The 144,179-nt window shown below is 39.7% G+C and overlaps 7 protein-coding genes and 2 long non-coding RNA genes across 19 annotated transcripts in view; 6 read left to right on the top strand and 3 right to left on the bottom strand.

Moving 5' to 3' along the window:
• The window catches only part of LOC309488617, a 4,208-nt gene extending 3,122 nt beyond the window's left edge, over window positions 1-1,086 (top strand). Inside the window, exons 1-2 of one of the 2 annotated variants that reach the window (XR_014202208.1) lie at window positions 1-404; window positions 459-1,086. The exon at window positions 1-404 is cut by the window's left edge and continues 3,122 nt beyond it. This is a non-coding gene — a long non-coding RNA (uncharacterized lncRNA). The remainder of the gene's footprint in view (window positions 405-458) is intronic. The other variant, XR_014202209.1, reaches the window with a different exon arrangement.
• Window positions 1-9,652, top strand: part of ppip5k2 (diphosphoinositol pentakisphosphate kinase 2) — a 51,805-nt gene extending 42,153 nt beyond the window's left edge. For 5 of the 8 annotated variants that reach the window (XM_082156828.1, XM_082156831.1, XM_082156832.1 and 2 more), the window contains 3 exons: window positions 5,357-5,500; window positions 5,590-5,703; window positions 7,293-9,652. In XM_082156828.1, coding sequence (XP_082012954.1) covers window positions 5,357-5,500; window positions 5,590-5,703; window positions 7,293-7,567 — 533 coding nt within the window. In that variant the 3' untranslated portion in view covers window positions 7,568-9,652. Of the gene's footprint in view, window positions 1-3,244; window positions 3,308-5,356; window positions 5,501-5,589; window positions 5,704-7,292 lie in introns of all 8 variants that reach the window. The other 3 variants (XM_082156829.1, XM_082156833.1, XM_082156835.1) reach the window with 1 other exon arrangement.
• LOC309488620 lies at window positions 1,160-3,238 on the bottom strand. The gene is made up of 2 exons (XR_014202213.1): window positions 1,609-3,238; window positions 1,160-1,524 (listed from the first exon to the last, which is right to left on the bottom strand). It is a non-coding gene; the product is annotated as an uncharacterized lncRNA (long non-coding RNA).
• A 4,627-nt stretch (window positions 9,653-14,279) lies between the features above and the next one.
• Window positions 14,280-34,824, top strand: macir (macrophage immunometabolism regulator). The gene is made up of 2 exons (XM_082156822.1): window positions 14,280-14,404; window positions 30,974-34,824. Exon 2 carries the CDS (start codon window positions 30,981-30,983, stop codon window positions 31,611-31,613), a length of 633 nt encoding a protein of 210 aa, XP_082012948.1. The 5' UTR covers window positions 14,280-14,404; window positions 30,974-30,980; the 3' UTR covers window positions 31,614-34,824.
• Window positions 34,825-55,037: 20,213 nt separating this feature from the next.
• On the top strand, window positions 55,038-83,326 carry chd1 (chromodomain helicase DNA binding protein 1). The gene is made up of 37 exons (XM_082156825.1): window positions 55,038-55,307; window positions 56,540-56,665; window positions 57,757-57,949; window positions 59,766-59,885; window positions 59,968-60,020; window positions 60,114-60,248; window positions 61,418-61,683; window positions 62,508-62,733; window positions 62,818-62,918; window positions 63,352-63,530; window positions 63,620-63,744; window positions 63,844-64,060; window positions 64,153-64,242; window positions 64,755-64,945; window positions 65,164-65,352; window positions 65,569-65,731; window positions 66,505-66,657; window positions 66,758-66,829; window positions 67,113-67,262; window positions 67,879-68,027; window positions 68,944-69,040; window positions 69,629-69,724; window positions 69,817-69,993; window positions 70,171-70,331; window positions 71,028-71,069; window positions 71,138-71,271; window positions 71,506-71,644; window positions 73,599-73,749; window positions 73,879-74,001; window positions 74,663-74,806; window positions 76,284-76,574; window positions 78,183-78,308; window positions 78,415-78,593; window positions 78,709-78,808; window positions 78,934-78,985; window positions 79,062-79,302; window positions 81,832-83,326. The coding sequence occupies exons 2-37, from the start codon at window positions 56,613-56,615 to the stop codon at window positions 82,124-82,126; spliced, it is 5,373 nt and encodes a 1,790-aa protein (XP_082012951.1). The 5' UTR covers window positions 55,038-55,307; window positions 56,540-56,612; the 3' UTR covers window positions 82,127-83,326.
• Window positions 83,327-84,544: 1,218 nt separating this feature from the next.
• On the bottom strand, window positions 84,545-91,652 carry reep5 (receptor accessory protein 5). The gene is made up of 5 exons (XM_082156883.1): window positions 91,516-91,652; window positions 91,271-91,364; window positions 88,800-88,938; window positions 85,877-86,045; window positions 84,545-85,086 (listed from the first exon to the last, which is right to left on the bottom strand). Exons 1-5 carry the CDS (start codon window positions 91,631-91,633, stop codon window positions 85,037-85,039), a joined length of 570 nt encoding a protein of 189 aa, XP_082013009.1. The 5' UTR covers window positions 91,634-91,652; the 3' UTR covers window positions 84,545-85,036.
• A 90-nt stretch (window positions 91,653-91,742) lies between these two features.
• dcp2 (decapping mRNA 2) lies at window positions 91,743-103,606 on the top strand. 2 transcript variants are annotated; one of them, XM_082156862.1, is made up of 11 exons: window positions 91,743-91,876; window positions 93,947-94,098; window positions 97,392-97,519; window positions 97,615-97,713; window positions 97,802-97,954; window positions 98,060-98,172; window positions 98,268-98,363; window positions 99,530-99,662; window positions 101,817-101,897; window positions 101,980-102,031; window positions 102,497-103,606. In XM_082156862.1, the coding sequence occupies exons 2-11, from the start codon at window positions 94,044-94,046 to the stop codon at window positions 102,637-102,639; spliced, it is 1,053 nt and encodes a 350-aa protein (XP_082012988.1). In that variant the 5' UTR covers window positions 91,743-91,876; window positions 93,947-94,043; the 3' UTR covers window positions 102,640-103,606. The 2 variants fall into 2 exon arrangements, with proteins under 2 accessions (XP_082012988.1, XP_082012987.1); XM_082156861.1 differs by lacking the exon at window positions 91,743-91,876 and adding an exon at window positions 91,915-92,400.
• A 20,968-nt stretch (window positions 103,607-124,574) lies between these two features.
• ca9 (carbonic anhydrase IX) lies at window positions 124,575-137,746 on the top strand. Of its 2 annotated transcripts, XM_082156863.1 has the most exons (11): window positions 124,592-124,806; window positions 128,494-128,526; window positions 129,670-129,840; window positions 131,857-131,999; window positions 133,397-133,489; window positions 133,611-133,677; window positions 134,951-135,108; window positions 135,214-135,349; window positions 136,284-136,340; window positions 136,422-136,515; window positions 136,631-137,746. In XM_082156863.1, exons 1-11 carry the CDS (start codon window positions 124,689-124,691, stop codon window positions 136,710-136,712), a joined length of 1,152 nt encoding a protein of 383 aa, XP_082012989.1. In that variant the 5' UTR covers window positions 124,592-124,688; the 3' UTR covers window positions 136,713-137,746. The 2 variants fall into 2 exon arrangements, with proteins under 2 accessions (XP_082012990.1, XP_082012989.1); XM_082156864.1 differs by lacking the exon at window positions 136,284-136,340 and having other exon boundaries at window positions 124,575-124,806.
• Window positions 137,747-138,093: 347 nt separating this feature from the next.
• Window positions 138,094-144,179, bottom strand: part of LOC309488610 (gamma-secretase subunit Aph-1b) — an 11,902-nt gene continuing 5,816 nt past the window's right edge. The window contains exon 7 of the mRNA XM_082156875.1: window positions 138,094-140,645. Within this exon, the coding sequence (XP_082013001.1) occupies window positions 140,614-140,645 (32 nt within the window). The 3' untranslated portion in view covers window positions 138,094-140,613. The remainder of the gene's footprint in view (window positions 140,646-144,179) is intronic.

Raw genomic sequence — 144,179 nt, forward strand, 5'->3', positions numbered from 1 at the left:
TGAACACACATCTGTAAACTGTATCAGTGTATCAGCGTCAGTCATTATAATCTGAACACACATCTGTATACTGTATCAGTGTATCAGCGTCAGTCATTATAAACTGAAGACACATCTGTATACTGTATCAGTGTAGACAGCGTCAGTCATTATAAACTGAACACACATCTGTAAACTGTATCAGTGTAGACAGCGTCAGTCATTATAAACTGAAGACACATCTGTATACTGTATCAGTGTAGACAGAGTCAGTCATTATAATCTGAACACACATCTGTATACTGTATCAGTGTAGACAGCGTCAGTTATTATAATCTGAACACACATCTGTATTTTGTATCAGTGTAGACAGCATCAGTCATTATAATCTGAACACACATCTGTATTCTGTATCTGTGTAGACAGTCAGTCATTATAATCTTAACACACATCTGTTTACTATATCAGTGTAGACAGAGTCAGTAATTATAATCTGAACACACATCTGTATACTGTATCAGTGTAGACAGAGTCAGTCATTATAATCTGAACACACATCTGTATACTGTATCAGTGTAGACAGCGTCAGTTATTATAATCTGAACACACATCTGTATACTGTATCAGTGTAGACAGCGTCAGTCATTATAAACTGAACACACATCTGTAAACTGTATCAGTGTAGACAGAGTTAGTCATTATAATCTGAACACACATCTGTATACTGTATCAGTGTAGACAGCGTCAGTCATTATAATCTGAACACACATCTGTATTCTGTATCAGTGTAGACAGCGTCAATCATTATAATCTGAACACACATCTGTATACTGTATCAGTGTATCAGCGTCAGTCATTATAATCTGAACACACATCTGTATTCTGTATCAGTGTAGACAGAGTCAGTCATTATAATCTGAACACACATCTGTATTCTGTATCAGTGTAGACAGAGTCAGTCATTATAATCTGAACACACATCTGTATTCTGTATCAGTGTATCAGCGTCAGTCATTATAATCTGAACACACATCTGTATACTGTATCAGTGTAGACAGCGTCAGTCATTATAATCTGAACACACATCTGTATACTGTATCAGTGTATCAGCGTCAGTCATTATAATCTGAACACACATCTGTATTCCGTATCAGTGTAGACAGTGTCAGTAATTATAATGGCTTTTGACATGATGCTCACATTCAGTGTAAGCAAATGTCAGCCGTTAAGCGACTGAACGCCAGTGGGCGGGGCTTGTGGTGCGATGATGTAAAACTATTGGTCGATGTCTTGCTCCGGAGGCAGTCGTATGCAAATGTATTTGCATGTGTGACGTCACAGATTACCCAATATCCAAAGGAGTCGAATTTTGAGCTTGATTAAATAAATGCTTTATTTATAATGTGGAGGACGATTTTAGCTCTGAAACTTGCAGGATGTTGCAAAGACTTTGAATGTCAAAAGATCTTTGAAATTTGATTTCTCATGTCATGACCCCTTTAAAGTACACTATGGTATTCTGTGTTTTTGGTATTTCCCCTTATCCTGCACACACACACACACACACACACACACACACACACACACACACACACACACACACACACACACACACACACACACACACACACACACACACACCTGCACCATAGTAGCCAAACCTTTTTTCCTTGTATACAGACATGACTAGAAAAAAGCTAGAAATTTCCCAGCAAACTGAACCCCACTGCTCTGAATTTAAATAATTACTGCAGACTTACCACAGCAAGTTGGAGTAAGGCAAGATTTATATGTGTTAACTTCTAAAGAAATATTGAGCAATCAAATCCTGTATACCTTTTGGTTAGTTAACCTATTTTGGTAAAATGATTGATTCCTCATACGATTATATAGGATTATGGAATCTGTTAATGGTCCTGTTAACATATCCAGCCTACTTGTAGAGTCTGTGCTGGAATAATATAACTGTTCAAAGCAAGTTTTTAAGACCATCTATCATGCAACAAGTGACTTCTGACTTTGTAGCTATTATTTGAGGAGAAGTATAACTCAACATATGTTTTGATGTCCTATTATGTTGTTTGTTTTCATATTTGGTTCCCACAAATGATTTTTATACATTTATTTAAGATTCCACGGCTAATTTGTGTTGTGAAGCAAGAGCGTTGTAGATCATGAAGTAGCAGTGCTAAAGAAAGTGTAGTGTCCATCATAGAATTAACCCTAGAATGCATGACCCGTACAAAGAGATGGCTTTCTGTTTTTATCTTTATCAATAAATCATTGAAGAATTGGATTATGCACCAGTTTAAATGTTTCAGCAATGTTCAGTTGTCCTACATAACCAAATTCAGTTCAATATAAGTACTTGTGACAAATGTGTATTTATGTGAGATTTAAATTTACTAGCAACATTTGCCAATTATTTCGCTGATCCTTGCAGACATGCTGTTGTTTTTCTGAAACTAATAAGGCGAAGAATAGGTAAATGTGTGTAAATCTGAATAAGTGCAGTGGATGTGTTGTAGTCTTGTGTCCATTTACTATAAGAAGGTTTGTGGAGATTTGTTGCATGGCCAGTAAACGACCATGCTGAACCTTGAGAGTAAAGATGGGGCAAATGGAGGTAGTTCATAAATAAGCTTTGGGCCAATGAGAAGTCCTGATACTGGGGTCGTCATGATACTCGGGTCGTCATGTTGCAGCCTTATCTAATGCCACTGGGTGTTAGTGTGTGCTAGTCCAAGATCCAGTCGAAGAGTAATACTGACCAAAAAAATAGATAGTGAGTCAAAATTCCATATGAAAAGCCTACGGGTAATTTTGAGACCTTTTACAAAGGCTTGGGGTAGTGATAGAAAAAAGTTATTTTATTTGAACAAAAAGTGGCGTGTCTCTTGGAACAGCATTGCACATTTTTGAAAGTCTCTCTTATCTGAGATCACAGTCTATCCTCTGACTAGTTGATTGCTGTGTCAATTCAACGGCTGCTCTATCGTGTCCATCTAACCCCCTTTATGCATTCTAGGGTTAATATGGTGTGTTTGCTTGAACAGAAAGGAAACGAAGGTTTCATTTTGAAAGTGGAAGGTTTTGTTGTTGTTTTTTAATCCCTATCCCTATGGCTGTCCCAACACTAAACACAAGCACTCCTCTGCTTTTCTTCTGCGTCTTTCCTGCATGACTCTTGCCTTCTTCAGCCTTTCTTTAACCCTCTTTCTGTTAGCTCTTATACATTTCAGGTACCTGTTTTTCTCTTTCTCAGAGGCTACGCGTGGTTCTGCTGTTAAAAGATTTTCTATCTCATTTGCGCGACACCCAACCAATGGTATGTTTGCTTTTGTTAATTCCTAGTCACGTTTTCCCCTCACATTCAGTTTTTGATTTATTATTTGTTCCTTGGATATAGAGTTCCTCTTCAACCCCAGGATAGGGCACAGGGAATGTGACATTTTAAAGGACTAAAGACACTCATTCAACACCAGGCATCATGTATATATTTGATCAACAGTTTAGTCTCCTCTGGACGGTGATCTCATTACATGGATTTATAAGAAAATCGCATTTACATAAAGTACAATAAGGTTAATAAATTGGAATATTTTGCTGTTACCTATTTTTAATTATTTGCTTGTTTATTTGTGGTTGAATGAACTAGTTCTTAGAGACTGATGAAGTACGTTGACAGTTTTCAAGTGAAAAGAATTTGCTGCTCTTTGGCCTATATGAAGAATAGTTATTTAATATAACACTTTATTTTAACCTGTTTAAATGTCTCTGCATATTTTAGCTTGACTAACGTTTATATGTTTTCTGTGTTTTTTCCAATTCCAAATTCTGTACCATAAATTAAACTTTATCATCCAACAGAGTGACATACATTTAAAAAAAATAAAATAATGATTGGCTAAAATGTAAAGCATTATTTAAAAAAGATTGTGCATAATGCTGGATAGCAGTGTTTTTATAAGCTGATAACATCCAAGATGATGCTTTTGGAAGCATTTTTAGCATATCATTTTTATTGTTTGTTTTTTCTTTTAATCTGCTTTTCTAAATGGGTCAGTGTTTTCCAGTTTGTTCAGTGGTAAGTGTTAATCATACTTAATATACACATTCTATTCTGTCTAATTAGTGTTTGTTGTTTATTTTGGCTCTAGTTCCCAATCTTGTGTAGTAAGTGCTCAGATCTAGTCTATAGACCTTAGTTTTTGACCCTTAGCAAATTCCAGTCTCACTTAGATCTGTCCTATAACTCAGAATCCTATTGTATTTTTATCTTTCTTTATGTACCCACAAGAAAATTAGCTTTTGGTTTATTCATTGCATTCGCAGAAGGAAAAGTAACACATATCGCATTTTCTCCTTTGTATTTTTTTAAATAATTAACAAGACATCCTCTCTCATCTTGCATTTAGTCCTATTCTAGGTAAAGCACCAAACCTAATAATTTGAACATTGCCTAATAATAGTTTCCTTAAACTGTTGTGTGATTGGCTCCTTCACTCATTCACTTCTTAAGAAGTCTTTTTTTATTGTTAAAAGGCATTGATACTTGTTTGTTTTTTAAAAGCAGTAAATCAGTCTGTGTTAAGTGTGTACAGCACTTGTACTCGAAATCTAATCAGTTCTATCGTTAAATTCTAATGAATTGAGTCCCATTTGAAGCCAATGTAAAATGCCAATGAAGGCACACTTGTCGCACATTCTATATGAATATATAAATGTTATGTTGCTTGGCAATCGTAAACAGTCTAATGAATTATATTACTTGACAGAAGAATTGGTTATTCAGATTTTTTAGTTTTGATAAATGTTTCTATTTATGGAATATGTGTCTTCTAGAACTGTTTCTGCCATTGGATAAAAGCAATAAACCATGAGAGGCTGTGTGTTACAGTGGTTTTACCATGGTCAATAACACCTATCTGTGGTATAATAACTGTAATGCATGGCCTCTTGTTGCTTAATGCTTTTATTAAAAGACAAAGGCATCTTGTGCCAAATTGCATGACTTGAATAAATCAAATCAAATCATAATCATGTTGTTCCACTAGTTTCATTTGAGAAAAAGAAATATTTGTACAAGGTAGGTCGATTGTCATTTCCGCTTCATAAAACCATCTTGGCCAAAGTGATGTTTTTGGTAGATTGAAGGTATTGTGAGCTGTTCTTTGTGTGACCCATCTGCCTCCATCTTGCCCACCTCAAACTCACGTTTGACGGTGTTGTTGCTTGTCATTTTTTTTTTTGTAGAGGAAATGGAACGCCATATCTCTGCCATCTCTCCAAGATCTTAAGTTATAGTTCATGCTATATGATTATTCTAGCTGAAGATGTTTTTTTTCAGATTCTGATGTTGTATATTTCATTGAAGGTTTTGAGTTGTATTCCATGGTTCCTTCAATCTGTCCCTTGGAGACGCTCCATAATTCCCTGTCTCTCAAACAAGTGGATGACTTCCTCGCCTCCATAGCCATATCCAATGATCCAGTCCTGGAAATGTCTCCATCCTCGCCAGGTACGGTCAAAACAACACGCACCGACTGCCACTGTGTCATGTTCACTGTACATTTGTTTGAACCTGTTTTTATTTGTTTTACCCCTCAGCTCTGCCCACAAAGAAGGCTCCTTTGAACACTTACACTCCGGCAAAAGTTTTGCCCTGTCCATTCACACAATCCCTCGGCAAGAAGACGTGCTCACCGGAGAAGAGTGCATCAGGCATGTTGCATTTACTGTGTAGAAGCACTCATAAAAAATAACTGCAGAAAACCTGTAGAACTTAGCTTTGTTATTTACAATGCTTCATATATAGTCAGGGCTCCAGACTAACACTAGAGAGCAGGAGCACTACAGCAGCACCTCATTCAGTAGCGCTGGAGGGGTTTTTAATCAAAGTTAAGTTCATCATAAAACTACTATTGTTTTGCATTAATAAGTGCAGTTACTAATAATATTGCATGTTTGTTTATTGGAAATTTGACAGTAAAGCACTGAACGGAATTGAGAGACAGATAAAATCAACTTTTATTAACAATAGTAACTAGGTAGGGAAAATCGAAATATTCTACTATATTCTTATTCTTAATATTCGTATTAAATGTACCATTGTTGTTCTATAGTATCATGCTGAACTGACCGACAGCTTCAGTGGTTATAAAAGAAGCGCTCTTTACTTGTTTTCTGTGTAATTCAGTCACAAATGGGAGAAAAGTTTTTTGTTTTTTGTTTTTTTCATGAGAATTTGTGACTTCCTAAGTGTTTCCATATATTATTAGGGAGTGGAAATGGCTAATAAGTCAAATAAGTGCTCCTCTGCCGCCATCTACTGTCTTTTTTCCCCCCAAAAACTAAAGTGTTTGTTTGTTACGAAGTGTTAGTTTACTTTTAATCAACTTTTAATTTTGCAAAGCATCACATTAAAAATAACACTAAAAATGGATAATGTTTAGAGTTTTGAAGTGCTGAAAAAAGTGTCCTTAAAGAGTGTTTGAATTTCACTCTTAAAAGGTCGTATGAACCCTGAGATGAATAAAAAACACTCGACTGCTTCTGCCACAATACCATGGTTACAGTTACTACATTAAATCCATGTTAAATGTTGGTGATTTGTGGATTGAAAAGCCTTCTTTAACTTGTTTGTTCATGGCACAATGTTTCTCCTGGTTTCCACGTCAGCACAGTTTGATCTGATATCTGTGTTTTATAACAGAATTCTGCGCTGAGTTTGAACGCTTCCTACTAGATCTCGCAGTGACGTCATTAATACTGCAGTGAATTCAAACGCTTCCTCACCGGATTTCCAGCGCTGTGTAGTAACGGTGTCGTGTGATGGAGACCTGATCTGAGCTGCACTACTCTCTCTATTATTGCTCCGAGCTGATAAACGGTCCGCAGCTCAAACGAGAAGCGCAGTTTCGTTCCACTTTCGCTTCGTTTGCTGTTTCTCATATGCTACAGAAATGCCAGCTTTTATCAGTTGGACAACGTGGTGTGGCACCAGTGCGACCTCTGACAAAATGTAGTCACACCAGCAGGAAAAAAGTCTGGAGCCCTGACAGTTTATTTAATGCATAGTGTTTTGAAAATGGATAAATTGGTATAAAAATCAGTGAATAAATCTGAAAGAAAACAAATCTTATGCAGAAATCTTAAACAAATAGAAAGTTCATAGAGAAGTCACCAAATTCACTGTTGAAAAAGTGTGGGAAATGTGTTATTCATCAGAATTGGAAAAAGTCTCTCCAGACACTCCATTGTGCCTCTTTTCCTTCTGTTTTTCACCTCTGTATATATTTATTTTCCTTCAGTTCAGGATGACTTTCCTGCCAGAAAACCCAGAGCAGTTTCAGCAGATGTTCCAGATCACGGCGCACGTTGTGGCGAAATCTCACAGCCAAGCTCAGAGACCAAGCAGCCCAACCCTGCTCCAAACATCTCCATCACTCGGCCCACTGAATCTCAGGATTCCTCCTTTAAAACCCAGCAACTGTCCCGTGTCTCATCCAGTGGCACACCAGCACACGAAGTCCCTGCTCTAGAAAAAAAGAGTTCTACCAAAACCACGCCAGGCTTTTACACATGACATCAATCTGCAAACCACCACCACAGATGATGCAGATGACCACATGTCATGGACCTAGCCAACCAAAACAGGATTTTTGTTCAGACAGGTTAGATCACTTCTTAGAGCATGTTACAAGCCTGACTTTGTTACTTTTAGTGACAAGAATTTGTCATAATTAGCAGTACCTTTATTTGTATTTAAAGGAACATCTTACTGAATGTTTGTTACCAAAACAATCCACTTAAAGATATCACATTGTTGTAATTACAATCATATCGTAGGCTTATTTAGCTCTTCCATTCACCTTGAATGGTTCGGAAGAATGTGTTACATTTATCCTGTATATTTGAATGTCGAAATGTAAAAGCTTGCATAGAATTTACTTGTCATAGTATGACATGTTACTGCAGCTGGTTTTAATTCTTTTGGAATATTTAATGAAGACAGCACATTCTGGAGCCCCATCAAACAGGGTCCTGAGTGATATCTCATGTTTAGAAACATATTTTTAATGCATATATTTCATTACAATCAGAATGTGCAATTATTTCCCTCCACTGTAATGGAAATCTGCCTTATGTTAATTCATTTTACATCAAATTGAAATTAAACTAAATGTTGTGAATATTGGGAATAAACTTTGGCTGATGGTATTTTTAAGTTCATCATGAAATCAAAACTGTCCATTTAAATCCTGGCAATGGCAGCCACCAGCTAATTCTCTGGCCCCAACATCATTTGTGTTCTGTACTTTCCAGCAGAGTTAGCACCAAGCTTCTCCAACACTCCTATGATCTTCTAGTAATCCTGAAGATTTTCTAGTAGAGTTGGAGCCATATACAACTTATTTTTTACTTGTGATAATGTGACTTATTTCAGAGTGAAATAGGACTATGTTCACAAACCTGTTTCTGGAGCCCCCCAACACTGCATATTTTAGGCCAGATTTACTAAACAGCAAATTGGCGTGAGACCACAGTCCCATAAAAGTGCAGATGGAAGTGGAAGGTTCCCCGGCTGATGATGCACAGATTATAGGACACATGCACAGCCAGATCATTTCATGTGTTCCCATCATTATGACCAACACAATGGGCGAATTCCAAACGTTTTTGCACCCCTGAAGGGTACTTCGGGAAGGGAGGAGTGTAGGAGGAAAGGTCTGAGAAAGTTCCAAACAAAAGTGAATAACTTAATTCCTTCAGGAAGGGCCTTTCCACAAGTCTGTTAGCGCAGGGGACATGCAATGGTCACTTCAATGGTCATGTTCTGCCCTTCGGAGTGAGTAGGGCATAGGGAGGCCCACTTTCGATAGGAATTTGCCAAATGTAATTTTGTAAATTTGCCAGATCCCACATTTTTTTATGATGGACGAAAGTTTCGGAGTCAGTGTGTAAACGTGATTGACACAGCGTGAGATTGTATTTATTTTTTTATCGTGCGAGAATTTCAGACTCAGTGTGCAAGGACCTTCAAGAGCGACCAGACCCTGAGAGGACAAAAGGACCTCTCTGGATATTACCATTTGAACTGGCCCTCGTGCACCATTCGAATCATCTCTTTCCCTCTCCCCTCACCCCCTCTCGCTCATGCTCAGATGATCACCTGAATTCACCCAAGAAAATGTATAGTTTAATGTGAATGATTATCACAGAGTATTTTTTCATGTTTGGTATAATTTGAAATGTCTCAGTGCGACTGGTACAAATGTCTCATTTCCAAATAAGTAAAACAAAAGGCAATAAGGTTTTTGAGAGTTTATGGATAACTAGCACACAGGGAGGGGTTGGCCTCTAGACAAATGGTCTCCCTACACCCAAAGGTGTAACCTCTGAATGCACATTTCCATTGTTAAAAGATATTTCCAAGTGAAAGAGGTCCTGGCTATTTAATGAAATGCAGCGGGGAATTCTGGGCCTTTTCTGTACTTCAGATTGGTTCGTGAGGCTGAGAGAGAGTTCTCTTAGCCTCACGTTTTTCTTTGTTGGGTTCGCATCTCTTTTCTTTATTCCAGAGAATTTGATGTTTTGTATTGATTATCTTTGAATTGATTATGAAATTGGCATGATACATTTACCTGACATAATAAATTGTTACATTTGATTATTTGAATTGACTTTGACATTATTTTCATTGAAGAGTTAAACGGAATAGTCAAACATTCACTCATAATTTAATGATCCACAGATATCATTAAAACCTTTTCATTTATGGAGTCAGATGAAATAACGAGAGAATACATATTCAAATGTATTGCATTTAATAAAAAAAATACTTTGCCTCGAGAAAAGGACAGTAACGCGTAAAGACCTTCCGCGCTGGTCGGATGCCTCCATTGGGCCGGTTTAGCGTGAGTTTACAGGCAGGCAAAATCTGCCCCGGTGACTTCTAAGGGTGGTGCTTCAGTAACTCTGTCCCTTGGTAGAGGGGCAGTAGTTTGATGAGCTGGTTTTGTTGTAAATCTTTTACAAACATGAGAGAGTCCTACATTTTGCTTCACAAGCGTTCGGCCAATCGAAATCCAATATTTGTCTTTCACCTGAACCAGTGTATCCCTTACACCTGAATGCATCACTCTATCATGATAACTCTGAACTAGTGATTCTGAGTATCTTAGCTTTGTTCTCTGAAACTGAACTCGGACTGTTGTAATCATCCACAAACACTAATGAGTTCATTTTCATCACCACCAAGAATGGTCCAAATCACAAATCACCAAGAATGGTTTCAAATCCTTGATTTTGGAGTCTTTGTCAAACATAGGACCTATTTTGAGCAAATGTATTTCCTTGCTGAGTTTCCTTTGCCCAACACATTTCAGCTGCAAGTAGTTCTTCTGCTGTGAGTTCGCCTTGGATTTTATATCTGGATCGGGCATTGGTTATGGACCTCTTTATCCATGCAGTTATTCACAACACAGTCTTCAATCTCTTTTATAAGAGGTTCTGTTGGTGCAACACCACCAAACTGCACGGTGACCTGAAACCTGAAACCTGAAGCAACAGTTTTCCTCCGGCTCCTCGAGCGAGCTGGAGCTGAAGAAGCCGGGCCAAACCCCCAGAGTTGACTCTGTATCAGATCATCTGCACTCTCTCCTCGAGTAGCTGAATCAGCTGGATTGTCTTTACCATTACAATTCAGGGTTTGTGAGATTCTGTATCTCAGCCACTCTATCAGCTTTAAATGGTTTCCGTTTCTGTTCAGAACTCTGTATCCAGTGTGAGACAATTACTGAATCTGTCCACTTGCGAATTCAATTTTTCTACATCTTCAAGGGACGAAGGAGATTATGTCCTATTCTAGCTCCGCTTAGAGCTCCCATTAACTCTAAACGTGGTCAACTAAGCTTCTTCACAGGAGCAACTCTTGCCTTTGATGCTACAAAACTGAAACAAGGCACACCGACAAGAGAGTGCACGGCTCAAGCTCGCTCGAAACCACACGCTCACACAAACAGTGCCGTGCCTCTTCTGTCTAGTGTTTCCCAGTGCCAGACGTTTAGAGATGGTAGCAATATGACAAGCAGCCTGATGTCAACAATGACAGTGTGGAAGATTGTAACAAACCCGTCTCCATACCGCGCGCTGACTCCGATCTTCATCCAGATGGGTAAATATTCAGAATTTTCTGATCCAATCTGACTTCTGACATGTAATGCTGCCTGAATAACACACTGGTTGCTCGTTGGCCAGAGGAGAACTTAGCAACTGAGTGACTGAGCCTGAGTTCTCCCAAGGTTTTTTTTCTCCATTCTGTCACTGATGGAGTTTGGTTTCTTGCCACGGTCGCCTTTTTCACCTTTGGTTTTTGGCTTGCTTAGTTGGGGACATTTAATATTACAACAATAATATTGATCTGCCTGCATTGACACCGTTATATGAGAACTGAGCTGGACGATGACATCACTGTTTTCTCCAGAGCGGCGCTATATAAATATAAATGAACTAAATTAAATTAAACTACTTTTTACAACAAAAATTAACCATCACTGAACTTACTTAAGCTGGACTGCGACGCTATTTTCTTCTAGAAACAAACTTTGTTGCATTATTATCCGGTTATCTCTGTAAAGCTGCTTTGAAACGCTCTGTATTGTAAAAGCGCTATATAAATAAATGTGACTTGACTAGCTCTGAAGCTGTAGTGTCATCGATGTCAAGCACTGTGAAGCCAAAGGCTGAAGGACAAACAACTGTGCTGCGTCAAACAGTTAAAGGATTAGTTCTCTTTCAAAAACTATTTTGCTGATAATTTACTCACCCCGATGTCATCCAAGATATCCATGTCTTTCTTTCTTCAGTCAAAAAGAAATTAAGGTTTTTGAGGAAAACATTCCAAGATTTTTCTTCATATAATGGACTTCAATGGCAACCAACAGTTTGAAGGTTCAAATGTCCGTCTCAATGCAGCTTCAAAGTCTCGACACGATCCCAGTCGAGGAATAAGAGTCTTATCTAGACAAATGATCGGTCATTTTCCAATAAAATAAATAAAAAAATAAATACTTTTTAACCACAAATGCCCGTCTTGTACCATCTCTGAGATGCGCCACGTATTACGTCATCATGTTGGAAAGACGGGCATTTGTGGTTAAAATGTTTTTTTGTTTTTTGTTTTTTTTAAATGACCGATCGTTTCGCTAGATAAGACGCTTATTCCTCGACTGGGATCGTGTCGAGACTTTGAAGCTGCATTGAGACGGACATTTGAACCTTCAAACCGTTGGTTGCCATTGAAGTCCATTCTGTGTAGAAAAATCCTGGAATGTTTTCCTCAAAAACCTTAATTTCTTTTCGACTGAAGAAAGAAAGACATGGATATCTTGGATGACATCGGGGTGAGTAAATTATCAGCAAACATTTTTTTGAAAGTGAACTAGTCCTTGGGATGGATGGACGGTCCGGCAGGTAGGAAATTAGTACGTTGTTTTTTGGATGGAGGCAGTCAAAGAAGCTTTGTGCAAGAGAGGCTAGAGAAAACACTAGAATTACCAGTGCTGAATAAAGAGACGCTGAATCTCCACAGTTTCGGAGCTGAGTGTCCTGTAACTACAGAACGCAACATCATGAAATTGACACTTGAAAGTGTATGAGAATCAGAGAATAGAAATCACAGCAATAGGGACTCCTCAAGTCTGCACTGCTGTTATGAAAGTTACTGGAGAACATGTGCAAAAGAAGCTTGAAGGGTCTGCAACTTGTGGATTTTTTCTCTGAGGACACTAATATAGCTTTCAGCGTTAATAGGAGCAGACTACTACTGGTGAGTGGGATCAGGTCGAGAGTTTAACCGAATCTCTTCGCGTAACAGACACAACCTGCATGCAAATTTGTTTGGAAGAAGATACACAGATTTCAAAACAGTTGCGAGTCTTTGGGGAAACTGAACAAGCCGGCTGAGAGTCCAGAAGAAATAATAAAGCCTTACAACATTTTAACCAGACAGTAACTTTTAAGGATGGACATTTTCAGGTTGATTTACCCTGGGAACCAAATAAACCAGAACTACCGAACAACTTCAAGATGGCTAAGAAGAGGTTTGAGAAGCGGCAGAGAAACCTAGAAGCTGACGTAACCTTTTACACGAAATACAGAGACGTAATACAAGACTATGTACAGCAAGGCATTTGTGAAGATGTTCCAGCCAAAAACTCACAAGCAGAGAAAACAGATTATCAAACTAGATCGGATCACAAGTGGACGACGCTAATAGGAGTAAACGGGGTCTAAAATACTTTGAGCTTGTCCAGTTTTGACCACTTCCAGAGGTAATTGAAAACGCTTTAGACCGGATTTCTTTCATACTGTAAACACGCATGTGATCGAATGTGTTCAAACATCCACTAAAGACCGTCTTCTCTCCATCTACTGACCTATCACATGAACATCATGGGAAGAGCTCTAGCCAGACGGGACTTAAACTTTGACTGTTGGAGACCCAAGTTTGGTCTGAAGACGAAAAACGTACCAAGCACAATGTTCTCTCATCATTCCTGATTTCTAACACACACTCACTGTGTTCGGCTGGTCTTGCGGATATCAGAGCAGAAACTAAAGCTGATATAAAAACGATATAAATACTGTTCGTTTTCTCACACAAACCGCTTGTTTCGTGTCTTAGGCCATCAATGTGTACTTACGACGGGGAATTGTTTTAATTTGGACTCTGCTTGTGTTTTGAGATAATGACCATAGACCTGCATTATATGACTGACAGACAAGAACGGTTTGACCTAGAAATATAAAAATTGAAACTACTGCGGAAAAAAAGACACCTACATCTTGGATGCCCTTGAGGTAAGCTAAAACATACCAAAAATTTATTTCAAAGTGAACTATCCCTTTAAGTGCATCAGAAAAGATCAGTGTTGTCGAGACGAGGCAGTTCTGCTGAATGTGGCTATGAGGTTCAATTAAACATCGGACTATGTGCTTCATTACATTGAAACAATTTTGGATTTACAGCTCAAAAACGGTGCAGTAATAAATAATTATAATTAAATACCTTTTAAATATAACACTTAACATGTTCTCATTTTAGTTCCAGGTTTTCCTGATTCTTCAAAGAAAAATACTATGTGGCCTTTTCTTTGCTGTTTTAGCTCATTTTAAAGCATGTTTTAACTTATTTTGAATCATTTGAAGCCTTTTCAAAGCCGCTGAGTCCCCCTTCTGGGCCCCGGGCCCCTGTTTGAGAACCACAGCTTTATATAAGAGCATCCGAGCCTCGACACATCACGTGACTGGATCCTGAGCCCCAGTGGCTCGCGTCACGTGACTGGTGTCGACACCACTCCTCTGACAGGGATCTCGTCTATGGTTCGCTCAAGCACAGGTGTGCAGTCTTTCTGAACAGGTTTGATTTTACACCATTTCCTTCATTACATTTCTTCACTGCTATGAATAAAGTGCTGTGTGTGAGCCGCGCGTAAGCCGCCGTTCGGGCCGTTAAATCCCCGTGTTGCTGTTGTAAATCGCGAAATGGTGGCAGTGACACAGCCCAGAATAAAGATAGCGTGTGGAGGACGGGTTTCTGCTGTAACACTTACTGGATTTTGATATTACTCGATTTTCGTCGATAAAGGCGTTTTATGGTACATATCATGGCGTTTGTTGGTACATATGGAGCTCAACGCAGTATTTGAGAGTCAGATAGATGTCGAGCATCATCATCTTCATCAGGAGGAGAAACGGGATGATTCTGGATGATTCCTCTACTAAACCCTCACAATTATCCTTTATTATCATCATTATTTCATCTTTTAGATCAGCCTTATTCTACAATGTGTTAAACTGCGCCTATGATTTTTACCGAAATGTTATTATTTGATTAATATTTTTACAGTAAAGCGTTGGCCTGGTTTCTCGGGGTTTATTCATGATAATTTCTGGCATTAAAACAAACACATTTCCATTTTTATACTGTACAAACCACTACTGTTGTGTTTGAGCTCAGTGGACGTGCAGGGCCTTTGGTTTAATGACTGAATAGTGGATATAAGGTTACTCCTCTTTATTCAGTTTAACTCAGATTTCTTTTAAGATTTAGGAATGTCACAGTGACTAAACCTAGTGTTGTGGACTGAAGGCTAGGACTGATATTATAACATTAATAATATATAAAATATTAATATATAATATGCATCATTTTCCCCAAACTGGCATTTCAAACACTCTTTGTTTTTGATAGGACCTTCTGTCCTTCTGTTATTCTAATGAACTGGGTTTGGTAATGAGATAATGCTGGCTAAATATTAACTACTATTCAGTGATGGCATAATCATTTCATATAAATGTGCAAATGATTGTGTAATTACTGTGTTAATGTTTTGATGATTAGTAAGTGTGTAAATATGATCTTAAATGTGGTCTTTTTTTTCTTTTTTTTTTGCCTACATTTTTTGAGTCACACTTTAGATTAGGGTACAAATATTCACTATTAACTAGTTCTCCCTCAATAAACTCCTAATTACTGCTTATTGACAGTAAATAAGGTAGTTAGGAATGGGGAATGATGTGATGTAGTGTATGTAGTGATGTATTAATTGAGGCATTAATATGTGCTTTATATGTACTACTAAACAGACAATATGCATGCTTCTCTTTTCATTAATTCATTTATAAAGCACAATTTAATACAACAGCATTTGCCCAAAGTGCTGTGCAAAGATAAAAATGAATAAAGCAGGTGATACAGAAATTTAAAGTAAACACATAATTCAGTGTAGAATATGCCTCAGTGCCGTGTAGAGTTACAAGCCTGAGATAATGGATGAGTTTATCAGTTTCTATCATGCAGGGGTAAAAGATGCAAGCCCTAAGTTTTAATCTAGACCTATAGGAACAGTTAAAGCAGCTGATCAGCACATAAGAGACCTAGTAGATGTGTGCTGTTTAAAAGGACTGCTAGAGAAGGTGGTGCCGACGCATTTAATGATTTAAAAACAAACAGGAAAAGATTAAATTCAATTCGGAAACGTACTGGCAACCAGTGAGAGATAATCGTAATGTCAGCATCCTAGCAGCTGCATTTTGGACTACCTGCAAATGAGACAACACCGTCTATCTGACTCCTATACAGAGAATTACAATAATCAAGCCTTGAAAAAATAAAGGCATGAATGACCTTATCAGGGTCCTTTAAAGAGAGAAATGTCTTGACTTTGGTCAAAAGTCTCAAGTGGAAAAGGCTGGATTTGATCAAATTTAAAAGCTTTGTCAAATAAAACACCCAAATTCTTCTCTACCGTTTTATTATTACGAGACCAGTGGAACAAGATTCAAATCATCGTTTGGTCCAAATTTAATAATGTCTATTTTGTTTTTGTTGAGTAAAAAAAAAAAAAAAAAAGTTAAAGACATCCAGCCTTTTATATAATTTAGACTGGCTAAAAGAGTTAGGGCATTCTTGTTATTCTGTTGCAATGGCAGATAAATCTGTCTATCATGCTAATAAGCAGTTAGTCAATGTAAATATGTATCTAATCTAAAGTGTTACCGAGTTATCAAGTGAAAATAGGGATGTTACACTATTCAGCCCAACCAAATGTAAAGTTTTTCTTATCTAAATAAATCTCTTATCTAAACACTCATGAAGCTTAGTGGGCTTATTGTGAACAATATGGATCAATGGAGCCGTTCTTTATAAGCCCACTTGACAAAAAATAAGTAATATTAATAAACGCATCATTCATGCAGTGTTGTTGGTTAGATGCAATACAAAATACTGCTTTACAATACCAAGAATCAAAGAATACAAAAAAAAATCATATCAGGTTTTATTCTAATTTGATTAATTAATCTCTTATAATAATAATAATAATAATAATAATAATAACAATTATTGTTGTTATTGTCATCATTATTATTTAATCAATACTTCTCAATAATACTGTACAAATCAAATTCAGTTTTATCGGCACACCTTACAAGGCATGAATCTGTATTTAGAATGAGCACTTTTATATTTGCATTATAAATGATAATACCTCCATAATAAATGATATTATACCTCCAGCTAGATTGCCCATGATCTCCACCAGAGGGCACTCCTCCTACAACTACATTTCCCATAACCCATTGCCTGGACTCACTGTGGTTTGATTACTTCCACCTGTGTGTCATTTGCTTGTTAATGTTGGCCTATAAGCACGGTGTTTCCACTCACGCTTTTTGCGAAGTCTTGTGTTACACTGCAGTTCTGAGTGCTTTCTCTAGTTTCCTGTACTATGGTTCTGATCTTCTGCCTGGTTTCCTGGATTTCCCTGTTTGCCCTGTGTTTTGACCATTTTCCTCATATGTGACCCTGGACCACAAAACCAGTCTTATGTGTAATTTTTTTAAATTGAGATTTATACATCATCTGAAAGCTGAATACGTAATCTTTCCATTGATGTATGGTTTGTTAGGATAGGACAATATTTAGCCGAGATACAACTATTTTAAAATCTGGAATCTGAGGGTACAGAAAAATCGAAATATTGAGAAAATCGCCTTTAAAGTTGTCAATTTCTATTGGCGATTGTGCTGCATCCATTCACAAAAATAAATGTTTTATATATTTAAGGTGGGAAATTTACAAAATATCTTCATGGATCATGATCTTTACTTAATATCCTAATGATTTTTGGCATAAAAGAAAAATCTATAATTTTGACCCATACAATGTTTTGTTGGCTATTGCCACAAATATACCCGTGCAACATAAGACTGGTTTTGTGATCCAGGGTCACATATGTGGATTACGATTGTAGATCTTCTAACCGTGTGTACAGTACAGAGCAGTACACAACAATAAATACACTAGTGATGGGAAGTTCTGATCAATTTACTGACTCTCTCGTTCGATCTTGTTTATTAAAATTCGAGTCATTTCGTTTTTAAAGTGGCTTTAAAGTTCCCAAATTCCCCGAACACGTTTCCAAATTCCCCCGAACACATCCACCAATTCAATCTTGATCATATTCTGAATTAGGAAATCATTATAATACAGCCAAAGATAATTTACAGGGAACATAAATATTTACTTTACTTTACTTTATTTAATTTACTTCCAAATCTTTCATTCATTTGTCATGTGACAGTGACAGATCATGCAATGAACGAATGATTTTAGTTCATCACTAAAATACACTGAGAGGGTGCTACCAAATTATATGACTATAGTATTTCATAAATGAGTGCGGTTACTAATAATATTACATATTTTGTTATGAAATGCTCTGACAGTGTGATTTAATTGAGACTCGACCTTGATTCTACTATATTTGCTCATACAGTAAATTACCATTGTTCTTCAATCACACTATTCATTTAAAGATAATTAAAAACACAAACATAACAGTTGCTGCTATTAGATTTAGGTTCAGTTTGCATAATATTTACTAAAATAATTAGAAAAAAATAATTTGAATATAAATCAATTTGAGGGGGAAAAAATAACTTAATAAATAAACAGATTTATCCTTCAGATCTGCAGAATTGTAGAAGTCTGTGTTTAAAATGAAGAAGCTGTTGAACATCAGAGAACGACAGCTGTCCTGGCATAAGCCCAGTTTATGAACCTTAATTTAGTTCAGTCAAGTCACATTTATTTCTGTGGCGCTTTATACCGTACAATACAGATTATCAACGCAGCTTCACAGTAATGAAGGGTTTTCCACTGAAGGAAAACAACAGTGATGTCATCGTCCAGCTCAGTTCAGTTCTCATACAACAGTGTCAGTGCAGTCAAATCAATAATATTGCCGAATATTAAGTGTCCTTAATAAGCGAGCCAGTGGCGACAGTGGCAAGAACCCAAACTATATCAGTGACAGAAATGGGAACCTTGGGAGAAACCAGGAACAGTTCTCCTCTGGCCAAATGAACCAACACGGTGAAATACAATTTGATTATTTTGTTGATTATAATATCTGGTATAAAACACATGCCGGATAAATCTGCATGTCCTGCAGTCGTGTCTGTCAGACTTTCGAGCTGTAAGGCTTGATTGGTCCGCTTGTGTTTCTGACCCACCGCAGCCTCCATCCTTCCCACAGAGACACAGTCCCCTTCAGATGTGTTTGATCTTAAGCTTGCCAAAATCTTTTACCACGCCACTGGCGCATCATCATCATCATCATCGCCAGCAGAAATGCTGCATCATCTCAAACCGGCGGCTGAGGCCCAAAACCTTTCCTTTACAGCTTTAGGAGGCATTATCGCGGGACAGATGCAACCGCTTCTAATTTAATACCGGTAGAAGAGTGCAAGTTTGTATTTGTTGATCAACATCTGTGTCTGTCACAGTGGGTTTCAGAGTACACTCACATGGACACTGAACTCAGTTTGAGCTCCAGCCCCATTGATCTGCCTACAGTGTTGAAAGCTTTCAGCTGACATACGGCTTTACGTGAACACTAGTGTATCAGCAGCACAGCACTGAACGCACACAGTCAGTCTTTTCTAACTCTTTTATACTCTGTACACTCAGAACACATGGGATTTTTTTGTGCTAATCAGTTTGTCCACAAGCTGGCGACACTGGCCTGGCCCGAAAACAACAACAAACTACTGTAAAACTCACCTTTGATCACCAAAATTACATATTTTAACGTTTTTTCCTTGAAAAAAATTCTTCATGCCTTAAAATATCTTGAATGTAACTCGACACCCTTGCCTCATTTAGTATGCGCGGTTCTATGAATATGCAAATGAGCCCCGCCTCCACTCACTCACTCAGCTCAGAGATCCACTGGTTGACGATCACACGTTGATCTGATTGGTTACAAGGTAGTTTGTGACGTCAGAAACACCAGCGATTTCAAAGCGTGTTTCTGAGACTGTGTTTGGTTCACTGCAGTTTTAAGGAGAAAATACTCAGCAATGGTGTCGACTTATGAACTTACACATGGTTTGTCTTAAAGCAGATTAAAAACACCACACAGACATAAACAACATTAAAAGCTGGATTTTCACCACTTTTAATACGTTTTGAGAACAGCTTACTCTGACTTTGAACAAAACTGACAAACATTTAAATCTCTTAATTGCCTTTGAATGCTCAAGTCACTGCTGCACTAATGTATGTGCTAGACAACATTATACAATATAGCTAGATCTAAATACAGAGGATCACTCATCTCGTATCATTTTACGATGTTATAAATTGATATATTGTCCATCCCTAAAACTTGATTTATGTACAAAAGAGTGCAACTTTTTGTAAAGCTGCTGTGTTGTGACTAAATTGCCGTTCACACCAAGAACGATAGCTATAGCGATAACGTACTCGGTTACTAACGTAACCTTGGTTCTCTCTAGAAGAGGGAACGAGTACTGCGTAAGTATCTTACGCTAGGGGAAAATCCCTTTTCCGCGAGATATTGAAGCCAAAAAATTATACTTTATTTTGTATTATTGTAAAACACGTTGCGGCAGCATACAGACATAGGCAAGACGGCTCGCGTGCCTATTGGCTGTTCTGCGGCAACTGCAGCAGCCTATCGAGCAAGGCCTAGCGTGACGTCAGACCCAATGAGGGTGCTTCGCGCCCGCTGCGTCACGTCCCGCCAAAACGGGCGTGGCTTAGGCCTATAAATCCGGCTCGCAGGCAGCTGATATCTGGTTTTTCATCGCCGAAGCGAACCAGAGCGTGTGCATGCACGGCAAGATACGCAGTACTCGTTCCCTCTTCTAGAGAGAACCGAGGTTACGTTAGTAACCGAGTACGTTCTCTTACGAGAGGTCTCTCGTACTGCGTAAGTATCTTACGCTAGGGGACCCAATGTAAAACGGCGTGCGTGCTAGGATCTGACACCAAAGACCCAAGGGCGAAAGCCTGGGGTTCATATAGTGCACAATCACCAAGGGAACTCACAGGGAGTCCGGGAAGAGGGAGGGGCGGAACCGCGCTCTTCCACATATAGCAGCGTCCCTCAGATGCAAATTACATCATACAGACAGGGCGGAGTACGGCCTGAACTGATGGACAATTGTGGGTCTTATTCATTTGCCCATAAGCATTTTATGCTCGATCAGCGAACAGTGCTCAGCGGACACAGTATCCTGAACCGATAGCATCAGAACAGACAGTACTGGTTTAATTAGACCGACAACAGCCTGGCCTGTAAGGCGGGAACCTCTAGGTTATAAAACCTTATAAATGTAGACGGGGAGGCCCAGCCTGCCGTCATACATATATCTTGCAAGGCAATCCCACTTGACCAGGCCCACGATGAAGCCATGCTTCTCGTGGAGTGCGCTCTGACACCCAACGGGCACTGCATGCCCTTGGAAGTGTATGCCAGCGCAATGGCGTCAACTATCCATCTGGATAGGCTCTGTTTCGACGCGGCTAGTCCCTTGGAACGTCCGCTGAACGAAACAAAGAGCTGCTCCGTCTGTCTGAAGACAGATGAGCGAGACACATAAGCTCTTAATGCCCTGACTGGGCAAAGGAAGCTCGGGCTGACAGGGAAATGACCTGCGCCCTAAACGGTGTGTTGAGGGTTTTTGGAACATAACCGTGCCTAGGTTTGAGTATAACTCTTAAGTCATCAGGCCCAAACTCCATGCACGTCGCGCTTACTGAGAGCGCGTGTAAGTCCCCTATGCGCTTCACTGAAGCGAGAGCCAGAAGAAACACTGTCTTGAAAGACAGGTGTTTAAGATCAATCGTCTGTAAAGGCTCGAATGGGTCACCTTTCATGGCTTCCAGTACCGTAGAAAGGTCCCATACAGGGACTGAGGGAGGTCTGGGAGGATTCAGTCTCTTAGCTCCTCTAAGGAAGCGCATGACTAAATCGTTCCTTCCTATTGACTGACCAAGCGTTGTTTTTGAGAACGCTGCTATGGCCGCCACATAAACTTTGAGCGTGGAAGGGGACCTGCCCTTGTCCAACAGCTCTTGTAGGAAGGAGAGAACCTCCGTCACCCCACAGTCTGGGGGCGACACGCCACGAGCTGTGCACCAGCTGGAGAACACTGACCATTTCGAGGAATAGAGACGTCGCATAGACGGAGCTCTAGCCTGCGTGATCGTGTTTAACACTCCGCTTGGGAGGTCAGCGGGTACCCGTTGATGGCCCAAACATGAAGGGACCACAGCTCTGGGCGCGGATGCCAAATCGAGCCCTTGGCCTGAGAGAGGAGGTCCCTCCTCACTGGCATTGGCCATGGGGCAGTGCTCGCTAGCTGCATCAGAACTGGGAACCAGGGTTGGTTTTTCCAGAACGGCGCTACGAGTAGCACTGAGCATCCTTCTTCCCTGATCCGTTCTATCACCTGAGGCAGGACAGAGACGGGAGGAAAGGCATAGAGCGGGCGGCGGTGCCATACATGAGCCAGCGCGTCCCTGCTCTTGGAGAAAAATTCCAGACAGTGAGCGTTTTCTTGAGACGCGAACAGGTCTACTTCCGCTCTGCCGAATTTCTTCCACAGCAGCTGGACTGTCTGTGGGTGTAGAGACCGCTCGCCTGTCGGAACATTGTTCCTGGACAGTCTGTCCGGTCCTACGTTTAAGAGCCCTGGCACATGCACTGCTCTCAGCCCACACCAGGAGGCGTTCTGTCAGCCTGTGCAGGCTTTGGGACCTGAGGCCGCCCTGGTGATTTATGTAGGACACCACTGACATGTTGTCCGAGCGGACCAGGACGTGGTGTCCTTGTATTTGGGGACAAAAACGTGTCAGCGCGTTGTCTACTGCCAGTATTTCGAGGCAGTTTATGTGTAGAAGCTTCTCCCGTTCCGACCATTGGCCAAAGAACGGTCTGCCCTCGAGCAGCGCTCCCCATCCCGAGGTGGATGCGTCCGTAGACACTACCTTCACACTCGAGGAAGTCCCCAGGCTTACACCTGATTGGTACCAGTCGTTTGCTTTCCAAGGTTTCAGAGCTGCGATGCATTTCTGATTGACCTTGAGACGAAGCAGACCGGAAGCCCACGCTCGGCGCGGTACTCGCGCTTTCAGCCAGAACTGTAGAGAAGCAAGCCCAGCTCAAGTACTGATGATGCTGAGGCCATGAGACCTAGCATCCTCTGAAATCTCTTGAGCGGGACAAATGCGCCGCAGCGGAAAGAGCTCGCTGCGCGCTGAATGTCTAGTACGCGCTGTGGTGACAGTCGCGCTATCATAGACCGCGAGTCCACTTCTGTGCCCAGGAAAGATATTATCTGTCTGGGGGACAGAGAACTCTTTGCCCAACTGACTCTGAGACCCAGATTCTCGAGGTGATCGAGTAAAATGGTCCTGTGCTCTATGAACTCCGAGTGAGATTGAGCTAGAATCAGCCAATCGTCCAAGTAGTTCAATACTCGCATGCCCTGTAGTCTGAGGGGTGCGAGCGATGCGTCCATGCACATCGTAAAATGTGCGGGGTGCTAGGGACAAGCCGAACGGTAGGACTGTGTACTGATATGCCTGGCCCTCGAAGGCGAATCTCAAATATCGCCTGTGACGTGACGCTATCTGTATTTGAAAATAAGCGTCTTTCAGATCTATTGACACAAACCAATCTCCTCGGCGAATCTGCGAGGATTTTTCTGGTCGTGAGCATTCTGAACTGTCGCTTCGCAAGCACTCTGTTCAGTTGCCTTAGATCTAGTATGGGTCTGAGACCCCCGTCTTTTTTCGGTACCAGGAAGTATCTGCTGTATAGCCCTCCTTCGTTCTGAGCTTGAGATAAAGGCTCTATGGCCCCTTTGCTCAACAGTTTAAAAATTTCGGCTCGAAGTAGGTGTGCTACTTCTGTTTTTACCGTGGTTTCGACGCGCGTCGCATAGCGGCGAGGGCGTCGGCGAAACTGTAGCGAATAGCCTCTTTCTATAATGTCTAGCACCCACTTCGAAAACCCCGGGTAGCCTTGCCCATGCGTCTGCACGAATGGCTAGGGGTTGAATGCAAAGCGCGCTCTGGTCGCTCAGCGACAGAGGGGCTTCGGTGTGCTGCAACATAAGCGTCGCGCTTATGACATTTGAGGCAGGGGGCGCGCTGATAACAGCAGGCAGATTGCCCGCGTTCGACTCCTCTGCGGTGGTCAACCGAGAGGGGGAGGGCTGGGCGAGTCCCGTAAGACCTGTCATGTCTATGTGTGAATGTGGGCGCGGGATAGCGGGCACATTTACAACACTGAGAGCATTGTCCGCCTGAGCAGAGCGAATGCACGTTGGTTTTGTTTTTACAGAAACCTTGAGACATGCAGAACGTAGTGTTTGTGGGCACTGGGCAGTGGGCACATTTACCATGTTTAATGCGTAATCGATCTGGGTCGATTTCATGTGCGCGAGCCCTGTGTGACGGGCTGTGTTTGTGTGTAGGAATGAGCACTGGGCAGTGGGCATTTTGTCTACACTCATAACACCATCGGCCATGGCCGGGACACCAGAAAATACACTCTTATGGGATTTATCTGGGTAGCTGTAAAAGCGGCGTTTGTGTGCAGGCAAGCGGGCTGTGTTGCCGACTTGTTTACTGCAGAATACACTGGAACAGTCGCATTTACTGGAACTGAACGAGCGAGAAGTTGCCATAGAAACAGAGAGCGTCAACATGCTGGCGTTTGTTTGCAGTCCACTGTGCAATATTGACATTTCCAGTCGCCTGAACTTCAGAGGGGAATGAGAAATGTGTGAGAAATGGAGGTCGGTCCAGCCGCAGCTGGACTAGGAACACTCTCTTTTCTCCTTTCGCCAGTGACGCACGGAAACCATAGAAACGGTGTTTGGGTGCAGGCGAGCGGGTTGTACAACGCGCTCGTTGGCTGCAAAATACACATCTGCAGTCGCCTTTTCAGGGAACTGACAGAGCGAGCATTGACGGCATAATTTTATCTGCCGGTAGACCCGGGATCGAACACGGGTCTCTCGCGCGAAAGCCTGAGAATCTACCACTGGGCCACAGGGGAAGACACATAGGCATTCAGTTAGCGTGAGTATTATCAGAGAGCGTCAACATGCTGGCATTTGTTTGCAGGCGTGCGTGTATTACAACAGGCTCGCTCACTGCAATATTGACGTTTCCAGTCGCCTGAACTTCAGAGGGGAATGAGAAATGTGTGAGAAATGGAGGTCGGCCCGGCCCGGCCGCAGCGGGACATAAAACACTCTTTTCTCCTTTCGCCAGTGACGCACGGGAACCATAGAAACGGTGTTTGGGTGCAGGCGAGCGGGTTGTACAACGCGCTCGTTGGCTGCAAAATGCACATCTGCAGTCGCCTTTCAGGGAACTGACAGAGCGAAGCATTGGCGGCATAATTTATCTGCCATTAGACCGGGATTCGAACACCGGTCTCTCGTGCGAAAAACCAAAGATTCCGCCACTGAGCCACAGGGGGGAACACAAAGGCTTTCAGATGCACGAGCATATAAGAGCGTCAACATGTTTTCTTCGGCGTTTGCTTGCAGGCGTGTGTGTATTATAACTAGGGATGGGTACCGAAACCCGGTATTAAACGGGCCCCGGTGCTGAATTTTGAAAGACCGCTGGATCGTTAAGCTCGGACGTTATCGGTTCTGCTGTCGGTACTGGAGAAATTATGAAAGTACACGTGCTATTTATTATTGCTATTAAGAAATTATTATCTTGCGAATATATATTGAACCATTTGTCTGTGATGCATTTTTGCTAAAGAGAGGGAGTGTGTGTGTGTGTGTGTGTGTGTGTGTGTGTGTGTGTGTGTGTGTGTGAGAGAGAGAGAGCGAGCGATCTTTCACGCAAAGCCACGGCGCGCGCAACACAACAGCCCTGCTTAATGAGTGACGATGAGGACAGAACATTCAAAAGGTTACACTTTAGATCTTTGATATTAAACAAATTTTATTTTAGATTTAGATTTTGGCTTCCAATGATTATAAAAAAGAAGATATTTGAGGTGTAACCATTAAAAACTAATAACTAAGCCACATTCTCTCCAGCGCAACTTCCTTCCCTTCACAGAGCGATGCGCTGTCATTTCTCCCTAAAACCCAAAAGTAACGTCAGAATCTGCACGATCGGTGATTGTTGTAAAATGTAGTCTATACTGTTGCTAAACTGCGGGACGCGTTTGATAATAAAAGGCTATTAAAAGTACCAAAATTGACGCAATAGACGCTGTTCCAAAATGCGGCGCACGCTCTGAAACACACCGCAACGAGACAAGCAACGTATATTTTGGGCTTCGTGTGCGCATCTAAACGATCAAATACACAAATATGTCAAAATGGCCGTCTTGGAGATTCACTTAAACAGTTTATTCACTTAAATACAGTTTATGTCTTAAATCGGCGTAAATAGTTGGGAGAAAATATGAGGCTTAATAATGATTAGATCTGCATTTGGTCTTAAAGAGGCAGCAGTCTAATAATCCTGCTGACGATTGCTCATTAATGTGAATCAAACAACAAAAGGCAAAGAGAAAATCAGTCACAGCTCTTGAATGATATAAGCTTTAATCTATCTATGATAAACTATGCAGTGTTATTTTTCATCTGACTTTATTAGATGTCTTTTTAACCCATATTACTCCTGAACAGTAATGTCAGTAGACATTACTGAAATTAAAGCACTGGATATATAATTTGTATATTTGTTTTATTGTATACTTTTTTTGTTTTGTTTGACCATGTGTTTGTACTTTGTTTTTGGCGTCCTGTCTGTCTATATAAAACACAAAAGCCTGCACCCTTCTGCATAACATACATGTTTTATTTGTTTTGTTAAAGCATTGCTTTTTCTTTTGCTATAGATATTTATTTTACATGTCAAAATATAAAGCAATATTAATTATGTTCTAAATAATTTTCCCCCCTTTTTTTAATATAACAAAAAGAACCGATAAGAATACCGTTAAAGTACCGGATCGATAAGGAGTATCGGTAAGAGTAGTAATACCGTTAAAACCTTAACGATACCCATCCCTAATTATAACAGGCTCGTTTGCTGCAATATTGATATTTCCAGTCGCCTGATCAGGGAACTGTGTGAGAACTGTGTGAGAAATTCAGGTCAGTCCAGTCTCGGCGGGACTATAAACACTCTTTTCTCCTTTCGCCGGTGAGTGACGTGTGAATGGGGTGCAGGGGCAGGGTAGCTTTCTTGTACGTAAAGAAAAACTAACCCCGACCGTCCGCTTCCAGCCTCCCTTGTGAACGGCGCAGTTTGCGCGGCTCGAACAGAGGGAGAGAGAAAGCTAGCCCCGTGACCGTCCGCTCCTGACATCCCCTGTGAACGGCGCGGTTTGCGCGGCTCGAACAGAGGGAGAGCAGGTATCATCCCTCAAGCAGGCAAGGCAAGCGGGCGAACCGGCGAGCTTTGCGGGTTCGGGTTGGGGTTGGGGTTGGGGGGGGGGGGGCGGAGGAGCAGTCTCGGAGAAGGATGCCAGGTGAGTCCTCAGAGTCACCATTGGCAGTAAATAGCTCGCAGTGAGGGCAGTCGCCGTCAGCGAGCGCGAGAGCTGCGTGATCCTCAGGAAAGGGGCGTCTTGAAAAAGACGCCCGGCTCTTTTAGTGCAATGAGAGTGTGTGTCGCGGCAGCGAGCACACACACTATACACAAAACACAGAAGCAGAGAAAGGATGTAACGCCGGATAGCGCAGCAGGAAGGCGACTGAAGGCGGCGCGGCCAGCGGCTTCAGAGTGTCGACTCGTCCCGCTGAAAGGCTCCTTCAGACGGCGCGGCTTCTCTCCGGATCAAGCGATGCGAGAGCTTCGCTGAAGAGATGAAAAATCAGATATCAGCTGCCTGCGAGCCGGATTTATAGGCCTAAGCCACGCCCGTTTCGGCGGGACATGACGCAGCGGGCGCGAAGCACCCTCATTGGGTCTGACGTCACGCTAGGCCTTGCTCGATAGGCTGCTGCAGTTGGGTGTTTGGTGTTTTAAGCCCCCAACGGCGCCTTCCAGGCAGCGAGGGGATGGGTAGGTTTAAGGTTAAGGGTAGGGTTAGCTGCCTCTAAGGAGCCACTGGGGGCTTAAAACACCATCGAGCCTGCAGTTGCCGCAGAACAGCCAATAGGCACGCAAGCCGTCTTGCCTATGTCTGTATGCTGCCGCAACGCGTTTTACAATAATACAAAATTAAGGATAATTTTTTGGCTTCAATATCTCGCAGAAAAGGGATTTTCCCCTAGCGTAAGATACTTACGCAGTACGAGAGACCTCTCGTAAGAGAACTATATTTACGTCCACACCAACGAACAATAACGGTCTGTTTATTCTAAGCTCACGCGCTGCGGTTTCAACGTGTGTATGACATCATTAAACATGTTTTGCTGTTCTTGTTGCATTTAACCAGCAGGTGTCCTCAGCATGCTGTGCTTTGAGTGAAGCTAGTGTAATCGAGCTAATAATCTAACAGTGGATTTAGCTGACGGAGTCAATATACCTGAGGCAATACTTCTCACCAATTATTCAGAGGGCATGAACGATTGTTTTCCATATCCATTTTCTTCAAAAGGGGCTTGACTTGTCAAACAGTGCTGGATTTTTCTGGACCTCGACGATTAACTTCTCCACAATGTCGTCTGCCATTTTAAATGCGCAAGCCCTTAAATTAGAATGGATTCTGATTGGCTGTCAGTGTTTTATCGTTCAACAGCTGAAAAAAATTTTTTTTCCGAAAGTGATCCCAACGATATCGTTTCTCTACATCGTTATGGTTACAGCTGTGGTGTGAACTCTACTGTTCTTTAATATTGAGAATTTTTTTTAGAACTATATCTTTATCGTTATCTTTATCGTCCTTGGTGTGAACGGGCCTTAAAAGTACTAATTTTATTTGTAACATAATATATATTAGGGCTGGGACAATAAATAGATGCATCGCGATTCATGGATCGATTCCATTTTTTTCCCGAATGCATTTCGAATCGATTCTGAGCTTAGTTTTTAACAGCAGAGGGCGCTCTAGGCTAGTTTTTAACAGCAGAGGGCGCTCTTTGGCACTCTAGGCTAGTTTTTAACAGCAGAGGGCGCTTTTAACAGCAGATGGCGCTCTAGGCTAGTTCTTAACCGCACGTTCAAATGCTCACGAAGAAGAGCGCCCGTGCATTCGGCTGATTCTGAGAATGTACTCACACCTCAGAATGCTTTTATGACGCGAGATTAAGTTCAACGGCCCACTGCTAACACCCTTGTAATTTGCTTCAGCCTTTTCAAACTTTATGAATTATTATTTTATAGAAGGTTGAAGTCAGTGGCGGTTCTAGACCACAGTAACTGGGGGGGCCAGGCAGGGGCCACTTGTGCTTTTAGGGGGCACACCTTTAACATTCATCTTAACCTATTTTCAGTATTATTTCAAGTCATTTTTCACCATGTCATGCATGACTGCAATCTCTAGAAAAAGCTAATAAATTATATTAGCTAAGCTAATAAAACTATTTCAATTCAAATGAATGTTTCATTATGTTTAATTGTAGTGTGATATAATGATCAATAATAACACATTTTTAGCATCTAAGCACATCTAGGCACTTTTTTACACCTGGGGTGGGCGATTTGGCAATAATATCATATCACAATTTTATTTTTTTTCAGGAAAATCACGATTTTATCACGATTCTTATTTCATGTTGGTTTTACTATTTTGCATGTGATTGAGCATTACAGCCAAACTAATGTCCCTATTTTAAAAGCAAAGCCTTATAGGTAACAAAATATAGGTAACAAAATATAAAATAAAAAAGAATGGCAGACATTTAGGCCAAAGTGGCGAAAATAAAAATCTTTGTCACTATTTTCTTTGTTATAAAAATTAAGAACAGAGATACAAATTACACATACACAACTTAATATACAAATGAAATAAACAGTGCTTTATTTTTTCAGCTATAGGTGTATTTAACAGTAGAATTGAAGAAAGTAATTAAATGAACACATATGAAAATAAAACACAACAGACTTAAAGTTCTCAGTCAAGAGCAGTGAATGATTTCCTCTGTGTTTTGTTGTTTTATTAACATTAAAGGGATAGTTCTCCCCCCAAAAAGTCATAATTTACTCTCTTAAGTTGTTTTAAACCTGAATAAGTTTCTTTCTTCTGTTGAAAATAAACGTTATTTGAAAGAATGTGAGTAACCAAACAGTTGATGTACCCCTGTGACTTCCATAGTATATTTTTTTCCTACTATGTATGGAAGTCAATGGGGACCAGCAACTGTTTGGTTTTGGGTGAACTATCTCTTTAAGGACAAGCGGCAGCATGTTTATTATTAGGGCTACTGTCTCTTTAAGAACTGCACGCGACGCGTCTAATATACACGCATATGACAAGCAGATTTTAATTAATTTTCTCTGTTTACTTTCACTTTAGACATAACCAACTTTGTTTATGTAAACATTGTCTGTATTGGACAGTATTAGCGCAATATAAGACTCAAAAGATAACTTAGTCCAGTAACAGGCTTTTAGTGCATGTGCGCGTCGAGTGTACGCGCTCACTAAAGCGCATATTTGAACAGCGCATCAGCAGCGAATGACATGTTTAACCGGCAAGGCTTTAAAGCACATGCAAATAATGAACTTTTGTGAACTGCAGTGTCCCGTTCCTCTGCGTTAACATTTGATGTGAATATACGTCGTGCTGCAGTGTAGCCTATAGATGAAGGCACCGCAACTGATAAAATGCGCAGTTGTTTGGTGTGATTTTACGATTCCAAATTTAGGGGGGCCAGAGGGGGGGCCAAGCTTGGTGACACGGGGGCACTGGCCCCCCCGGCCCCCCCTCTAGAACCGCCACTGGTTGAAGTGGTGTGTGCGAGGCATTGGAGGCCAGCGGAGTACAGATGTTTCTAGAGCACGCAGTGCCCTCTGCTGTTAACAACTAAGCTCAGAATCGATTCGAGAGAGAATCACGATGAATTCGGAAAATCTCAGAATAAATCTAGAATCATTTTTCGATTCACGATGCATCAATTTATTGTCCCAAGCCCTTATATATATATTATTTATTCCTCTCTGTTTCAGCCAGGTCATGTCAGTAAAGATGGAAATGGATGCCAGTGGATCATCCAGGGCACCCATCTCCGTTCTGTCAGCCGCTGAGGTCAAAGGCACCCTGAAGCCCGAGCCCGACAAACCCCGCTGCTCCAGCACCCCCTGCTCCCCCATCAAAAGTACTGTCTCAGGATACCAAATCCTTCACATGAACTCCAACTATCTGGTGGGCTTCACCACCGGCGAGGAGCTTCTTAAATTAGCCCACAAGTGGTCTAGTCCTGACAGCAGCAACACAGAGGCCTTGCCCAGCCCCATCAAAAAGCCTGTGGATGTAAGTCTGCACCGAGCCTCGCGGATCTGCAAAGCCAAAAGCCGATACTACCAACCGTACGACATCCCAGCCATCAACGGGCGCCGGCGCCGGCGCATGCCCAGCTCAGGAGATGGCTGTCTGAAGTCTCTCGCCAGCGGGGAGCCCGGCAAGACCCCGCACGGCCCGCTGCCCCTGTGCCTGCTGAAGGGCAAACGCGTTCACTCAAAGTCCCTGGACTACCTCAACCTGGACAAGATGAGCCTCAGGGAGCCGGCGGACACCGAGGTGCTGCAGTACCAGCTCCAGCACCTCAATCTGCGGGGCGAGCGTGTGTTCACACGCAACAAGACATGAGTCGCCCAGCACTAACACACTCAGTGTAGGGCTCGATTTTTACCACTCTCTCCCCCATTACGCCATCCATACACCACTGATCTTCTGTGTGTGAGGAAACACCAGGGCAGGGGAAACCTTAAAGGAGTAGTTCATCCGAAAAGACTAGTTCTGTCATTATGCACTCACCCTCATGCTCTTCCACACTGTTTGTTTTTGTTTCAACGGAACAAAAAAAAAGCTAATTTCATACAAGGACAGTTGTTGGTGACTGCGGCTGTCTACGTGCGAATGGTTCATACTCAAAGTGTGCTAAAGCTATATCGTAGATTTGTGCGGGGAACAGGCACACAATGTGTTATCGATGCTGAAGCTCTGAAATTTCATCTGCGTCAAGCAAAGACTTTGATATCTGTCTGTCACACAAAACTATCTAGAGACTTTGGTAGACTTGGAATATAGCGCAGTTATTGCGTAGAGGTGTAGCATAGACACTCATATGATCGAGCTGCACGGCATCTGAAATAAAACCAAGTGCGATTGTCAAACGCAACGGCTGCACTTGAATCACATAAACACCTGTGTTTCCGAGTGAAGCTTCACACAGCTCACGATCTGGTGTTTCTGCATCTGCTCTGAGTTTGAGTCGCTTTCACGTGCGCTTGGGAAGCCGGCCATCTTCACAAACCTGTAATGAGAAACCGCTGACGACTAAAGAGAAGCGCCCGGCAGGGTTCTGCTAGAAAACGCTTTTGAAGACTTGAGACAGCCATAAATATTAGTATTGTAATTTATGGGTAAAATGTGCAGCCCTGCAAACATGGAGATGTTTTTATAAATCACATTTTAAATATGTTATCAGAAAATCTGCATATTTCATGAAGTCGAGCAGCCCTGTTGTATGTGTTTTTATGGAACTAGTGTCACAGGGACAGAGTCACTCAGAACTGACTTTGTATGAAAATGACCTGCATTAACCTTTAACCTTTCCCCCCCTCTTTTTCTTTTCTCCTTTTTTCAGTTTGGAAAGACATGAGGGTGAGTAAATAATGACATGAGAATGAATCCTTTATCCCCACAACGAATTATTGTAAAGGTGTGTGTTACAGGGCCATACATTCATTGCCATGGTGAGGTTTTTAAAGATTAGCAATAAATGGTGTGTCTTAATTGCTCAATTCCTACTGTGTGTGTGTGTGTGTGTGTGTGTGTGTGTGTGTGTGTGTGTGTGTGTGTGTGTGTGTGTGTGTGTGTGTGTGTGTGTGTGTGTGTTTGGCAGGTCCTCACTTTCTGAGAGCCCTTTAAAGGCCTGTTTGAGGATCAAGATCTGGTTTTAGTGATGAGGTTATAATTAGGTTTAGGGTAAGGGTTCGGGTCAATGAATGTCCTCACAAAGATAGGTGTGTGTGTGTGTGTGTGTGTGTGTGTGTGTGTGTGTGTGTGTGTGTGTGTGTGTGTGTGTGTGTGTGTGTGTGAAAAAGTATACCTTTGTAAATTAAGTGTGATAATGGCTGTACTGCAAAAATGCATTTAGTCATGTGTTCCCCCTCAACATCCAGTGGCACGTGTGTGTGTGTTATTCTGCTAACATTGGTAACTCGTGTCAGGTGAGGATCTCGACTGTTACGCAATCCGGATGTTCTTTAAAACACACTCTGATAGGCTTATAGCGCAGGAGAGGCTTTTCCTCGAAGAGGCCAAGCCGACATTAGCATATAGAAACCATTAATGGCCTTTTCATTTCTTTAATCAATATTTTACAGGAGACTCACTGGATCCTCTTATACACTGAATACTATGTTATTGTCTGGAAGAAGTGTGTGTTGATGAAGGCTGATAGTGCACATGGTAGATAACATTGCTATAAAACCAAAGTCCAGGGGGAACTTGATTAATAATTTTTTGGTCAACAGACAATCTTTCACCGTCTCACGCGATAAGCACTGGTAACAGGTTATGGGATCTTATTTCTCCATCTTCACAACAATGTTTAATATGTGTATCCATTTGCTTTTTTTGAGTTTTTTAAAAATCTTTATCATGATGAGTGAAGAGATATTAGCTCCAGACATCGGGATCATGTTTCTTTAGGATCTTTGCTAGTTGTTTGATACTTTTCCTCCTTCATCTTTTCTCTTCTATATCTTTCTCCTGTGATTTTAATTAAGTCGTTGAACTGAATTGCTAGATTTCACCCTTTTCAACATTACAGACTGTATTCTATAGTTTAGTTTTGTCTTCTAGGTCATCTTATCTAATCCTATTGTTTCACTGTTACGTTCAGCTAACCGTCGGTGGAATATGCTCTAAACAGCACCTTAGATTAATTCATTATATATTTATTAATTGTGATGTGTTGGTGGTATTTTATTACAGTATTTCCAAAGTTTTTTTTTTTTTTTTTTTACATATTGGTTTTAATTGAAGCCAAAATTAATAGTTTTGTTGTATAGTTTTCATGTTAATGTGATATGAATTCTTTGGACTACTGTTAAACATTGATTTAGTGACATTACACTATTGGAACAGTGTAATTTATTATTTATCTACATAGCTACACATACACAATACTTAACATACAGTGAAAAAGATCAAGCCTATTTGTCTAATTACAATATTGAAAAAAAATATTATGAACTTTCAAGGAAACCGCTTTTAAAAACACCATTAATTCAGTTTTGCAGTTCTTTTGGGCAGCAGTCAGCCAGCTGTCAATCATCCCGTCTGGACCCAGACCCAGTCATGTCCAAAGTACCAAAAAGTGAGCGGTTTGTGTCCCTGCAGGCAGGCTTGTGACGGGCCGTCCTGCTGAGGCCTTCACCACGGATGACTGACACGGTGTGTGTTCACACACTCCCTGATATATCAGCGGTTAAACACTTCAGCTTGAAAACCTGTCATGCACTGGAAATGTTAAACTGTTGTATTCTCCTTTTTTTTTTCAGATATGTAATATTAATAATGATTTAAAGAAATGCTCCTGCCTAGAGGGATACAACATAATTGATTTGAAATAGATGTTGCTGAATAAAAGTGTGTCACTACTGGCTGCAGTGCCTTCAGTAAGAAATACATGAGTTATCCAGAAGGCATGTCTTAGTTTGTCTTAGAATACTTGAATGCACATGTAATATTGTTACGTTATCTTCTGTTCTGAACATGTTCAATGCTTAAATTGTTTTTGTCAAAAGTTTGAGTTTCGTTTGATATTAATAAAACACCGTTCTTTGCATTGTGTATTTCTTACATTGTGTTCCCAGGGGAAGCATGAAACATGTATACTTGAAATGCAATGCAAGTCAGTTTGGATAAAAGCTTCTGCCAAATGCATGCATTTGATCTTAATCGGAGAGAACAGTGAAGCTGTGTTATCTGAAATATGTTGTTATGTTTGGCCTTTTCGTAGTTATCCAGTCGTAGTCCAAGTGTAAATGTCCTTCAAGACAGACTCGACTCGGAAAAGTTTGCTTTTATTTAGGCCAGTGGTTCTTGGGGCCCTCGGCAAACTCTACAGGGGTCTGCAGGATGACAGATGTGTGTGTAAACTGAATCATTATTAGTATATTAACATGACCTCAAATTTAATGCTAAAACAACAAACTAGAGATGATAAATGTAAAATCTTTTTCTTGAAGAACATGCAAAACATCTGGAAGGCTCCGTTCCAACACACCTGTGTCTCTGATCTCTGTCATATCCCAGTAGCCCCAGTAGCCCCACACCTCGGCTGGCTGGTCCAGGTGTGTTTGGTGAGAAATGTGGCTGCGATTAGTTATAACAACTTAAAATTTGTTGAGATAACTTAAATATCCAACTTAACTAAAGTTAACTAAACTTAATATTTTAAGTCAAGCATGAACACATACTTTTTAAAGTTGAAACAATGTTGGATTTTAAGTTGTGATAATCGCAGCAATTCTTTTTACAGTGGACGCCTGCAGGAAGACGCATGGCTACTGGTTTAGCAAAACTAAATGTGAGTCGGTATAGGATAATGAAAAAAGGTTTTATTATCCTCAGCTGGAGGGTCAATAAATCGAACTGAATTATATTGCAGTGATGAGAGAAAGCACTTCTTGATCGTTTAATGAGTTTATAAACATGCACACCTGTTTGTCTGAAGTCCCATTTTTTCCCCAAAAATTAGTTGTTTTTTTAAAATGCTGAACTCAGATCCAATAGCGTTGGTCTTTGTCAGGGTTGCCAAGTCTGTCGTTTTCCGGCGGAAATGGGCTACTTTTAAACTGTTGCCACAGGTTAAAGGTTTGAGATATTGCATGATATTTGACTGAAATGCATGTATTGTAATATTTTACGTTATAATGATAAAACTTTATCATTATAAAGTGGTTTTCAGTTGTAGCCTATACAGTAAATGTAAATGTTATTGTATTGTCATATTTTGAGTTTTGATATTTGGGATATGATCATTTGGCTACTTTTGGGCTATTTTTGATTGTCCATATTGGGCTAATTGTGTTACTCAGACCTGGCAAGCCCATGCCACCCTCGACCGTGTTGATGGTGGACACATTAGTTGATTAGTGTCCATTCAAAGTCGATGCTAGTGAAGGTATAGGGCCTATTGTATAGGCGACAAAATGTTATTTATAATATTAATAGCTTTAGACAGTTCGTTACGTTTGACCAATGGGCACACGTGCCAAAGTAAACCTTTTCCAGTGAAATCTTCTTTAATCGAAAACTGGAATCTTTTCTCATCGTTTCAGAAAAGTGAATGAATTTCGATCGCTAACATTGATCAGTGTCTTTATTTCACTAGTGTTTGTTCAAAGCTTTTCAATAATCATGGCATACACGACCCCCACTAAGGACCCTCAAGTGCACCTCTCCTGGTTCGCTAACACTATTACGAGGCAGAGAAATCGTATTGAATTATGTCTTAAGCTCAAATGGATAGCCTACCTGGACAACTCTAAATCTGGTTTCCGACTGCATCATAGATCTATAATGAATGATATTCACCTAAAAAAAAAAAAATGTCATGTTACTTTTATATCCCATTAATTATATATCACATCATATTTATATCATATACAAATTCTATCAAATTATACTGTATAATTGTATTGGATTTGTAGGCATTTGTGATATAAATGACAGCATAACATAGCCTACTCGTTTGTGCATTTCAAACTGCCTGTATCCAGGACAACATATTTTACTCGACTTCACGGATTTCAGTCTGACAGCAGTAGCCCAACAGGTAAATTATGTACATGCTATTCTAAAAATAACATGGTGACTAATGTAAACACAATAAAAGACTTACTCGACAATGAAATCATCCGCTGGATTCCAGTAGGGAATAAAACCCTAACCCGACCGACCACAACTCTCTATCCCTCCCGGGGATATTAGACGTGCAGTGAGGTGGAGGATCGCACTGAGCACCACAGTCTCACTCTTCTCCTGAGGAAAGACTAGTATACTGTACTACTCTTACACTACTGTGACTGGCAGAGCAGAAATAGTAACATCCTCCTGTGGATGAAGCATTATTATCTTTACTGTTATTACCTTGTCAATTCACAATAAAAGAGCTGTAACCACCCAAAGTTTGGTTACTGTTTTTTTTGTAATACCACTACTATGCAGTAGGGGGCTCTATGTGTCATGCTCCTTTGTATATAACCATGTGGGAGAAGAAGTCAGGTTATGGGGTGGAAAGGGAAGCATGGTTCTTCTCTCGTAGTTCACCCATGCTGTTTAGAGTCCAGGTTAAGAAACTATTGTTTCAAGCTTAACCAAGTAAGTGTTTTCTTTGTCTGATTTATGTCAACTGTGGTTATTTTCTACTGTAAACTGTATTTAGTTTGTCGGGTTTTACGGATGTTGTTCGTTTTGAAACCAGCGTGTTAATGCTAGTATGTATGTTTTGTTTGTAGAAGGACTCTTTGAGTATCATCTATATTCCTTTTGTCGAGGAGGCTCAAGATTGAAATTCGAACTGGAACATGAGTTCCTAATGGACAGGGGCTTCAAAGCCTGACTGCGTTCATTTGGGATTTGGAGTCATTGTGGATTGTTACTAATTGCTGCTTCACCTCGGTCATGGGACTATTATTCTATTCCTCTTCATTACTGCAAATGGAACAATTGCTTCTATGATACGAAACATTGAATGTACTCTGTGGATCACAGGACAATGGAAAACTAATGTTATCAGTTATTATTACTATTGCTACTCAACAATGACATTATTGCATTTGTGTGAATCTTTGGGGTTTATGTTCTTATATATTGGGTGATGTCTATGTAAATATACCCGTATGGGTCGTCTGATATAAACTGAAAGCATTTCAATTGGGGTGTTGAGGTTTATCTTTGAGCTGTTTACACTCTTTATATTCATAAAACAAGTTTGGTCTGTGAGTCCCTCCCTCAAAATTATCTTGTAGCATGTCTCACTAGGAGTAGATAGAGAGTCGGTTACAGAATGGCGCCCGAACAGGGACCTCAGGCCATCAGGATCTTTAATTAGAGTGTTTTTGGTAACTTAGAGCAATCCAACCGTCATCTGCCATGGATAGGGAGGAGGCTGTACCTAGTGCAGATTTCACCTCTGAATCTTTCATTGGCAGAAGAGAACCGATGAAAGAGTTAATAAACACCTTCAGCGATCTGTACCTCGACTCCGATGAGGAAAATGAAAGAGTTATGAGTAGGGTTCCTGAGGATGACTCTCTTTTTCTTCCTCCACCACCATTAGAAATGTATGAAGAGGAAGACCACAATCCTTATTCATCAATTACATCCCTGAATGAACGCATTGCGACATTAGAAAGTCATATGGCAGACATCAAACAGGTGGTGAGTGATCAAGTTTCTTGGGATAATTTTGACAAACAATGTAAAAAGATGGAAGATAGGATGACATATCATGTTCAACGGGAGTGTGAGAGGGTTAAACTTCAATTGGAAATGTTAGTTAAGGATTTGGGACAATCAGTGGTAGATTGTTTGAAAAGAAGAGATCGGCAATGGGAGCAAAAATTTCAAGCACAGAGGATGTCTTCATCTACCCCAAAAATACCAGAAACTAATCTACAGTCTAGTAAACCCCATTCTCTGTCTAGTAACATGACTTATAACCTACAACCCAGCCATACTAACAACCAATCTTTAGTTCAATATAACCCTCCTGTAAAACTTGATTTCCCCAGTTTTAGCAATACCCTTAATGATGACCCAGTTTTGTTCATCGAGCGGTGTGAGGAATACTTTGTTGTTCGACCCCTCAGTGATGACGAAATCCTGGCCTCACTCTCGGCTGTATTAAAAGGAACTGCAAAGGATTGGTGGATGGCAGAGAGGAGAAATGTGATCAACTGGAAACAGTTTAAGGAGAGATTCTTGCACTCCTTTTTAAGTGAGGACTACAAGGATGTAGCAGCTAGGAAACTGCTAGAAAGGAAACAAGGGGCCAAGGAAAGCCTCAGAGACTTTGCATTCCAGTATCGTGCGTTGTGTTTGCGATGGAAAAAGGATATGTCTGAGAAGGAAGTGGTTCAGGCAATCCTGAGAAACTGCAACCCACGGCTGGCCAGTTTGCTACGAGGAGCTGTTAAAGACGTGGGAGAATTGGTCAGGATTGGGACTCAAATTGAACGAGACTTTGATGAGTCCAAAAGGTATTGGAGTCAGGTCAATGGGGAGGAACAGAAAAAGAAAATGGCACCTGTTCAAGAACCTCAGCGGAAATTACCACAGGCTGGCAACAGATTTGTGCTACTTGACCAGAGTCCAGACCTTCATGCCTATAGGAACATCACCCTTCCCATAATTCTCAGAGACAGTTATATCATTGCCATTGTTGACACAGGAAGCACTTTTTCCCTAATCCAAGAATCTTTATGGAAACGGTTGAATCATCTTGAGGAGTGTCAACCTAGTGGAGGTCAATCGTTCTTGTTGGCCAATGGACTGAGACAAAACTCCTTAGGCAAGGTCAGTTGGAGATGTGAAGTTCAAGGACAGGGTGTGGATGTAAAGTTGTTTATCATGAAAGATGCTGATCTAACAATACCAGTTATTCTGGGAATTGACTTTCTGTTAGAATCCAAAATGGTATTGGATTTCCACAAAGCCCAATACTGTATGCCTGCAATTTCCGAAACAAAAACTTTTCCTTTTCAACAACATGATGTTCAACCCTCTTCATATTTCTGTCTCGCTCTACCGGGATCTAATTGTGATGAAGAGGTCTGTCAGCAGATTCACAGTTTAGCTCAAGCATCAGACACAGATCTTCCTACACAAAAAGAGGTAGAGGATCTCATGTTAAGATGGCCTACTGTGTGTACTCGGCAGATTGGTCGAACCAACTGTTTAAAACACCGTATCATAACTGTAGATGAGATTCCGACAAGAAAACGTGCTTACAAGGTTTCACTACCAAAGCAGCAATTCATCGAATCTCAAGTGCAAGAACTATTGGACAAAGGAATCATCCGACCATCTACTTCACCTTGGGCATCACCTGTGGTTATAGTTCAAAAGAAGGATGGAAGTTCTAGATTCTGTGTAGATTATCGAGGTCTTAACAGCAAGACGCATCTGGATGCTTATCCCATGCCTCAAATTCAGGACATCCTTGAATCTCTCCATGGAGCAACAGTTTTCAGCACCCTAGACTTGAAAAGTGGATATTGGCAGTTGGAAATGGATGCAGAAAGTATTCAAAAAACAGCCTTTGTAACATCTAATGGGCTATATGAATTTCTTTGTTTACCTTTCGGCCTGAAAAATGCAGCCGCATCCTTCCAACGGCTGATGGAACAGGTATTACGTGAGGTGAAAGGGAAGTGCTGTATGGTATACATCGACGATATCGTGGTTTACTCTAAAAACATTTCAGAACATCTCCAACATCTCCAACAAGTCTTCAAATGTCTCCATAAAGCTGGTCTCACCCTCAATCTCAAGAAATGCAACTTTATCCAGAAATCACTATCATTTCTGGGACACATTGTGACACAAGAAGGAGTAAAGACTGACCCATCCAAAGTCTCAGCAGTCGAATCGTTTCCCATACCAAAATCCATCAAAGATGTTCAAAGGTTCCTAGGTTTAGCTGGTTGGTATCATCGTTTCATACCCCAGTTTTCCGAAAAGGCAGCTCCATTGCACGCTCTAAAAAAAAAAAAATGCCACATGGGAATGGACTGAACAATGTCAGCAAGCATTTGACTCCATAAAACAAGATCTGGTGCAAGCTCCAATTTTGATCACCCCTGATTTCTGTAGGCCTTTCAGAGTGCAAACCGATGCAAGCGATATTGGGTTAGGAGCTGTTCTTACCCAAGAGTTGGAGGGAGAAGAACATGTTATCGCCTATGCATCCCGGTTGTTGAGAGGAGCAGAGAAAGCTTATTCTGTGCCAGAAAAGGAATGTTTGGCAGTAGTTTGGGCCGTGGAGAAATGGAGGCAGTATCTGGAAGGACAGACGTTTGAGGTAGTAACAGATCATGCAGCTCTGACATGGGCATTCCAACATCCAAAACCTTCATCACGCCTCATACGATGGACCATAAGATTGCAAGGTTTTCATTTCACAGTGAGGTATCGGAAGGGTCAGTGCAATGTTGTACCTGACGTGTTATCAAGAAGTCATAATACTCTTCAGGACACGTTACTCATTGCTACTGCAAACAAAACTATTTCACCACCATGCAACCTACCAGCTGACCTCTCACAAATTGCCACAGCTCAAAACAGCGACGTTGAGATTCAAGAATTAGTCTCTAAAGCAGAGAAAGTTTGTGACATGGCCAGGGTTCATTATGTTGTGGAAAATGGGTTTCTATTTCGAAGCGTACCCGATGGAAAAAAAGGGCAAAAACTTCAATTGATCATACCTTCGGCACTACGGCAATCCTTCCTGCAGTATGCCCATGATAACCCTCTGAGTGGACATTTGGGAAAGCTTAAAACTCTACTCAGGCTACTTGAAACTGTGTACTGGCCTAGCATCAGGGCGGATGTATGGAAGTACTGTAAAGAATGTCAAACCTGTCAAAAATACAAACCATCTTTGACTAAGACATCAGGTCTGCTACAAAGTACTCCTATAGTTGAACCTGGATTTATGTTGGGAGTGGACCTTATGGGGCCTTTCCCGAAGAGCAATAAACAACACGAGTATCTTCTTGTGGTCGTTGACTACTTCACCAAGTGGGTAGAGTTATTTCCTTTGAGAACTGCCAGAGCATCTCACATTGCCAAAGTCTTAATAGATGAGATCTTTACTCGATGGGGAATACCAGCCTACCTTGTGTCAGATAGAGGTACTCAGTTTACCTCCCATCTCATCGACGTTGTCTGCAAACAGTGGGGGGTAATTCAGAAATTAACCACTGCCTACCATCCTCAAACAAATTTGACAGAGCGAGTCAATAGAAACTTAAAAACAATGATTGCGTCCTATGTTGAGGATCAGCATCGACAGTGGGATAAGTGGTTGGGCGAATTCAGGTTCGCCATTAATTCTGCCTGGCATGAAAGTACAGGGTTTACGCCAGCAGAAATAGCTTTAGGACGGAAGTTGAAAGGACCGATGGAAAGAGCCCTACAACAGCTACCTGATCCTAACAGTCCAGTATACCCTATTCTGGAACGGCAGAAGGAACTAGTCAGCTTGGTGAAGGAGAATGTGGAACGAGCCCAGACTAAGCAAAAAAGATACTACGACCAACGTCACAAACCAACACAATTTCAGGTCGGAGACGTAGTGTGGGTACGAACGCACCCCTTATCCAAAGCAGATGACGGTTTCATGGCAAAACTATCTCCTAAGTGGAAAGGTCCCGCTAAAATTGTAAAGAAGTTGGGTCCGGTGAATTATCAAGTCTCCCTGGTATCTGTTCCAGATATTATTGATACATATCACGTGCAACACTTGAAGCTTTGTCATGGGTATGTTATTTCTTCTAATGAGGAGGGAGATATGTAACCACCCAAAGTTTGGTTACTGTTTTTTTTGTAATACCACTACTATGCAGTAGGGGGCTCTATGTGTCATGCTCCTTTGTATATAACCATGTGGGAGAAGAAGTCAGGTTATGGGGTGGAAAGGGAAGCATGGTTCTTCTCTCGTAGTTCACCCATGCTGTTTAGAGTCCAGGTTAAGAAACTATTGTTTCAAGCTTAACCAAGTAAGTGTTTTCTTTGTCTGATTTATGTCAACTGTGGTTATTTTCTACTGTAAACTGTATTTAGTTTGTCGGGTTTTACGGATGTTGTTCGTTTTGAAACCAGCGTGTTAATGCTAGTATGTATGTTTTGTTTGTAGAAGGACTCTTTGAGTATCATCTATATTCCTTTTGTCGAGGAGGCTCAAGATTGAAATTCGAACTGGAACATGAGTTCCTAATGGACAGGGGCTTCAAAGCCTGACTGCGTTCATTTGGGATTTGGAGTCATTGTGGATTGTTACTAATTGCTGCTTCACCTCGGTCATGGGACTATTATTCTATTCCTCTTCATTACTGCAAATGGAACAATTGCTTCTATGATACGAAACATTGAATGTACTCTGTGGATCACAGGACAATGGAAAACTAATGTTATCAGTTATTATTACTATTGCTACTCAACAATGACATTATTGCATTTGTGTGAATCTTTGGGGTTTATGTTCTTATATATTGGGTGATGTCTATGTAAATATACCCGTATGGGTCGTCTGATATAAACTGAAAGCATTTCAATTGGGGTGTTGAGGTTTATCTTTGAGCTGTTTACACTCTTTATATTCATAAAACAAGTTTGGTCTGTGAGTCCCTCCCTCAAAATTATCTTGTAGCATGTCTCACTAGGAGTAGATAGAGAGTCGGTTACAGAGCCATGTTTGCAGTTGTGCCACCCTGACATTTGAGAAGTTGAGAACACAAATTGCTGGACAAAAGTTTTTCAATTATCTCAAAAGCTTTAAAACTACTGATATTTATATTTAAAAAAACTTGTTTATATGAAAGGTTTCAAATATAAATGATGCCATAGTATTTAGCTTTTTAAAAATGTATTTATTAAAACACCATTTTAAATAGTTTTCTTAGTCTGTTCATTTGTTTGGACAGTTGCACCACCTGACATTTTGGGGATTTTAAGATAACAAAACATAATAATACATATTATTTAAATGTACTAAAAAATGCATTCAAACTAAATAGGTTTTATTGAATAAAGTGATATATGTCATAATTTTATCAAATTATTTAAAAAGGATAATGTAGTTGGACACAAAAAATATGCACGTCATGTCATTGACCCATATATATGTATACCAAGATTTGGATTGTTCTAGAAAAACAGTCCTAGAAAATTCCTGTCACGGTCACTCCCCTAGTCCATTGCCATATACACATGGACTACATTTCCCAGAAGTCACTGCCCGGACTCATCATCTCTGATTGCTGTCAGTTGTGTATTATTAACCTGGTTACCTCTGATATAAGCCTGGTTTAATCAGTCATTCATTGCTAAGTTGTGTACTGTATGTGTCACAACTGCATTTCTGAGCGCATGGTTTTTTTCCATTTTTTTTCACCTGGATTTGCCCTGTTTTCCTGGGTTCATGTCCTGGTATCTGTTTGGATTGCTTGCCTGTGTTTTGACCTTTTGTCTCTTTTGGATTATATCTTTGGATTACCCTACTGAATTTGGATCTCCAAATTTGCGTCTCCAAAGCAGTTTGTAACAATTCCAGAAAGTCCTAGAAAGGTTTAGGAAGTGCTACTTATTAGCAGTAATGTTTGTTATATGGTTGTTAATTTTTTGGGGGCGACCCTATTTATTTATTTTTTTAACAGAGGAATTAGGGTTTCTCATCTGTTTTTAAGCAAAAGTTCATTTATCTTTTATATGAAAAATTGTCAAAATTGCATCTCATTTCTCCAACATCTCAATTCTCCAACTGCACCACGAGGAGGTGAGGAATGGCAAGGAAGCTTCCTGAGGAGGCATGAGGATACACAGGTGATCCTTCCCTCGCGGCTCTGCTCCACCCCCTTAGGATGCGAGGGAAAGAAACGAAGATGCACCAATGAGACATGAGAAGAACTCAAGCTCTGTCTCATTTTGAAGGATCCATCCTTCCTCATTGAGGCTGCTTCATTTCAGTAAACTGACCACTACATTCCAAATTCATTAAGAAATTACAACAATTTATGCTTCACTAGAAGTAGGACTAATTAACAACCAAGGAAACTAATAATGACAGACAACTCAGGCAAACAAGAACAGGGAAAACACCACCAAAACACAAAGAAACTTAAACTAGACAAATAAACTAAACATACACCTAAACTTAAAAGTTTGTAAAAAAAGGAAAGAAAAAGAGTGTTCTAGATGGAAAAGAGATTTACCCAATCACACATTGTGCTGCAGTGACTGACAGCTCTGTGAGCCAACAGTAGCGGCACATTCATGAGGCCCACCCACAGGTCGCGCCGGCACTGCTTTCAGCAATGAGCAGACGAGAGAGAGTCAGACTCAGATCAGAGCCGATTAGACGAAACAGCAGTACAGAGTGTTTCTCCAGAAACTCCTTGCGCTAAACGTTAATGTTTTAAGAAATTGTGATCGAGTGCACCTGGAAAGTTGGACTTTGGATGCGTCAGCCTGAAGTGTTGTCGTCGGAGAGAGAGAAGAGCGAAGTGGAAATCGGAGGAGAATAGATGGAGAAGATCTCAGAGTGAAGCGCTGTGAATAATCTTCCTTGTGATTCTATCTTGATTTGGCTGTTTTTTTTTTGTTTTTTGTTTTTTTTCTTTCTATGTGAATGTGATCTCCCAATAATAATAATAATAATAATAATAATTCATTTCATTTATATATACATTTATATACATTTACATAGGGGAATCTCCTCAACCATCACCAATGTGCAGCATCCACCTGGATGATGCGACGGCAGCCATATTGCGCCAGAATGCCCACCACACACTCGGGGTGCTTCTCATTTCTTATTTGTGCATCCTCGTTTCCTTTCCTCGCTTCCTTTCCTCGCGTCTCAGCTCCGCCCCCTGTAGGATGCGAGGGAAGGCTGCAAGGAAAAGAGGCGAGGACGGAGGGATCGAATGTAACTTTTTTTTATACATTGGAATTTGGAATACTTGATCACTCAAGCGTCACTTCACAGCGTCATCAGCTGCGCTCAAAGGATCTGCCCTTATGTTGTTCAAGTTTGTTTATTTAAGAAATTCATAATAAATAATAATAAAGCAAGATACCCTGTTGAAATATGTGAGATGTGTGGTTTATTTAAACTGCAAAGGTAAAGTATAAATTAAAATGATTGTGACCGATGTGAAGGGGGAGGAGAAATTAGACGTGCGTCACGTTTAAGTCGATAAAACTCTTCCGCATAGGATACACCTGTGTATCCTCGCTCGTGACTCCTCAGGAAGCCTCCTCACTCCTCGATCCTCGACTCCTCGCGGTGCAATTAGAGAATTGAGATGTCCTTCAAGATGGCTGAGCTCGATCGGTTTCCGGGTCATAGGATGGAGGACGGAGGAGAGAGGAGACGAGGAGGGATATTGAGAAGCACCCCAGTTTATTGGTGGAGAGGAGACAGAGTGATGAAGCCAATTAGTATATACAGTGAGGAAAATAAGTATTTGAACACCCTGCTATTTTGCAAGTTCTCCCACTTAGAAATCATGGAGGGGTCTGAAATTGTCATCGTAGGTGCATGTCCACTGTGAGAGACATAATCTAAAAAAAAAAAATTCAGAAATCACAATGTATGATTTTTTAACTATTTATTTGTATGATACAGCTGCAAATAAGTATTTGAACACCTGAGAAAATCAATGTTAATATTTGGTACAGTAGCCTTTGTTTGCAATTACAGAGGTCAAACGTTTCCTGTAGTTTTTCACCAGGTTTGCACACACTGCAGGAGGGATTTTGGCCCACTCCTCCACACAGATCTTCTCTAGATCAGTCAGGTTTCTGGGCGAAAAGGAGAGACTTTTTTGAACTTGAATTGATCGAAAGAGAGTTACACAACTCTTTGAACTGAGACATTTGATTTGCGAACTCTGATCAATTGAGTCATTTGATTCATGAACTTTGTCCAACTGAATCAAATTTGTCGGGTTCTGTATTTCCCATTCATATTGTTGAACATACTGTTTGTTTTGAAAAGAAAAGTGGGTTATTGGAAGAAATTCTGGATCATAATCTGTGTTTCGTCAAATTGAATATATAATTACATTTACTTTTTGTACATTTGGGTTTTGAATGTAATATTTTGTTTTATTACTGTAATTTACTTTGGTCAAGGTGAAAGAGACAGACACAGTATTGGGGTTTTGAGAGTTTACTTTATTTACACATTGATTGAAAAGTGTGAAACTTTATCAAATTGAATTGAAGCTGTTTAATATTTCATCCTAGAAGAAACGACAGAAGAGTTGATGACAAGAGTTGATTTACTGACTGTCATTGATTAATTGTTCAGATGTGATTAATCTAATTGAAATAAACCACAAAGAGAACAATTTCTTCCTTTCAATATAATCTTTTATCTGAATCAGAACAAAATTGTCGACTATTCAATTACCTGTTTCACCATTTCCTCCCTCCAGTAGACGTTCCTTACTTCTGATCATAGTGGCCCATACTGAACATCATTACTGGGTGTAGCACGTCAGTTACGTTGCGCATTACACGCTACATGATCTGGTCAGACATTCAGGAGACACAAACTCCACCTGGTCTGGTCTGACATTCAGGAGACACAAACTCCACCTGATCTGGTCAGACATTCAGGAGACACAAACTCCACCTGATCTGGTCTGACATTCAGGAGACACAAACTCCACCTGATCTGGTCAGACATTCAGGAGACACAAACTCCACCTGGTCTGGTCAGACATTCAGGAGACACAAACTCCACCTGGTCTGGTCAGACATTCAGGAGACACAAACTCCACCTGGTCTGGTCAGACATTCAGGAGACACAAACTCCACCTGATCTGGTCTGACACTCAGGAGACACAAACTCCACCTGGTCTGGTCAGACATTCAGGAGACACAAACTCCCCCTGATCTGGTCAGACATTCAGGAGACACAAACTCCACCTGATCTGGTCATACATTCAGGAGACACAAACTCTACCTGGTCTAGTCAGACATTCAGGAGACACAAACTCCACCTGGTCTGGTCAGACATTCAGGAGACACAAACTCCACCTGGTCTGGTCAGACATTCAGGAGACACAAACTCCACCTGGTCTGGTCAGACATTCAGGAGACACAAACTCCACCTGATCTGGTCAGACATTCAGGAGACACAAACTCCACCTGATCTGGTCAGACATTCAGGAGACACAAACTCCACCTGATCTGGTCAGACATTCAGACATTCAGGAGACACAAACTCCACCTGGTCTGGTCAGACATTCAGGAGACACAAACTCCACCTGATCTGGTCAGACATTCAGGAGACACAAACTCCACCTGACCTGGTCAGACATTCAGGAGACACAAACTCCACCTGATCTGGTCAGACATTCAGGAGACACAAACTCCACCTGGTCTGGTCAGACATTCAGGAGACACAAACTCCACCTGATCTGGTCAGACATTCAGGAGACACAAACTCCACCTGATCTGGTCAGACATTCAGGAGACACAAACTCCACCTGAACTGGTCAGACATTCAGGAGACACAAACTCCACCTGACCTGGTCAGACATTCAGGAGACACAAACTCCACCTGATCTGGTCAGACATTCAGACATTCAGGAGACACAAACTCTACCTGGTCTAGTCAGACATTCAGGAGACACAAACTCCACCTGGTCTGGTCAGACATTCAGGAGACACAAACTCCACCTGGTCTGGTCAGACATTCAGGAGACACAAACTCCACCTGGTCTGGTCAGACATTCAGGAGACACAAACTCCACCTGATCTGGTCAGACATTCAGGAGACACAAACTCCACCTGATCTGGTCAGACATTCAGGAGACACAAACTCCACCTGATCTGGTCAGACATTCAGACATTCAGGAGACACAAACTCCACCTGGTCTGGTCAGACATTCAGGAGACACAAACTCCACCTGATCTGGTCAGACATTCAGGAGACACAAACTCCACCTGATCTGGTCAGACATTCAGGAGACACAAACTCCACCTGACCTGGTCAGACATTCAGGAGACACAAACTCCACCTGATCTGGTCAGACATTCAGGAGACACAAACTCCACCTGGTCTGGTCAGACATTCAGGAGACACAAACTCCACCTGATCTGGTCAGACATTCAGGAGACACAAACTCCACCTGATCTGGTCAGACATTCAGGAGACACAAACTCCACCTGAACTGGTCAGACATTCAGGAGACACAAACTCCACCTGACCTGGTCAGACATTCAGGAGACACAAACTCCACCTGATCTGGTCAGACATTCAGGAGACACAAACTCCACCTGACCTGGTCAGTCATTCAGGAGACACAAACTCCACCTGATCCGGTCAGACATTCAGGAGACACAAACTCCACCTGAATCTGGTCAGACATTCAGGAGACACAAACTCCACCTGAACTGGTCAGACATTCAGGAGACACAGGCAAATACCATCTTCCAATTCCTCATACAATGTAGAGGCCAGGTGCAGCTCATGAGCGTGGACATGGCTCTACTCCATGCCTTCAAACTCTATAATGACACCTTCAGTGACGGATGGTGTAACCGGCTCACGCACCTGGTCAGACATTCCCTTGGGCTCGGACTCCGGGGTGATGATTAGCTCATGATGCCGGATGCTCCTTGCATGGTTTGTGAGGTGGCTGGCTGGGCTCTGGGTCCGGAGTGGGGCTGCTGATGTCCTCCCCAGCGGAAGGTGAACGCCAAACTGTTGTCCAGCAGAACCCACTCCACAAATGCAGCCAAATTTCCCCAAGGACCATGGTACGTCCCTTTTGGTCTGTCTGTGTTTTGCTGCTGTTGTGGGAGGTGTTCGTTTTTATCCAGGAAGAAGACCGGATTGGTTCCTGCAGTCTGATTGGTGCCACGTCCTGATTGATCAGCTGACACCTGGACGTGTATAAGTGCCTCCTTTGTTTCTGCTTCATTAGCCTGTTGTGCTCACATGCTGTGTTTTGCTTGCCTGACTTTGTTAACTGCTGCTAGAGTGTAAAGATTGTTGAGAGTGTTTATCTTTGGAGTGTTTATTTGAGTGTTTGGACCACCGCCTGTTTAACGACTTTGAGTACAGATTACCCCCTTACATTTCTCTGTTAGCACTTATAATTGTGTATATATTGTACATAGTAATTTGGGAGGTAGGGAGACCGACGCCACCTTTTTAGTTTTGATATTTTTTTGTGTGCCTGTTTTGGATTAGGGAGTTAGGGAAGTAATTGTATTTTCTTTTCTTTTCTTTTGTGGATTAGGACACTAAGAGGTATTCGATTGTTAAGTCTGACGTCACGTGTGACGTTTAGCCTTTTCCGGGTCCAAGCGCTCCTCTCGTCCAGAAATAACAATGGTGGAACCTGTACATTTATTTACGATCACGTCCTTCTTAGTGAGGCACCCTTGGCGGTCAAAAAGGGTTTCAATTCCTTTAACACCAACAGAGCGGTTAGTGTAGCTCATCAATCAGGTGGCATAATTAAGGGTAGAGTCCAGGCATCAATGAAAAAGAAGATTTACGAGGTTGAAGTGAGTTAGCTCGGGACACGGGACACAGCACTGCGGCAGCATTGTAAAAACACTCAATAATAACCAAAACACTAGCGAAAGCGGTAGGTAGGTAGAGAGGACCTGGACTTTGGACCCGGAAAGAGTATTATCGGAGAGTGGTTACGTCACGACTTAACAACAGAATATTCCAAATTAGTTGTTTTTGTTAGTTATATTGGACTTGTCGGCTCCTGAGGTAAAATCCCATGGTATCATAAACTTGTTAAAACTCAATAAATATTGCTCCATTCACTTTTCCATTAAAGAAACTGCATTGTTTTTGTTTTTTTTCATTTTAAGACCTTTACCCTAGACGGGGCGTAACAACCACCAGTCAGGCGTGCGTTCAGGCTGGTCCTGAAAAACATGCGCAGAGTCTACAAAATCCTTGGTTTTGGTCCTCCAGGATTCTTTGCTCCTGCTCCAGCCAGAGTATAAAGACTCACCCAAACAAAGAATGAAATAAAATGGCGATTTATTAAGCAATGGAGAAAAGTCTAGGAGATTGATTTAGCTTTACGCATGAACATAAACAACACAGAAGGACATAGAAAACCAAGGAAACTAATAACGACAGAACTCAGGCAAACAAAAACAGGGAAAACATCACTACAACACAAACAAACTAAACAGAACTAAACATACACCTGACAAAGGTACAATTAAAAAAAATCACAGGTTTTTACTGTGGCATTTTAAAATCTTTTTTTCTGTTAAAAGTACAAAAATGTTTTACAGTGTAGGTCTAGCTAGTGTGCTTATAGTGCTGTGATATTCGTAACTACCTGGCTCATTATGACAGACTTATAAAACCCTGATTAAAGCAAAGAAAACCTGTTCAGTCAAGATAAGGCACCTTGCCTCTAATCAATATCTGTTTCCTCATTCTGATTAGGCCATTCGTTTCAAAGATAATTCAGAGAGCATTAAGGTTTAGAAAGTACTTTCAGTGAAGAACATGCAAGGCTTTAGTTGCCTACTTCCTGAACCAATGAGAGCCAAACTATTACATCAGCTACATTGACTTATTTAGTAACATCATCACACATGCTGTCGCTTTGCTTTCGTTTCATTGCTTTGAACACGGCACAGGAACAACTCAAGCAGATAATATAGTGTATTTACATAGTTTAAGATATAGGCAGGATAAACAAACAAGCAAACAAATAAAAACAGAAAATACTTAGAGGGTACAATCTTTTTTTTTAAACAACAAGTAATGAATAAATTATGTGCAGAACAAATCTTACTGCTTTTTTTGTTATCAGTGATTCTGGTGTCCATATTTTTAATTTCTTACTTCTCTTTTGATCCTGCTGTTGTATTAATATTGAATGCTAGACACACAGCAAGACAGGGTTTAAAATAACTAAATAATTAAAGGTCCCATGACATGAAAATTTCACTTTATGATGTTTTTTAACCTTAATATGAGTTCCCCTAGCCTGCCTATGGTCCCCCAGTGGCTAGACGTTTTGATGGGTGTAAACCAAGCCCTGGGTATTTTTGAGAAAATGAAAGCTCAGACGGGCGAATCTAGAATCTTCCCTTTATGTCGTCATAAGGGGAAAGGTCACCTCCCCTTTCTCTTCTTTGCCCACAAAGAGAATTTGGCCGCCCATGAGAAAATGAGCTGCGTGAGCGCGATATTGGTTTATCCTCGAGAGACATCATGGCTTGCAAACGAGCGAAGCATGGCAGTTGCTCAGTGTTTGGATGTACAAATGAACACAAAATAATTTTTTTTAGATCCTTCATCCGAGCGTCTGAAGAACCAGTGGGTTATGTGAATTTCTGATGTGTAATTGTTCAAGTTCAGACAGATAATTTTTCTCTCAAAATCGTTCAATACTGTTTATGCATCAGTAAATCAAGCCAGTGACTAAAATATCAACTTCACATCGTTTCTCTTAGTAGGATGAAAATAATCTTATTTAAACTGTGATTAATATATATACAGAAAGCGATCAAAGAACAATCCCTTTCCAATCGCCCAAGCTGTCAATCACACAGCGCGAGTTTATCTGGACACTTGCCAAAACTCGTTATGAAATCAATGTTACGCTGCACAACGAAGCTCTTACTGTACTTACCTCATGTTTGCATTGGTGAAAGCATTAATGAGAGTGCAGAAACTGCGTTGCAATGATAATATCTTCATTCACGAGATCAACAGGCTGTCATCTGCTCAATGCTCATCACTGCAACCTTTTATGTGATGGCAATAGATCTAAATACTTTTTCGTTAATCTTGATAGCTGTAATAGTAAAAAGGTATAATAGCTGTAATAATTAAAGTATTCGAGAGAGTTCCACTTGTAATGCTAGCTATTTGATATGCAAACATGTCAGCCAATCACAGCAGTGGGCGTTTACACTGAAGTCTTACAGCCAATCACAGCAGTGGGCATTTACAGTGAAGTCTTACAGCCAATCACAGCAGTGGGCGTTTCCACTGAAGTCTCACAGCAGCCAATCACAGCAGTGGGCGTTTACACTGAAGTCTCACAGCAGCCAATCACAGCAGTGGGCGTTTACACTGAAGTCTCACAGCAGACACGCCCCTTCAAACAGAGCGTTCAAATCAGAGGCTAAAATCAGGCTAGGAAACATGCCTTTTAATTATAAATTATAAAAAAATTTGATCTTGAAAACATAGGCTACTAACATTATAAGGCCACCCCAGGAAACATTATAAAATAATAAAATAATTTATGTCATGGGACCTTTAAATAATATAAAGAGAAGTATTTACAAAGTTTTACTTTTCACCTTTAACTCTTTATCAAAAACAGTTGTATATATAGATTTTTTTGTTATCAATAAATTTAAGAGAGTCAATAAACAAAGAATTCAATCTTAAAGTCCCCATGAAATCAAAATTGAATTGAAGTTTTTGGGCTTTTAGTGTGAATATGTTAGTGTTATGTTTCCTAGTGTGCTCAGAAACAATGACAAAATTTGCATTTAGAAGATATAAGCATCCAAAACTTACAGTCTCTCAATATGAATCAATGATTTTGATGACATCACTCTGCACTTCAGCTTTTTATCAGATTTCCTGTCCAATCAAATGCTCTCTAGAATCTGAAGCTCCGCCCCCGAATAGATGCTGTGGCTGAAATCGGTCACTTGTTCACACATTTATTATTTTCTATATGGTGAATGGCACATAGTGGTCTATATAGGGGATAGGGAGTGATTCAGACAGTGTAAATATGTTTTCCATTGAGATGAATGAAGTCTGGTTTCATGTTAGTGTCACGTGAACCGCCGCTGCCCCGGTCCAGAGACACGATACACAGAGCGGATCATATGAGAGTCAAGCAGAACAGAAAACATATCGGACCAGTTTGAATTCTACACATAATGCTGTATTTTAAAGCGATATGGAGGAGATTAGGAGGAGAAAGAGGAAACTGCGGCTTTACTGAGCTCAATGGCTCTGTCCGAGCTGTGATATAAACCAAAAGCTATTGGTTATTTTAGAAAAGGGGAGGAGCTGTTCGATATGTCCCGCCCTGTCTTCCTGTTTCAGTGGAAATTACGTCAACACATTGAATAATGCTGCGCGTTTCAAGGCACTTCAGTGGGTCTTTAAAACATGTGCTGAACCTGAGATCACATACTTCCCTACTATATAGACGAAAAACAGTATGTGACAAAAGAAGTATGTCTGAATTCACAGTAGGCTACTCATAAAACAGTAGGCAAAAAGTCCCCGGATGACCTTCTTCCCGCGAGATTCTGAAGTATACCATGGACACTTTACTATCCCATGAGGCCACAGGAGAGGATTGTGAATGACAGTGAAGCGATGTAACTGACACTGGTAGATCACATGATAATGACAACATGGTGAATGTAGTGTCCACTCCAGATTACATTCATACTATACACATTCATACTATATAGCCTACAGCTTAGCGTATTTTTTTTTTTAGTGGTCGTGAAGTAATTACTTAAGAGAGTATGCAATTTCGGACGCAGCCATTATTGCTTCTTCTGCTTTCATGTATATGGAATTAACTAAATAAAATCATAAGATTCACCTTTTTTTTTTTCTCCATTAGGTCACCTGATGGAGTTTTAGGACACCATTAGGTCACTTGATGGAGTTTTTCGATTCCTTGCCACTGTTGCCTTTGGCTTGCTCAGTTGGGGATATTTTGGGGATATTTAATTTAATTTTATCAATCAATAAATTCCTCTTGAAACAAACTTTGTTGTATTATTTTAATTTAATACTGTGAAGCTGCTTTGATACAATCTGTATTGTGAAAAGCGCCATACAAATAAACTTGACTTGACTTGACCATAGATGCATTTTTTTTTTACTCAAAATATATAAAAACATATTTGCAAGTTATATCAACATGATGTCCAGATTTATTTGGAAAAATTATGAATCCTTCTAAAAGTTTTTTTTTAAAAGATGTAGCATTATATTTTCTGTCACTTCTATAGCCTACAAAATGAGCGACTTTCATCGATATGGAAACGTTGCTGAAATGTATAGGCTATTACAGACAAATATGCGTATGAGGATTTTTAAAAATGTAATTCTCGAATTTTGTTCGATACACAAAAACGCAAACTTTCCCCCCCATGTAATCTGAGAGAAACAAGCATCCCTACGGATCTTTCCTTATATAACACACGGTTCCGCGGGAGCTCGCCGCGGCCGGGTGACGTCACAGCCCGGGGTTTCTCTCTCTCTGTGCTCGAGCGCGTCATGGCGGAGAGAGACCGGCTGGTGTAGGATTTACAGCTGAAATATGCCTGCTATCCCGTCTGTTTCCCGGCACATGGAATACCCTAAAACTGTTTAGCAGTTGATCCCAAGGCACTCTTGACCGTGGAGGGGAAACTCAGAAACTCATCTCTCAGAGTAAAGTGTGTAAGAGTGTTTTTGTGGAGTTCTCGAGCGACAGCGGCGATCATCAGACAGAGTCCGCGAGCAGCGCGCACACAGGCGGGCAGGTAACACATCAAAACACCTTCAATATGACCGCTCTTGTGCGCAGAACGTGATGGACGTAGACGAGAAACCGGTCGCGGTCGGTTATTCCCCGGTATATGTCCGTATGCTGCTCGGGATGCTGTGTTTGGGTGTTTTAAGGGCTAATGAAAACAAACCGAGCGGCGGATCTACAGAAACGCAGTGCGGGAATCAACAACAGCATGATGATCAGACAATATTACGCTGGAAACACCCGTATTTCAGTGCGTAAGTCTGATCGTGAGGCAAAACCCACGAGTTCAGTACCGCAACTGCTTGTATTAAGGGCTTAAGACAAGCCAGCTGATTTTATAAGCAGAGTGTCCCATAAAATCAAACTCAAGTTGAACGAGGCTGCTCGTTTAGCTTAGCACGCGTAAGAATAGCTGGCTAAACAAACAAATAATGTTTAACTGAAAAAGATGCGATCTAAACGGGGTCTGAAGATTGTTATATTGTTGTTCTTATGAATAGGATGTGTACACTGTACTCCAATAGCTTGACTGTGTTAGCGACCGGTAGCCAAACAGCTAACACGCGCTTCTCGTTTAGCATTAGCTTTAGCATGCTAAGCTAAGTTAGCATTGCTATAACAGAAAGAGACTGATGAAAGATTTGAAATGTAGCGCCAATCCAAGGCGACAAGTGGGGCAAACGATCAAAACATAGTCCCAAATTATGGATGTGTGATGTGAAACTTATTATTAAGACTGGATAAACTTCATGACAACTGATATTTGTAAATGGCCTTGAACATAAAGGTGACCCGACAGTATTGCGCGCCTGTGCCCGAGCATGGCGCTGCTTCGGGGGGCCGTACAGCGCAGGAGAGTCCGCGGCTTTCTAGGCCTGAACCTTGGAGGCCTCTGCGGTCAACATCACACTCAGCACTTTCATTCATTAGGCAGTGCTTAAGATTTTGCTTTACATAAAAGCGAAACTTCTGGACGATTCGTCTGTGGATTTTGCGTGTGGTTTGTCACTAAAGTACGCATGTTAACGATAAAAACAAAGTGAAGTGTGTACACTGTTTAACGTGTCTAAAAACTAGCTGTTAAATAGTTTCAGCGGCAGTGTTTTGTTCATCTCAGATTCTCAGACTGCTTCAGACTTGTCAGTAATGTTTACTGTCAAACACAAGTTAAGTCACTTTGACATGAACCTGTCATTTGTGTGAGCTTCTGTCCTAATCACAACTGTACTTTGTGTTCAGGTGAGCTGCTCTGAAGTGGCGCACGCAGACTGTACGGATCTCATCAGGGATTCATCTTTAATATTTGATTGAGATGGATGCACGCAGTGAGGATGAAAGTGTCAGCAACAGCAGTGGAGAGTCCAGGTAATCGCAATGCATGCCATTTCCATGTTAAAGGGATAGTTTGCCTGTAAAATGAAATTGTCATTTGCTCGCATTCCCATTTTATTTTCTGCAGTTAAAGAGAAGCTTTTAGGGTAGAATATTTGAACTTTTTTATCCGTACTGTGAAACTGGATGTTTATTCACACTGTCCAGCTTCAGAAAAGACAGACTCTTGCAGTGAAGACCGCTTCATTGATTGTTATTTGAGCCATTTACGTTTGATGTACCGCTAGCATCTGTTGTAGACGCTGTGTTTGACGGCAGACTTTCACATCAGAGCATTTCAACATCCTACTTGCTCAAACTGTTGGGTCACACATAGCATCAAAATGTACCAGGAGTTGATTGGCATGCCAGACTACTTCAGTTATGTTACGCTTATGTTCCTCCACTCTTTCTCAATTAATAAACACAACACCTGTTTCTCCAGACTTGTGCTTGTCAGTCATCCATGATTTCAGTTCTTTTAGTCTGCAGTCAGTGTGTTTTCTGGTTCTGGAAAGTGATATAGTCTTAAATTAATGCTGAGTACTGAATAACGAAGCATGATACTCTGCTCTCCTTCTGAGTTGACAATTTCCTGCCGGCATGATAAAACTGCTGTTACTGGAAATAACTTTTTTTCAAGTGACATCAACATGACAGACATTTCAGCATAGCTTTTGTAAAAAATATTTAGCCAAGTGTTTACAAAAGCAGCAACATTCACCCAATTAGTTGACTAGTTTTTTCAGTACCTAGTCCTGATTTCACCAGTAAACTACGTAAACCTGTTTTATTTTGCTGGATAAGTACGTTTTACTAATCTAGATATTATTGACATTTTGATATGTTTAATTGTATAAAAACCATAAAAGTTTGGAACGTGAGGAGGAATAAATTAGACATTTCTAAGTTTGGGTTATGAATCCTAGGAATATGTTTCATGCTAATCATATGGTCTAATCATAAAAAATGCTATCACTTAATCTGCTCAGTTATTTATGGATACAAGTAATTAATTTCATAGTTTATAATCATGCAAAGCATATGGAGGAATGAACTCATGTACACGTGTGTTTGTGTCTCAGTAATTCAGACGATGAGTCTGGGTCAGGATCGGGTTCTGGCTCGGGCTCCAGTTCAAGCAGTAGCAGTTCTAGCAGCAGCCAATCAGGGAGCAGTGACTCAGGAAGTGGCTCGGATTCTGGAAGCCAATCAGACTCGGACTCCGAGAAATCCAAGGAAAAGAATGATCAAGACAACAAAATCGATGGAGCAGCGGTAAGCTTCATAAAGCTTGTGTGAAGTTGTCAATGCTGGTCAGATGCTTTAAAGTCCATGCCAAATCAAAATACTAGGACAGGTTCAATTTCTTGATCTTATTCAATTCTCATTTTGAAGAGCTGATATCGATTCTTAAATCCCAAGAATCCATATTTCAGTGTATGCTGTTTTCAGCTGATGCATAAACGGCTTTGTAGCGCGCCTCCCATCCGAGGCCGGTTCAAGAGAAGCACACATGAACCGATCAGCACTTCCAGTTAACTACTAGTTACTACACAAAATAAAGATGAATGAACAAAGGCATTTAGCTAAATATATACACTATATTGCATATTCATTACATCTTTAATGAACCTTTTCTGCAATATTTAAATAGCCTAAATCCATGTTTTTATTACAGCCACCATTTAAATGTTTATATTTCAAAATATGAGTAGAAACATAATTATGGCATTAAAAATGTATTATTATTATTATAAAAACTTTCATTTTTAATTTAAATGTGAGTAGCTTACAAATCTAATGTAACCTTTAATATTACAGTGATGTACCATCTGTATAGTTTACGGCATTAGTTGAGAGATTTCTTTCCTCATGAAAGTTTGCCATGCCCTGATCCTGATAGGCTCTAATCAACTGATATCAAATTAAATCAAATTTAAATCGAATCGAATTGCAAGCTTGTGAATCAAAATTGAATCATGAAGTTTGTGTCAATGCCCAGCCGTACAGAATTGAGCACATTTATTCCACAATGCCCAATGTTGTCCTCCAGACGGTGCAGATTGACACAGATGTGAAATGTATGACGGCTTTGCTATAAATTAGATGTGAACTGATTGGAGGAAGACATTTCTACAGGAACAAACATTAACATAGTGGCCTGTTACTGTCATTTCTGTATCCTGTTAAAATAAGAGACTTATTACATTTATATACAATTACTTTAGTGATAGTTTTATAGTCATGATGTTTCATCAAGTCTGATGTTTCCATTTCTGCCTGTAAGATTGTTCTGCCATTTTCAGATGTTTACGCCACTGTAAAGTGATGGAGCTGGCAGAGATTGTCCGTGCACTACACACACAAAACTGAATAATTTATGTCATTTATTGTCTGTTATTTTCATTCGATTATAGATTTGATCAATTAGTCGTTAAAGCCCTAATTCCCGTTCTCGCACAAATAACGTTTCTCTCGCAAAGTACACAGACTCCACTCGTGACTGACTTCAGTGAAGTTTGTTGATCACATGTTGTGCTGTAGTCCAGTTATCATAATACAGTCAAACCAACATTTATTCAGACACCTTCAACATTTCTCACATTATCACAGTTTATTCACTATAGTTTAGAAAATGGTAATACAATTTGACGAACTTAGTTTTTTATTTGACTGGTTTTGTCCGTCCTTCTGTTAGACTGTCTCACACATGAATTATGTTGAATATCTGTCAGCTGTTAAATTTAACTACACAATTAGATAATACCAGTTAAGCTCAACCAATCACCAAGCAATGCTTCATTTTGTTCAGTCTGTGTGTAAAAAGAGCATTAGCAATTAAAGAAAAAACACTTCAGCAAAACATGATCAGGTCAAAGTGTCTGAATCATTTTTGGTCCCAAATTTGTATAAATGTTATTGGTAGTCGCTGTATGAAGAATATTTGGGTATAATATGTCACAGTTTACTTTATTTTGCTATCCTCACTTACATAAATGACCTATATAATATGGACCTGAATAATATCTGGGTTTTTGAACAGAACCTTCCAGATGATTGACACTATCCCTGTTGTTCCACCTTGCTGTAGTTCTGGAAGTCCAACCCCAGTATCCTGACAGTGCAACGGTCCGCCATGATCAGGAAGCAGCAGCTCCAGCAACAGCAGCAGATCCAGCCACAGAGCTCCTCAAACACCGGCTCAGACGAGGTACTGCATGCTGACCCCCCTCACACTCATCACCACTCTCCAATCCCTCTCGTTTCTCACTCGTTCTTCTCTATTACTGCAGGACTCTTCCAGTAGTGATGATTCAGATGATGACTCCAAGAGCAGGAGTAAAGGGTGAGTCGAGGGAAGCCGTCTGCGCTAGTAAACATGAGGTCACAGCCTCACTCTGCATTTGGCTAACATTTTACGTTGGTGGTGTGTGTGTAGGTCTGGATCTGACTCAGGATCGGGTTCAGGAAGTGGCTCGTCGGACTCTTCAGCAGAGGAGGAAGGGCACAGTGACGAGTCAGTGTCAGACTATGAGCCCAGTCACAAAGTCAAGAGCAGAAAACCTTCAAACAAGTACAGTTTTCACCTTGATCTTGGTTTACTTTTGCCGTTTTATGTAGTGAGAAATCCTGTTTTCTGTGGATGCGTGAGCAAAACTTCAACATTTGTTGCGCACCTGCCATCCAATTATTAAGCTTTGTTATTTTCATATGAAATGGTCTCAACCTTCAAATTCTGTTGCCGATGTACGGTAATACGATATTACAAATAATTAACATGCACAGTATTGTTATCGGGGCACTTAAAAAAAAAAAAAAAAAATGAAATGAGAAATTCCTTTTAGCACAACACTAAAATTCATAAAATTAACTCTAATATTATAAACTAAATTATACAAAAAAACAGGTGCATCTTTAACGTTTGGTTCCGGCCCAGAATTTTCATTTTGGTGCAGCACTGATTTTATCTGATGTGTTTTATTTGGAAGTCATCCACTGTTTGGTGTCTTTTAAAGAGAATGTGAAATCAAAATTGACCCTTTCTGTTAATACCTTCTGTAATATAAAAACTTTGTGCTGATTTTCTCAACATTTGTCACAGCCTCATTTAGACACTCCACCATTTATAATAAGATTCATAATTCTAGTTATTACCTGCTGAATTTTGATTGGATAAATATAGGGTTATCTCTTTCTCCAAAGAACATGGGTGTCACATTTCATTGAATGACTGTTATAGTTTTAGAGTCATAATGGCTGTGTTTTGTTCATTGGAAAATTTCTGGAAAAATGTATTGCTTTTTACTTGGTCAACATATAAAGCCTTGTGAACAACCGAGTCAAAATATTTTTTTATTTGCCATTTTTCAAAGGTATAAGCCAAAACAATTTTGGGCCGGGGCCCATGAGTAATTTATTTTAGCACCAACCGAACTCACTTTAATTTTGTGTCTTTCAACATTTCACTTCAGTTCACTTCAACATTTCTTTAAAAAATAATTATAGGCCAAATTTACTTTTGTTGATGCAAAGAGGGCACTATAACAATAAAAACAAAGGTTGCCATCAGAATACATGTATTCACAGCTTCCACAGGATCGATGTTTCCAACCTTCATTGTTTTGATCATGTTCTTTCCACATATGCTTGGATCGTAATCATTGGTGCTGATGGCTATTTTATTGTTTAATTCTCTTTTAAGCAAACACTCCTTAACTGAACAGATCTCTGTTCATCTCTCAGGGCCACTGCCAGGAATGGGAGAAATAACAAAGCTCCGAAGAAGAAGCCCTCGCGCTCCTCCTCAGATGAAGACGACGATTATAAGAAAGCCCTAGCGGGGCCTCGGCGGCAGGCCACGGTCAACGTGAGCTACAAAGAAGATGAGGAACTGAAGACTGATTCCGATGACCTGGTGGAGGTGTGTGGAGAGGACGTCCCGCCACCAGAGGAGGACGAGTTTGAGACACTGGAGAGAGTCATGGAAATAAGGATAGGTCGGAAAGGAGGTGAGAACAATGGTGCTGAAAATTGAAATGATGTACTTGGGCTGTGCGATATATGGCTATAAAATTATCACGATATAATATTTCATACAACAACAAACAACAAATTATATTAGTTTTAGCAGTCAAAAACCAAAATAAAATGTAAACAAAAATATATTCTTTGTCTCATATTAAGATAAAGTGAGTTAAAGTAATTTAAAGTAAAGTAAGTGTTAAAGAAACCCTTGAACTTGAATGAAATGTTATCTAATGTTGCTGATCTGTGGACTTAAAGCCTATAGCTAGTTCATTCAGGCACAATATTTCTCCAGGTTTCCACGTCAGCGCGGTTTGATCTGTTAATGGAGAAATGTGAATGTTTCTCACTAGATCTCACAGCGATGTTATTACTTCAGTGGTGAATACAAATGCTTTCTTTACTGGATCTCTTAGCGCTGAACTTTTTTGATCCACTTCAATTGTTGACTACTGTATATCTAGTCAGTGACAGAGTTCAAGCATATTCATCTAAAATAATTCTGTATTTTCAGCTCCAGAATCATGAATATTGTTATTCTGGCGTCCAAGAGTATTCATTTACACACTCAATGTAACACCAAATTTAGCATTTTAATCAACAGTGCATTTTTTATGAACCTTCTATCATATGTCTTGGAGTATCGCAATAATATCGTATTGTGAGTTCAGTATCGTGATCGAATCGTGACATGAGGGTATCGTTACACCCCTAACGACAACACAATCAGCTTGGGAGGAAAGTTTAGAAGGAACTTTTTATAATGACTCCAATTCTTTTGTTAAAATGTTGTCTTGTTCCTTAACAGCAACGGGGGCCGTAACCACAGTGTATGCCGTAGAGGCAGATGGAGACCCCAACGCCAACTTCGACCCCAGCAGACAGCCAGGAGAGGTGCAATACTTGATGAAATGGAAGAACTGGTCCCACATTCACAACACCTGGGAGACGGAGGAGACGCTCAAACAACAGAACGTCAAGGGCATGAAGAAACTGGACAACTTCAAGAAAAAAGAGCAGGAGAAGAAGAAATGGTACGAATGCTTACAGAAACCTCTCTTCCTGTAGGTGACGAGGCTTTAGATGTTCATTCTGTTCTCTTGCACTGCCGTCCACAGGCTCAAAGCGGCCTCCCCTGAAGATGTGGAGTACTTAAACTGCCAGCAGGAACTCATGGATGACTTGCATTCTCAGTATCAAATCGTGGAAAGAATCATTGGTAAGAGGACACTGTCCCCATTTTCATTGTTTTGATTGATTGTTCTGACTCACGAGTCAAGTCGCCTTTATTTATACAGCGCTTTTACAATACAGATCGTTTCAAAGCAGCTTTACAGAGATAACAGGAAAATAATGCAACAAAGTTTGTTTCTAGAAGAAAATAGCGTCATAGTCCAGTTTAAGAAAGTTCAGTGTATAACCATATAGCGCCACTCTGGAGAAAACAGTGATGTCATCATCCAGCTCAGTCCAGTTCTCATATAATGGTGTCAATGCAGGCAGATCAATAATATTGTTGAATATTAAGTGTCCCCAACTAAGCAAGCCAAAGACAACAGTGGCAAGGAACCAAAACTCCATCACCATCAGGTGACAGAATGGAGGAAAGCAACGAGTGTTTATTTACTGTCATTGTTGCTTGAATCTTGCAGGACATTCGAATCAGAAGTCTGCCGCAGGTTATCCCGATTACCTCTGTAAATGGCAGGGGCTGCCGTACTCGGAGTGCAGTTGGGAAGACGGTGCTCTTATTTCTAGAAAGTTTCAAAAGTGCATCGATGAATACATGAGCCGAAACCAGAGCAAAACCATCCCCTTCAGAGACTGCAAGGTAACCGCAGTCGACACCGTGAACGCTCCTCTGAGAAAGTCAAAGAAACCAGGAGCTCTCCAACCAGTTGCCTGTTTGCTTTCTTTCAGGTTTTAAAACAGAGACCACGGTTCGTGCCCATGAAGAAGCAGCCTCCCTACATCGGTGGAGACGGCCTAGAGCTGCGGGACTATCAGTTGGACAGTCTGAACTGGATGGCTCATTCTTGGTGCAAGTATGCTAGTTTTGTTCATTCCTAGTAGACATAACCCCAGTTTCAATGGGTCATGATTGCATGAGTTTCTTCATCACTTCCACTCTTCTGCTTTCCCAGAGGAAACAGTTGTATCCTGGCAGATGAGATGGGTCTGGGAAAAACCATCCAGACCATCAGCTTCCTCAATTACATGTTCAACGATCACCAGCTTTACGGGCCCTTTCTTCTGGTGGTGCCTCTGTCGACCCTCACGTCCTGGCAGAGGGAGATCCAGCTCTGGGCTCCTCAGATGAATGTTGTGGTGTACCTGGGAGACATCAACAGCAGAAACATGGTATAATGTTAAAAAATGCTAGAGAGTGAGCAGATCCTAGATTACTTGCACACGAGAAGTGTAACTCAAAGCTTTTTCTGTGTGTTCTTTAGATCCGGACACATGAATGGATGCATCCGCAGACCAAGCGACTGAAGTTAAACATTCTGCTTACTACATATGAAATTCTGCTGAAGGATAAGGTACAGCTCACTCAGCTTACACTTTCACAATTAAATATATATTTTGCATAAGCTATTAGACTAGTGTAAAACTAAGAAACTCTCAGAAAACATTGTGTATGTGCAATTCATTCGAAATACCCGATCTGTTGTTCCAATAGTCATGTGATCCGGTACTAAATGATGCTGAGAAATAGGGCTTATATTTGTGACGTACTTGTAAAACAAAATATAGGAGTATTTATTGAAAACGGTTGAACAAGAAGTGAGTAATACAGTACTTTTACTGTTCTCAATTAAAAACAAACATTTCATTACATTTATGCTTTGCCTGAAATTTAAAGGCTTTATTTTTTCCCCCAAGATATTAACCGATATGTTAAACGTTCTCACAGAGATACTGTGCTAGGAAGGTATATATATATATATACCCAGTCCTATTCTTTAAAGCATATGACATTTGTTACCTGTGTAAATGAAAAGTATTGTGTATTTTAGCAGACCAGTGTGCTCATTGTTATTTTCTTTTGCAGTCATTTTTAGGAAACGTCAGCTGGGCGTTCATAGGTGTCGACGAGGCCCATCGGCTGAAGAACGATGACTCTCTCCTCTACAAGACTATGATGGACTTCAAGTCCAACCACCGGCTCCTGATCACTGGCACACCCCTCCAGAACTCACTCAAAGAGCTCTGGTCTCTGCTACACTTTATTATGCCTGACAAGTAGGTGTGCTCTTGTTCTATCAGTCTGCTGTTCAGTTCAGTGTGACTTCACTGGAGCAGTGTTACTGTATGCAGCTGAGCTCTCATGTGGTATTTTTGGCGGCTCTTGTAACTCTTTGTGGTTTATTCTTAAAGGCTGATACCTTAGAGAGACGAGCTGACCACATTCTTGTATTGGTTTAGTCAGATGTCACTGATATAAGCTTGTATGTTGGTAGATTTCACTCGTGGGAGATGTTTGAAGAGGATCATGGGAAGGGCAGAGACTCGGGCTATACCAGCCTTCATAAAGAGCTGGAGCCCTTCTTGCTGCGCAGAGTGAAGAAAGATGTGGAGAAATCTTTGCCTGCCAAGGTGGAGCAGATCCTCAGGGTAGAGATGAGCGCCGTTCAGAAACAATACTACAAGTAAGAGAACCAGTGCACTGATGCACAAACATGAGCTTTTAAAAGATGGCATGGAATCAAATTGGGACCATATTTTACTGTGAACATGGTCTTGTTCATGATTCATCGTTGCATGTCATTCTATATATTATATACTCTTTCACCCTTTGCTATAGATTTATAACTTATACCCAAATATCCAAGAGATAAAATTTATTAATCGATTAAATTGTTCAGGTGGATATTGACGAGGAACTATAAAGCCCTGAGTAAAGGAACTAAAGGAAGCACGTCAGGCTTCCTCAACGTCATGATGGAGCTGAAGAAATGCTGTAACCACTGCTACCTCATTAAACCCCCTGACGAGAACGAGTTCTACAACAGACAAGAAGGCCTGCAGGTGCGTTTCATCTTACAGAGGGGAAGCACTCATTCATTAGTTGGACGTCCAAGACATTGTCCACGGTTATAAAAATATAAGTTTAGTTACTTACAAACCCCCCAAAGTGACATTTGCAGAAAAAAAGATTTGTTTGTGCTGAAACCAGAATGAGTATGCTGATGTCTGAATGCTGTATGTGTTTCCTGTACACGTAAACTTGCTTTGTGAATTTGAAAATAGAGGTGTGGTATATCAAGATTTGATCATGGATGATTAAAATGGCTCCACGATCTGCTTTTAACAAAGATAAAATATTGAAAAAGACTTTCATCTTTGCCCACCCCTACTTGGGCCTAAATGGTCTGTCACTGTCACTTTTCTCTCTTTATTTTGTTTGGAAATAGAGAATTTAGTTAGTTTGTTTGTAATGCTCAGTTATAGGGGTGGTGGTGGCGCAATGGATAAGACACATGCCTTTGGTGTGAGAGACCCGGGTTCGAATCCACTGTGAGACACCAATGTGTCCCTGAGCAAGACACTTAACCCCTAGTTGCTCCAGAGGCGTGCGACCTCTGACATATATAGCAATTGTAAGTCGCTTTGGATAAAAAAGCGTCAGCTAAATGAATAAATGTAAATGTCAGTCACTTGCAAAATAGTGAATAGTCATATATCATATATTTTGCCATATCGACGCCCACCCCTACTGAAAGAACGCCGCAACAGGGCAGTGGTTCCTCACTTCAGCAGTGACGTGTCACAGAGACTGAACTGATATATATTTTCTGCAGCACCTTATTCGCAGCAGTGGGAAGCTGATTCTTCTGGATAAACTGCTGGTTCGGCTGAAGGAACGAGGGCACCGTGTGCTCATCTTCTCCCAGATGGTTCGGATGCTGGACATCCTAGCGGAGTACCTGAAGTACCGGCAGTTCTTATTCCAGGTGATGGCACAACTCACTCACTCACTTACTGCTGGTCATCTGGATTGTAACCGCAGTGTTTGTGGCTCGGTGTGATTTATGAAAGCGTTTGTGTTTGCAGCGACTGGATGGTTCTATAAAGGGTGAGATGAGGAAGCAGGCGTTGGATCACTTTAATGCGGAGGGCTCTGAGGTATGTGTGAAATCACTGGTTATTAACGGTGTAAATATTTGCACTGGCATTGATTTACTTAAATGCATTATGATTGCGATGTGTCGTGAAGTCACAAAAATTGGGTCATGATTTGATTTCATCCAATTCTGGAATAATTATTATAATATATTAGGCATTACATTCAAAGTCTGTCATAGACTGAGTCTTTATAAAGGTTCTTTTTAAAAGTTGACCATGAGTTTATATGATGTCTGTATGCCTGTACATGTCTTTGCATGATCTCATCACTATGACTTTGCAGGATTTCTGCTTCTTGTTGTCGACGCGAGCGGGTGGTCTGGGCATTAATCTGGCCTCTGCGGATACGGTGGTCATTTTTGACTCCGACTGGAACCCCCAGAATGACCTGCAGGCCCAGGCCAGAGCGCACAGGATAGGGCAGAAAAGACAGGTCAACATTTCCTCCACACATTACATTACATGCTGTACATCAGTTATGTAGCGTATGCTGGTGTTCATTGTATTTATATTGATTAGGGCAGCAAAAAGAGAATAAAATCGAAAGGGATATTCAGCAGGCTATGCTGTAGCCGTTGTAGCTTTGCAGAGTTTACGGCGCATGTCTGAAAATAGTAAAATTCTGTGGTAAAACATTTAAACTTCATATTGCTGCTGGTTGTCAAATTGCAGTATAAAGGGCAACATATGGTAATTTTTTTCAATTGCAGAGGCCTAATAGTGATAAAGTTTCAGTGGAATTAGGATTTTTGTGTGTATTAGCACTGATTAGTCTATACTAGTGAACATGCATAGTATTGTTATCACAGTAAATAATTCTAGATACCTTGTTACGAATTTACTTAATGTATGCTACTGAAAACAAAATGTGTAAAAATCATTGTTATATGATAAAAGTAATAATCAGTGCCATGATATTACCGTTATAAAAACTTTAGCAATTATTGTGAAATAAAAGATTTGGTACAATCACATGCCCTAGTATACGTTTATTCTTTATGACCTGGTCTAGTCCATTTCTGTAATGTCTTCTATTAAATCTCTTCCAGGTGAATATATACCGTCTGGTGACGAAGGGCTCAGTTGAGGAGGAGATTATCGAGAGAGCCAAGAAGAAAATGGTGTTGGACCATCTGGTGATTCAGAGGATGGACACCACGGGGAAGACGGTCCTCCATACGGGTGCTGCTCCTTCCAGGTACGGCTACAAATATATAACTTGACTAAATTGCTAAATAATTGAATGTAAATATGTATATGTAGGGCTTGCCATTAAACTGTGTCTTGTGCTTGTTGGTCATTCACTTGTCAGGGCACTGTCGTTTTTACCCATTACTTCCTAACCGTATTAAATGTGTCATCTTTCATGTCAAGTTCTTACATTTTATTAATGAATTCCATTGGAATAATAAGATACTATAGGGCTGCTATCAATCAAAGGAAATCAGTATCAACAAAATCCATGCAGAGGAAACACAGAAACTGAAGTGGCATTTAGATGCGCTTACACAGACCGTTTAATGAAGCTCAGACTCGGAAGCATGAATGCATTTACACGACGAAATTACAATTGCACAAATAATGTTATGAGATTAGTCTTTTAAATCATTTTTTGGAAATGTTGGAAAGATAAGAAACTGAACTGCCAGTAGGTGGTGGCGAATTGAGTGATTCAGAGTCATTCATGCAACCAGTTGCCTCTGAAATCACATATATAGCAGGTGAAGAACAGTGTGTGACAAGAAGTATGTCTGAATTCACACTCATAAAAGAGTAGGAGAAAGTCCCTGATGACCTTCTACTTCCGGCGAGATTCCGATTCTGCATATGATGGACACTTTACTGTCCCATGAGGCCACGGGAGAGGATTAGTGAATGACATTGAAGTGACACAACTGATGCTGTTAGGGCACATAATAATGACAACATGGTGAATTGAGTACATGCATATGACATGCTATATAGAATATTAATTTTTTTTGAGCAGAAGAGACTCTTAAGAACATTAAAAAAAACTTTTGAAAGGGGGTGTTTATTCTTAGTGGAATTTCTGGTGTGTGTGTGTATAATGTATAGATTAATGGCATTATTATTATTGTCTGATTCCTCTGCAGTTCCACTCCATTCAACAAGGAGGAGCTGTCAGCCATCCTGAAGTTTGGTGCGGAAGAGCTTTTCAAAGAGCAGGAAGGAGAGGAGCAGGAGCCTCAGGTCTGTAGCGCAGTGATGCCCTTCAGCATGTGCACTAGGGATCATGGGAGAAAAATATCTATCGTGATGTTTGTGTGAGACTGTCGTGTGAGCGGTTAAATGCATGTGTGCATCTCAAAATTATTTTATGATGTGAAATGAATCTAAACACAGGCAGTTATGTCTGAAGGGGTTAAAGAGACGGGACAAAACATCTGATTTGTCTAAATAGATGTGTGCATTTGTGTGAATGCAGCCTATTAGATGTCCCGCTGTCAGTGATGATCAAACCGCTGAGGAGAAACATCACTGCTCTTCACTGGAAAACATTCAGATACTTAAAGCGCTTTTAGCAACTGAAAGCACTCTTTGTTTGTCTTTATAACTTACTATTTGCTTGTATGTTTTGAAGTTCTCTTTAGTTAGTTGACAATTTAAAAAACTGCACAAATAAATGTCACATTTAAAGTCTGTAAATTAATTATAAAGAAGAAAATAGATCCAGAATTGTTTTGTAATGGGATCGTGAGGTGCCTAAAGATTCCCATCCCTAGCATGAACGTGGGCTTCTGTGCGGAAGCTGATGCTTGATGTGCTTTGATCCCGCAGGAGATGGACATCGATGAAATCCTGAAGAGAGCCGAGACCCGAGAGAACGACCCTGGACCCTCGACTGTCGGAGAAGAGCTCCTCTCACAATTCAAGGTGTGCGATTTATTCATTCTTCAGCTTGTGTGCTGGACCTTCTCAGTCACACCATTGATACGCTATTAAACACGGCTGGCTCCATCTCGCAGGTGGCAAATTTCTCCATGATGGAGGAGGAGGAGATTGACATGGACACGGAGAGGAATGTTAAGAACTGGGATGACATTATCCCAGAGGAGCAGCGGAGGAGACTCGAGGAAGAGGAGAGACAAAAGGAGCTTGCAGAGATCTACTTACTGCCCCGCATGAGGAAGTGTGCTAAACAGGTTAGCCAAGCCAACTCGGTTTAACGCTGGCAAGAACACAAACGTCTGTGTGTTTGATGACTATACATAAAATGAGCAGTGCTGATGAAGGATAAAGGAAAAATGACATATCTAGCAGCATACGCCTGCAGTTCTTCGTACGTTCTCTTTATGTACTTGTTTGTTTTGCAATGACAGGCCAACTTTAATGGAAACGAGGGCAGACGCAGCCGGAACAGACGATACTCTGGTTCAGACAGCGACTCGGTGTCCGACAGAAAGAGGCCCAAGAAACGAGGAAGACCTCGAACTATTCCAAGAGAGAACATTAAAGGTTTCACCGATGCTGAGATACGCAGGTAAAGCCGCTGATCCGTTTACCAAAGTCAGCACTATATAAGCAGTTCGATTTCTTGCTAATGATAGTGTATATTACAATATAGAGAATCTTTGGTGGAATAAGTGAAACAATATATTTTTGTATTAATCTTGTGGAAATGTGTATTATTGGATAATCCACTGAGTTTTTCTTCACACAATTGTTTTTTTTTCTTTACAAAGAAAATGACAAATCAGCTGAAAATGATAGTTATAATTTTACTCCTGAAATTCAAGCATATTAAATTTATAATTGTTTTATTAATCCAAAAATTAGCCGCTGATGCTCCGTTTATCAAATTCAGCACTAGGGGTGGGCGGTACAAGCAGTTTGATGTTGTGCTAATGATGATAGTGTATATTACAATATTATAGAGAATTCTTTGAAATCAGTGGAAAAAAAAAGGTCTTTGTATTAAATGATCTTGTGGAAATGCGTATCTTTGGATAATCCAGTGAGAATTTGCTGTAAAATGTAATTGTTTTTCTTCACAAAGAAAATGACAGACAAGCTAAAAATGAAAGTTATAATTTAACTCCTGAAATTCAAATTATAATTTAACTCCTGAAATTCAAATTATAATAAATTATAATTATTTTATTAATCAAATAATTAAAGGTAATAATTTAGTTTGAAATTACTTAATTTTGTTACTGATGTTTTTTGTTTCCCACAGATTTATCAAAAGTTACAAAAAATTTGGTGGGCCTTTAGAAAGGTAAGTACTTGTTTTTCAATCGCGTCATATGTTAGCGGTTGGGCCTCTCTCATTGATGTGTATCATAGGCTGGACGCTATCGCTCGTGATGCGGAGTTGGTGGATAAATCTGAGAATGATCTGCGGCGGCTGGCAGAGACCGTACACAACGGCTGTATGAGAACGCTACGGGAGAACCCCTGTGGACCTGAACGAACCTCAGGCAAGAGCATCAGAAAGCCACCTTCACTGATCACTGTCTGTGTAAACTCTGCCATTTCAGTCAATCCAAAAAACCCTGCTGTCATAATGTGAGAAATTCATGCCTCTGGGTTCTGTGTCACCTTTTCCACACCTGATGAGTTTGCATTTGGGAGAGTTAGTTAACATTTGGGATGTTGTAAAAGAGTAAGACAATAGTCAATAAATCTGCCCCATATGTGCTGGTTCATATCAGGAGGCAGGCGAGGGAAGGTGAAGGGACCCACCTTCAGGATCTCAGGGGTTCAAGTCAATGCTAAGCTGGTGATCTCTCATGAGGAGGAGCTGGCACCATTACACAAGGCCATTCCTTCTGACCCGGAGGAGAGGAAGAGGTAAGAGCAAAACTGTCACAACCAGGCTAGGGTTCATGTTCATATCATACCATTATTGAGTCCGCTCAATGAAAAAACCCCTCAGAAAACCTGCTGATTACCGCAGTTATCATGAAGTGTGGCACTATATTGGTCATGGTTGGCTTGACTAGAGTTCAGCAGCCAGCATTGTGTTTTGAATGACACGTCATGAAAGGTGCAGTAAACTGTTTCTGGGAACTGTTGATATTTGAAATAGTCTCCCAAACAAACCCACCCCTCACTTCATTGCTCCGCCCACAAAATGACAAACCCATAGCCCCTTTCACACAGCGCGTTGATCCCGGGAAATTGCCGTAAAATTGCTATAGTGCCTTCCGTGTGAACGCAAACCCGTCCCGGGATTGATGCCGGGATCGATCCCGGGATTGGGGACATAGTAACATTGCAGGGATCAGTCCCGGAACACGCTCTGTGTGAACAAGCCGTAATCAATGCCGTAAGGGGTGTGTCTTAGTGATGATGCTGAAGCTGAGATCGTTCGCCAGCTAGTGAAACGGTACGTGATGCGCTAGTTTATGATCGAATCAGAAACAACATTTACACGCGTGGTTTCTCGAGAGAGGAATCACAGTTCATAAGCAAACTTAAGACGCTGCTGAGACATTAGGCTACATGTCACATCGATGTCATGTGTCTTTACGGGATCTTTACGGGATGTGTGTGAACGCATGCACAGATTCTGGAAAATCACTGGCAGTGTGAATTAACCAAAATCAAACGATCCCGGGACACATTATCCATGTATTTTCCGGAATCTCTGTGTGAAAAGGGCTTATGCAACGCAGACAACGACTAACAGCTGGTGTATCAGGAGGCTCACACAAGTATAACTGAACCAGTTGTGAAATGGCACAAAAAAAAAACCAATAGCTGCGTTTTCACCGCAGGAACTTTCCCCAGGAACTAGGGACTTTGGGGTGGTGCTCGGTGTGTTTCCATCGCTGGAACCAGGGTCTAAATGAAGCTCCGGATAAATATTTCCCCCTCAGAGAGTCCCTGCTCGCGAGGTGGTACTTTCTCAAAGTTCAGGAACTTTCAGGGGTGGGACTTGGGCGCTGAACATGCTGATTGGTTGAGTTCACGTAGCATTTTGATTTGTTGACTCCATGCAGCATTTTTTTTAACCACTATTTTTTAACCACTATTTTTTAAAGTCTGTTGCGGTGCGTGCGGTAACAGTCGTCTGCTATTCAAATCAACAATGGAGTTTAAAAAATACGACCGACGACGAGGTTCAGGCTTTATTAAGCTTAAACTCAGAGGATGAAACCCAGCGGGATCTGTAAAGGAGCACGCAGTCCTACGTCACCGGACTATTTGCCTAATCTTCACGGTACTCTAGACCGCGGTGGAAACGCAGACAATAGCAGGTCTGGGGGGAAAAAGTTCCTGGAACAAATTGTTCAACGCGGCTAATGTTACTCGTGTATATGGCAGAAACAAAGCAATCTCAGCATCCGTGTTCAGGCCCTCCCGCTTTCTGCCTCTCCAGCACTGGGAAGATTTCCGAAATGAACACGGGTCCTAAAGTTCTTGCCTGATCGTAACCACTTTTTCCCCCCCAATTATATTCCTCTGGACTTTTCCTAAGCCATCTCTCTTTCTACAGTCTTTCCACAAATGTTCACTCTTGCTCTTTCTCTCTCCTCCCCCATCATGAGTGGACACGCCCCCTACTGCTGATTGGCTAAGAGTGTTTTCTATTCACACAACCAGGACTATGTACAAACACAATGTGTTTTTCACCAAATTGTTTTAGGTGTTTTTACATTTTCAACAGCATTTCTCTTGTTAGGTTTATAAGTAGTTGTTTATAAGAGACCATGCGTTCTGTGCTTTGGGTGCTTGCTTTGTGAGGGCAGAAAAAATACTTGTTAGACAATATACTAATCTTTTTTTCTAATATGTAAAGGTATATAATCCCATGCCACTCAAAGGCAGCTCATTTTGACATTGAGTGGGGTAAAGAGGACGACTCCAGTCTGCTTATTGGGATCTATGAGTACGGATATGGCAGCTGGGAGATGATCAAGATGGACCCAGACCTCAACCTCACACATAAGGTACAGCAACACAGTGTTTGACCAACATGCCTTGTTATACTGTTGTGTTCTTGTTGTTAAAGTGATTATATATATATATATATATATATGACACATTCAAATGATAACTTGTTACAAAACTTGTTGCAGCTCCTTCCAGATGATCCTGACAAGAAGCCGCAGGCCAAACAGCTGCAGACACGAGCTGACTACCTCATCAAATTACTGAGCAAAGACCTCGCCAAGAAGGAAGCACAGAAACAGGCCGGCACTGTGAGTCAAGCAGATTTAACACAATCCACACATACTGCAAAATATCATTCGGTTCACTTGAAGCAGATTGGTATTCTGTAAAGCAGGGTTTCTCAAACTCGGTCCTGGAGGGCCACTATCCTGCAGAGTTTAGCTCCAACCCTGATCAAACACACCTGAGCAAGCTAATCAATGTCTTCAGGATCATTAGAAACTCACAGCTAGGTGTGATCAGTGTTGGAGCTAAACTGTGCAGGACAGTGGCCCTCCAGGACCGAGTTTGAGAAACCCTGCTGTAAAGCAACAAGCTTCAGAGCTCAATCACTCTCTCAGAGTCTGTTCACAATTTACATACATTCAATATCCACTGAGTTTGTTCAGGGTAGTCTGTATCCGGTACATTAACTGTGACTTTTCACAAGCGAGTGGTACATTTCTTATGACTTCTTTGTGATCTCGCAAGCACAGTTAATCATTCAGAATAGTTGTAACCAACTCTGTTTATTGCAATTGTTCCCAAACTTTTTGAGACCAATGGCACCCCTTTTAGCTAAAACATAAGCTTTTCTTGTACAAAAAGAAAGTGAAATATGCAATAACATAGTTGGTGAAGAGCTCATACACTCCTTCATTTCCCCTTCGGTGCTTTATTACAGACACTGATGTTGATTCTGCTCTATAGGCAAATTCACGGAAGAGAAAACCACGGGGCAAGAAGAATAAAGCTGTAAAACCGAAGATAGATGATGTGACGAACAGTCTGTCCTCTGCGCCGCCATCGGATAAGAGCTCTGAAGAAGAGGATGAGAAGGAGGAAGAGGAGAAGGTTTGTGTTGAGCTGGTATACCATGTGAGGGTGGATGTTGTTTTGACCTGCTGTGCCATGATGCATGTCTGATAGAACAGGCTGTCATTGTGTATGGGTGCAGAGCACATTATGCAAATCTGCTTGTATGTGGTTTTACGATCAACAGTGTGCATCTGTGCGTACAGTCAAACAGCCCATTGAAGACAGCCTGAACTTATATCTCTAATGCACTAGCATCACTAAAGATGGTTATGCTAATAACTGTAAGCTTTCGAGTTTCTACCAACTAGATTTTCTGAAACCTACCATCTCAGACTCATTGCAAACTCTTCTCAACCAGGGGGCCATAAGTGAAGTGGCTTAAAACTATTTTTATGGGGAATGGCCATGAGTCAGGATTCAAATTCTGGTCGCCTGAAGCACAATTGCTCTACATTTCCAATCGCTGCCCATGAGGCCATTAACGCCAAACAAGACAAAAGTGTTTAAATAAGCTAAAACGGCTGAAGCTAGTAAGCTATATCAGCTATTGAGATGCATTTTTGTTTGGGTACCAGGGTTCTGTCTCGGGAAAACCTGGATATATTATGTAATTTTGGAAAAAGTGAGATTTCTAGACCTGGAAAAGTCATAGACATTTAATAAAATCGTAAACTCATGGAAATTTCTGTAATACACATTTTAATTGTATTTAATTGAGAAATTGTGTTTGCGACTTAATTGTAAAAGCCTTATCCCATAATCACAAACAAGTTGGAAAGTCGTAAATTGAAGAGCATTCAGTTCTTGAATCTTCTGAAACTATAGAATGTCATTATTTTGATTTTAATGTAATATAATTTTTAAAATTACATGTCATTTATTGTAATATATTGACACAAAATGTGAAAACAAGCAACTTTGTCTTTAACCAATCTGGGGCCTTGGAGTGAAAAATGTTGAACCATTTTCCTAAAGTGTTCACTGGATCTTCATCAAGCTTGAAATAGATTATGTCCAAACCATGCTGGCTAAAGGTTACTGAACACTTTTTGATACTCTCATGTCAAAACTATAACCTTAAAAGACGTTTAACACCCTCCTGCATACCCTTCTCTCCCATAAAGACCATATCACAAACATTTTAAGTCATTTTCTAAGCACTATATAAGCAATATAGACGGTGTGCAGAGAACCCACTTTCACAAGATGCACTGTTGAGAAAAATGATGCCCATAGCTCTACTTCCTGCTCTCTTTCACAGATTCATCAGTGTGCTGCTTATTCTCAACATTTTTACAACAAAAAATCCAAATTGGCCATATTTACTTGGATAATTGAATGTCCCCTGTTGTGCAAAATGACTTTTTCTGTCTCTGAAACAACTGTTCTGATGACATAACCAAGCTTGGAAAAGCATTATTTGCAACAGTATATTCTGTTCCTTTTGGAAATGCATCACATTCTGGAAGTTAAATGCATTACCAGTACTGATGTGTGTTCTGTCGCCTTACAGGAAACCGCTCCAGTGAAGCCGCCCAACAGAAGAGCACGCGTGTCGGAGCGGGCGGTAAAGGAGGAGGAGGAGGAAGAGGAGGAAGAAGAGGAGGAGGAGGAGGAGGAAGAGTCCGAGGACGAGTTCGAGGATAAAGAGCCAGTTGAGAAGGACGTAACCGAGAAAGTGGTTAAAAAAGAGATTAAGAAGGAGAAGAAAGAGGAGGGCCGTGACAGCAAAGAGAGGGAACCAAAGGAGAAGGAGATAAAGCCTGAGCCTGTGCACAGAGAGGAGGAGACTCCTGCAGAGAAGGTCACAACTCAAACACACCTCTTAACCAGGGCCTTATTTTAAAACCTAGCGAGCTGCCTACCTTGAATGGGCCTTTGACTTCCAAAAATGTTCAAAGTCCAGTTATAGCAAATTTTGATTTATTTATTTTGATGGCATGTCCTTAATACACTCTTTATCTCACTCGTTCAAACACACGTGGTCTCTTATTAGTTGCTCATCCCAGTGTTATTCTGTGACACTTCTGGTTTATAATCATGTCTCTGTAAATGTTTTATAGACAGGGATATTTATAATCTTCTGGTGAGGAGACTTGAGTCTGACTCTTGCTATTGGTCCTTGAGCGGCCACATGCCTGTGATCTCCAAACACGCTGTTTTCATGCAGCTCGCTAGGTTTTAAGACGTCCATGTGTCATTTTTTTTTTTATCTTTTGTAGTGTTGTCAAAAGACCCGGTACTTCGGTACCAAGTCGGTACTAATTTTTTTTTAACGTCACGGTACCAGGTTTTCTCAAACCCGGTACTTGATGCGCGTGCATGCCCGAAGCGCGTGCAGTTGCGTCCTCTTCATAAAAGCGCTGATGGCGATCGGCGGTGCTGCTGCTGATGTGGTGCTGATGTTTTTGCGCGTGCAGATACGTTATTTCTTATACTGTCTATGGTTATTTCAAATGGCGCGCGGCAAGCGCGCTCATAATAGAAGCAATTTTTTCCATGTGCGTTCATGGATGCATAGCAACGACAGACGCCACGGGAGTACAAACGCTTGTGCGAACTGCGCTCTCCATGACGACGAGGAAGTGTGACATAGGCCTATTAATTGATTTCTAGCCCTTGCATTAGCTTTACTACTAGATATATTTATGGAGATGAGAAATAAAAAGCCGTCATTAATATCAGTCCGTCAGAAAAGCAGTTCTAGTCTTATTCTTGGCTGGATAACTCTTAGCAGGTTTAAAAAGCCCTTTTAAAGTTAAATATGAATACAGTTTTGGATTAAATAAAAGTATAGTCAAGTCAAATAAAAGTATAGTCAAGTCAAATAAAACATATTTTATCTCCTGTATAGTTTGGTAATGCTACAATAAGATACCATTCATTAACATCACTTAATGCGTTATCTAACATAACACATTGAGTGAACAATATATTTTTACAACATTAATTAACGTTTGTGAATGTTATTTAATACAAAACACTTGATTGGTCATGTTTGTTCACTTCATTCATTGTGCATTAAATAATGTTAACAGAAATAATGTTAACTTTTGATTTTTAAAATGTATTTTTAAATTAACCCCTAAAGGAGAATGATTGCGACAGTATAACTATTGTTTTTTTTGTTAGGTCATTTTATCTAATGTTATCTAACAAATGGAATCTTATTGTAAAGTGTCTTTAATACTACAGTTTCCATCTTTGTGATATACACTTTAATATAATTATGTAAATTTAATCTAAATTAAGCTTTGGTACCGAAATTGGTACCGAGAACCGTGGATTTTCACTGGTATCGGTACCGAATACTGAAATTTTGGTACCGTGACAACACTAATCTTTTGTATCCAGCTATAGTATTGGTCCAACATGTGCATGAGTTACTCAGAGCGGCTGTCTGTGTTCTCAGGCTGTAGAGGTGAAGGCAGAAGTGCGGGAGAAGAAGGGTGACACCCCCGTGCACACGCCCTCAGGAGGAGATGCCATTCATCTGTCTGAGGAGTCTGAAGAGCTGGACCAGAAAACCTTCAGTGTGGTGAGCCATGCATCTGATGTTTGTTTGGCAAGTCGGCGAAACTCTAGGTTTAGAACAGAAGCTGATGTAGATGATTGTACTGTACTGAATCGTGTGTGTGTGTCAGTGTAAGGAGCGCATGAGGCCCGTGAAGGCAGCACTGAAGCAGCTGGACCGTCCAGAGAAGGGTCTGTCCGAGCGAGAGCAGCTGGAACACACGCGACAATGCCTGATCAAAATCGGAGATCACATCACCGAGTGTCTGAGAGAATACACCAACCCCGAGCAGATCAAGCAGTGGAGGAAGTACGGTCATTCATCATGAGCCTTAATTGATCGAGAATCGTGCAGCTCTAATTCACAGTATATAAATGAAGATCATTTTGAGTTGATCAATATCTTGATTGTTCCCATATTCCAGAAATCTGTGGATATTTGTTTCGAAATTCACTGAGTTTGATGCCAGGAAACTGCATAAACTGTACAAGCACGCCATTAAGAAGAGACAGGAAAATGCTCAGGTATGAACACAGCACGCTCTTCAAATCTGTGAAAATACACTTATGTGTGAATGTTTTTTGCTGAATTAGTGTCGTCATGCTGTAATGCTTTAATAAATGATGTCACTATGCTTGTTTGATTTCAGGCAGTGGAACAGAACACTAGCACTGTAAATACACAAAGCTTTAAACACGCAGGTATGTCTCCGCTCTGCTGTCTATTTACTTGACCATTAATATGGGCAATCTTTTAAAGTGTGACATTGTGTTGTAGATGTGGAGCGGATAAAGGAGTCGCAGCAGGACGACAGCAGCAGAGACAGCTACAGCTCTGACAGACATCACTCGTCTCGCTACCATGAACACAGCAAAGAGCGCCACCCTGCAGACCTGTACCGCAAGAGCTCGGACTCCCGGAAGAGGCCCTACTCCGCCTTCAGCAACGGCAAAGACCACCGGGAGCGGGAGCGAGACCGAGACCAGTACGCTGACAGAGGAGAGCGGCAGGACAGCAGGTCAGGACACGAGCACTCTCCTGCTTACTCTTACAGTCATTGTGTGAACGGAGGGATTTATAAGAGACACGCATATCATGGCCACAACTGAAGATGCCATGACTTTATCATCTTGGGTACATCTTAAAATGAGCTCAAATTGAAAGGATGGAGCTAATTAGTTCAATGTGGCCATGATTTGCTTTAGTGTTGTCACGATACTAGAATTTCTAACTTCGATACGATACCTTGAAAAATATCGATATTCGATACCACGGAGAAAAAAACTGCCACAATATTAAGGTTTTTTTATTTTATTTAAAGCTAAATATAACAAGTCTAGAACATGACAATGAGGTATATTTTACATGAACAAAAATGTCCAGAAGTAGTGCATTGTTCAAAAGTATTAATGCTGGTTATTTGACGTTATTTGATGAACAGATTTAAACGCAAACGTGTGTGCATTACACGCGAAAACAATGCTATAAGTGCTTTTAACAATACAGATTGTGTCAAAGCACTTAACAGTATCAAATTGGAGGATAGAGTGTCAGTAATGTATAAGATAAAACATTACATTTTCAGTTAAAGGCATTTCATTATTGAATTCAAAGATGTCATTCAATAGCTCAGTTTAGTTTAATTAGTATCTGTGTAATCAAATTGATGATAAGATATGAAGGCAAATTGCAGAATTAAATACCAATTTTTGAATAAAGTTAAATAAGCACAAGTTAATTTACATTTGACCACAGTTAAAATGAAAATAGACGCCTCTCACTGCAAAAAAACGCATCAAGTGTCATCGGCCCCATTCACTTCACTTTTGCTATTTAACCAGAGCGAATGAGACGAGTGCGCGTGTGGTGTTTGTCAAGAGAAGTGGTGTTTGGAGAGAAGTGAAAGTGACAGCTCGGCTAGTATCGATACTTCAGGAAATTAGTATTGGTACCGTTCAGATATTTCAGTATCGATATTTATCGAAATATCGATATTTTTGACAACACTAATTTGCTTAAAGGGTGCGTAACACACACAGTTTCTGCCAGTGCTTCTTTGGGAAGCTGAACAATATTATCTTTCCCTCACAACCAACAACTCACTGATTTCGTGTTGTGAAGACAAGATGACAGCTAGGGCTGTGCAATTAATTGAATTTCGATTTCGGCTCCCAACGATCACCAAAATAGTACAATAGAGTAAAAACGACTATTTTGCCATGTTCTGTTTTGCAAGAACACTCTTATTTTATCTTGTGTTCTGAATGACACGCGCACACATCCGCCCCTCCCGAAGCCATAAACTCTCTCAGCTTCAATGTTTAAACTCATAAGACTTAAAGAAGTGAAAATGATCAACTTTAGTTATAATGCAATACTGGCCCGATTGTGCAATTGACAATTCCGTCATGTCCCGACTCCTAAACGCGAGAGTGTAGTTTCGATGCTTGCTTTGTCCAACCCATGTTGAGAGAGAGACAGAGAGAGAGAGAGAGAGGACGCGGCGCCGCTGAACACTCACGCCGTTTGTGAAATTGCGTCTTTGCGAAAGTTTTAAAATGATAGATTTGATTTTATAATCTGTGTGGATTAATTTAGGCGACTCATACAATCTACATTCTAAAGTGAATCAATGTTTGCGGGGGAATTTCCCGCATTATAAGTGGTAGAGCTGCGGGAAAATTTTTATACTTGAAGTATTATCTGTTATATTATTTATTTTAATAGTTCAAAAAGTACAATAAATGTTCAAATTTAAATGTAAGAATTGTTGAAAGGTGTCTTTTTAATAAATGCAACACGTTCCCAAAGTCATGTAAAATAATTGTGATTTCAATACTGACCAAAATAATCGTGAGCCCTAATGACAGCGCTGCCGACGGCTTCCGTAACCCCAATGAAATGAGCTCTTGCTATCGCTCTGGTTGCGTGCGCTCTTCTGGGAGAATTCCTCCCTTTATGATGTCAACGAAACTTAAACGAATCCTGAAGGAGTGCATTTGGCACAGAAATACTCCGTCATACGCCCAGCTTGTTTTTTTAAACTTAGTTAAAGAGTTGGATTCTCATGCTGAACATGGACAGTGTAAATCAGTCAGAATGCATGACATCGCATGAGACATCCACTTTAAAACTAGCAAATATAGTAGTTGACAGTGAGGAGGCCTTGAGGTGAAACAGCCTCTGTTGTAGAAGGTCGACCGATGTATCGCCCACGCATAAACTAGCCGTTTTTATCATTATCGGCATCAGGCGATTCGTTTTTTATTTCGATTTTTTTTTTTTTTTTTTTTTTTTTTTTTTTTACAGATGAATTTTTTTCATATTATTCATTTTCAAATTATCTCTAATTTAGTAAATATTTAGTCAAATACATTTTATTTCAGCAATAATGTGTGTTTTTAATATCTTTAAATTAGTGTGAGAATTTCTGGTTGTTTTGTGGTATCAGTAAAAGGTCTTGGTTGTGTCATGATCATGCTGATATGGTAACGTGTGTGTGTGTGTGTGTGTGTGTGTGTGTGTGTGTGTGTGTGTGGTTCTGCAGATACTACAGCGACAGCAAGCACCGGAAGCTGGACGAGCACCGCTCCAGCCGAGAGCACCGATCCGAGAGCAACTCCAAGGACCGAACGCACTCCGACCACCGCTTCCACTCGGAGCACCGGCCCGGCTCCGACTACACGCATCACAAATCCTCCCGGGAATACCGCTACCACTCGGACTGGCAGACGGAGCACCGGAGCGGCCCGCGCTCGCCCCGGGACCAGCGCTCGCCCTTCGAGTACTCGTCCGACCACAAGAGCACACCCGAACAGGTCTGGAGCGGCCGCAAGACATAGCGCAGCGTCATCAACACAACAACGTTCCTGATCAGCCATAGAGACACACACACACACACACACACACACACACACACACACACACACACACACACACACACACACACACAGGAAATGCCTTAGGGGACTGTTGGCCGCTGGGACTCTGGGAGTGCCGCCCTTTCCTACTCACCTCGGAGGAAACACAGATTTACACTTATTTTTGTATTTAAGAGTTGGCTGCATTCTTTCGTAGGTGCTGCAGAGTAATTTTTTTTTAATTATTATTTTTTATAAATTGACTACTTTCCTTTTTTTGTTCTTGTTTGTTTTTACTTTGAAACAGACGAATCCATGTTTCACTCTCGCGTGCGACACTGGATCCCGACACACACCTGTGAACGCAGCTTATTTAAGAAGTGTTGAGTGAAAGGACGCTACGTCGGCGTGTCGTCTTTATCAAGGGTTTCTGTTCTGAAGGACTGGGGTTCACCTTCCAAAGTACCTCGTTTACAGTGTTTTTGTGACCATTTTGCCAATTTTTATCTGTAATTTTTCTTTCCATCATGCTTGAATTATTTAAATCTGTCTCGGCTGTAAAATAATCTGGACTATTTTTAGTGCGCATCAGAAAATGTCACTTTTTCACATTGTACTACTGTAAATTATTGTATAAAGTAAATCAAATGGGCTTTTCTCAGGCTGGTATTTTTTTAACTATTTCCCCATCGACTCAGGCTATTTCCTCTCCTCCTCCTCCTCTTGTTTTTAAAGCTCAGTGGTTTGAATCATGAAATGGGGTAAATATTCCATGTGTAGGAAAGTTTTGTTTGTTGATCTCTTTAGTTTATCTCTATTTGTAAGTGAATTAGCCTCACTTTATAATGGCATCATGTCATAAAATACAAACTGTGTAATAAAAAAAGGACATGAAAGGGTGGATTATAGCTAGAGGCACTTATGAGCTCTCATTAGAACATTTCCATGATAATCTTTCCTCTTGTTTTCTATAAATGTTGGCAATAATGTACTCTTTTCTATGCAGCCCGAGTGTTTTTCTGCTGACTGGCCCGAGTGAGTCAGAATGCTGTTACAGGACATACTGATGTATATAGATCTCCTTCTATATTTCAAATCCAAATTTACACTGAAAATGCATGGATTTTTAAAGTAATTGTTTTATATAATTGTTTATAAAGTCATTAAACTCAAATCACTGTTTTCACCTGTAATCTGGCTTTAATGTAATTAGTGTGGAGTTCTCATGCAGTCATTTTTCAATAGTTTTGGGAAGATACGAGGTTGAACTGTTCTTCAGAAGCGTTTGGCGGTGAGGTGGGCTGGGATTGGTCTATGCCAATGAATACAGACTTTTTAAAATGGGTTGGTTTGTGGATAGACTTGTTGGCCTGGGGCCGGTTGCATAAACGGCTAAGACTAGTCTTACAAGTTAGTTGTCATTTTTTTTAAATGAATTTTTAAAGACTGTTCATAACTTTTGAAGTCAGTTACATCATAACACAATTTGTCTAGTCTAATACCGAAAAGCAAGACTGATTACCCCTAACCAACATTGGTCATTCAACTCTTAAGATAGTCTTAACAATGGTAATATTTATGCAACTGGCCCCTGGTTTCACAGACGGGGTTTAGATTAAGTTCAATTAGGACATTTAAGTATCTTTTATAAACATGCCTTAGAAAAACATCACAGATGTGCATCTTGAGAAAACAATAGCACTGATATATTAAGATGTCTTTCAGTTAAAACAGCTCAAACATTGATTTTAGTCTGAGACTGGCTGTGAAACCGGGGGTAAATGTTTATATTTGTGAGGTTTGACATCATCAGCAGCAACTAGAGTAAACTCTGATGTGTTGCTCGTCACCTCAACATCATGCATTTGTAATTCCAGGAAATTGAGCAGAAGCCATCCAATCAGATTAGAGTTGGGCTGCGTCAGAAATCACACTCTCTAGTAGCTTCTTATTTTGAATAAATACTTTGAGAGTGCTAAAAAAAGTATGTTCCATATATAATGAATGTAATTTGGATGCACTACACTCACCATGTGACCTAGTCAGATGTGTCATTCACAAATCCTGTCCTGTGGCCTCATGGTATAGTAAAGTGTCCATCGAATCAGAATCTCGCATATTGTATTGTCATTCATCGTTGACCCTGAACCTGGCATGTGAACTACAGCGAACAGCATAAGGTTGAGACATCTGCAGGTTCTCTGCTCTGACCAACTCTATATTGGCTTTCAGACTCGAGTACTCTCTCCTTCCCTGCTCACACTGGTTGCGTGTCTACAGATGTTGTGCTGTTCGTGCAGTGAAGACTCGGCTGATAACACCGACTTACACACACAAACCACATCCAAAGGAAGCTGCTAAAGGAAGCAGAAACGAAGCAGCACACGTCACACTCAATCGTGGATTTCAATGGTTTAATTGATGTCAAATGCATGATTCATATGTTTACAGTTCCACTGATATCCTCAGAATAGACATTTTCTACAAACAAAAAATCGTTTCACACATAAATACATCTTAGAATGAATATGTTAAATAAGATGCAAGATAAACCATTTGATGACCTATTAATAGAAGCCAAGGATGTCTACGGGAAAGATAAGGATGTTTACTGAGACTGAAGCGTAGCGTTGCGGGGCGGGGGGAGGGGGGAGCAAGCGTCACTCGGTTGCTCTAACATGATTTATGATAAATGCCTTACCTGCTTAAACATAACCATCTTAACTTGGGGCTGTCTGATGTCATCTAACATGGCTACCACAGTATAAAGACAGTAACAATCATCCCACTTCCAGTTTTCAAAAAAATTAAAAATAAGAGCATATAAAGGCAACATTTATTCAGGCAGGCGTCGTCCTGTAGGATAAGAAGCAGCTGAAATGGCTGTGGCTTTTAGTAGTTCTTTTTCTCCTCAAAAATAAGGTTGGCAGTGGCTTTCTTGGCTGTGTGACAAAGAGAAGATCGGATTACCAATCAGTGCGTAACTGCTTTAACACATCAGACACAAGCTAGTCATTCAGGAAAACATGCTATATCAATCAAATCATTGATGAAACATCATGTGTTAGGGAAGATCCTTCATGATTTATCTGCTATTCCTCAAATCAGAATCAAACTTTAAAGGGATACTCCACTTTTTGGGGGAATTAGGCTCATTTTACAATGAAATAGGTAATAATCAAGAAACTTTGCTGCCGTACCATGAGTCCAGCAGGCGTAATGATATGACGCAGCACCTGAAAATAGGTCTAATAGGTTAGACAAACTGAGTCCCGGTCACGTTGGAGGTTACCGAGCTGGGGACTATTTTCAGGCACTGCGTCATATCATTACGCCTGCTGGACTCATGGTACGGCCGCACAGTTTTTTGATTATTACGCAGGAATGAGAGTATAGTTCCTAGCCATATCAGCCTAGAAAATCACAACATTACATTTTCCGTCGGTCTTAGTACACGATGTAACTACAGAAGAGTCAAGTTTTAAATAGGAAAAATATCGAAACTCTTTGGTCATTTTTTTGAGAGAGATGCTAATGGTCCTGTCCGATTCAATGATCTATGCTAAGCTATGCTAAAAGTGGTACCGCCAGACCCGGAGATCGGCTGAATGGATTCGAAAACGGTAAGACTCAACTGTTTAACTCTGGGGGAGCTGTAAAATGAGCCTATTTCCCAAAAAAGTGGAGTATCCCTTTAACTGGCAGAAGACATGAAGTGCGTGTGGTTTTCACCTTCTTCTTTAATCTTGTCCGCAGCCTCTGATGCTTTATCCTTGACGTCTTTCATCACATTGTCAATGTTGGCTTCATTCTTTAAGAAGAAGGGGCGAATGATTCTTGTGTAGAGCAGAACGGAGCCGTTGGATGGAGTGGGAGCCATGCACCAGACCAAGAACACACACTAGAGAGACCCGAACAAAGACATCACATTACACACTCCACATCAGAAGACTTATGCGTCCACTTCAGTCCACTCACACAGATGCTTTTCTACCTGAATACTGTATTTTGATGATATAAGTGTTCTTTTGGGGATCAAGCACACAGATAAACACGTTTGGACTGTATCACCGTCTATATTAGGGTGTAGCGATACCCTCATGTCACGATTCGACACAGATCACAATACTGAACTCACCATGCGATATTATTGCGATACTCCATGACACGTGATAAAAGGTTCACAAAACATTTACTGTTGATTAAAATGCTAAATTTGGTGTTACATTGAGTGTGTAAATGAACAGTCTTGGACTTGGTGCTGAAACCCAAACAATAGAGACGCCAGAATAACAATATTCATGATTCTGGAGCTGAAAATACAGAATTATCACTTTTTATTGGACACCCTGCAGCCAATCAGAATCGAGTATTCAGCCAGACCATGGTATGAAGTAGTTAATTGTAGTACTGACACTAAAACTCTGAAAACTTGAATTTTTCCTCACACAGTAATCTTCATTTTGCGTGAACTATACAAAATACATATTGTCACTTATCCATGAAACATATTATTCCATTTTTGTATTGCGATATATAGTGACATGATGTACTATCTAATGTGATATTTTCAGTTCATCTAAATGTTTCAATCTGAAGACGAACAGCAAGTTTGCCCATTACAATCAGAAGCATAAAACACATGCTAAAGCAATAATGTCACACAACTTTCCCAGGACTATTATTAGTCATTCTCGTCAAATATAGGAATAGGAAAAGATATAAAATAGGTTAATCGGAAGATTCTGGCAGATGTACTGAGGGGGAGCTGAACAGTGATAGTCTGTAGAGTCACACCGTCTGACACCAAACACCAGTTCTAACACTTCCTGTCCTCTTATAACTTCATGATGATGATGTATTCTCTTATTATAACTTCTAGAACCTTTGCACCATTTGGTCTAGAAACAAAATACTTTGTTGAATCTTCAGTGTACTTTTTAATTAGTTAGGCTCAAATTTGAGCAATAAAATCTCCATCTTGCTGTTTGTTGTGCAGGAGCGTGTCCTGTGTGATCGGCAGCTTGTGTTCAGTGTCCTCTCAGCGTCTCTTCATACTCACCACAACTACTGCACTGTAACTGAGACTCTGTTCATGAGACTCTTAAGAAAAACGCCACATGAAAGTCACTTTTGTGTGTACTAGGACCCCCCTGAAAACGAGATGATGCGTCTCAAGGGGTTTATCCAATAGAATCAAATTTGTTACAAATTCAACGCCTAGAAAACCCAAAACTGCATCCTTTTACTTTCTTCACTGAGTCGAATATCACCAATATTCACCCTAAAGAAGAAGAAACAGGGGTTGTATGTCATGTCGAGTTCTTCTTAGTCTTGATTTCTCACAACTTGTGTTTTTCTGTGTGAGACGGAGTGAACTGTGGCGCTTATAGAGGCTCATGAACACACAAAAGCCCAACGGCCAAGGTCAAGAATTTTCATTAAATCTCAGTTTGTTTTCCACCAAACCCTATCGTAAGCCCCAGAACACTCGGCATCACATGGATCATTCTGAGGTACTCTAGTGTCTTCTTGAAAGCTTGATGCGGGTCACGATTCACCGCCACAGGGTTCGGACAGACACTGTCAAATGAAATCCCAGGACTTTCCAAGCGCTACTCTTTTGGTTTTCAAGGACAACAATCAGAGATCTCACTTATCAAACAAAGATACTCCGAAAGCTGAATCATATACTTGAATAATTATATGAACCACATCACGGCTCATTGCCATGTGAAATGGCTCTCTATCAATATCAGATGGGTCTAAAAATATTGTGTTATCAATCAATTTAAACACTATTTTCTATAGACCTTCTGTAGCTCCGCCCCTTGTCAGCACTGCGCTCGTTGTCTTTAGTCTTCCGGTCTGTATTTTCACAGCGATCTTGAGTGTTCATTAACAAACGGCTCGTTTTAAAATCTTCCCGGTCGACTGACATCTGTTAAGACATCTGCTTTAAACATTACAATCCTCATGATAACTTTCGTTAACTTTACATTAAGTAAATCCACTTCAAAAGCTAATTACTCCTGGACAGCAGCGCCGTAGAGATATACAGAGCGACCACAAAAACGGAAGTTCAAAGACCATATTCTAAAGATGGCGTCGCCCTCGTTTCTCTGGTGCATAAGCTCTACTGTCTTCCAGTAACTCAATCACCTTTTCAGAAATAAGGCTGTTTCCAAGGGTTTTCCAACTCAGGCACTTTAAGAAGCCTTGTATGAACCCTGCTGCCGTTATATGGACGAGCGCAAGCGGGACATTTAAAGAAAACTCCTTTTGCGGTCCGAAAAAGAACAGCATACGGCATTAGAACAACACCAGGGTGAGTAAATGATGACTTAATTTTCATTGTAGGGTGAACAATCCCTTTAAGTAAAAATAATAAATAGGTGAAATATAGTAAAATGTGTTTGTAGAAATATGGCTCAAGTACCAATTAGGCTCATTTTTTATTGATTGTAAACATCTGCAGTAAGCTTACTGTAATCAGGAAATTAAAGCTGGCAAGAAATCAAATATGGCAACTAACCCCTGTACAAAAGCTCTACAGACACCTGTGATAAACCTAAACCAACAACAGATGTGACATGATGACTACATGTACTCAGTACAAAAGAAATAACTGATCAAATCATGTGCCGTCCAATACCTTTCCCAAAAAGTAGAAGGGGAACCAGGAGAGGAAGATGTCTGCGAAGAACTCTGCGACGCTGAACACCCCATACACCACCCAGTAGGTCAGCCATTTGGTGTCGTCCTCTTTAGTGGCGCTCTCGATGGCTTTGATTCTGCGGACACATCCACACACACAATCAGACTTTTCATTTACTGATGTCAGATAACAGGCAGAAGAGAGGGATCTGATCATCCACAGCATCAGATGCCAGAGGACCAGTGAAACTCACAACTGGTGTTTAACCCTGTAAAGCCTGACAGGAGAAATTATAGTCTGTTTTTTAACCTTTAGACAAAAAAAGAACTCACTTTATCATCAAATTTGACACATCAGGCATTTATGGCTCATATAGTAAGATAATGTGAGAATATGGAGATCGAGGAAGAAAAAAATATTCCGAAATTATTCAAAAAAAATATTATAAACAATATTCAGAAAATATTCAAATATTCAGAAAAAGATATTCAAAAATATGCAATTCAGTGCAGATGGTGATATTTATATGTTCAAAAAGATGAAATTCTGATGCTTGTAATGTGATGAGATCTTAATAACAGTATAACAGAATACTGGCATAAGCGCATATAAATATCAATCTATCAATCGCCAATAATAGGTCTAAGATTATATTTCAGTGCTTAGTTTTAATGATCAAAGCTCTGTAGTTTTAAAACATATAATGCAATGCAATGCAACGATGAGTGAGAGATGAACAAATAAACCTTCCTCAAAAGTCTGATGATCATATTTGAGACTCATGCTTTAACTATAAAATGATAATCAAGTAAACTGAAGTTGCTTCAGTCCAGTAAATGTTAATTTTGAAATATCACTTACAATTGAAAAGTTATTATTGCGTCTACTTGATAAGATTAGGTCAGATTTGACGGCAGAAAGACATGTGAAGCACGAGCTGAAGGAGGACGTTTGTACAGTTATACTGTAAGACTTTTACCAGCTGACAGAGTCTAAACGACCAATCAGACGACAGAAGGCATGTAGTAGATGTTGGCTGTTGATCATTATGAGATGTGCGTGTGGGATATGTTCCAGAGGCTTGATTGAGGTTAGGAGATGAAGAGAGCAGAACTGAGACGGGAGTCACGAGGTCTTCTGTGGTCTAGCGTGTCCAACCCTGAACTGCTTATCCACGATCAAACAAGATTCTCAATTCATACTCATTTTCATAATCCTGTTTAGAAATGCATTCATAACATTGTGTTTAATGGACTGACATTTCTAATCTTTGAAATGTATACTCTCTTGAATCTGCACTGAATGCTACTGTGTTTAAGTGTGTGTCCTGAAAAGCATTTTGTATTGGGCCGCATAAAATCACTTATTTGTTCTCTTTATTTTTCATTTACATTTTTTGGACTCCATTTTAATGGTTTGATTACATTTTAGTAATCAAAAAGCATGTCTAATTAATTTAAATCATGAAACTTGTAACAATGTAACAATTTATTAAAAGTAAAACAAAAATGACATGTTTAGGCTATGAAATGTGTTTTTCTCAAATTCAGTTTTATTTTATTTTATACCAAATTCTGTGTTTTCTGGATTCCATTTGAATGGTTTAATGCAATTTTAGTAATCAAAAAGCATGTCTAATTAATTGTTTTAATTGATAGAAAAATATTTTTTACTTTTATTTTTCATTTCTATTTTTTTTTATATTTGTCTGGCAATCAAATGAAGGCATAAAACATTAATTGAATTTTAATCATCTGAAATAATAAAAACTTTTTTGTCAAACACAGTGCTGCACAGCAGAGCTTTACCATTAACAGTAAAACATGGAATAAAAATTGAGATTATTACTTATCAAGTTTTAAAAATACTATTATTAAATCACTAATTAGGCTAAATTCTACTGTACAGCAGTAATATATTTCTGTAATATAACTCAGTAATATATATCACAAACGGTCGCCATCGACTTCCATAGTAGAGAAAAGTCAATGGGGTCCATCAACTGTTTGTTCATTCTTCAAAATATCTTCTTTTGTGTTCAGTAGAAGAAAGAAATGTATACAGGATTGGAACAGCATGAGGGTGAATAAATGATTATACAATTTTCATTTTTAGGCGAACTATCCCTTTAACATAAAATTTGCCATCATGAGAAGCGTAGGCCTGATACGCAATATCTTCTGCCTACTCATTTTCGGCCACTGTAAGATGTCTGTTTAAATTATTTGATTATTTAAGCATGACTACATATGTACCTAAAGATAGATCACAGTTGTAACCAGATATTCGACGATAAACATTAGGTTTTGAAGGAAGAGTACATGTTTTGCCGCGTACACTTCCTTCTGCGTGCGCGCCGCCGCCGCGATGACGTCAGCGATGCGTAACCGCGACGTCGATGAAGCAACCACCCGCGGCGTGACGCCACAATGAACAAACAAGAAAGATCGATTACAGTTTTAACTCACGATATATACGCAGGATAGACGAATCCAATGAGATTACAAAGAAGAGAAGCGCCGTATCCGATCACCAGATACACTGCAAGGAGCGCGATGACAGCTGCAAGACAAAAGACAACATCATCTCTGACACATACACACTATTCTCGGTTAAACAGCGTTAAAGCTACAGATACAGTTGAACTAAGAGGTTGTTTTTCTCCTGATCTAACGCGTCCGACATGACACATGTGTTCCTGTTTAATGCTCACCATATACGATGTAGGACCTGTTCACGCCAGTCCTCGCCTCGATCTTCGACAGCACGTCCGTCATCACATTCTTCTCCTTGAGGAACTTGTCGAAACGCTCTTTTAGCGCGAACGCCATGATTTGTCTGGATTGGCGATTGTTTAATAATAGTACGAACAGCAGCAGCTCAACTCCTGCTGTTCTCAGTTCAGTGTGTGTGACTTGCACGCCGAGGGTGTGACGTCACGACGCCACTTCCGCGACCACACCCTTCATATAACGGTGTAAAATGACAGTTGTGCGGAAGAAAGCCTTGTAAATGAGTATTACACTGGAAATATGTGTAGAGATATATTCATAATGGCGTTGACTGCACGAAAGGTGAGGTCGAATAGATAAAAGATATCCTTTTCACAATTTAGCCAGGTGTTTAACTACATTTATAGCGTAGCATGATCGCTGTAATATCATCTTCTTCACATACAAACTGCCACAGTGCCAATCTCTTTATTGCTCTACGAACTTCTCCGTGATTGGCTTCTTGATGATGTCAATCATGTAAGAAGAGTGACTGTGATTGGTCAGGAGTTTCCGTTCACGCGCTTCTGATCCCTCCTCCTTCTGAACGCAAGAGTTGTTCATGAATTCGTATTTTTAGCTAGTTAGCATGTTAGCATCAGTGTCGTCGTTATAAATTCACAGCACTTCTTGCCCTTTTATGGATAGTATTTGAATAGTACAGAACCATGTTATTTAGCCACATATTATAAATGTGAAGCACGCAAGTGTAGTGCCTTTGCGCTGTTTTTAAACGCACTAGTTTTGCTTGTTCGGGATGTTTTTACCCTTAACATGGAGACAAAAAGATGGGAGATTCCTAACGGCTTACTGGATGACCTTTGCAGGTAAACAAAGATCTTATATTCACACCATACCGTGTGTTTTAAAGTACCTGTACGTTTAATATGGACTTATATCAGTTTGAGCGGTCGAATCGGTCATCTAAACTAAAGGACTCAGCTAAGCTAATTGATTGTATTATAAAGGCTGTGTTGCAAAAGCTATTAAACTCCTGTGGTAAGCAGTGTTCGGGGTGTCGTAGGCACCCCCGTCCCGAGTGCAGTTTTGTCCGTCGAGTGTGTGTGTGTGTGTGTGTGTGTGTGTGTGTGTGTGTGAGTCTGCAGCGCATATTTGTGTTTCGCGTGCGCGCTCCAGTCAGCTTTGGGCGCGTGCCAGGTCAGCGGTGTTTTGACTCCAAATGCGAGTAACAACAACAGTTTCTAACGTCTGATCAAGAGGATGCTAATAGTTATTGTTGCTGATATTTTTAACTAAATGGTCAATTGACTTACTACGTAGAACTACTTCCGTGTTCGGTTCTAATTGATAAAAAAAAAAAAAAAAACTTGGTTCAACCCCGTTTCCGGTAACGACATTCAAAATATATTATTTTATTATTAATAGTTATGATTATTATTAATTGTGTAGTCTCATCGAATGAGGGGAAATCAGCTTTTCCCTCTGGTTTGTCCTTAATTGATCACATGCTAGTGAAAGGTAGATCATGAGAGTGCAGAATCAGATTATTATTCACTTTTTAAAGTCGGCATGAAACGGAGGTTGCGATTGTCCCTATATCGTGACGTATATCCTTCTTGAACAGGAACAAATGTAGGGCGGGGCTTGAGGGGAATTGATTGGATGGTTGTGGTTTGTGGATCTCATGTGATACCAGTAAACCCAGTGAACACATCAGAGAAGAGAAGTGGTGTTGCTGCATGAAGGAAGAGAATTCTCCAGGAACTGAGTTTGAGACCACTGATCTAGATAGTCGTCTTGCTGACAATTGTGGATATTTTGTCAAATACAGACTATTTTCACTGTAAAAAATGCTTCAAAATTTGAAGCGAAAAATAGCCTGTATTTGAAGATCAAATGATTATTCTTGTGTAAACATGCATTACTTTAATTACAATACAAGGCGATGTAGCTGTTGTGGAAGCAGCAATCATTCTCCCCTCCACCTCGTTTAAAGTGTGTGGCCCGTCCAACACGAAAACTGAAGTATCAGCACTATCCCTGAGCTTCCCATTGGTAAATACGACTTAAGAGGGCGTTCGTGTCCAATTTTTAACTAGGAAACTCATATGTACAGTAATTCCAATAGCACGTGAAGGCAGCATCAGATTCAAGATGTGCATATGAGTAAAAAAAAAGATGTGCATAATAAATGCTGCAATATTCCATAAAAAAAACCCTGTCGATTTTGATGTCATAGTGACTTAAGGTTATCTTAGCTTTAGATCTGTTAGTTCTTCAGAAAAGTATCATGCCATATTATTTACAACTGGAAGTATGTCACAAAGCTCAGTGCAAGACAAGTAGTCCATTGTATTGAACACATTTCATCATTAAATGTGCTGTTGACTGATTTTGTTTTGTGTCTTGTAGTCGCTTCATTCTTCACATCCCCAGCGAGGAGAGGGACAATGCCATCAGAGTCTGCTTCCAGATCGAGCTTGCCCATTGGTTTTACCTGGACTTCTGCATGCAGAATTCACCAGGATTACCTCAGTGTGGGATAAGAGACTTTGCCAAGGCTGATATCCTAAAGAGATCTTTGTATAATGTTCCTAATGAAAGCATACTAGGGGCAGAGAGAGTACTGAGTTTGTGTTTTGAGTCCTAGGCCAGGTTTTGGGCGCTGCAGGAAGACTCCGTGAACATTCATTAACACACAGACTAAAGGCCTGTTCACAACAAGGATGATAACTGCAAAATAATAGTTCTAATACCATGAGAATAGGGAAGTCCACAGCACAGCTATAGCCATAACCACAGAGAGGAGCGATATCAGTTAAATCATTTTCAGAATGATAAAAAAAAACATTGACATCCAATCAGAATCCACTTCCAAAACCCAGTCAATCGGCTCATTTAAAGTGTCCGATGACAAAACTGCGGTGCGCTCTTAGAATAAACACGTCATTTTTCATGCGTTGGTGTGGATGCAAATATATTTATTGTTATCATTCTTTATAGTAATCGTTCTTAGTGTGATTAGGTCTTAAAGGAGAACTTGGTAACTTTTTTAACTTAATAAAACTGTCTAGAAATCATTTGGATGGTTAAACAACCCCCGTTCTGGTGATATTGGTTACTTTCCCAGCTCCCCCCAGCGTTCCCAGGCGGAAAACCAACCTTGCAACTTGGGGACTACCGTCCCGGCAAGATAGAAATTGGAAGTCTCGTGAGAAGCGAGAACTAGAACGAGAACGAGCGCGAAACACGAATTGCTTTACGGCAATTCGACATAAACACACACGCATGTATGATGTATCACCAGATTACCCACCTCGGTAGACATAGCTCCACGCGATACAGTTGGCTTGCTCCGATCAAAACAAACGCAGTAGAGAGGGGGAGGAGGCCGCCGCAAGTGAGTTTTTTACGACTGTGTTGTGAAATATACACCCCCCCCCCACAGCTGTAGGGGGAGCTCGTGGGGAAAACATGCGACAACAAAAGGGAAAATCAGCGAAGAAGTGACTAGAGTTCGCTAGAGTTGCCGAGTTCTGCTTTAAGACTCTGACTATCTTAAGTAGGACTACACTGCAATGCATTCTGGGTAAAATAAGACACTTTTCAAAACAAAAAACACGGCGGATCGAGTAAGCGCATTGAACCGCTCAGTGCAGTTTACCCCAGCGGATAATATGTGTTTGTTGGAGGAGTATAACAGTTACAAAGACATTTTACTTGAGAAATTTAGCGGAGAATGCAGTAACAAGAAGAAATGTTTAAATTATGAGCCATTTTCCCTTTTCTTTTCGCTGTTTGTAATGTAACTGATTGTTACTGCTGGTTGCCACGGTAACATAGAGTCTTAGACCCAAGTTAGCCTGGGGGTAAGTTAGCCTGGGGGTAAGGTGCCTGGGGGTAAGTTAGCCTGGGGTAAGGTATCTAATGTTTTTGGTCTAAATTAAGTCAGTCTTTATTTTTGTGAAACAGTCTAACTTACATTAGACTAGTCTATGAGCACATTTTAGACTCGTCTAACACTATAGACCGGTCTAAAATAGCTTTGTGAAACCGGCCCCAGGATTCAAATCCAGCTGTGTGTCTCAATGGGAGGGAGTAGGTGATGCCGGAAAAGACTTAAAGAGTTTTGAATGATTCACAACAAGGAACAAGGAACAAAAAGTGTCATTATAAAAATTCCCTGCACCTCTTACGCCAAAAAAGCAGTGTCTGAATAGGACAACAGTTGGAGAATTAGAGAAGGCTAACTCTATGGACTAAATAGTGATGAAAGCTGAAATATTAAATGTTATGGATGAATATTTGTAGAGGAGGATCAAAAGACAATTTCACCTGAGATTTGGAGCCAAATTACAGGGGTGTAAAACGGCTTCAGAGAGATGGCAGCATTATTTCTTTATTTGTACATGGAGATTGGTAATTTAGCAATTTAGCAATCTTTGGAGCCTTATATGCCAACGCTGACCGTTCAAATATACGTTTAAGAAGGTATGTTATATACATGTATTTTGATAGAGGGAAACAAGATACATTTCTAGTTTCAACATTAGTTCTTTAAAGGAAAAAAAGTGTCAGCTGTATGCAGACAGAGTGACCCACGTTTGGTTTTTGACCCCTGAGAATGTGCACAATTGACCAATTTACTCATGGAGCCGCATTAACATCTCTATCTCTGGGACTGAACTATATTGGGCCTTTAAAATGAAGATGCCTAAAGATAAGTTTACCAAAACAAAAGAATCTGAAAGGATATTAAGATATCTGACAAGTTACAGACATGCAAACTTCAGGCAAAAAAACACAAGAAGTGCTTTTTCCCATTTTTAAACTGTCACTGTTGGCATATAATGAAACAAAGATTGCTCAAGTCAACATATTTAACTAACAGACATACCAATCTGTGTAAAAATAAATAATGATGCTGCCATCTTTTATAAAGTCATTTTTGCACCCCTGTAATTTGTCTCCAAATCTCCGATTCCAGATTTTAATAATCGATTATGATGACTATAATAATAGCCAGTGTGTTGCAGAGGCCGTCTCAAAATACACACGCACTCGCAGCAGAGACGCATCATTTACTCATTCTCATGACATGGTGGTACTGCTACTACCCTCTCATGACATCATAAACCCGTGTGAGTTTCTGTCTTATGAGAAACATAAAAGAAAATATTTTGAAGAATGTTTTAACTGTTTTGGTCTATAAGTAATGCAATACTTTTTAGAGAAGAGTAATTAGTACATTGACAGCCAATCAGAATCCAAGGTTACACTTTATTTTAAGGTGTCATTGTTACAGTGTAATTATATATTTAAGCACTGAGTAATATTAAGCAACTACATGTACTTACTATAGGATTAGGATTTGGTTGAGGGTTAGTTGCATGTAATTATGCATAATTTACTGTTATTACTATAGTAAGTACATGTGTAACATATGTAACAAGGACACTGTAAAATAAAGTGTAACCGAATCCACTTCCAGAACCCAGTAAATGGACTCATTTAAAGTGTCAGACAATGAAAGTCATAGGCGTCTAAAAGCAGTCACTTTCACTTGGCGGCCATCTTTGAAATGCCTCTCGGACAGCAGTTTCAGTCGTGCGGCTCTAAGCTGTTTATCATGAAATCACCAATGAAATCTGACAACAACTGTATCATGAAGATGCTCAAATCATGAGGATGAAGTGCAACGAGCAATATGGCGGATCAAGTCCCGTCTTCTAAATAAAAGAGACAATCTGCCCCTTTTTTCAGCGGCGCTGATATATATATATATATATATTCTCATGCATATAAAGTGTTTTTGTGGTTTGTTTCTCTCTGTGTGTCTCCTTAACATTCTGATCACTTTTTAATCACTGTCCATTCCTGCTGCCCCACGGAGAGGATGTTCAGAAGGTTTTAGAGCAGTGGAAAGAGTACAAGATGGGTGTGCCGACATTTGGTGCCATTATTCTTGATGAAACGCTTGACCATGTAAGTACACAGCTGCTAGAAGCATCATCATCTATGCTATGTGATTGTGAAAGAGGGTTGGCGACGCTTATTGAAGCTTTATTTTGTACCTGAAGGTGTTAATGGTCCAGGGTTATCTGGCCAAGTCTGGCTGGGGTTTTCCTAAAGGGAAAGTCAATGAAGACGAGGCTTTCCATGACTGCGCTGTGAGAGAAGTACGTCTTATTCTCGGCTGTGGAAATGCAAATGTTGGTCTGATGCATTTAGAGGTCAGATGTCATTGTTGTTCTGTTTTCTCTGCAGGTTTTAGAGGAGACGGGCTTTGATATCCGAGATCGTATATGCAAAAAGACATATATCGAGCAGAGAATTTTAGATCAATTGGCCCGATTGTACATTATCCCGGGAGTTCCTAAAGACACCAAGTTTAACCCCAAGACCAGAAAAGAAATAAGGGTGTATATACATTTGGATGCTTTTGTTTTGCCAGCACATACAAGCACATGTGTTTGATTGTACGACGCATCCACTGAATGTCTCTGCTCTTCTGATTTCTGATAGAACATTGAATGGTTCCCGGTGGATAAACTGCCTTGCCACAGGAACGATATGACTCCTAAATCCAAGCTTGGACTGGCTCCCAACAAGTTTTTTATGGCTATTCCGTTTATGAGGTACATCTTCTCCTTTAGCATCATTAAGTGAGCATCTAAAGTGGACCATGGGGTGCGATTGAAGGTGTAACTGAGGTGTGATGTGTGATTTGCAGGCAGCTCAGAGAGTGGATCGCCAAACACAAAGGAGAGTCGACGAGCAGCGATGAGGATTTCGCGTCCAACGGCAGCACTCCATGCAAACCATTCCGGTGCGGTGATTCTGGCTATAGAAGGCTTTCGCTGTCATGATTTCATGCCTGCAGAGATTTTATATCAGGGTTCCCATGGGTCCTTGAAAGTTTGTGAATCTGAAAAAAAATTATTCAAGGCCCTGGAAAGTTTTTGAAAATAAACGTACTTATACCATGGTCTGGGTGAATACTCGATTCTGATTGGCTGCAGGGTGTCCATTAAAAAGTGCTAGAGGACACCTAGTAAAGGAGTTCTGGTGAAACTGACTGTTTACCGTTCGAAATGAATAAATAAATGCGCTGGCTACATCATCAGCTGTGAGTAACCATAGCAACAGGCAGTAAACTGAAGGCTTCTACGAGCTGAGCGGACTATAAATATCTCCGGTTGCTAAATAAACCGTCAGGCGTAACCAGGGAAACCAAGTTATTGTTTGTAAAATCTTGAGATTTCGATTGTAAAACTAATCAAAATATAAACTAATCTTTTAAAAATGTGTTACTTGGCAAGTGACCATGGTATAAGCGGGTTAATGCCCTTCGAGGTGTCCATTGTCAGGTATAAGAGGTTCGCCGTCGTCCATTAATACCTGACAATGGACACCTCGAAGGGCATTAACCCTTACATAGATGCAGGTCCTTGAAAGTGCTTGAATTTATTTTGTTCAAGACGTTTTCTGGAAAAACGTCCATATTATTCCCTCCGGTCCGCTAATGTGTTATTTCACCAACATTTCATGGCCTATGCATACTAGCTAGCTTGATTTACGTTAGTTACGCGCATTTACGTGTTACGTTAAGTGCACAAACCTACTATAATGGTACCTCAACGTTTGCTGTTGGACACAAATGCGTCCCCAAATTAAATAGCTGAATTGAACTCGTTTCATAATTGATGAACTTTACACAGTTATTGAACTGAACTGAATCATCACTGAACTGACTTCAGCTGATCAATGACATTATTGTCTTTTTAGAGCTGCATTACAGCAGAACTGAACTCTGTTTGCATCATTATGTCCCCGTTTATCCCTGTGAAGCTGCTTTGAAACAGTCTCTATTCAATAAAGCTCTGTGGAAATAAAGGTGGCTTGACTTATGTTACCGTACGCTGTTGAATGCGCAGTCAGATGACTGTTGAAATGATGACATGCACTAATTTCTGTTGTCGCTCCTCTGCTCAGCTCAAAGCCCAGAAAACCTCAGATGTTGGTGGAAGCATCTCCAGTGTCGGGTGACAGCTTGGCAAAGCAGAAACTACAGAAAACTGCTGGACAAACCTCCCAGAGTGAGCTTGTAGACATGCTTAAACCCAAGGTAGGTGTTCACATCATAAAATAATTCATCTACATAAATAAAGATGCTATGATAGGTATGTGTGAACTGTATAACCAACTTGTATAGCACAGAGAAATACAGCTTATATAGACAGTCACATCTGATCTTATTCACAGTTTAATTACCTTTTTTTTTATATCAAGCACATCACGCTCTTTATTTTCTCGTTCATCCATGTTCTTTATCCCTCAGATGTGTCTGTAACTTTAGGCATTTCTGCCCACTGAAAGCTGCACAAATATATTTACATACAGTGATATAGCAAACAATGCTGCAAAATGAGTGCATTAGTGCCCGCCCACTTTTTCAGCGGGGCCGCTTCCAGAAGCGTTTTTTCCATTCATTTTTCCCATAAGGATTTAAAGGGATACTTCACTGTTTTTTCATATTAAACTATGTTATTCCCTTAACTAAGACGAGTTGATACATACCTCTCTCGTCTCAGTGTGTGCGCTCAATCGCTCTGGCGCGCGGCGACACTTTGATAGCACTTAGCTTAGCCCAGTTCATTCATTAGGGACCAAACAGAGATGAAGTTAGAAGCGACCAAACACCTCCACGTTTTCCCTATTTAAATACAGTTACACGAGTAGTTACACGACCAAGTATGGTGACACAAAATAAAACGTGGTGCTTTTCTAAGCGGGTAAAAACGATTAACTATAATGTATGGTGGAATAGCACTTGGGAGCACTTCGATATCATCACTCCTGAAAAATCTTCTCCCTCTCACTTCTCTCATTAGAACCAACGTGACTTTTTACTGTGCCGAGTCGAAGTGCTCCCGAGTGCTATTCCGCCATGCATTATAGTTAATCGTTTTTAGCCGCTTAGAAAAGCACCACGTTTTATTTTGTGTCACCATACTTGGTCGTGTAACTACTCGTGTAACTGTATTTAAATAGGGAAAACGTGGAGGTGTTTGGTCGCATCTTTTGTGTCCCAGCTGAAGAAAACAGTACATTATTATATCGGCCTAATTTTCTTATCATTAGAAATGAACATATATCGGCCGATACCGATATGATGGCGATTATATTGTGCATCCCTAGTTTATAAGTTATCGTTCAAAATCCCAATGGAGTTTTTGCTTCTGGAATCCGACTGTTGCACTCTAGTCAAGTCATGTTCAATTATATAGCACTTTTAACAATGTAGATTTGTTTCAAAGCAGCTTTACAGAGACAAGCGTATAATTTAAGGTAACAGAGATTGTTTTGGCTTTATAGCGGTTCTTTAATAAAGTTATTTTCCAGCTAAAGTTAGTTTTGATTGATTCGCTTCCGTCGCAACGATCATTAGTTATTAAATTAGAGGCCGCTGAGACGACACCATTCCCTCTACACAGACTTTAAACACGAACCTGTGAGAAACGCTGATGGCGTTCACATGCGCATTAAGAATTGGTTCTATAGTTATGTGCGTTTGAATATATGTGGGCAGGTTTGGAATTCCCTACAGACCAAGCCTAAACAAAGTACTGGGCTTTCATTATAAATTTTGATACAGAATTTTATTTTGTCACTTCGGGTAGGAACGCGAAACGAATTTTCCCGAAAACGCTTTATCTGTAGAGTGGTAAAGGGATCCTCCATAGGGAGAGACTAGTTGGCACTTCAGCACTGTGTTGTCATCGGGTCCAGGTGAAGGTCCTTCATCAGATCTGGATACGGCCTGGATCCGGCAGGCTGCGGGAAAACCTCGAGATAAACACAGACACTAAAATTAGCGTAGATGCCATTCTTCTCATGATGTAACAAGTACATCAGGATTCATGGGAAGTGTTCCCGGTTCCGGCTGACCTGATCTATGCAGCCTAACATTGAATTATAGAAGTCTATAATGTATTATGTGAATGCTAGGTCAAAGAGCTCTATTGACTGACACTTTATTGTGTTGTGGCGAAATGTATTGTATCTCATGGGCCTATAATGCAGTTTATAGTAATATTCATTGTTTGGAAGACATTTTCTGTATAAACATTTTTACAGCTCAGATAAACTGCTCTATTCCACAGTTTGTGTACTATATGTTCTGTGTCAGACTCAGATGCTGACAGCAGCTCAGACAAGAGTCATCATCAGTTTGTTCGTTATTGCTGATTCAGTGATTGGTTCCTGTATTTCATTGCAGAATAATGTGAAAAGCAATGGCAAGAAACACCAAGAGTCTCCAACCCTGAAGAAGCGAGCGAATGGTGTCAGTCAGCCGCAGGTCAGTTCCTCCATGTTGCTACACATACTATTTCTGAACATTAATCTTTATCTCTATTGTGTAACAATATATTGTCTTGCAGAAAGATGACAAGAAACTTCAGCCAAGACGACTGCAGGATAACTTCGACACAGGTATCTAAACAAGCCTTTTAAAACAGTGATGCAATAGGGATTAGAATTGGGGTGTTGTTATATTGCTAAATCAAATGAATTGTATTTCATCACAAGCAAAAATCCTCACACATATCCAATATGTGATTAAAACTTACGAATGTTTGAAGATTTTGTAATAGATGAGAGTAAAGGTGCGGTCACGTTTACCATCGGTGGGTGAAATCCAGGCATTTCAGTAGAAAGATTTCACAAAGGGTTGTAGTTGGTCACTCGGATTCGCCGTGTTGACCGCAGAAAGATGCTTGGTTTGAAAGTGAGCTGGCTCTCATACATCACTACACTAATGACAGTGGTCTTGACCGAGGACTAGAAATTTTGCTAATGTGATGCACCTTTAGTTCATTCATCAAATAGTATATTTTCTGCATGAATTAAAAAAGTTGTGTTAATCTGACTGTGGAACATCTACAATTGTTTCCCCAGATGCAGCTGCTGATGTCTATGGCTATAATGGACAGGCAGACTTGTGTTGTGAAGAATATGAATACATCCTCTCCTCACGCTCCTTTCTCAGCTTCAAATTCGACAGGGAGGCCATCATGAAATCCTGCTATCCTGAGTCCTGAAGTTCTGTCTCTGGTTTTTAAAAGATTTGATGCAGAAGATTTTGCTCTGGATCTTCTGCCCTGTGAAACCTGTAATTGGAGAGGCATTGTGTGTTGGACCAAGATTAAAGATATATCAAAATATTCCTTTTTACACACACTCTAATGTCAGTTCCTAATAATCTGGATCTGGAATGCTGTTAGCTTGAGTTCTTTGTAGACTTCATATTTTATGCTAAAACTTGTGCCCAATCATGAGGGCATCAAACATTTTGTCCCTAAAGAAGTTGTTCTTGGTAAACTTGCTCTTAGTGATCTGTTATGAAACTGGTTTGTCTAAAACACACTTATCAATAATTTGGTTCAGAGCCCCTGAAGTACATATAGTACTTTTGTTTTATTGTGAACAAATGTTACAATAATAATCAGTCCAGCTGGGTGTTGAATTTCTATGGCTGAAGTCATCTCAGTATTTATGTTTGCTGTTTTTGCTGTGTTTTTCGTACAACCTTGCAATTATAAGAAGTTGTTCAGAAAGCATGCTTTTAGAACGTCACATGACTGGTACTGTACAGATAGGGTTGAAGTTTGTCCTTGTGCAAAAGCAGTAAAAACCATTCAAGCACTATATACTTTATCAAGTCCAGTCAGCAAATGTCTGCTTGGCTTGACATTGATGCGTATTTGATTTTGCTTTTTGATAAATCACATTTCAACCATGTTTCCCATGTTTTCTTCTGTAGTTTAGTCTTCTGTGCCATGGAGCCTTTTTTCTGTTCTTGTATATTTTTATTATGCTTCACCTTTTTCCCAGTTTCCCCGCCCTTCATGTTTACGATACAATATTAACGTTTTCTCTATGAAATGGCACTGAAATTTGTAGAAAGTCACTTTACAATTATGCAACATGATTTGCTTAACCACATTACCCATGGTTGATGTTTTTTTTCCTTCTAATTTTTGGTAAATAAAGACACTTTCTTAAAGAGTGATGGTCTGTTTTGTCTTTTACACATTCAGAAAAATATTAATTTTTTAGAGTGAAGCAAGGATTATTTTATCAGGAATATTATTTCTGTCTAAATATGTCTTTTCTAAAAAATATTTTTTTCATAAAAAGGTGGGTAGAGTGTAGTATTGTACACTTAGTGTACTGTTTATAGTTCATGAGATATTACAAGTTATCAAATATGTACACCTTGCATTAGATGAGAATGAACCTCATTGGTTCTTGCTGAAGCTCAAACGTGCTGCGTAACATGAGAATGAACCTCATTGGTTCTTGCTGAAGCTCAAACGTGCTGCGTAACATGAGAATGAACCTCATTGGTTCTTGAAGAAGCTCAAACGTGCTGCGTAACATGAGAATGAACCTCATTGGTTCTTGAAGAAGCTCAAACGTGCTGCGTAACACGAGAATGAACCTCATTGGTTCTTGAAGAAGCTCAAACGTGCTGCGTAACATGAGAATGAACCTCATTGGTTCTTGCTGAAGCTCAAACGTGCTGCGTAACATGAGAATGAACCTCATTGGTTCTTGAAGAAGCTCAAACGTGCTGCGTAACATGAGAATGAACCTCATTGGTTCTTGAAGAAGCTCAAACGTGCTGCGTAACACGAGAATTAACCTCATTGGTTCTTGAAGAAGCTCAAACATGTTGCGTAAGATGAGAATGAACCTCATTGGTTCTTGCTGAAGCTCAAACGTGCTGCGTAACACGAGAATGAACCTCATTGGTTCTTGAAGAAGCTCAAACGTGCTGCGTAACATGAGAATGAACCTCATTGGTTCTTGAAGAAGCTCAAACGTGCTGCGTAACATGAGAATGAACCTCATTGGTTCTTGAAGAAGCTCAAACGTGCTGCGTAACATGAGAATGAACCTCATTGGTTCTTGAAGAAGCTCAAACGTGCTGCGTAACATGAGAATGAACCTCATTGGTTCTTGAAGAAGCTCAAACGTGCTGCGTAACACGAGAATGAACCTCATTGATTCTTACAGAAGCTCAAACGTGCTGCGTAACATAAACCTCATTGGTTCTTGAAGAAGCTCAAACGTGCTGCGTAACACGAGAATGAACCTCATTGGTTCTTGAAGAAGCTCAAACGTGCTGCGTAACATGAGAATGAACCTCATTGGTTCTTGAAGAAGCTCAAACGTGCTGCGTAACATGAGAATGAACCTCATTGGTTCTTGAAGAAGCTCAAACGTGCTGCGTAACATGAGAATGAACCTCATTGGTTCTAACAGAAGCTCAAAAGTGCAGCGTAACAGGAAAATTAACCTCATTGGTTCTTGCTGAAACTCAAACGTGTTGCGTAACACAAGAATAAACCTCATTGGTTCTTGCAGAAGCTCAAACGTGCTGCGTAACATGAGGATAAACCTCATTGGTTCTTGAAGAAGCTCAAACGTGTTGCGTAAGACAAGAATGAACCTCATTGGTTCTTGCTGAAGCTCAAACGTGCTGTGTAACATGAGAATGAACCTCATTGGTTCTTGCTGAAGCTCAAACGTGCTGCGTAACATGAGAATGAACCTCATTGGTTCTTGAAGAAGCTCAAACGTGCTGCGTAACATGAGAATGAACCTCATTGGTTCTAACAGAAGCTCAAAAGTGCAGCGTAACAGGAAAATTAACCTCATTGGTTCTTGCTGAAACTCAAACGTGTTGCGTAACACAAGAATAAACCTCATTGGTTCTTGCAGAATCTCAAACGTGCTGCGTAACATGAGGATAAACCTCATTGGTTCTTGAAGAAGCTCAAACGTGTTGCGTAAGACAAGAATGAACCTCATTGGTTCTTACAGAAGCTCAAACGTGCTGCGTAACATGAGAATGAACCTCATTGGTTCTTGCTAAAGCTCAAACGTACTGCGTAACACGAGAATGAACCTCATTGGTTCTCACATATGGGGGAAGATCAAGCAAGTATACTTGAGCTAACTGATGTGCGTATTGATGAATGTTTGTGAATAAAAGCCTAAATTAAATTTGTGCCTCTTCAGAAATTTTCTTCAGACAATTGCTCAATTCATATGGATTTGTTTTATGATCTGTTTATTAACTTTTTGAAGTGTCAAAGTTGTAGTTGCGTAGCTGTCGACAGAGGAACAGAAAGCTCTCAGATTTAATCAAAAAGATCTTCATCTGCGTTCTGAAGATGAACGAAAGCATTACGGGTTTGGAATAACATGAGGGTGAGTAATTAATGACAGAGTTTGAATTTTTGAGAGTTTGAACCAACCCTTTAAAGGAACACGCCGACTTTTTGGGACTTTAGCTTATTCACCGTCCATACATACCCTTCTCATCTCCGTGCGTACCGTAACTCTGTCTGACACACCCAACGCTAGCCTAGCTTAGCACAAAGACTGGAGGTAAACGGCTCCACTCCACTCTGCGGAGTGATTTACTCCAACTCTGAGCGAACTCTCTGCTTGGGGCTTCTCAGGCGCTGCGAGCAAATCACTCTGCCCAAGTAGCAGTGCTTCGCCTCTTGAGAATATAGTTCCCAGTATGTATACGGTTAGAAGATGGCTGTGTCTCATGTGACCTTGTTATTTGTACACGCTGTGACTATACAATTCACAACATGTAAATAGGAAAATGTTGCTGTTATTTTGTCACTTATTGGGATTAGTATGCTAGCTGGAGCCATTTACATCCAGTCTTTGTGCTAAGCTAGGCTAGCGGTGGGTGCGTCAGACAGAGTTACGGCACGCACGGAGATGAGAAGGGTATGTATGGACTTATCTAACTCTGGGGGATACGGTGAATAAGCTAAAGTCCCAGAAAGTCGGCGTGTTTAAATTATTTTCTGAAGTGTTGTTTTAGCCTGTATCTGAATGCTTATTGAACTTTTTAATATGTTGACATTAAATTCCTAAATGTAGAATAAACAAAAAAGGAAGTATAAATAATTGTATGTAATGCCATCTTTTCACTAAGTACTATCAGTGTCAGTATCATTGATACAGACACCTATATGATTTTCAGTTTTGGAGGATGAAATAAGTAAATATTGCATTCTGACATTATATTTGAATGCCATCATTTTAATATTTAGTTTGCCTATGCTGCACATTAACAGACTGTTTTTATTTGTCATTTATAAACAATTACAGAACATGACTTTTTATTTATATACATCTTTTTTAAACCCAGTATAATTGTACCATTTAACTTTGTCTATATATTTAGCGTGAAATAACTCCAGATGATGTTTCTCTGTCTGCCATTATTCTGTTCGCTCTTTCTGTTTAAATGAGGGCTGTCTGTTCTTTCCCCCCACTTCAAAACTTATTTCATGCACTCATTTTCATGATAAATACATAAATAAAACTACTATCAGCACTGCAAAAACTGTGAAAGCAACTAACATGCATACACACACTGTGTGTATAGTATTTGTTCAGTAATTAAAAATCAAAGAAGTTGGGGAATGGGTGTATTTAATTCTGAACAGGTACATTTTATCAAAATGAATGCATGTACAAAATTGAAAGCAATATTTACTTTATCCACGTTTTATGTTAGTTTTTAACCCATCCCAACTTGGGTAGGTTGTAACGATGGCATTCCTAATTTACACAGTGTAAGGATAAATTGTAGATTTTAAATTAACTTTAATTTGTTGCAAATTTCACCTGAAGGAGGCTCTCAAATATCACACAAAGAACCTGCAAAATCACTGTGAATAATAAACACTCCATTCAGGAGGGCTGTTGTTTGCAATATTCAATCCCCTTTGCAGAATTATATTGACCCCAAAACAACTATTTTGGCTTTTTTCAACTTTTTTCTGGTGGTGATGATGGTGATGCGTGTTCTTTCGTCTTTCTCTGTCCGGTAGAGTAATGTCTTCTATGAACCTCATCCCATTTTCTTTCAAAAGAGCCAAGATTGCTGCCTTCTCTTTTGCATCACTTACTATGCACAAGACAAACTGTATTATTTGCCAACTTGATCCTGTTTTTCCCAGTTTGTGAGTCTGTGAACTTATACATCACTTTGTGATGATTCCCTGCATCCGGCCCAGGGTGCTGGGATAGACTCAAGCACATGTGGTTTGGAGGATGGATGGATGGATGGATGGATGGAGTGCATCTTTGATATATTAGATTAAATGATAAATCATTCACATTTCAAATTGCCTTTAGACCTGCTGAATGAAAAAACAATTCTGTAATGTACAGGTGTCACAATAGTGTTACGAGTCCCTGCTATTTTTCTCTTGTTTTCCATTTCTATTTTATTTTTGAGCACAGTCAGTTGCCAATTGGATTGGTGCAGATACTGATTACTTCTAACACCTGAGGACTCTTCCTATTGAAGAGCTGCTGGTGGCCTTGCCCTGGCCTGCCCCAGGAAACCTGTTTTTGAGAGTTTTTAGTGCTTGTTTTTCTTTTCTTTTGTAAAGGATGGCGAGTTATTGTTTGTCTAGTTAAAATAGAATAGAGATAAAGCATAGATAAGTAAGCTTGTCCCAGAAGTTCCCCTTTCAATATCAGTCTCTCAAAACACTTTCCTCCAAAAAATACTGAAGCCTGTTTGGAATAACGTGGTAATGACCAATGCGAATTGGGCGGGATTGCTCTCTATATAAGGTTATACCAAATAACATTTCCTCAGAATCTTTCTCCTTCACACAAGTCAGAATTTTGCATTGCCGGTTTACGAGCTCCCGGGAGAGCAAGACTCCTACGTCTTCTGCCAGAGCCGTGCCCACGCAGAAGCCGTCCACGAGGGATCAAGCTTATCGCAGAAGACACTTAACTCAAGAAACAAACCCAGCTTCTCATGCTCCCCTTATGGTAGTGGAGCTGCAAGTCGAGAGTGAAGAGTACAGTGGGGGCACAGTAGATATGCCGGCACAGTAGATCCCGTAGATCCCACCCCCGGTTAGACCTGAAAAACTTTAAGCACCTAATTCTTAGCACTGTTCTTATTTTTTTATTAACTGTTTCACTTGTGTAATGGATTTTTTCTAAATCTGACTATCTAGCGTCTACAAATCGACACTTAATAAATAAATTTGTCGCATCTACTGATCGACACTGAGCGTCTACAAATCGACACTTAATAAACTTTTATACTCTAGCTCTTTGCATCTTCCGTCGACAACTGGCCGAGTCTCTTACCCTAACTTCTGTGCTGTGCAGCATAAATAACAAAAGAGACAGACTTCAGTTAATGTCCCTCAGATGGTTTATTCAAACAGCCGGGAGTTCGAGAGCAATACTCAGAGAACCTCGACCCAACAGAAGAAACCAACAGGCTTTGTAAAGCCAGACACATCAAAATAGAATCACTAACATGTCAAGCTCTATCAATATGATTGGTTAAATTGTTTAAAGTTAGTCACCATCGGACATAAAAATGGGAAGTGTGATAAAAGTTTATCATAAGTTTAAAATCTAAAGTCAGATTTCCATGGTTAGTAACATAATTAATCTTATCTATAAAAAAATCCACCGCACTTGTATTCAATAATGTTCTACATGATATTCTTTCACAGTCTATGGACCCCCTAAAGTACCGTTGGCCACCCCATGTATAAAAGTCTAGTTACACCACTGGATCCCGCCCCAGATTGCGTACCTGAACACCATTGCGATGTAACTTTATTCCAATTTCTTCATTTTCCAATACTTCAGTATTTCTAGGAGAAAGGCGTTCCCCACAGAACCAGGGAACAGAGGTTACATCAGTAACAGGAGACAAGTCTTTTGTGCTTGTTATTTTTTTTTATCGTGTGTTAGGAAAGTTTTAACTCTGTTGGAGTTGTAGTTTAGCTCACCAGTCATTTAAGCTTTGTATATGTTTATATATTCCTTGTTTGTCTTTGTTACTATTTGCTTCCAATAATTATAATTTTTTGCCTTGTCCATTGCAACTTGTTTTTAATTTTTCTGAACTGCCTTTTATGTTAGTCTCTAATCTGGGTCGTAACATTAGAAAGTACACTTTGTGGTGTTGAACACTTCTGGAGAACTGCAACTTAGATGTTATAAAAATATTAGGATCTTGGGAATAATCCTCCAGCCATTTCTTCATGGCAGAACGTTCTGACACAAAAGCTGTGATCCTTAAACATCTGAAACATAAAAAAATGAAGTGATAGTTTCAAGTAATGTGGGTTAATGACTGTGTGAACTGTAATACCACATTCCAGCTCATTAGACTGAATTGTTTGTCAGCGTAAATCTTCGTCCTCATGGAATTTTATTTGTAATTAACATGACAGAAGTTACTCATTAAAATTTCTCTCAGAAGAGCTTTTATAAAGAGGATTAAAATGAAGGACGTGCTTTATAACAGCTTCATATCCACTTTAAAATTTTTATTTTGCTTCATATATTGCACTTAATGTCAAATGAGAATGGGTCATCCTGTAAAACATAGAAAGAAGTGAATTATAAATAGTTTTAAGCACACCAAAAGTACTTATTTCATGTATTTCTGTTGAACATTTTGAGCTTAAGTGTGCAATCTGTGGAAAATACTGTACCTGCGGTTATCGAGCATCTGTGATACATTCTGTTTATCAAGAAATGTCCATCCAATAAATGACCATCCATCCATCCATCCATCCATCCTCCAGACAGCTTGTCGGGTCACTGGAGTCCTTCTTGCTGTGAGGTGACACATGACTGTTTCCCACTGAGCCTCCGGATAGAAACACTTGCCAAAGTCGAATCCAGTCTTTCAGTTCGTCATGACCAAGTAAAGCCTGGTAACTTCCTCACAAATCACTCAGAAAGAAAGGAAATGTATACAGACACAAATCCACCCACAGAAATTACATTGACAATATAAAACAACAGGTTTATCTGCCTATGGGTCAGTGACATGACGTTCATTTTTGTATCCAAGTGCATTATTTCCTTTAAAAAAAATTTGATAAATTCATGACACGTATCACTTTATTTTATAAAACATATTTAGTTTGAAATAATTTCCAGTACATTCAAATAATTGTAACGATGACTGACTCGGTTGAGTAGTTGAATCCATATGCTTTGTTTTATAAAATGTTTTTATTAACAAAGTTTGGGAGGAGCACGTTCAGATAATTAACACGAGTGGAGATCACTCAGCAATCAATGATAAGAGGTGAATATATATATTCAGCAGTCTCACCTCAATTCATTGACAGTTTAGCAGCATCCCTCCACCATCCCTTCTCCACACTTCTAGTCCAAACCATTTACATACGGGGGGTTCTGGGTTCGGGCCGAACTCCGAGCTCGGAGCCCTCCCCCCGGACAGCACGCCAAATACGTATTAAACTTTACTCCCTCTAACTGTACGTAAGTGTGAACTCGTGAAACACAGTAACAACTCGACTGCGCAGTCCCAGGGGCGATGAGGGGATATTAACAGCTTCGCTAGTCACAGGACTCTCAATGCTTGTGGTTAAACAGGGGAGTTGGAGGTTGAGTTGGAGGCTATGAGAATAACAATGTGGAGACTATTGTGTGAGCTCCTTGGAATTCCAAGAAATCTGTGGATCGTGAATAGTTAGCCATGGGTTTCCTAGAACCACCGGATGCTGGGGCGTTGCTGATACAAGGAGATAGTTTCTGAGTGGAATAGGCCTATCTGGACCATAACAGGAACAGTTTGATGAGTAATTCCCACTCCAATAGGTTGATTATTAATGGCAGTTATATTAAGAGGTGGTATGCAAGGATATTGAGTTCATGGACCAGTTCATGATGGATTAAATTTACTGCAGAGCCAGAGTCAACAAGCGCTGGAACACATTGAGAAGAATTAGCATAGGTAAGTGTGAGGAGAAGAGTAAAACACTTAGTCAAAATCGTAGTAAAAGATGTACTCACTTTAGTCTGGGCGGGTTTGTTAGGGCATGAACGACACTGACCTGGTTGGCCACAATTGAAGCATAGGCGGTTCACTCAACGTCGTTAGCGTTCCTCCACAGACACTTTGGTGAATCCGATCTGCATGGCTTCAGCTGGTTCTTGAATATTCGTAGCTGGGGGAAAAGTTGAGCTTGCAAACGAACTTGTTGGGTTATTGCGTAGAAGATTACGTTTTTGCGGCAGACCTGACCTGTTGAAAAGAGATGGTATCCATCCCTCCTGGGATGGTGCTGCTCTTCTCTCTAGTAATATGGCACATGGTCTTAGAGCTCAAACATGACAAACTGGAGCTCAGGTCAGGCAGCAGAGAGACTAGCTAAACCGACCGTTTGCTAGCTGTCTCAGAACTCAGATAAATCCCAAAATATAGAGACTCCTTCACCTAGATATCATGACATATAGGTGATATGACATTTGTCTGTTCCCCAAATTAGTAAATACAAAAAACTCTCGAACCCATTTAAGGGTAAAAATTGTATTGATGTTAAACAAACAAAAAACTGATATAATACAGATGAAAAAATGATAAAGCTTGGGTTGCTAAATATTAGACCCCTTTCTACCAAATCACTCTTTGTAAATTATATGATTACAGATCATAACCTAGATGTGCTGTGTTTCACAAAAACCAAGCTAAAATCAGATGATTACATTACTTTAAATGAGTCCACCCCCAAGATTACTGTTATAAACACGAGCCTTGTCTAAGAGGAAAAGGTGGAGGTGTTGCTGTAATTTATAGCAGTATTTTCAGTATTACTCAGAGATCTAGTTTCAGATATAATTCTTTTGAAGTGATGGTGCTTTTTCTAATGTTATCTAGCGTAAGTGAGAAATCCCGTTTGACATTTGTGTTGGCAACTAAATACAGGCAACCTGGGCACCATACAGACTTTATCAAAGAATTTGCTGATTTTCTATCAGAGTTAGGACTGGCTGCAGATAAACTCCTTATTGTTGGGGATTTTAACATCCATGTAGATAATGAAAAAGACTCATTGGGATTGGCATTTAGAGACATTCTAAACTCTATTGGAGTTAGACAACGTGTCAGGACCCACTCTTTGTCGTAATCATGTTGAGTTTGTTTTCCTGTAGCTTTCCTGTAGCTCAGTGGTAAGAGCATTGCGTTAACAACGCAAGGTTGTGGGTTCGATCCCAGGGGATTGCACATACCTATGTATAAATGTATAGGATAACGCAATGTAAGTCGCTTTGGATAAAAGCGTCTGCCAAATGCATAAATGTGAATCATAACCTAGATCTAATATTATCACATGGAATCAATGTTGATGCCATTGAAATTCTGCAGCAGAGTGATGACATCTCAGATCATTATCTAGCCTTGTGTATTCTTCATTTAGTCAAGGCTGCAAAACCGACTCCCTGTCACAAATATGTGAGACCTATCACTTCTGCCACTAAAGATTACTTTATTAATTATCTTCCTAATCAGTTTCATCATCTCAGCATTCCAGATAGCTTAGAAGAACTCGATATTGCAACAGAAACTATTGACTCTCTCTTCCAGCACTTTAGACACAGTTGCTCCTTCGCACTTAAAGAAGATTAAAGGAAATAGTCCAACGCCGTGGTACAACGAGCACACTCTGGCCCTTAAGAGAGCAGACAGAAAAATGGAGCGCAACTGAAGGAAGACAAAACTAGAGGTTTTTCACATTTCGTGGAGAGAGAGAACGACTGCATACATAAAAGCCTTAAAAACTGCTAGATCTGCTTATTTTTCAAACCTATTAGAAGAAAACTAACACAACCCAAGGTATTTATTTATTTGAAACAGTGGCTAAATAAATGAGAAATAATAATAATAATAATTAATAATTCATTACATTTATATAGCGCTTTTCTCGGCACTCAAAGCGCTTTACATAGAAGGGGGGAATCTCCTCAACCACCACCAATGTGCAGCATCCACTTGGATGATGCGACGGCAGCCATATTGCGCCAGAACGCCCACCACACACCAGCTTACTGGTGGAGAGGAGACAGTGATGAAGCCAGTCAGTATATGGGGATGATTAGGAGGCCATGATGGACAGAGGCCACTGGGCAAATTTGGCCAGGATGCCGGGGTTACACCCCTACTCTTTCGAAAGACATCCTGGGATTTTTAATGACCACAGAGAGTCAGGACCTCGGTTTAACGTCTCATCCGAAGGACGGTGCTCTTTGACAGTATAGTGTCCCCGTCACTATACTGGGGCATTAGGACCCACACAGACCACAGGGTGAGCGCCCCCTGCTGGCCTCACTAACACCTCTTCCAGCAGCAACCTGGTTTTCTCAGGAGGTCTCCCATCCAGGTACTGACCAGGCTCAGCCCTGCTTAGCTTCAGTGGGAGACCAGTCTTGGGCTACAGGGTGACATGGCTGCTGACAAATAAAGCTTCAACCCCAGATGTTTCCAACCAGCACAGCAGTAATGACTTTATGAACGTCTTTACTTACAAGATTGATAATATTAGAGAGAAAATTATAACTATGCAACCGTCTACTACAGTATCGCATCAGGGAGTGCATTGTAGTCTCCCTGAGGAAACATTCGATTCATTTATTGCTATAAGAGAGGAAGAATTGTCTAAACTCATCTAAATCGACAACATGTATGTTAGACCCTATACCGACTAAGCTACTGAAAGAGATGCTTCCAGAGGTTATAGATCCTCTTCTTAATATTTAATGGCATTAAATTATGGCAGCTAAAAATACAAAACAAAGCAAAAAGGATCAAAAAGCCGAGGCGAGTGGAGACGACGGCAAAGAGGTTAACATGGCAGCCATCGCTAGCCTTCTTGAGGAATACCGGGTCGCTCTTTCTGCAGACTTTAATACTGCCGTTTCAACACTCGAGGTGAAGACCAGATGGAACACGCTTCGAAGATTGCTTCACTCGAGACACACGTCTCATGAGCGCGTGCAAGCCTTGGAAACGACTTGTGCTATCCTAACAGAGAGCAACGCTAAATTGCTAGCCAAAGTCGTGGATCTCGAGTCCCGTAGCCGGCGCAATAACATAATATTGGACTACCTGAATCCATTGAAGGGCCCCGACCATCTATCTTCTTCTCAGAACTACTTGCGGAAGTATTTGGGGACGGAGTACTGGAATCTCCGCCGGAATGTGATAGAGCCCACCGGTCGCTGTCTGATAAACCGAAGCCGGGGCAGAGGCCCAGACCTGTTATCATGCGGCTACATAAATTCCAACAAAAGGAAAAGATCATCCGTGAGGCCAGAGCGAGGAGGGGAAAGCTTCACTACCGCGGCACACCTATCTCTATTTACGAAGACTATGCGCTGGAGGTTATGGAACAACGCTCCAAGTACAGAGAGGTGCTATCTGAACTGTACAATCTTGGCCTAAAACCAGCGCTGTTGTTTCCGGTCAGGCTTACTATCGTAACGAAGGATGGTGATAGGAGAAGATTTGCATCGGTCACTGAAGCCAAGGACTACATTGCATCTATTCGTCGTGCTGAGGTCTAAACTCGAAGTAACTTGTGGAGTAACACATGACTGGATCGACTGACTCAAGAAGCAGTATTCGTTAAATGCTTGGATTTCCATACTGACTTAGATGTGCGTATTATACATAACGTTTGGTTGTTCATATGAAAGTGGTTACTCTCTAGATCTATAGATGTCTTTTTTTTTGGCATTATGGAGGCATTGTTTTGTATACACCCTTGTGTCCTCTTAGTTCAGTGATTTAGTTCTAAATTTAGATCAATGTACACTTACAGGCGTATGAAATTATTATTATTATTTTTTCAATTTTTTAATTTATTTTTAATTTATTATTATTAGTATTTTTCTCTCTTCCTTCTCCTCCCTTCGTTAGGCCTGGTGCTTGTGGTTATTATACACATTTTGTTTTAGTCACAGTCACAGACCACAGACTAAGGTGTAAGGTTTTTAAAAATAGTTTTTTTTTTTTTTTTTACACTTTTTAGCCACTACACACCCAGTGCCTGAGAGACTAGTTTTACAGCTCTAGTGCCTACAGTTTGTGTGTGATGCACATTGTATGACAGGCAGTACTTGGTTTTTACACTTGTTTTCTTTTTATTCATTTTGTTTGGTTCTTAAGTCACAGGCTGGACTAAATACAAGTGTTATCCTAAATGGATTTGTGTTTTGCGCCTTCTATTGCACCACGCCTATTCTTTGCTCGTAAGAATTTGCAGTGGTGCTTATAGTATGTGCCTATTTGAATATACATGAAAAGGGTTATAAAGAGTATAAAAATATATTTGTTTTTCCTCTCTTGGCGAATGTACATTCATATGATCATAACTTAATTTTTGTTGTTTACTTATATTATACATTATGTATATACAGTATATATAAATATGTGTATATATATGGTATATATTTTTGTTTGTATATGGTTTTCGTTTGTCGTCTTTTTCTTTTTTTTCTTTATTTTCTCAGGACTGGGTTGGACCATGATCCATTCGTTGTTCACTTGAAATTTTCATTACAAAAGGGGGGGGTGACGTTCAAAGGTGGTGGGAATGAGACGTTGGAAGTCTTGTATCGCTGTAAAGCATTGAGCCGTGTTGCTCGGACAATGTTCGTATTTTGGGGGAATGTTTTTGGTGAGGCCACAAATACGTTTTTTTTTTTTTTTTTTTTTTTTTTCTTTCTCTGTCTCCTTTTCCTCTCTCTCCCCATTGCAAAAGGCCATGCAGTTACAGTTACAACATCATGCATCGTTCTAGATGGCTGTTGATACATCAAGGATAAGTAAAGGTGTGTGCCTGATTTCATGGAATACTAAAGGAATGAATAAGGCCATTAAGATTGGTAAGGTAATGACGCAGCTGCAACATTTGAAAGGGGATATTATATTTCTACAGGAAACACATCTTAAAACATCAGATATCCAATGAATCAAAAAGCCTTGGATGAGTCATGTGTTTCACTCGAAATTATCGGCCAAAGCTAGAGGGGCTGCTATTATTATTACCAAGAATATATTGTTTGAGCCAACACATATTATTGAGGATGTCAATGGCCGGTATGTCATAGTATCGGGCTTGTTACAGAAACTTTCAGTAGTCCTAGTCTCTATCTATGCTCCCAACTGGGACGATGAGCTTCATCAACCTCTTTGCTAAAATCCCAAATAGCGACAATCATCATATACTGATAGGAGGCGACTTTAACCTAGTGCAAGACACAATTCACACAGGTCGTCTTCCAAGCAAATTAATCTATCTAATTCTGCTAAAGTAGTTTTTAATTGCTCATCTCATCTAGGAATTTCGGACCCCTGGAGGTTTAAAAACCCCCAGAGTAAAGTTTTCTCTTTTTTTTCTCCGCCACACCAAACCTTTTCCCGGATTGACTTTTTCCTGATTGATAATAAATTGTTGCATCTGGTTACCGCTAGTGGCTATCACCCCATAGTTGTTTCGGACCATGCCCCCACCTCGCTTGATATTAATCTTCCTCTTATCTCTTCCTTCCTGTTATCTCCCCATCACTTTGGAAATTTAGTTCTCATTTATTAGCGCATCATGAGTTTGAGAACTTTGTGGCCACTCAAATTAGTAATTACATTGAATTCAATGATACCCCTGAGGTCAACAGTGGATTCTTATGGGAAGCCTTTAAAGCCTTTGTTCGAGGTCAGATTATTTCCTTCACTTCGTACATGCGTAAGGCTGAAAGGACTAAAAGGCAGGATATCTTAGACAAACTCCTCAAACTTGATGAAACTTACGCCGTCTCTCCCTCACCTGCCCTTTACAAAAAATGACTTCTGCTACAATCAGAATATGATTGCCTGATGACTCATATTGTAGAGAGACAATTGCAGCAATCCAAGCAACGTTTTTTTGAACATGGTGATAAGGCGGGTAGACTTCTAGCCCAACAGGCACGTGCGGCCAGTGCCTCTAGATTAATTCCAAGAGTTATGTCCCCTAGTGGTAATCTTACTGCAGACCCATCTGAAATCAACTGAGTTTTTTAGACTTTTACATTAACCTCTACACCACTGAGCAGTCTTCAGCTTCGATAATTTTCCCCAATCCCTTAGATTCTTGAATATTTCCTAGAATTGATGAAGATTTGGCTAAGGAATTGGGCATCCCCATTTCCCCCCAAGAAGTCAAAGAAGCTATCAACTCAATGCAAAATAAGAAATCCCCAGGCCCCAATGGGTTTACAGTTGAATTCTACAAGGCATATTCTACTTTATTAGTCCCAATTTTAGTGAGGATGTACAATAATTCATTTCAAGAAGGCCAACTCCCACCGACGCTGTATATGGCTTCTATATCCTTACTTTTGAAGAAAGACAAAAGTCACTTCCTGCGGTAACTACAGACCAATTTCTCTGTTAAATGTAGACTGCAAGATACTAGCCAAAATTCTGTCTCTCCACCTCCAAAATGTAATGCCATCCATAATTTCATTAGATCAAACAGGCTTTACATTGGATAGGCATTCTTTCTTCAATACTCGATTACTTGCCATTATTTTCTCTCCCTCATCTAATACCCCTGAAGTCATAGTTTCATTGGATGCGGAGAAAGCTTTCGATAGGGTTGAGTGGGAATACCTGTTAGGAAAATTCGGGTTTGACCCCAAACTCATTTCTTGGATACGGCTTTTGTACGCTTTCCCGTCTGCATCGGTATATACCAACGGTGTTTGATCGCCTCCCTTTTTACTTCAGCGGGGGACACGTCAAGGCTGCCTGCACTCACCTTTGTTATTTAATATAGCTATTGAGCCCCTGGCCATCTGGCTTCGAAGTCATGATGCATTTAAAGGCATCACACACCATGGCTTGGTCCATAAACTTTCCCTTTATGCAGACGATTTGTTATTGTACGTCTCCGACCCCATAGCTTCTTTCCCCCTATAGCCTACTATCTGTTCTAGAACAGTTTGGCTGCCTATCAGGGTACAAGTTAAACTTTCAAAAAAGCCAGTTATTTTTTGTTAACCAGTTGGCTAAATCGCTTCCTCATTCTTCATTCCCCTTTAAGTTAGCCTTGGATGGGTTTGAATATCTGGGGATATTTATCACCGGTTTGCTTAAAGACTTGTTTTTTAAGAACTTTACACCACTTTTGGAAAAATGCAAGTCAGATATTGCTAGGTGGAGTTCCCTTTCCCTTTCTGAAATAGGTCGTGCAAACCTTATTAAAATGGTTATCCTGCCGAAGTTTTTGTATCTTTCCAGCATCTTCCAGTCTGCATTAATAAATCCTTTTTCGCTAATTTAGATCAGCAATTGAATGGATTCCTTTGGAATAACAAACCAGCTCACATCAGGAAGTCAGTACTTCAGCTTCCCAAATCTGAAAGGGATTTAGCACTGCCAAATTTTCGATACTACTTTTGGGCATGTAACATCCATAAATTACTATATTGGGTTGGCATTAAAAGTTGTGCATCTAGTCCGCCCTGGGTGCATATAGAGATATCTTCCTCTCGTTATTTACTTTCTAATATCTGCTCCCAGCTTCCCCTTGGGGTACACAAAATCTCAAGCAATCCAATAGTTATTAATACTATTAAGATTTGGCATCAATTCAGAAAACAATTTGGTCTACATAGAGCATCGATTCATATGCCAATTTCAAATAATCACTTATTTTCCCCATCCCTTTCAGACAACTTCTTTGATATTTGGGCAGCTAAGGGTCTCTCTACTCTAAACGACCTGTATGAAAACGAAGTCTTCTCCTCTTTATCTTCTTTATAAGCTAAATTTAACCTTCCTAATAGTCATCTTTTTCGTTTTTTTCAAGTGAGGCACTTTATACAAAAGTTATTTCCCCATTTTCCCAATCGTCCACCCGAATCAGAAATTGATTCAATTCTCACCTTCGACTCTGGTCAAAGACGACTGATTTCAACCATTTATGGTAAAATAATCTCCTTAACCTAAGTGGTTCCTTGCCACTGTTGCCTTGGCTTTTGGCTTGCTTAGTTGGGGACATTTAATTTTCAACAATATTATTGATCTGCCTTATTATGGGTGGACGATGATGCAATTTTCTTCTAGAAACAAACTTTGTTGTATTATTTTCATGTTATCAGTGTGAAGCTGCTTTGATACAATCTGTATTGTAAAAAGCGCTATATAAATAAAGGTGACTTGACTTGACTTAACCCCTTCTCCGATTGACTCCCTTAAGCTAACCTGGAAGCAAGATTTGGGCATTGACATTTCCGATGACCAGTGGAAAAACATTCTCAGTTTAGTTCACTCTTCATCTATTTGTGCTAGACATGCCCTAATACAATGTAAAGTGCTTCACAGAGCTCATTTCACTAATGCCAGACTGGCTAAATTGTTTCCTAACAGAAGTGATGCCTGTAACAGATGCAGACAATCCCCAGCCGATCACCTTCACATGTTCTGGTCATGCCCGGTGCTATCAGACTATTGGTCCGACATTTTCAGAACTCTCTCACAGGCCCTCAATTACACTATTGTCCCTAATTCCTTGACTGTCCTGTTCGGCCTTTTCCCCAATGACATGTATACCAGCTACAGCGCACTCCGTCATTGCCTTTACTACTTTGCTGGCCAGGCGTGCCATCCTCCTTAAATGCAAGCATGCTTCTCCTCCATCACATGACGACTGGATAAGAGAGGTATTGCAATGCATCCACTTTGAAAAAATTAGACATTCTCTTAAAGGTTCGCTGAGATCATTTCATAAAACTTGGAGCCCTGTACTGACTACTATTGAAGGTCTTATCGGGATGTCAGGACCTCCTGATTAGACTTCTGTGGGGAGGGGGGAGACTTTTCTTCTTTTGTTTACTTTCTTATTATTTTACTTTTTATTTTATTTTTATATATTTTTTTCGTTTACGTACTTTCTCGTCTATGTATTTACTCGTTTTTAAAATTTTGTATTATCTACTTATGAGTGCTACGGGTGGCCTTAGGGGTGAGGGGTCTATATTGCTGTGTGGAACTGTTCTGTTGATTTTCTTTTTCTTTCAGACACCTTGTTTCATTTTACATCTGTTGTAACACCCATATGTCTGCAGAAAACTTAATACAATTTTATTTATTTTTTTATAGTGCCCTGTTTAAGGGTGTAGGGGCGATTTCAGACACAGGACTGAGACTTAAGGGTTTCTTGGAGTCTCTCCTAATGAGCTGATGAGTTGAATCGGTTGTGTTTGATTAGTAAGAGTTGGGAAACTGATCATTGACGTTGTAAAAAACACCCTTTTGGAAGCTGTATTTGTAAGAGTGTGTATGTTATACCTGTGTGTGCAGCGATTCATCCTCTCTCTCATGGGTCAGCTCTGTCTTTCCAGCAGTCAATCAATCTTCTGTGCTTCGCTCAGTTTTGACTCCGGCCTGTGCAGAGGTTCACAGTTTGACTTGCTCGCTTTAGACTTACCTGTTAACTGGTCTGTCCGCCCTCTCTGGTTACCAATTTAGACTGTTTGTTGGACTTTCCCTTTGGGATTACTCCTCGATTCACTCTTTTTTGTCCGTTTTTGCCTATCCTGCAAATCCCTGTCAGAATTGAGACTGAGTTCTTGATGTGCCTTGCTAGAATTTTTGTTTTTCCTGCAAAAACGTCAATCAAGCCCGATATCTTATTTGATATCATCTGTCTGCATGACATATTTCAATGGCTTCCCTCCATAGGATGTTTTCACTCCTAGTTTATTTGAAGACTTTAAGCGGTCTCTGCCTAAATCGTCAGTTCCCCAAATGATCTTAGACCCCCTAAAGCCTTCTACAAACTGTATGATTTCAGCAATTCTATAAGATTATTACAGATGTACGACATGGATCTAATAAACTTGGGTACGACATGTTTGTAGACTTTACGATGATGACACCTAATTGACTTGTAGGCTACGATGTAAGTTAGTATAGAAGAATAAACCATCATCAGCAAGAGCTAGAGGTAAACAAATAGAGCAAGGTGAATTTTTCTTTGGCAATTGTGGGTTTTTGTGTGCTGAAAAAAGTATGTTGTACAAGAAGACCTCAGCTAAACAAGATTTTCTTCCTTATTTAAATCCCACATGCCGGTATTCCTTTCGCTCTTTTCACCTTGTCGTAGATTTCTCCCTAAACCTAACTACGTACCTGGGTCTCGTCTACAATCGACGTCCCCGAACGTCTACAGTCGACGTTAGTTTCTCTGGGTCTCGTCTACAATCGACGTCCCCTATCTCTCACTTCCTAAACCTAACTAACTTGCTGCGCAGTAATAATAAACAGAGAAGACTTCAGCAAATGTCCTTTAAATGCTTTAATCACGGCCGGGATAGTTTCCCAAACAGTTCTCAGAGAATCTCCCAAGTAGAAGCGCGACCAGAAGATCTCAGACAAATTTCAGAGAGAATCCCACCAGCAAACACGAACACAACGTTTTTTATAGAAAAGGAGAATGGGCGAAAATGACATGATACATTACATAATTTCCCTACAATTTGATTGGTTCTTCATATGCAAAGCCTTCTGTTTCTAGGTAGAAGTTTAGACATCTGTCTAGTTTCATTTCCCATATTTTTTTTACACTCACACAACCAATGTCATGAGTTTTCGCCAAAGGGGCAACATACATTTAAAATTCAAAAGCATATGAATGTTGTTCCTGCAAGAAAAACAAATGTTAGTTATGATTAATAAAAAAATCCATCACAGCTTCTATGGTATTTAAGTTTTAGCGCCATGTCGCATTGATCAATACACCATTTCATGTTGCATTTTTATTGGCTAGTCAGTAGACGTAAGTCGTTGCAGCAAACACACTGATCATGATTAATCTCTGACACTGCCAGGAAATTATCGCAGGCTACCTTTGGTCGTAAGACCGTGACAACGACCGTCTTTGAACCTCTCTCACTGGACGACGTAGGATCTTTCGTCTGCGATGGTCCAAAATTGTACAGTATACTGGGCATAAAAGGAGCCACAAATGAAAGCTGTCTGAGTTCAGTTTGTCTATGGGTCCATTTATGATTCAAATGAGCTTCGTTCTGGCAGAAGTCGATTAAGGTTTGCCATTAATTGCTGTCATCTTCTGTCATTTGTCAAAAAATATACTTTTTTTTTACAATGGATGGTTGACTTGGTAATATTTGGAGAGAGTTTCATTAAACTATCCTCAACATATAAGTTCTTTTGATCGTGTGGAGGTGATTTGTAGCTTTTATCCTTCAACAGAATCTTGGGGTCCGAGTTCTTGAGGTGTTGTGGAGTGAACAACAAGTGGTCTGAGGCCACTGGTTACCTTTCTGGTTAACTTGAACCAAACTGGGTTTGGTTCATTTAAAGTGTACTATATGTGACACCACACTTAAAGTGGAAAACAAATGAGTCTTGAGTAAGGATCTAGCACCTTGACTGTTTAGTCATGAACACACATTTCACAACCCTGGTCCTAATCAAACAGACCTGATTCAACTCATCAGTTTGTTACTAGAGTCTGAAAGACCTGAGCTGGGTGTGTCGGATGAGGAAACATTCAAGTTCCTCGTTTCTGGTTTCCCAAAGCATTGAACAAGGCATCACTTACTCTTTTTGACGTCGCTAAATCTTTGGAACCGATGACTAATAAGAAGTACATGTTTGGTTGGAAACCAGTAAAAAAAAAAAAAATCACATCCTCGTTGATCGTTCTTATACCCTTAACTGGTAAAGGATCACCATTCTTGAACAAAAAAGTTTGTATTGTAGACAAACGTATATTGCACTTATAACAATTGTACATTGGTGGATAATTCTAAATGCTTTAGAATTTCCTTTCAACACAAACTCAGTAAACAATGTTAATAGGGTTTAGAAGTAGAGGCTCATTGCAGTGTTACTCATTTAATGCTCTTCACGCTACTGATTAGAAGAGAAGGAAAGAGGAGAAAAAAGTTTTAAAGCACTTCTTTGGGAAAGGGACATTTCTCTTTTGACTTTGAACCCGTTTGACTCTGGTTTTACACTGGATGAAATCTAGTGCAATAGTTAGTTTTAATGGTCCACTTTAGACATTCTACTAACTATAAGTAACTTTGTAACTACATTTTACATTTATGCATTTGGCAGACGCTTTTATCCAAAGCGACTTACATTGCATTATCCTATACATAGGTATGTGCAATCCCCCGGGATCGAACCCACAACCTTGCGTTGTTAACGCAATGCTCTTACCACTGAGCTACAGGAAATTACATGTCAACTAACTCTTAGTAGACTGTTAGTAAACTATCAGGTTAGGGTAATAAGTTGACATAGTTGCAAAGTTAGTCAGTACTAGAATGTCTAAATTGCACCATCGAAATAAAGTGTCAACTAATAATAATTAGTAAATTCAGATAGTAGTTATTAAAATGGGTGCTTGTTTTTTTCATTGAGATAAAAAAAAAAAAATGCTATGTTGGACTTCCATGTGAAAAGACAAATACAGCAAAGCAAACTGAAGCATATTACCAAATCTGTGATTTACTCTAACTTATTGCTGATGAATAATTTTTGCTTTGCAAATTAATTCTGGTTTCTTTGACAAAATAGAAAGAAAAATCCAAGTGTCATCTGCATGTTGTAAAATACAACTGTGTAAAGATTTTGAAAAAGTATTGATAAAAGCACAAAAAAAAAAAAAAAAAATACCAGTAATATTTTCAGATAAAAAAAAAAGTGTCCACAATCAAAAGAAGAATTTTCCAAGTTTGTTTTAAATACTTGAGACTGCAAATTTAGGACAACATTTTAGAGCAAATTAAATCTGAAAAAGAGCCTTTAAAAGAATTAGCTACTCAGTTTGTAGCTCATTCACACTGAACTTTGATCAAGGAAGGAGGGAGAGATGAGGTTTATGAGAGAGAGAGAGATTTGGTTACACTCTAACTCTGAGAGAGAGAGAGAGAGAGAGAGAGAGAGAGAGATAGAGAGAGAGAGAGAGAGAGAGAGGGAGAGAGAGGGAGAGAGAGATAGAGAGAGAGACAGAGAGAGAGAGAGAGAGAGAGAGAGAGAGAGAGAGAGAGAGAGAGAGAGAGAGAGAGAGATGTCCAGGCACCTTGAACAGCTTGAGCGCTGTGATTGGTTTATTGTGTGAAGCCCGGCCCCAGTCCCAGGCTCCTGTGAGTCCCTCCAGCACAGGCTGAGACCGGTTCTGTGTGTGAGTGAGACCGGACCTGTGAGGTTAACATGCTGCTGCTTATGCTCCTCATCCTTCATCTTCATCTTCAGGTGCCCGTCACTGCATCTTCATCCTCCTCTGAGGAAGACGGGAGCAGCGAGAGGGATGATGGGGAACACAGTAAAGGTGAGTATATCTGCATGTGAGCGTATCAGTTATGCATCCATCAGTGTCACTGTGTGTAGTGAATAATCCGACCTAAATTCTGCTGATCTGTATTTAAGTTTGTTCATTTTCCTGGTTTTCTCCTGCTTTTTAGCAAAGTTCTGCGGTCTTTATTTAAAAGTCAGTGAAGTGAATAAAAAACTCTAGAAGAGCTAAAACATGCATGTCAATGAAAAAAGCTTGACCTTTTAATATTTAATTAGTTTAAAGTGTAGTCAAATAGTCATAGTCAAGTTGATTGCAGAAAAATGATGCACACAAAGCCACAGAAGTAGCAATTATTACTGAGAAAAACTATTTATGCTAAATTAGCAAAAACTGCAAATTATGGAAGTGAGATAATGTTTTCTCCTGCTGACTTCATCATGACTGTTGACTCTGGGTGGTTACTGGCTTTCATCCATCTCTCTGATTTTAACACAACAGGTGCATTCTGGGATATGATATAAAATGTCACCTACATGAGTAATTATCACCTCAAACAAGCATGAACATATAACCAATATTATCTTTAGCAGATTTGATGTCAATTGTTCCTGGAGATCTTTATTGCTCTGTTAGCCTGCCGATTATCAAGGGAAGGGTGTGTATTTACTATGGTTTGTTGCCAGTTAATGTTTGATTATTGTTAGCTTATTGTGAAATAGCTCATGAAGCAAGATGTCATTGATAATGAGTGAATGGAAAAATGAAAAGTGATAATTCAGCAAACAGGAAAGTCCTTCATGATCACACTGATACAGTAAGTCAGAACTCTGCAAATATTAAAATTCCTCCATAAAATCAAAGATGCAGTTAGCAGTAATGAATGAAGACAGAAAGACATAAATCCTGCATGAAACTCTTAAAGCTAACCTTTCTCGCTATGAGTTTAGTGAGTGCCAGTGTGAGACATTCATCACATATTCCTGGATGGTTTGTGGTTTCTTGTGGTTGGAGAGCGTTTGGTCTACGTGCCGCTCTGAGAGTACCAGCGTCTCCAACTCATCGCTTCCCATACACACATTCTGACACAAACCTGACAGACTAGAACAATCCAAAATAAGTGGGATATTTTTGTGTTTGATCCGGTTGAAAAGTGTCTACCTGCTGGATAATCCCTGTAAGGGCAAGTGTGTGTATGAGTGTGAGAAGGAATGTCTGGTCACATGAATGAAATCTCCACCGTATTAAATCTGCGTCAGTGGTCCAGGAGGGAGTCAGGAACTAAGCCATCTGTACAAATAACGCATAAATTCAGAATACAGAAACTGCTGTATATAGGAAGTGGGGAAAAACAAACAAATGAAGATGCCAAATAAAACTTAAATAAAAAAATCACAATTACAAACTCAGATTTCCTGTGCTACAGTTGTGAAAGCACTGCTGAAACATATAAAGCTCCATAGAGATAAAGTTTGTGCCTGAATTGCATCAAATCTGCTAAAAGTCAGCATTAAATGGAAGCTGCAATAGTCTTTTCTTCTCTATTGTGTCGTATATCCGAGTGAAACGCTTCTGGAACAAGATCAAATGTGGGCGGGGCTTGATTTAGTCTGTGGGGAATTGATTGGATGATTGGATGGTTGTGGTTTGCTATTGGTGGATCTCATGTGAGTGACAGGTTATTGCTCCGCCCTCGTCATCAGAGAAGAGAAGAGAGGAAGTTTTATTGAATTTAAATCAATAATTATGTGCACTGATAAATCATTTATATGATTTGTCAATTTTGGTTTCATGGTGACTTTAATGTGTCAGTTTCAAAATGAATGACTAAATGGCAAACATGGGCAGTTAAGATATTGAATGCGATGCGAGAGTGATGTTGTTCTGGATATCAGCATCACGTTTAATGCACACATCTGCCTTTACGTAAAGCTCACAGGAGTTTGACCACAAAGCACACTGCACATAAAGTCATCATTCTGACTTAAACTCTATGATGAGCTGATGAGCAATCTTTCATACTGACTCACACACTGGCCATGAGTGTTTCCACATCTCTGTGTTTGCAGAACGAGCATCTGATTCTTCAGTCCTTTTCTTGCTGTGGCCTGAGCGTTGAATTTGTTTAATGCATATCAGGTTCGGCGGTCATCTTAGCATCAGGCGTCTGTCCTGCAGCACATAATGCTCACATTGACTGCGCTGAATGAAGGAGGGATTGTGTGAGTGTGCTGATGTGTGTGAATAAGGAAAAGATACTGTCTTTCTCAGTCCTGCTCAGAATGACTAAAACCTGTTCTCACAGGCCTGGATTGCTCTGGAAGGACTCAGATCATTGTCCAAGGACTACTAATGTCTAGTAGTGCGTTAGTATATTACAGTAATAGCTGATATTATTACTGTTTCTCATAGTAAGTCATTAGGTGTAAAAGTAGCTAAGCTCTTCTTCATGTATTTGCAGTGACCAGAGTTATTAGGATAGAGCCTTATTAACGGTTATTAAAATATTTTTTATGATTTTTTAATATGAACACTTTCTGGACTGAAGCAACTCAGGTTTACTTGATTATCCAGGAAACATTTTATAGAAAAATCATGAGCAACAAATATGATCATCAGGCTTTTGAGGAAGGTTTATTTGTTCATCTCTCAATCATCATTGTATTGCATTGCATTATAAACTACAGAGCTTTGATTATTAAACTAAGCATTGAAATATCATCTTAGACATTGGCAGATATAGAGTGACGAGTCTGATGACTGATATTTATGCATTGAGTATCTGCTATACTGTTATAACGATATTATTGATGTACATTACAAGCATCAGAATGTCCTTACGTCTTTGGTCATGTAAATATATCAGCATCTACAGCAAACTGCATATTTGTTTCCTCTGAATTATATATTTTTTTGATTATGAGCTCCATATTCTCACTATATCATAAAATGTGTAGATGTATAAACTATGAGTTTCAACAAAAAACACGTATGCAATTTTTAAAAGAGGTTTTTATAAAATATTTAGTCTAAAGATTCATTAAAAAGGTCAATTTCAAAAACTTTGATTTGTCTGACTTTTTGTCAGGCTTTACAGGGTTAAACATATTAATTGATATTTTGACGACAGCTAATTAAAACGAATCCTACTGTACCTACAGTCAACGCTATCACTTAAAAGCAATATAATTCTGCAACCCTGATCAAGGAAGTTCAAATTGAGCATGTATAGACTATACATTTCACATATCTGATATGCTTTGGCTCTGTTTAAAGAGTCTACAAGGAAGCATATTTAATATTTAGTATTTAGAATTTAATGAATGAATTTACGTACGTGTTTTCCACCTACACTCCGCTCTAGTGTTGTAGGTTATTATTCTTACTGATAGTGCTAGTAGTGCTACTATGAGTTATTTCCAGTGATGAAAAATATGTGCAAAAATTACTAGCTATACCAGCAAATATGACAAAAATGATTACACACACACACACACACACACACACACACACACACACACACACACACACACACACACACACACACACACACACACACACACACACACACACACACACACACACACACACACACACACACACACACACACACACACACACACACACACACACACACACACACACACACACACACAGTTTGAACAGTCAAGCTTTTCAAGAAAGTCTTTCTTTCCTGACATGATCTCTTTCCATTCTTCACAGGTTCTTCTCATCAGCACAAGTGGGGTTACCATGGTAAATATATATATATATACTATTACTGCCCACGATAACTTTTTTCCTTTCCTTTTCCTTTAAATAACTTTTAAGAGGTTTCCTTATGGTTTTGCATATAGCTGAATTTCAAACTTACTAGCAGACAGTCTTACTAGTGAGTCATGACCTAGTGACACTGTAATATATGATAGCCTAAAGTGAGTGAAGGGAATCGTAATGTATATTATCTGGTTAAATACAAATTTTTAGCACTTATTTCATTATATGAAAGACTAGATTTTTTGTACAAGTCATTTCATAACAAATGAAAAATGTAATTACAATAAAACCAGGTCAACATGGAATCAAGGTAAGCAAGGTGTTCAGGCTAAGCTTGCAGTAGCTACTCAAGCTCTTATGCCAATACTTTACTGTTTGCTGCTTTATTCATGTTTCTTCGTCCCTTGTCACTTTCAGTTATTCATCAGTTATTCAGTTGGTTTAATGTTTGTAGACCTATTTGTTGAACATAACAGGGTTTAGTCTGGTAGCTTGTGCCACTTTATTCACTTGTGAATGAAATGTATGAAGTGCTTGTTTCTTATAGAGCTCTTCATGGCCCTGTCACCCTGTCCCGCTCATACAGCGAACCAAAGAGCAATATCCCATAGTCAGTGTTTTGTACTAATGAATGAACCACATGAACCTAAAAGGAGTAGTTCACTTCAGAATTAAAATTTCCTGACGATTTACTCGCCCCCACGTCATCCAAGATGTTCATGTCTGTCTTTCTTCAGTTGAAAAGAAATTAAGGTTTTTGAGGAAAACATTCCAGGGTTTTTCTCCATATAGTGACTTCAATGGAGTCCAACGGGTCGAAGGTCCAGATGTGAGTTTCAGTGCAGCTTCAAAGTCTCGACACGATCCAGCCGAGGAATAAGAGTCTTATCTAGACAAACCAGCCGACATTTTCTAAACAAAAACCAACATTTAGATACTTTTTAACCATAAATGCTCGTCTTTGCAAAGAAATTCAACTGTGTCCTGAAGAAGCTTTATCTATTGTGCTTTTTTGTATTTAGTCCAATGCATTTGAAGAATACTGCTATTTGTCATCAGGCTCTGAACTTTGAAATGAAGTGATGTTGTTCAGGCTGTTATTAATGATGTTCATCGCCTCAGATCAGGACGGATGGCCATCTGCGTTTGAGCACTGCAGTGGAAAGTCTCAGTCTCCAGTCAACATAGACACTCGGAAGGTTCTCTACGACCCCAGACTCCCTGCCATTACACTGGAGGGTTACGATCTCAGCGGCTCCTCCGCTCTCACACTCATCAACAATGGACACACATGTAAGTCAAGGCCCCGTCACTCCAGACGCAAGAGTTTCAGCACGGACAAGTGTCACATGTGGAGCTATACTCACACCAGAACAAAACGTCTCTGGAATCAGAAACAGACGTTTAGTTCAGCTGTCAATATATCAATGAAATAAAAAAATCATTTTTTGGCCGATCGTAAGGCGAGACTATTGTTAGTTGGCACAGGTTTCATTTTTTTGGTAACACTTTATAATAACGGCATGCTATTAATCATTAGTTAAGCATTACTAAACAGTTAATTCATCATTTATAAAGCATTAATAGACATTAATAAGCAGTTTATAAATACAGCTATAAATGCTTTATTCTTGATTTATAAGCATATCTATAATGTGTTTAATAATTGTATTTTCATTCTTTATTAATGATCAATTTATCATTTCTAAATGAAGTATAGCATTATTTACAAACCAGTTACATTATTTACCATTATTTATAAGCTAGGTATTGTCATTGATTAATAAGATCACTTAGAAAGTGTAAGTAAATGTAGTAGATTCAGGGAGTTATAAAGCATTTAGTAGTGGTCAGTTCACTATGTGTGTGAGCTGATCTAAAGTGAGGACTAGTTATGCCTCGTAAAGCGTTTATAAAGGAGATTTAAAGACTCAGTATCTTCTAAACAGAAAAAGGAAACAAACACACACAGTGATACAGAACATAGAGATATTTAACAGTCTTTAAATCTCCTTTATAAACGCTTTATAAGGCATAACTAGTCCTCACTTTAGATGAGCTCACACACATAGTGAACTGACCACTACTAAATGCTTTATAACTCCCTGAATTAACCCTGAATTACAGTAGAAATACATGTTAATAAAGCATTTATTAACACACTAAGTAACTGTTACTATAATGTCTGAATAATAATATGTATTTAAACAGTTTATTAATCATTTACTCACACTTTCTAAGTGATCTTATGAATCACTGACAACTCCTAAATAACCGGTTTGTAAATAATGCAATACTTCATTTAGAAATGATAAATAGATCATCTTTAAAAAGTATGAAAATACAATTATTAAACACATTATAGATATGCTTTAAAATCAAGAACAAAGCATTTATAATTGTATTTATAAACTGCTTATCTATATAATTTTGTCTATTAATGCTTTATAAATGACGAATTAACTGTTTACTAATGCTTAACTAATGATTAATAGCGTGCAGTTATTATAAAGTGTTACCATTTTTTCTTAAATATCTCTTGTGGAACAAACATTAAGATGATGAAACAGTGTGTTATAAGTATGTTTCTGCTCAACAATACGTTTATATTAAGTAATGTAAATTTTAAACACGATATTGCAAATTACTTTGTGTATTTTTGTGTTTTTTAAGTCAAAGCAATTGTCCCATCTCCGAGCAACACACAATAGCAGCGTTTCGTTTCCTTTGAAAAAACAGTTGAGTGAACGTTTCAATGACTGTCACATGTTTCGTTCCTGAATCAGTGTTGATCAGATTTGTTGAGTGAATAATTTAGTCTTAAAATTCACTCATAAAGAAGGTCACTAATATTTTTACCGCTAGAGGGCAAAACGTTTAAAGTTTAAAAGAGTAGCTTTAAATAATACTTACAAATACAAATACAGTTAATAGACTTAATTTTACTTTATTTACCAGTTGTTTTGCTGCTGATTTTGAAAGATTAAATTTGACCAAATAAAAGGCTGTCAAACGGGGATAATTCATGTTGCTTGGAATTATTTTATGATACTTTTGCATCCTTTTTCAAAGCTTTTATAATTCTTTTTTTTTTTTTATAAAAAAATGTCATTTTAATAAAATTTTGTGTTCAAAAAGGAAAGTAAATAATGATATAAAGTGTGACACTTTTGCCCTCGGTTGAAACCACACTATTCCTCTGATTTGTTTCACTTCTTTGTATTGCTGTTGGTGTGAAAAGTCCACCCTTTCGCTGGCGTATGTTGACTGTGTGAATGTTGAATGTGTGTTGTCCTGTCCCTCTGCCAGTGCAGCTGAGTCTGCCGAGCAGCATGCGCATCATGAAGGGATTTGATCAGGTGTACATCGCAGCCCAGCTTCACTTCCACTGGGGAACCACAGAGGTCCCGGGTTCAGAGCACACCGTGGATAACGTACATTTCCCTGCTGAGGTGAGCAGAGATGGAGGTGTTTAATGGTCTCTGTAAAACTATAGCCGCTTTCACACATGCAGCCTTTTCTAAACTGTGTGAATGCTTTCACTAAAACAACAGAAAGCTGCTGTTTGTGTGAAGAGCGGATAGTAGGCCTACGTTTAACAGAAAAGGCAATCCAGCAATTTTAAGGTGAATGTTAATGTGTTAAAGTGGCTAATGTAAAGCAACAGGCAATAAGAGCAAATATCATGGCATTAATTGTTTTCCGTATGGAATTCCCGAACTGATCTCATGAGAAACCATAACTATTGAACGAGGTGACGATATCACATGCATTCATATGATGTGATCCATACGAAGATTTGTTTTTTTCTTCATAAATGTAAGCATGAAGCTCCAGCCCTATACACCAGCCGTCAATGGGCTGTATGTACAGTACTGTGCAAAAGTCTTAGGCATGTTAATATCCCCCCTCCCCAAACCAAAAAATGGTTTTAAGTCAGTTATTTCTATCTTTTGCTGTAGTGTGTCAGTAGGAAATATCAGTTTACATTTCCAAACATTCTTTTTGCCATTAATTGTAATAATCCAGTGAGATTTGTGTATGCACAAAGAGTCTGACAACAGCCGGTATGATCTGATCTCACCATCATCGAGTCCGTCTGTGATTACATGAAGAAACAGAAGAAACTGAGACAGACTAAATCCAGAAGAACTGCGGGAACGTCTCCGAGACGCTTGAAGAAACCTTCCTGCAAAGCTTCCTGAAAAACTATGCGCAAGTGTACCTGGACAAAAGCCGTTTTAAACGCAAAGGGTCGTTACACCATATTTTGATTTGAATTAGTTAATAGAAGTTAAATCATAGATAAATTCAATTTGTGATTTTTATTTTTGAAAGCATTCTTCGGGGGGTTAACATGCCTAAGACTTTTGCACAGTACTGTAGATCATACAAAAACATGCAAATGAATTAATATAATGTGTTTAAATATAGCCTATGTATTTATTCAACATCTTTTACAACTTGTTTGCTGTTTTATAATAAAATATTTTACATTTAATTTTTGAAATAAAAGTTAGGAAAAGAAGTTGATGCAGATTGGTGTAAAACTAATTTTGATCAAGTAAATTTGATTGACAAATTAAATGCATGTACTAAATTAAAACTGAATTCCATACTTTCTATAGTTTTTCACACCACCATACTTACTGTTACAGTTCACACATCTAGCAGATGCATTCTTTTGCTTGCATCGAGTTTGAAATTTTGAGTCAATTTCTCCCTAAAAATCAACACAGAAAAAGTCTGCAGATTCTTTCTTTCTTAATCATGAGTGATTACAAACATTGCAAATAATGTGTAACATATTGCATAATACTACGTTACGACAATTTCCCCATTTCCCCAGATCCACGTGGTTCATTATAACTCCAAATATGCAAATCTGATGGAGGCTGCCAGTAAAGCTGATGGATTGGCAGTGTTGGGAGGATTCATAGGTGTAAGTCTTTTGACTAAAACCTTTCTGGCTACAGTAAAGTTTTCTAAGCAGCAGAATGTGGTTTGATTAATACCAATAACGTCTTTGCAATGCGTTTGTTAATATTTAATATTCTCGACAGATTGGCCTGCATGAAAATGACAACTATGAAAAGATCCTGTCTGCTTTAACAGACATCAGCATGGAGGGTAAGAAACTGGAACTAATGCCACATTTATACTGAAAAGGTGGCACAGAAATGCTTTTAGGGGGACTGTTTAATGCTGCTCAGAAGTGGCACAAATCACACTTAAATGACAGCTGTATTCAGAGCAGGCATCATTAGGGCCCAAGCCTTAAAGGGCGAAAACATTCTTTTCGAGCTTTCGAGCACTTTTGGAGTCCTTAACATGCTCAAAACAACACTTGAAACTTTACACACACATTGGCTCTGCAGCGTACCCTTTTATATTGACTATTTTGAGTCAAAGTTATAGCGCCACCAACTGGCAGCAGGAAGTGTGCCACTTTCAAAATGCTTTGAAATCACACTCTTATTTTTTAAACTGTGAGAATAATGTCAAGACACAGCAGATGTACAACTGTGAAAGGATTCTTGATATCTTGAATACTGTTGTCATGGCAATGTGCCAAACTTTTGTGTGTGTGTGTGTGTGTGTGTGTGTGTGTGTGTGTGTGTGTGTGTGTGTGTGTGTGTGTGTGTGTGTGTGTTTGAGACTCTTTGCGTGCTTCAAATTGCATGAAACTCGACACACATCAGAGTTGTCAGCCTGTAGACATGGACAAAGCCTAACAAAAGTTAGAGGGGTTCAGTAGGGCCACCTTTTGACAAAAGTGTGTGTGTGGGGGGGGGGGGTACATATATTGTTCTCATCAAGCCGGACAACTTTCTAATTTACAGTCATTAGCTCTGACCAACAGGAAGTCAGATATTCTGTACATTTTATAATGTGGATTCTGGAATCATCTCTAATTTTTTAACTACTGCTCCAAAGGGCTTCATACGATTCACACCAATCTTTCTCAATATGATGCCAATATATTGAAGATGCTAAATTGTGAACGGGTATTGGATATCTTAAACGGTGTTCCACGGCGAGGGATTACATTATGGACAAAAATGAGAAACTGGAAGAGTCTTATTTCTTCTAAATAATAAATTATACACCATTTATTTCTATATAAAATAATAAAGTTGATTCAGTTGATTTTGACATAGTTCTTTTACATTTACCCGCTTTAAATGCATATTGCCCGTCATCGCTGCTTGCAGCTATATTTTAGTTTGGCTTTTATGTGGCATTGTGTCTTTACACTGAATTCTGAGCAGGCGCAGAGCAGCCTTAACTCGACTGTGTGAAGATGCCTTAATATCTGTCAACAAAGAAAAGCATTGCTGATGTTTCTGAACCAAGTGGAGATGTATTATCATCTAACCTGATCTAATGGTCTTTTTGTCAGAGTCAAACACTGAGATTCCTGGTTTTAATGTGCGCCATCTTCTGCCAAACAGCCTGGAGGGATTTTATAGGTACGATGGGTCCCTGACGACCCCTCCGTGCTTTCAGACGGTCAGCTGGACTCTGTTCAATGACTCCATCCGAGTGTCAAGAAGACAGGTCAGGCTATTCTCACGGCCTCATCTTGAGCCTTGTCAGAAACACATGAAAGGACATTTATATGGCAACTCATCCGAATCACTGCGTTCTTCTTTCTTCTGCTAGCTAGGAGCATTGGAGAACTCGTTGAAAACTGAACACAAAAAGCTTCTGTCCAAAAATTTCAGAGCGCCACAACTTCTGCACGGGAGAAAAGTGCTGACATCTTTCCGCACGGCATCCACTACGGGAACTTCGGGAAGTATGTACCATCTACATTAGGTCTCTTTTAGACCTGTGTTACATTAAAAAGTAAGACTGATTAGCCCTTATTAATCGCCAGTGGGTCACTAGTTCTTAAGACACAGTCTTAACTTAAGTTAATGCAACTGACCCCTAGATGTATTGGAAGTCTTATTTATGAAAAAGGCTGAATATCTTTATATTAGAAAAAAAGCTACATAATCAAATTAAGCATATGATGCATTGTAATTATTGTGTACATACACGTTGTTCTGCAAAACTCTTGGCGACTGGGTTTTTGCTGTTATTGGGTTGGAGTAGGGTAGGTTTAGGATTAGGGTTCATTCAGTAGTGTAATTACATGTGATTACATGCAGACGCTTTGAAAAAACACCTAATATTAAGTGGCTCTATAGCGTTGTATATTTTTAAACCCAACAAACATCTAAATGCCACTTGGTTTAATATTATTTCAAGAAAATATTCAGTAATGACACTGATTTAACCCTTTAGCTGTCCCCCTAATCTTTCATGATTTTTTATGTTTATTTCTATTTCAAAATAAAGGCCTAAACACGCCTAATGAATATGAAATATTCTTGTCGCAAATTAATAAATTACTGCTCCTCTGTGATTTATTTTAAAAAACAGCCACCAAATATAAAAACTAGAGATTGTAAGCTTTCAAATTATATATAGTTTGTCAAAATTACTTTAGGTTTTTACTAAGATATTATTGTTCTAAATATATATGGGCAACTTTTTAACTACACTGACTATCAGACGAGAACAAATTTTCTGGAAAATTACACTAATTTTCACACCAATCACCAAACCACACACTTAGTGAGGTCACTGTAGACAACATACATTGTGCTGGATTTGGCTGATAACACATATGATGCATAATTCACATTTATCAGTGTATGTAGATTAAGTGTTGCTTTCCACAGAAGCCAGAGAAGAAGAAACACAAGACAACGATGTAGAGAAAACTAGTGGAGCCGAATGTAAGAATCTATCATTTACTGTAGTGTGTAATGCAAACCTGACTGCAAGTCAACTGGAGACAATTTGATGTTTGTTGACAGGGCACATTCTGGCCATTACGTTTGGCGTTCTCCTCGCCGTCACACTGCTGGTCTTCTCCATGTACACATATCGACAGCGGAAACACTACTCAAAGTATGTTCATGCCCATCTTATTCATCACCACTTCATTTAAGAGTTTTTGTTTGTAAGTTTTACTGCTCTCTGCTTTCTGGCCTTCACACGCTTCTCTCTCTCTGTGTCTCTACAGGTTTAAAAAAGACTCCAAGCAAAATGTCATTTATAAACCAGCTGCCAAAGACATAGATCAAACCTCTGTCACTGTAACATGAGCCACGTTTATTCGGAAACTCTTGTGTCTTGTTTGTTTGTTGAGGAATGAGTCTTGAAGTGAGATTTTGGAATGAATTTCCCAAACAAAATATGGTTTGCAAATTAGTAGAAGCGATTGTCTGTGATTAATCTTATAATTATGTGTGTATGTTCTGGTATGTTGTACTATGTCACTCTATGTGTCAGGATATTTTTAACACACACTCTTAAAATAAAGGTTCCACAAGGGGTTTTCGCAGTGATGCCAAAGAAGAACTAATGGAATGGAAATATGATAAAGATTCTTTATGGAACTACAGATGCCAATAAAGAACCTTCATTTTAAGAATGTAAATGTATCTAATACTGGAGTTTTTTTATTTTTTATTATATAATTTAGCTTTTTCCTCCAAAAGTTTTGAATTTAGGAAATTAATCAGATCATAATTAATATCAAGTAAGTAATATTTCATTCATCCACTCACGATTGTGGTATTTTAAGTTTGATAAACTCCCAGCCTACATTCACAGACAGTGACTCCTGCCTTCTTAGAGGACCACAAACTGTGATTCACTCATTATATGCTGACAGTTTCCACACAGTCTTCCGGGACGATTCCTGTGAGCATCAGCTTAAGATGATTAAACTTTGAAATCTGAAAGCTCTTACTGTTTCTCCTATGAAGTCCATGAGTTACATTATATATGTTAAATGTATAGAAAGTTATTTGTGTGTATTTCAACACAACTCTGTTGAAAACTGAAGAATTCTGCAATCTAAAGCACTGGGGAGGTCACAGGGTCATTTATATATTGACAGAAGGGCAGAGGTCACATGACTCTCAGAGCCTAACCTGTCAAAGCAGGAAATATCAGTAACACTTTACTAAGTTAAGTTATGCAATCGCTACCATGAAACAGCAATGCTTTGCATTTACTAATCTCGGTTAATGCCAATTTCTACACAAACAGAGTAGTTGCCAAAAGTGATGTCCGGCGGGGATATTTCCTCTTAATGATCCTAAAAGCTGGATTAAACCATCAAAATGTGAGGGATATATATATATATATATATATATATATATATATATATATATGAAGAGTTCAGATGCAAAAGCCTCTAAGTGCCATCTGAAATTTTCTTCTAGAATGATAATTTTTTATCAAACTTGTATATTTAAATTCAGTTATTTCACTTAAATGACAATGAAGATTACCTATTAATTGTCATTTAAGTGAAATTACTGAACTTAAATATATGAGCTTGATAAAAATGATCATTCTAGAAGAAAATTTCAGATGGCATTTAGAGGCTTTTGCATCTAAACTCTTCATATATATATATATACACAAATTTAAATATGAAGAACACTAAACTTGGTTAAGGTCAAAAAGCCAAACTACAACTACAGGTTTTTTTAATGCAAAAAACAAAACAAAAAAAAGCATAGAAAAACAAAAAGCTTACAGAAAAAAAGAAAGAGAAAAACCCATACATTGATTACAACATAATCAGTTATCAATATTTAGTTGTTTCTCTCGTTTTTGCTGACAAAAATTATGTCGGAATAATTTGTCATGTTTCGTTGCGTAATCACATATAAAACTATTGACTTACAAAATCTTTCATACATTTCTCATATTTGAATAAAGGGTATTTTTCCTAAGACTTCACTTTTGGCCAATGCTGTACATTTTTAACATTTAAGGACATGAACAATGAATGAATCAAATATTTAAAAACTAACAATAAACTAGATTAATGTCGTGTACATTCATGATACTGGAGGCATTCACCGATGTTAATGAATTGAACCTCGATGTGAAGTGTTACCCGAACACCAGCTTCTGCATTCAGTTTAGCTCTGATTCAGTTAAACATGCACCAGATCTGCCCGAGCACATATTCCACTTCCCCCAAATAACTGTGACTCCATGCACTCATTAACAGGGTCTTTTTTAATCTTTTTGTGTTTTTTATAATCAACCAATCAATGAACCGCAATCTGATTCCCTGTTTGGCACATCATATTCTTAGAAACATTATAAAGCAGCATTAAAATGTTACATAATTACAAGAAGTCCTTTTGTAATTGAAATTCAGGAAAGCACCGAGTTATTGAGTCTCAATATACAGAAGAGAGATGTCCATCTGCACGGGTCTGAACACTGGATGAGGAACGTAGAGCAGAAACAGCGTGCGTTCACACACACACACACACACACACACACACACACACACACACACACACACACACACACACACACACACACACACACACACACACACACACACACACACACACACACACACACACAGAGGATGAGTGTATGTAATACATGAACACACAGAAGCACAGTGAATGTTGGTGGTTAAAGCATCAGAGAAACACACTGAGCGCTGTGTGTGTGTGCTGGAGAACAGCTGGTGTGTCAGTTAATACTGGGATGATGTTAGTGTGCTGGGTTAGGAATTAAAGCTGTGTGTGTGTGAGTCACTGAGATGATGAGTGTGAGATCTTCAGAGAACACTGATGATAACACTGTCCACTTCTGAAGCGCTTAGTTAATGAACAGAAAACACCGGGAATATCCAGATATTGCTTCCCGTCCACGAGTGTGAAGTTTGCATTCAAGCGTCAGAGATAGCCTGAAAATGAGGTTTAGCTGATTAGTTATTGAGTAACACACACATGGCGGTAACACTTTATTTGAACGTGTCCTTGTTACTGTAAGTACTATAATTAACATGTACTTACTATAGGGTTAGTTGTGTGTAGTTATGCATAATTTACTGTCATTGCTATAGTAAGTGCATGCAATGTGTGTAACAAGGACACTGTAAAATAAAATGCCATCCAAATGACTTTAATTCAACATTGATGGATGAAAAATGATGGTTATGCTTTATGTAAAGGTGTCCGTGTTGAAGGTATAAGGTAACTATATGGGTTAAGGTTAGGGACAGGGTTAGTACCCAGTTATTGTAACTACGGTAACACTTTATAATAAGGTTCATTAGTTAACTACCTTAGTTAACATGAACAATACTTCTATTATTGTTTTTATTAATCTTAGTTAATATTAGTTTCAATATTTACTAATACATTATTAAAATCAAAGGTTGTATTTGTTGACATTAGTTAATGCACTGTGAACTCAGATGAACAAACAATGAACAGCTGGATTTTATTAACTAACATTAACAAAGATTAACTAATACAGTAACAAATGTTTTGCTCATTGTTAGTTCATACATTTACTAATGAACCTTGTTGTAAAGTGCTACTGTAATTACTATAAGATAGTCTGCACATGGGGAACAGGACTGTGAGAGGAAGTGCTAATGGATTTGGTTTAGGATTGGTTGCATTAAATTCACCCGGAATGACTTTTGAAACTGTTGATATGCATCGATCTGTCCATAAACTGCATAATTACACACCGAGACCTTCCTTCAGTTCGACAACGGCGTACAAGTTAAATGTTCTCATTGTGCATTCATTTGTCCCAACACGAAGACCGTGTTCCAGAATGTACAGTACAAATATTCAATGCCAATAAATGGAAATGATCTCGACTAATACTACCACTAATGATGATAATGATGATTACATGAGTGAGAGAGGAGCCGTTTCGAACACGTCCTCGTCCTAACAGTGGCTCTACAATAAGGCTTCATTCAAAATGTAAAGGACATCAATTAAGAAAACTCAAAACCACAAACACTCACAAGAAGAGCCAGAGAATGTGGCTTTTAAAACAAAATAATATTAAAGATCTGTCTGATTGATTTGCATGAAGATCAAGCTATGTACAGTGTCCGTGTCCCGTCTGAGATGCTGGTGTGTGTCTGGATCCGCTGACGTGTTCTTCACACACACTCCTGCCCTTCAGCCGAGCCCTTCTCTCATCCTGATCTCACTGTGAAGATTCCCCTTCAGCTTTCCTGCCTGCGCACACGCACACACACACACACACACACACACACACACACCACACACACACACACACACACACACACACACACACACACACACACACACACACACACACACACACACACACACACACACACACACACACACACACACACACACACAGTTAGACAAACGGGACGGTATCAAGGGCTTGGGATGGCGTGACAGCACTGATCATGATTATATTGGCTTGCTTAGTTGGGGACATTTAATATTCAGCAATATTATTGATCTCCTGCATTGACACTATTATATGAGAACTGAACTGAGCTGGATGATGACATCACTGTTTTATAACTAAATTAATAAAAAATGTACTACAGAAATGAACCATCACTGAACTTTCTTAAGCTGGACTGTGACGCTATTTTCTTCTAGACACAAACTTTGTTGCAGTGTTCTCCTGTTATCTCTGTAAAGCTGACATGAGCTGATCAGTGGGAGGATCTGCTGCTGCTTCTGCTCTCGCACACTAAAAAATAAATATGACCTCACATTGTGTGAATCACGTTTACACACTGCCTCTGAAACTTTCATCCGTCATAAAACAATTCAGTTCGGGTTAGATTTTCTGCGTTTTCACATCCGTGGCAAGTATTTTGAGGAGTGTCTTGAAAGATCCCATGATTTACTCCCCCTCAACTCATCCTAGGTGTATATGACTGACTTCTTTAGGACTAATATAATCGGAGATACACTACTGTTCAAAAGTTTGGGGTCAGTAAGATTTTTTAATGTTTTTAAAAGTAGTCTCTTCTGCTCACCAAGGCTGCATTTATTTGATAAAAAAAAAAAAAAAAGTAATATTGTGAAATATTATGACAATTTAAAATGACTGTTTTCTATTTTAATATATTTTAAACTAATTTATTCCTGTGATCAAGTAAAAGCTGAATTTTCAGCATCATTACTCCAGTCTTCAGTGTCACATGATCCTTCAGAAATCATTCTAATATGATGATTTGATGCTCAAGAAACATTCATTATTATTATCAATGTTGAAAACTGTTGAGTACAATTTTTTTCCAAAATTCTTTGATGAATAGAAAGTTCAAAAGAACAGCATTTATTTAAAATAGAATATTTTCTAACATTATTAATGTCTTTACTGTAACTTTTGATCAGTTTAACTCATCCTTGATGAATAAAAGTATTGATTTATTTTATTTATTTCCCCCAAAAATAAAATAAAAATTCTTACTGACCCCAAACTTTTGAACGGTAGTGTTTAATGTTACAAAAGCTTTAGATTTCAGATAAATGCTGTTCTTTTGAACTCTCTATTCATCATAGCATCATGAAATAAAAATTGAAAAAACTATTTTCAACATTGATAATAATCATAAATGTTTCTTGAGCATCAAATCATCATATTAGAATGATTTCTGAAGGATCATGTGACACTGAAGACTGGAGTAATGATGCTGAAAATTCAGCTTTGATCACAGGAATACATTACACTTTACATTCACATAGAAAACAGCTGTTCATATTTCACAATATTACTGTTTTTTGTATTTTTAATCAAATAAATGCAGCCTTGGTGAGCAGAAGAGACTTCTTTTAAAAACATTAAAAATCTCGCTGACCCCAAACTTTTGAACGGTAGTGTAAATAAAAAAAATATCCTGGCTCTTTCAAGCTTTATAATGGGAGTGAATGAAGGATGAGAAGTTGAAGCCCAAACAAGTGCATCCATCCATCATAAAAGACACGGCTCCGGGGGGTAATAAAGGCCTTGTGAAGCGATGCGATTGTGTAAGAAAAATATCCAGATTTATAACTTTAAGTAAAATAACTAGCTTCCGACAGACGGTGAAAGAGTAACACTTGACCCGACGCATGACGAACGTGGAAGCGCAGAGGCTAGAGCAAAACACCAGTCACCAACTAGAAGTCTAAAACGAGAATTTCTAAGGAGAAATGTGGGAGGAGCTTGAGTTTGACATTCTGAACCACGAGTTTTTATCATGGATAGATGCACTTTTATCATGGATAGATGCACTTTTATCATGGATAGATGCACTTTTATCATGTTTTTATCATGGATAGATGCACTTTTATCATGGATAGATGCACTTTTATCATGGATAGATGCACTTTTATCATGTTTTTATCATGGATAGATGCACTTTTATCATGGATAGATGCACTTTTATCATGGATAGATGCACTTTTATCATGGATAGATGCACTTTTATCATGTTTTTACCATGGATAGATGCACTTTTATCATGGATAGATGCACTTTTATCATGTTTTTATCATGGATAGATGCACTTTTATCATGGATAGATGCACTTTTATCATGTTTTTATCATGGATAGATGCACTTTTATCATGGATAGATGCACTTTTATCATGTTTTTATCATGGATAGATGCACTTTTATCATGTTTTTATCATGATAGATGCACTTTTATCATGGATAGATGCACTTTTATCATGGATAGATGCACTTTTATCATGTTTTTATCATGGATAGATGCACTTTTATCATGGATAGATGCACTTTTATCATGGATAGATGCACTTTTATCATGTTTTTATCATGGATAGATGCACTTTTATCATGTTTTTATCATGGATAGATGCACTTTTATCATGGATAGATGCACTTTTATCATGGATAGATGCACTTTTATCATGTTTTTATCATGGATAGATGCACTTTTATCATGTTTTTATCATGGATAGATGCACTTTTATCATGGATAGATGCACTTGTATCATGGACGGATGCACCTTGATGGACTTAAAAACAGAAACGGCCATTCACTGCCATTAAAAAGCTTGGAAGAGCCAGGATATTTATTAATATAACTCCGATTGTGTTCGTCTGAAAGAAGAAAGTCATATACACCTAGGATGGCTTGAGGGAGAGTAAATCATGGGGTAATTAAAAATTTTGGGTGAACTATCCTTTTAATTGTCAATTTATATAATAATTATATGAAATCCATAATTCTTCTAATCCATATAATATAAATATATTTAGCAGCAAAAGACGGGCAATTCTGTCTCCAAATGAAAGCAGTTTATAGCAGCGGGGGTTTCTTCATTAGGGCGATCGGGCGACGCACCACCAAAGTGTGAAAGGGACTTTTTCAATCACAATCTCATTCAACCACAGAGTTACGCTAGCAGTCACTCACTGTTGTTCTGCCTCTGGATATAGTCCAATCAGCGCCAAGTCACGTTCTGTGGAGTACCGCCTCTTTTTGGGCGATTTCACTATGGCCGAAAATTGCCCAGTGTGTTCCCATAGACTTACATTCAAAGATATTTTTTTTCAAACTGCAGGCACTGCAATGCCCGATCGCCCTAATGAAGAAACCGCCGCTGCTATAAACTGCTTTCACTATGTGTTCCGGGAGGGCTCGCACTAACGTGCTTTCGTCATCATACGTAAACTTCACTTGTGCAGCGATTGGTGGAAACAAATATACCTCTAATAATATTTAGCCATAAGCTGAAGTGACATCCAATAATTTCCTCAGTGCATAA

The sequence above is a fragment of the Leuciscus leuciscus genome (assembly GCF_965113295.1).
Source record: "Leuciscus leuciscus genome assembly, chromosome: 24".
Classification (NCBI taxonomy): Eukaryota; Metazoa; Chordata; class Actinopteri; order Cypriniformes; family Leuciscidae; genus Leuciscus; species Leuciscus leuciscus.

Bases quoted from the DNA above. Each gene is read 5' to 3' on its own strand.
- macir (XM_082156822.1), top strand. From the start codon at position 30,981: ATGTCAGTAAAGATGGAAATGGATGCCAGTGGATCATCCAGGGCACCC.
- reep5 (XM_082156883.1), bottom strand. From the start codon at position 91,633: ATGGCGTTCGCGCTAAAAGAGCGTTTCGACAAGTTCCTCAAGGAGAAG. The intron at 91,365-91,515 runs GTGAGCATTAAA...TTTGTCTTGCAG, and splicing joins CAGGTCCTACATCGTATATG to CTGTCATCGCGCTCCTTGCA. The intron at 85,087-85,876 runs GTGAAAACCACA...TTTGTCACACAG, and splicing joins GGACAAGATTAAAGAAGAAG to CCAAGAAAGCCACTGCCAAC.
- chd1 (XM_082156825.1), top strand. From the start codon at position 56,613: ATGGATGCACGCAGTGAGGATGAAAGTGTCAGCAACAGCAGTGGAGAG. The intron at 61,684-62,507 runs GTGAGAACAATG...GTTCCTTAACAG, and splicing joins AAGGATAGGTCGGAAAGGAG to CAACGGGGGCCGTAACCACA. The intron at 69,994-70,170 runs GTTAGCCAAGCC...TTGCAATGACAG, and splicing joins TGAGGAAGTGTGCTAAACAG to GCCAACTTTAATGGAAACGA.
- ca9 (XM_082156863.1), top strand. From the start codon at position 124,689: ATGCTGCTGCTTATGCTCCTCATCCTTCATCTTCATCTTCAGGTGCCC. The intron at 124,807-128,493 runs GTGAGTATATCT...CATTCTTCACAG, and splicing joins TGATGGGGAACACAGTAAAG to GTTCTTCTCATCAGCACAAG. The intron at 129,841-131,856 runs GTAAGTCAAGGC...TCCCTCTGCCAG, and splicing joins CATCAACAATGGACACACAT to TGCAGCTGAGTCTGCCGAGC.
- dcp2 (XM_082156861.1), top strand. From the start codon at position 92,348: ATGGAGACAAAAAGATGGGAGATTCCTAACGGCTTACTGGATGACCTT. The intron at 92,401-93,946 runs GTAAACAAAGAT...TGTGTCTTGTAG, and splicing joins TTACTGGATGACCTTTGCAG to TCGCTTCATTCTTCACATCC. The intron at 102,032-102,496 runs GTATCTAAACAA...TTGTTTCCCCAG, and splicing joins GCAGGATAACTTCGACACAG to ATGCAGCTGCTGATGTCTAT.